General features: G+C 34.5%; 9 protein-coding genes, 1 long non-coding RNA gene and 2 pseudogenes across 17 annotated transcripts; 3 read left to right on the top strand and 9 right to left on the bottom strand.

Annotated features, from left to right (window-relative positions):
• Positions 1-2: 2 nt before the first annotated feature.
• On the bottom strand, positions 3-776 carry LOC131181613 (pantoate--beta-alanine ligase-like; the record flags this gene model as incomplete). The annotated part of the gene is made up of 1 exon (XM_058150466.1): positions 3-776. A coding segment is annotated over exon 1 (579 nt), but the record flags the coding sequence as incomplete, so codon positions are not given.
• Positions 777-1,910: 1,134 nt separating this feature from the next.
• LOC110633363 (protein SULFUR DEFICIENCY-INDUCED 1) lies at positions 1,911-4,632 on the bottom strand. Its single transcript, XM_021781935.2, has 4 exons — positions 4,331-4,632; positions 2,866-3,078; positions 2,617-2,772; positions 1,911-2,532 (listed from the first exon to the last, which is right to left on the bottom strand). The coding sequence occupies exons 1-4, from the start codon at positions 4,454-4,456 to the stop codon at positions 2,122-2,124; spliced, it is 906 nt and encodes a 301-aa protein (XP_021637627.2). The 5' UTR covers positions 4,457-4,632; the 3' UTR covers positions 1,911-2,121.
• A 6,290-nt stretch (positions 4,633-10,922) lies between these two features.
• LOC131181442 (uncharacterized) lies at positions 10,923-18,193 on the bottom strand. Its single transcript, XM_058149514.1, has 8 exons — positions 17,885-18,193; positions 12,773-12,853; positions 12,606-12,694; positions 12,419-12,493; positions 12,007-12,116; positions 11,830-11,925; positions 11,666-11,728; positions 10,923-11,311 (listed from the first exon to the last, which is right to left on the bottom strand). The coding sequence occupies exons 1-8, from the start codon at positions 18,005-18,007 to the stop codon at positions 11,208-11,210; spliced, it is 741 nt and encodes a 246-aa protein (XP_058005497.1). The 5' UTR covers positions 18,008-18,193; the 3' UTR covers positions 10,923-11,207.
• Positions 18,194-47,216: 29,023 nt separating this feature from the next.
• Positions 47,217-49,053, bottom strand: LOC131181441 (F-box/kelch-repeat protein At3g24760-like; annotated as a pseudogene).
• Positions 49,054-62,418: 13,365 nt separating this feature from the next.
• On the bottom strand, positions 62,419-64,503 carry LOC110639380 (uncharacterized). The gene is made up of 5 exons (XM_021790295.2): positions 64,218-64,503; positions 64,050-64,131; positions 63,426-63,934; positions 62,844-63,084; positions 62,419-62,755 (listed from the first exon to the last, which is right to left on the bottom strand). Exons 1-5 carry the CDS (start codon positions 64,221-64,223, stop codon positions 62,736-62,738), a joined length of 858 nt encoding a protein of 285 aa, XP_021645987.2. The 5' UTR covers positions 64,224-64,503; the 3' UTR covers positions 62,419-62,735.
• Positions 64,504-66,312: 1,809 nt separating this feature from the next.
• LOC110639379 (uncharacterized) lies at positions 66,313-71,830 on the bottom strand. Of its 6 annotated transcripts, none has more exons than XM_058149511.1 (3): positions 71,678-71,830; positions 70,512-70,705; positions 66,313-68,121 (listed from the first exon to the last, which is right to left on the bottom strand). In XM_058149511.1, the coding sequence occupies exon 3, from the start codon at positions 68,109-68,111 to the stop codon at positions 66,990-66,992; it is 1,122 nt and encodes a 373-aa protein (XP_058005494.1). In that variant the 5' UTR covers positions 68,112-68,121; positions 70,512-70,705; positions 71,678-71,830; the 3' UTR covers positions 66,313-66,989. The 6 variants fall into 6 exon arrangements, with proteins under 6 accessions (XP_058005494.1, XP_058005496.1, XP_058005493.1 ...); XM_058149513.1 differs by having other exon boundaries at positions 66,313-66,714; positions 66,971-68,121; positions 70,512-71,822; XM_058149510.1 differs by having other exon boundaries at positions 71,245-71,821.
• A 5,386-nt stretch (positions 71,831-77,216) lies between these two features.
• Positions 77,217-81,121, top strand: LOC131181440 (sm-like protein LSM5). Its single transcript, XM_058149507.1, has 4 exons — positions 77,217-77,366; positions 77,466-77,589; positions 80,509-80,581; positions 80,922-81,121. Exons 1-4 carry the CDS (start codon positions 77,261-77,263, stop codon positions 80,952-80,954), a joined length of 336 nt encoding a protein of 111 aa, XP_058005490.1. The 5' UTR covers positions 77,217-77,260; the 3' UTR covers positions 80,955-81,121.
• A 21,596-nt stretch (positions 81,122-102,717) lies between these two features.
• On the top strand, positions 102,718-105,316 carry LOC131181439 (uncharacterized). The gene is made up of 2 exons (XM_058149506.1): positions 102,718-102,935; positions 105,070-105,316. The coding sequence occupies exons 1-2, from the start codon at positions 102,724-102,726 to the stop codon at positions 105,239-105,241; spliced, it is 384 nt and encodes a 127-aa protein (XP_058005489.1). The 5' UTR covers positions 102,718-102,723; the 3' UTR covers positions 105,242-105,316.
• A 1,699-nt stretch (positions 105,317-107,015) lies between these two features.
• Positions 107,016-109,547, top strand: LOC110649088 (uncharacterized). The gene is made up of 5 exons (XM_021803501.2): positions 107,016-107,246; positions 107,329-107,486; positions 107,567-107,633; positions 108,920-109,020; positions 109,140-109,547. The coding sequence occupies exons 1-4, from the start codon at positions 107,115-107,117 to the stop codon at positions 109,016-109,018; spliced, it is 456 nt and encodes a 151-aa protein (XP_021659193.2). The 5' UTR covers positions 107,016-107,114; the 3' UTR covers positions 109,019-109,020; positions 109,140-109,547.
• Positions 109,548-109,641: 94 nt separating this feature from the next.
• On the bottom strand, positions 109,642-114,447 carry LOC131181438 (3-ketoacyl CoA thiolase 1, peroxisomal-like). 3 transcript variants are annotated; one of them, XM_058149504.1, is made up of 15 exons: positions 114,299-114,447; positions 114,066-114,206; positions 113,533-113,609; positions 113,267-113,351; positions 112,996-113,122; positions 112,622-112,720; positions 112,475-112,542; positions 112,247-112,354; positions 112,076-112,153; positions 111,863-111,995; positions 111,684-111,780; positions 111,004-111,127; positions 110,803-110,911; positions 110,469-110,552; positions 109,642-110,064 (listed from the first exon to the last, which is right to left on the bottom strand). In XM_058149504.1, exons 2-15 carry the CDS (start codon positions 114,165-114,167, stop codon positions 109,955-109,957), a joined length of 1,401 nt encoding a protein of 466 aa, XP_058005487.1. In that variant the 5' UTR covers positions 114,168-114,206; positions 114,299-114,447; the 3' UTR covers positions 109,642-109,954. The 3 variants fall into 3 exon arrangements, with proteins under 3 accessions (XP_058005487.1, XP_058005488.1, XP_058005486.1); XM_058149505.1 differs by having other exon boundaries at positions 109,642-109,916; positions 109,994-110,064; positions 114,066-114,396; XM_058149503.1 differs by having other exon boundaries at positions 114,066-114,394.
• Positions 114,448-115,388: 941 nt separating this feature from the next.
• LOC131181612 (uncharacterized) lies at positions 115,389-124,185 on the bottom strand (annotated as a pseudogene).
• A 112-nt stretch (positions 124,186-124,297) lies between these two features.
• Positions 124,298-125,052, bottom strand: LOC110649086 (uncharacterized). Its single transcript, XR_002493697.2, has 2 exons — positions 124,698-125,052; positions 124,298-124,595 (listed from the first exon to the last, which is right to left on the bottom strand). It is a non-coding gene; the product is annotated as an uncharacterized LOC110649086 (long non-coding RNA).
• Between the last annotated feature and the right edge of the window lie 12,813 nt (positions 125,053-137,865).

The following is a 137,865-nucleotide window of genomic DNA, read 5'->3' as shown; positions in this document are numbered from 1 at the left end:
TAATCCTTCTTCCCAAACACAGCAAAGTCAGGCTCCACTATATTAAACAACTTGGTGACAATAGTAGCAACCCCTCTAAAGAACACCGGCCTACTCTTCCCACACAGACCCTTCTCGAGTCTCTCCACTCTCACCCATGTCTCATGTCCCGTCCCCTTCCCTTCCACACACGACACCACCCCTTCAACCTTTAAATTCTTGCAATCATCCCTACTATCAGTATAATTAACAATGTCATTCTTGTTTTTATTATCAGTTCTATAGTCATAGAGATTATGGGGATGGAAAACAACATCTACACCGCCAGGAATGGACATAAGCTTGAGGATATCACCATGGAAGTCAGATGGGTATGTGGAGAGATCCTCAGAGGGAGAGAACTGACCTGGATTCACATAGATTGACACTACTATTAAATTGGCGTGTTTGTGAGCTTCTTTGACAAGTGATATGTGACCTTGGTGGAGGTAACCCATAGTGGGTACAAGGGCTATGGTCTTGCCCTGGGATCTCACTGACCTAGACCAATTCCTCATCCGGTCTTTGTCTGTAATAATCAGCGGCTGCTTTTTTGCCTCCATTTTCAGAAACTGTGAAGATTAGCGAAGCCTAAGTGGGTATTGTTTGTGGGTGCACAGAGATGGGCACCGCAAGAACAAAGAAGGGATGAGAGCGATTAAGAGTTAGAGAAGTGAAAAAGACAAAGATTTGAGACTTCAAAGAAGTTTCGAATTTGGAATCGAAGACGGCGACAATTAGATTTTATGTGGCGGGCTGGATGTATCTTTCTGCCTCGCTCAATGGTATTACTTTAGTTTTTTTCTTTTCATGCATCTTTATTTGTCCTAAAACCATTTATAATCAAATAAAATGATCCATATAATTGAATTAAAGACTTTAAATACTTAATAAAAAGATTAAATAATATATAATTAAGTTAAAAGATAAATTTAATTTATATTTTATTTATTGAGTATTCGTAAATTAAATTTATTTATATAAATATTTAATTAAATATAAAATATATATTTTTATAATAATATTTATAAATTATTATATATTTTATTTTATATGAAATAAAATTTAAATATTTTATAAAATTATTAAATTTTTAATATATAAATTATTAATAAAAAATATTTTTATATAAATTATTATTTAAAATATACAAAATAAAATGAATTTTAATTTTTTTAAGTAATAATAATTAGGGCGATGTTAGATCATTAAAAATAAATTTTAATCGAATTTCAAATAAATTTGAATTTTAAAAATGTTAATCAAATTTAGGTTTAAATAAAATAATTTTCGTGGATACCTAACCATCGCTATCACTATCTTAATATCAAAATATTTATTTATCGAAAGTTTAATTTAGCGCATTTTAATTTTTATCTAAATTAATTTAAAATTTTTAATTAAGTTTAATTTAATTTAAAATTAAAATTTATAATTAATTTTTTTATTTATTAATTTAAATAGAAAATTAAAAAAAGTTCAATACCTTATTTTAGGGTTAAATTTTTTTATTTCTTAATTTAAAGTTCAATCTCTTTATTTTAGAGTTAAATTTTTTAATTTCTTAATTTAAGTTTAAAATTAATAAATTTAATTTCTTAATTTTCTTAATTTTTGAGATTAAATTTAAATTGAAAATTTTAAACTAATTAAAAAAAATGATTGAACTAAAATTTTAAGACTAATCTTAATTTTATATAAAAATAAATATAATAATTATTAAATTAAATATTTATATCAAAATTTATATAAAATTTTATTAAAAAAAATATATAATTAAATTTAAATATAAATATTTAATTAAATAATTATAAATAAGTTGATATAACTCTATTATGACACAAGTTCTTAAAAAAATGTCTTTTTTTTTATTATTTTCAAAAGCAATCAAATTGGGTTCTAAATTTGTTTCCTTTACCATTTGGAAACCCAAAAGCCTGTTTGATTCCTGTACACTTTTTTTTTTTCTTTTTACAAGCAGGCTACCTTATTCTTGTACGCCTAAAATTTTAATACAATGAAAAACATAAACAGCACTATCACCTTACACACCACACCTATAAATCTCACACCCCTGCAATTTCAAATTAGTAAAGAAAGAAGTTAACATGCTATCCGATCTCTAAATGAAGAGATCTGTTCAAAGATGGGTAGCCTTTTTGATCTTGATGGAGCCCATTCACTCATCATTTTTTCAAGTCCTTTTACAAAGTCATCATCATCAAGATCAAAGCCCAATATTTCTGTTAGTTCAGGTAGTGGTTGTCTTGTTTCCACTTCCATTAGCAATTCTTCAGCCCTTTTCCTGGATTTAAAATCCTCTGATCCTGGAAGTTTACCTTCCAAGACATTCTGGAGAACCAAACGAGCCTCATCATATCGGGACTGTTTGATCAGACAAAGGCCCAAGTTACAGGCCTTGTTGGCGTCAGGGTCGATCATTTGAGCTTTCTGATACACCACCTCTGCTGCCAAGAAGTTGGATTTCTGCATGTAGGCCCAGCCCAAGTTTCCCTGCAGGCTTGATCAAGCCAACTGGTATCAAGCATCAGGAGGGTTAGACGTTGAAAACGGAAGTGAGAATCCAAGTAAAGTTACCAGTAATCTGGAGGTTTCTTGCTTGACAGAAACCTGAAATTTCTTGCCATGAGAACGAGCAGTTTTTGTGGGTTTGCCATTGAAGGCTTCTCCTTGGTATATCAATCGTAACTTACGCTTTAACAAGTCTATCTGCTCCTCTACCTTGCCACATTTCTGGAGAAGGATGCAAACAGTGGGGTTATAAGAGATCAGAAGAGTTTGTTTGTGCATTGGAATGTTTACGGAGGACAGCAAGTGAAGTGATACCTTGTACAAGTCAATGAGGACGTTATCGAGAGATTCTTGAGCTTGTTTAGAGCAACGGCTTCTGAAAGACCTGATAGCTTCAATGGCTTCTTCAGCTCTGTCTACTTGTTTCATCACTACTGCCATGTCCTTTAGTGCACTATCTACTCTATCTCCTGCATTTATTGCCTTCCAAAACCATACTATTGCCGTTTCTGGATCCTTGTGAACCAGCTGATGATATAAAGTGCATAATATATATATTATTCATCATTATTGTGCATATAATGTATAAAAACACATCAACAATAGAAAACCATACCCACCCTCCCTCCCTTATTTAAGTACTGTGGGATGAAGGCTTTGAAGATAAGGTACATACTTAATGAGAGTTGAAATTCTTATATCATACTAAGAAATCACTAACATAATTCAATATCTATGAGGAATATAAACAACTAATGGTGGCAGATGTGTGAGCAGCTATCAAATCATCATTCTGTTAAACAGATAATGCACAAAGGCATAAGAAGTGTCTGAATTTGGACTAGAAAAAGGGATGATTCAATCCATCTGAACCAGCAAAACGACAAGGATATATGACATTCCACTCATATCTTTCAAATTATACAGTGAGGAAGAGGGTCCAGATCAGCAGTGTAAGTGTCCACAAACTGGCCATGAATAGCCTCAAGCATTCTCAGATTTCTTTTAAGACGTGTACATATTAAGCAAGCTTTATATTTTTCATCTTATATAATCAAGATTAGGAAACTAATAATCTCAAATAATTGATTATTAATCTAAAGTTTTTGTGTATATATATGACCTCAATAATGAAAATGATTAATAGGGTATAACGTAAATCAATATTGCATGTGGAAAGGTGGTAATAGTAAACTACAAATTGAAAGCTCCTTTAACTGGTAGAATTTATGTTATAATTTAACTACTTTAAAGAAAAAAAAATTAGGGTTTGCCTCATCACTAAAATAGGGAATTAATTTAATTGATTAATTAGGGTTTAGAAAAGCAAATTGCCTACATGTATCTCAGCTTATTCTTCCCAACAAACAAAATATGTAAGAAAATGGAAACATCTTTCACTTAATTAATTGTTTACATGAACGTTTCCTGTTCATAGTAAGGATCAGTAGGGAAAAAAAAAGGAAAGAAAATAATTATAGGGCAAATAAGATCTTATCAATTAGAGAAATGATTGTTTCGAGATTTCGATAAAGCGTTAATAAAATATTAATATATAATAATTAAATTAAAAGAAAAAGAAAGAAAGGAATATGAAAATATTAATTACAAAAGATTTTAATTTTAAATTCGATGAGAATTAATTATAAAAAATAAAAATTTAATTTTAGATTTCTAAATTTAGATGAGATAAAAATTTATACATATGCGAATAGATAATAATTTATATATATATAATAAATAAAGCTCAAACTATACTAAGAGAAATAGAAAAAATTACCTGAGCATGCTTGGCTTTAACATAAGGACCATCACCACAAGGAACCTTATGAATAACATGAAAAAGATCCTTCTCTTTCTCTGTTTTGCCATAACATGCGGTGTTCCTTTTTGAGCTTCCTTCCATACTCTCTCTCTCTCTCTCTCTCTCTCTCTCTCTCTCTTTGCAAAAGAAAAGAGTTGACACTTTGCACTCCGATAATGAAGTATAATAGAAGGAGAGAGGCTGTTAGCTACAGCCTACAGCTTAGCCAGAGGCCTTCTTCCCTCTCAGGAGGCTGAAGGAGAGAGAAGAATAGGTCCAAATATATATATATATATATATAGAAAGATCATAAATTAATACAAAATGAACTGGGACAACCAGGTTGTCTATGTTCTTGATTTTTTTTTAATTTTTTGCGTACACTTGATAGTCAATCAACCACTGTTCCACGTGTCATTTTGTGATTGCAGTTTTCGTTGCTTCAGTCTATCCGCTTGTCTGATTCCATCTTCTTTTCAAGGACTTGCATGGGACGCCAATCATTCAATCGGTCAATACACATTCTGTACACCATATTAAATCAACCTCTATTTTTCTTCTTTTATTAATTACATTTTTGCCTTTTCTATACTGAAAATTTTTGCAGAATAAAACAAATCTACAAATTGTAAAATAAAAAATCAATGAAAAATAGAAATCCCAAATTTACCAATGGGAAAATTGCAAACCAAAACCCCAATTTTATCTAAATGATTCTAATCCTTGCTCAAAATGACTATTCTTAGCAAACCCATTAATGACATTGTCCAAGAAATCGCCATTCCTCCTAGGCATTTCATCGAACAACTCAATTCCGTCTCCTCAATCTTGCTAGTTCTAACTCCTCATCCAACAAGCGGGGCCTCAAGAAATTAAATGTATAGAATTTCGCTATTCAAGCCAAAGCTTCTCAAAATTAAAACAAACAATAAAATTTCAGTTGATAGGTGCAAGAAGATAGAAAAGATAACAAGCAACAACAGATTTGGGAGTCATTATGGTTTCCTTTTAGCTTCAATGCTTCGAGTGATAAAGAGAACAGATGATGTAATAGTAGACAACGAGGTTTCTATTAAGCATTGTATTAAAGCATATCAAATCTCCATCTTCGCGAATTGGAATGTTCTGAATTTAAAAATCACAGATAAAATTTATCCGTCTTGTAGCGAAGAGGACAATCAGTAGAGCCAGACCTCATTAACAAAATCCACGTCGCCACATAACAATTAGTGAGAATTTTATGTAAGCTTTGGACAATTCATCGTACCATGAATATGAACCTGGTCTTAAATGTAATCAGGTTCAGTTGAATGTTCTAATTCACACTGTAAGCTAAATATTTAGTTGGATTTGTGTAAGCACTTTCTTGTTGCTACCAAAAAAATTTCAAAAAAAAAAAATCTAGATAATGCTTTCACTCCTCAATTTCATGAAAACAGAGTATTTATATTGAAATTATTTATATATATTAATATTTTTATAATTAAAATTTATTAAATTTAATTTTAAAATAATTTTTCAATATCTTTTAATTAATATATAAAAAAATAATTATTTTAATAATAATTTTAACAGTAATATCAATTTTAGGGGGTACAACCCAATAGTTCTGCCTTTAAGAATTAAGTTCTCTAGTTTATGTCGATCACATTTTTACAATAACAAGTTAAAAAAAAAAAATATCATGTCTATCAAATTTGATTCAGTCAAACTGATTCAATTAAAAAAATTCTGAAAATTAAGTTTATGGTGGATTTATATTATTTTTTACACGTGACAGTAATTAATAATTGACACGTAACAATTCTTCTAGATGGTTATATTTTATATTTTTTAAAGTGTTTGTGCAACCTCGATATCCATTTCTCTAAAGATAATTTTGAGAAATGATTATTAATTAAAAATTAAATAATATTATTTAAAATTTAAAAGTAAATTAGACAATTTTATCAAATATTAAAAGGAAGGTGATATGCTAAAATTCATTTACAAAATATTATATTTATTAATATAATATATCATTAGTACTCTAAATTGAGACTTATTCAAGGGGTATAATTTTTGTATCTATCACGCCCTCTATTCCTATCACTAGAAGAGTTGCTTTGTCATTTCGACATATTATTTGGACTGCTCTTCTTCTCCTCACTCTTGACTTCTTTATTCAGCTTTAACAATTTTTTTTTATCATTCAGGTATATATACTTCTGAGCACAATCCATGAATTGATAATAATTGCGAGCTAAGTTTTTTTATGAGGGAATCTATAAATTTGACGTCAATGGACCCTTTTTTAATAGCTTCATAAGCGGTTTCATGATTCAGTTGCTCAATTAGGATGGTTTCTGCGTTGAAACAATCAATGTAACTTCTTAATGACTTGCCTGAGTTCTGTTTGACCTTTTGCAAATCAGACGATAGTTTTTCGGGTGGGATATAGGTGATGAATCTTCGTTTGCAAATCAGACGATAGTCAATGCCTCCCTTTGTGGAATTTGCTTTGAAATCACCAATCTTTCTTTGCCTTTGAGTTGTTGTAGATTTTGGGGATCTGGAATGGCACTATTCTCAGGGCTTCTTGAGTTGTCCAGTTGGATATTTTGGTTTTTTATACTAGAGTTTTTTGCTTCAAAGTCTTTGATACATTGTGTCAGCTATTTAAAGGTTATAGTGAGTTGGGGTACGGTATTTTCAAGAATAATGACACTGTTGGTGGTACCATTACTAGTAGGAGGGGTTGGTGGTTCCATGGGTGACAATTTTGAGGTTGTGATGGTAACGGTGGAAAAGAAGAAATAGCAATCACATAATTTTATTTTTTATGAGAAAAGATTATCAAAGTAATCCTTTCCCACAGATGGTGCCATTGATGCCATTCTCCTCTTCTACGGATTATGAATGTTGGGTTCAAGAATAAGATCTGTAAGAGAGAAGAGCACCGGGTGGGTTAGCTGACTACCGCTCAGATGCCTAAGTCAGTGATGAGAAATGTACTATAAAATAGATAGGTAAAACTAATAAGAGTGCATACCTAAGATGGATCTTACATAAGCTTTTGATGTAGAATCTCATTGGGATTAGGAATTCTGTGATCGAGTAAAACCAGTAGTCTACTTCTGGTAGTTGAGTCCTTGTATATATGGGACTGTGATCATGGCGGATATCTCGGGAGTATCATGATTTTGGGCGAGTATCTTATTGTCCGAGTGTCAGGGTATCATGTGATTATCTTATTTGAATTGCTTATTAACCATTACTCGGTTATCTTTTACTCGTTCCTTATTATTTTAGTGGTTATAATATGAATTAATTTATAAAAGATTATATTTATTAATATAATATATCAATATTTAATAATTAAATAAGTTAATATTAAAAAGAATTTAATATATTAATACTAATGCACAAAAGATTATTAATTGTATAGTATAAATTTAATTTTTATTAAACAATATTCATTATGGAAAGTGTATTGGTTCAATTCTAACTAAATTTAATGAAAGAAAAATTCTAAATTTAGGTTGAATCTTAAATTTTATTTCTCTATTTTCATCGATTTTCAAACCAGGATAGCTAATTCTGAAAACCTTGGTTTATATTATTGTCTTTTCCAATAGTTTTACTTGGAAATATATCTGAGTTGGTTTGAATGGATATATAATATTAAACCAAATTGAGTTTCTCAATTTACAATTACTTCAAACCGAAATCAATCATTTTTACTTAAATGTTTACTATTAAATATATTTTCAGGTCAGTTTTCATGCATCAAGATTAAGTGTCCTTCCTCCTTGGGTGATCTTAAGAGTATGCTCCCCACATTGATCTCACTCATTCAAGATAATTAATTTTAAAATACTCCCCAACTAGATTAAACCTTGATTGATAAGGAAGGAGAATTCCATCCTTAGTAATCTAAATAATTTGATTTAATTTTTTTTAGGTTGCTCAAAGAAAATATATAAAAGGTGGGTAATATAATTAAGAGGAAGATCTATATCCCTTCATGTTAGATTTATCACCTAAAATTCTAGTTGATTTTGAAGACCCTTTTCTAATTTGAGTGGAATAAATATTTTTCAATATAATGGAGGAATATTTCCCGTAAAACTTCTATTTTAGTCTTATTCTTAAATTGATTGAGATTCTTAATTAGATTAGGAGTGAGAGACTAACACCATAAATAGAAGAATTGTGGAGAGATTAATTTGGCTTTGCTCATAGAGAGTGGCTTTCGCCCATTGCAGAGAGTGACCTTACCAATTGTTGAAGATTTGGCTTTACTCATTAATGAGAGGCTCCTGCCTATTGCAGTCCTATGGAGAAAAAAAAGCTTCGGCTTAAGGTGAAGAAAAGGCATACAATTCAAGAGTAAGGAATTTTTGTTCGTTGGTGAAATGACTCTTCCCTATATAGTTGAAGATATCCTTTGTAGCATAACAGTTATAGTAGTAAATACATTGAGTTATATCTATAATAGATTGAGAGAAATAAATAATGTATTTATGATGATTAATTTGTAGTGATTAATCTCTTGGGTGTAATTGCATTGATAGATAGTATAGTTTGAGCTTATAATTATTAAATATTTATTTAATTATAGTGAAAGATGACATACCCGTGAACATAATCCTATATAAAAAAAGTAAACCATATAAATATTAGTGTTTTGTGTATTTACTTTATTTCTTTGTAATTTATATATTTCTGCAGTACACAACACTTCATATCATGTCATATGCCCACAACCATTACCTATAGGTTATAACATACAAGTTGTATATGATCAGAAAGATCTACTTGAACTCTACAGATTGTGTATGATCAAAAGGATCTACCATAATTCCTAAACAGTAGCGGATCTAAATTTTTTTTTAAGGTCAATATATAAAAACTTATGCATATTAAAAACAAACTTTTAAATTAATTTTCAAGTATTAAATCTTAAACATCAAAAAAATAATAGAATGAAATTAAATCGATGTAATTTACATTTTCACTTAAAAAGAAGAGAATGAATTGTTAAATTTAAATAAATTATATAAATAAGTAATTTATTTTAATGTTTATTGAAAAGAGGTTCAATAACTAAATTATGATATATATATATATATATATATATATATATATATATATATATATATATATATATATATATATATATATAGAATGAGTGGTCCATTGACCTTTCATTTTGCATAGTGGATCTGCCACTGTTCTAGACCTACCAAACCAAACCCAAGGTGCTAACGACCTACTTGTCATGACCACAATCACTCTGATTGAACCTAATTAATATGCCTGGGTAACCTACACCTTCTTAATAAGTATCTACAGCCCTTAGAGTGAATATCTTGCATTTTAAGTCACTTCCAACCAACTAGAGGCATTAAATAACCAATTGAGCTCCTTTACTATCCTAGAGCTCTAAGACCTTTACACTCTTGTGTAACCTGACGCAGCTACTAATTATAAGAGACGTATATCCCAAGATAACCACCACTCGCAGTATAATAGTGACAACTATCTCTTAATGCTGCATCACTCCCTTAAGCTCGCTCGCTTCCATAACAATCTCTTTCAGACCAAAACCTTCCATTAGAGTCTGCATCACTTCCTTAATGCCCACTTGCTCTGACAAAATAGCATTCCTCATTTGTTGAACGACGTTATATAATCTTCATGGTTATTAGGTATAAAATATTCTGCTTCACTCGCTCCCACTTCACTTCATTACTCATTCACCCTTACTAAGTCATCGGAGTGGCAAGTAGGAAACCCCCACTTGGCCCTTTGGCTCTTTTTTTTCTTGGGAATCATCTATAGCTGATTCTTAACGACTGCTTCAATAACCAAGAATGGCTGTCCGTGCCTCCCAGTGATCGTCTAGCATAACCAACAGGTCATATTGAATATCATATAAACTTTCCTCCGTATATCGTCCAACGTTACATCCATCCAAATGGCTTCGAGCTCTCAGGAGCACCAGTGACATTTTAAAAACTTCAATCACTTCATCGATGGATAGCATTCGACCTTCATACATATAATATACATTAAAAATACAAAGTATATAAATGCATAAAATAGTATTTTCAATATTATTGATTTGAATTAGTTCAATTTAACAAAATAATAAATTCAAATCAAACATTTAATTTTATAAATCACAAAATATGATTTAATTCAGTACTGAATAATTGGGCTGAACAGTTTGTGCGGAATAATGTATGAAATTGTTAAACATTACCAACCCTGGACAACAGTTCCCTCCCAGTCAGCTCTGTCCTCCCGTTACACGGCCAGTAACCCAACTCCAACGTTTACACACGTGCAGGAACACATCAAGCGAAACCAATAATGCTAAACCCAAACTCTCATAGGAATTGTGAGGGTCGCCGAGGAATCGCATTATTTTAAAACGAATTCCACATCCTCGCCCCATAATTGTCCTATTTCAACTCCAATGCCGTAGTTTGTCAAAGGACCAGGAGGAATTTGTCAAGGGGCGTTTAGGGTTGTTCCAAATGCATATAAAAGAGTTGTTACATCAACAGAACACAGAATATTTGAAAGGAATAAAGAAATATGATAACCAAATATGAACATAGTAACTGCAACCACAAGGATAAAAATAAATTACAGAAAATCATAAGCCTCCTCTTGCCATTGGCTAAATGCAAAATTGAACAGAACAACCTTGCCCACATCCACATGATTGAGAAAATTAAACAAAAAACCAATCAATGATGATAAGCCACATCTCATGCTACTAAAATCAGTTCAGGATAAAATTTAGCTCATTGGCCAAGGCAAGCATTTAGCTAAAGCAAAAAGAGAACTCATTCCCTACTTATCCCTGGTTGCCGCCACCACCCCTTGAACGACCACCCATCCTTCCACGACCACGGCCATAGCCTCTGCCCCCTCCACCTCTGCCTCTTTCATACCCAGTCCCTACAAAAGTCATGAGCTTCGTTTAGCAAAATATCAACCCAACATTTCATATTTTCACTTGCAAGCACCCCCTCATGTCAGCACCCCAACTTAGCACAGGTGATATCGTTCCAGGGAAATGTGACTGGACCAGTAGCCTAGGAAGCATGCCCATAATTATGTACATGCAGGAACTGCATATACATTTCCATAATAATATACAAGCAGAGTCATGTCCACATTATCATTGCATAGATAAATCCAAGATATTCAACATGTTATGAAACAAACAGATTGTCAGACCCAATATGTGACTCCGATATCAAAAAATAAAAAAAAAATTGCTCATAAATGCAGTTCAAGCAGCAAACTTACCACGATAACCCCAACTTCTGCCTCGTCCACCACCACGACCCCAATTTGAATAACCACCATTATCTATCAGAAGTGTAAAATAAGAAGGGTTATACTCAAGAAAGCATATCTACAATCTGCAGCCATAAAACTATCAGGTAACTTGATACCCTTAATTTTTATACCTTGATAGTTTCCTTGATAATTTCCATAACTGTATCCACCTCCACCCCGGTTCCACCCTCTCCCCCTACCAAGACCACGGCCTCGGCCATATGAATCTTAAAATTAAAAAGCATAAATGTGTTAGGCTGAAAGCATGATTTAATCACTGAGAATAAACATCTTGTTGCACAATTTACCATCACGAGCGGCATTATATGGACCACGCAATTGTCTGGGTTGCTGTTGCTGTTGTTGCTGCTGCTGATACTGTTCCTTCAGTTGTTCCACATACTGTGGAGCTTGATACCTAGGCACACGATTTTGACCTCATAACAACTAGGAAATATCAAACAATGTGCACAATATGCATTTGTTGGTACATGCCACTGAGAGATTCAAAAATCAGGTCATGGTAATGATACCCATTATGAATCTCAGCTGACCAGCACAGTGAAAAAGACCTCTGAACGGTGACCCTAAAATAACATATTATGCAAGGATTTGGATTTTCACAAGCCAGGATAAACTCAAAGCAGCTGAACAACTTACTTCCCAAATCTGAGTTTGGCAAGCAACAATATATATTAAAAAATTAAAAGATAAACTTACCCAGGAGAATTTTTGTTTAGCTCTCTGAAGGACAAAGTGATTGTAATCATTGAGACTTGGCGAGTCTGTTCCACACTGCATCAAATGTTACTACTCAGACGTCTACAATATGATATCAAGACGTTTGTACACCTACATGCATACCAAAAAACATATGGGTATTATAAAACAAATTCTAAAAACTTACGGTAAAAGGCCCTCTTCAATAGGTTCCCAAACATCAATTATGCTTACTGAGCTAATGGCTGTATCTTGATGCAAACGGGGATTTCTTCTCTGTATTAGGATAAAAATGTACAGCATGTTCAGCATTTCCACCCCTTCTGAAAATGTCAATTTGAAGAGCACACTAACCTTTATACCCTCTGAAATGGATACTGTCTTGCTAATTGCCTGTCCCATTGCTTTCAAGACGACCTCTCTTACATGTTTCTCCTAGCACATATCAGAAAAAAAAAAAGAGTCCATAGTATCAGCATTTCCTCAAATTGGAAGACAATGCATAAAACACCACATTAGGGGTGAGCAATATTCAGTTTAGACTAAAATAACCATCCGAACCGAATCAATTTGGAAATTCAGTTCAGTTTTATCAGAAATTCTGTTCACTTCAGTTTTAATTTTTAAAAATTTTTATTTATTCGGTTCAGTTCGGTTAGGTTTTGGGGATTAAAAAAAAAATCAGAAACCAAACCGAACCAATATATTATATATTTACATGCACATGTGTCTCTACCATACTCGTGGAATAATGGTTTAAGGCTTAAGAGCCTAATCTTGCAGCCCACCAATTGTACGTTTTTCCCTCTTTTTGTTAAAGTAGTCATCCTAGCCGTTCATTCAAAATAAAATTGTAACAACCCAAAAGTTTAAAAATAATAATAATAATAATAATAATAATAAAGTAATAATAAATAAATTAATTAAAGTTAATTTAGTAAATGAGAATAAAATAATTAAATTTTCCTATACTATATTTATTTTTATCATTTCTAGAATTTTATTAAATTTTAACATAATAAAAATTATTTTGGACCTAATTGTAAACCCCTAAAAAGTTGAGGGACTAATAATGTAATTAAAAGATTAAAAAAAAAAAAACGCAGAAAAATTAAAAACGCAGCAGCTCTCTTCCCTCTCTCCCGCGTCACCCTCCCCCTCACCTTCTCCCTCTCGTCTTCTAGGCAACCGGCCAGCCAACACAAGCGCCAGTGGCTCTCCCCCACCTCAGGACAGCGCCAGGCGGTGGTAGCCACAGTAGCAAGCGGCAAGGAGGAAGAGAAAGAGAGAGAATAAAGGAAAGGAAAAAGAGAAGAGAGAGAGAGAGAGAGAGAGAGAGAGAGAGAGAAGTCAGGCCGATTCCGGCCACCAATGCCGGCGATCCAAGGTGCCACTAACTTCCCACGAACCCAGCTCCATTTTTCGACCAGCCATGTCCGAAATAGTGGAGTTTCCAGCGAGTTTTGACGAGAGAGAAAGAGGAGAGAGAAAGAGGAGAGAGAAAGTGACGACAGTGGCTTTCTGGCCACTTTTCCAGGGATCCGACCGTCGGATCGGAAATCCGAGACCACCAATGGACTTAGGACGACGAGATCTTCAAGATAGTACTGGTCCCGCTCCAATCGAACACCGTTTGAAAAAGGCGATAATCAGACGGTCCAGATAGCTTGATGAGATTTTTGAACTTTTTCGATTCCCAAAATTTTGTTAATAATTTTAGGATAATTATTAACAAAATTTAGACTTTATTTAGGTGCGATCGGATCGAGGATGGCTCACCGGCGCCGGGACCGCATTTTCAGCCTGATCCGACTACCCAACAGCCCATCTCAAAACGTGATCGATATTACAGTCAATCCTAGCATTTTCAGACGTTCTGAACGCGTTCCAAGTGTCAGAATTGACATAGGTAAACCCGAACTCCAAGTTGCTCATTTTCGGCTAATACCGATTTAGAATAAAATTCATAAAACAATTGTGGATTATCAGAAAATTATGATTCTTTTTGCATTAGCCTAGTAATATTGCTAAGGACCGCGGGACAAAATTTTAGAATTTTTAGAGTTTATTTGGATAGTTTTTGCAAAAAGGGTCAATTATAAGGACTAAACTGTAATTTTACATATTGTGATTGATGACTATTTGGATGGGCCCAAGAGGGGCTGTATGATGTGATTGAGATGTGGATGTATGGTTGATGGATATAGAAGTGTGTTTTAAACACATTTGCAGGTTGGGTAGGTCCTAGGTATAAAGGAGACTCTGCTGGATTTTCGGCACGACTTAAAACGTCTTTGGTCTTTTTCTTAGTTTGTATTGAGTCAAATTTATTAAATGATTGTAATAAAATTGTCAGGTGAGCCGGGATAGCCTTCTTCCTCCGCCCGGCCGCCACAATGACTGTTGTCAAGTTTGTGAGTAAAATATTAATTTTAATTATAATTTCAATATTATTATATGTTCAAGCATGTCCATGCATCACTTATATACATATATCTATATAGTTAAACTCTAAGCGCGTTTTATGTTGCATTCACAATTGATAAAGTGCCATGGATGTTGTTGTGGTAATTTGGAGCAGTGTGCATGTGTTGGCGTGCGTGTGATATGGTGTTGGCTATAGACAGGACGAGTAGACACGACTTGAGATCTTCGCTGGGACCTGGTCCTTCGGGATAGACACGACTTGAGTTCTTCGCTGGCACCCTGAATTAGTTTATTAAGTGGAAGTCCGAGCTTGAGTTCTTCGTTGGCACAGTTTGGATTAGGAGAGCTGTATAGGGGATCAGCTCCCATATATGTATAGTTTGACATTATCGGATATGTGAGTGCTCCAAATTACCTTTTTGCTATAATAATGTGAAAATATTGCTGATGTTGCATTTCACTCTAAATGGTGCATTAGTTTTAGATAGTTATAGAGATTATGGTTAAAATTGATATTTTACTCTCTAAGTAGAACGCTCACTCCTGTTCATTATTTTTCAGGCTACAGGAGGATTTTTGTTGTGGTTAACCTGTTTTTTTCCTTCGCAGGTTGTTTATTAATGTTTGTGTAATTTTATTAACTCCTAGAATTTCCGCATGTGTTAGAAGTATTTATTTGATTTGGATCTGTAATATAATTATCATGTTGGACCTGTAAACGTATTATTATATGCATGTTTGATGGACTGGATGAGGGAGTTGGGCTCCCATTTATTTTTATGACATTGAGTATGTGGAGTGTGAACTGAGCTCCCCAATTGATTATATATTGTGTTTACAGGTCGGGTGAGTCAAAAACTCCCCGTTGAAAGGTCTACTTTATGGCCGGACTATGTTCGGTTGAATTCTTGAAATTGGGCCCAATGGGCCTTAGAGTTGGGTTGAAGAATAGTTAGGCCTACTACGGGCCTCGAGGGCTTTAGACTGGGCCAGGCCCTAGCGCCGGTCTGGCCCATTGGTTGGGTCGTGACAAAAATGATCTCAACCATTAAACTCATCCTATATATATTTCTCTTCTTCTCTTTTTAACTAACCCTAGAAATGGATTTGCTACCCCTTCTCCTTTTCTCCCTCTCCATCTGCACCTCCTCCTCCTCCTCCTCCTCCTCCTCCTCCCCCTCCTCCTTCTCCTCCCCCTCCTCCTTTTCTCCATCTCCATCTACGCCTCCTGGTCTGCTCCTCTTCATCTGTGCCCTCTCGTCTGCTCATCTTAAAACAGCATCGCATTCTCTGTCTTCTTTTTTGGAGATTCAAATCTGTAAATGAAACCAATATTTGTTAATTGATTGTTTTTTTTAGCAAATTTTGATTGTTGACGTTTTTTTGTATTTGGATACTCTGGGTTTGTCGACTTGGATAATATTTTGTATTCTAGTTTTGAGATTCAAATCTTCCCATTATTTTTTGAGATTCAAATTTGAAAATGAATCCAATATTCGTTAATTTATTGTTGGTGGTTGTTTTTCGGCAAATTTTAATTGATGAATGTAATTTATTTTCTTTTGTTTTTTCGTTTGGTTTGGATTCTCTAGATTTGTTGGCTGCAGAATACTTGAGAATGAAAAACTAAGAGGTTGAAGAATTGACCGCCAAACTGAACCAAACCTATTTATTTCGGTCTGATTCAGTTTAGTTGTTTAAATAGTTCAGTTTTTACTTTCGTACAAAATTTAGTTCTCGGTTTATTTGGTTCGGTTTTGAACCGAACCAACAGAATGTTTAGCCCTACACCACATATGATGAAAAAATTTGAACCATTGTAATATTTATGATCATGCGAGATCAGATGCCAGAAACTAATAGTAGGAAATCATCCAAATCAAAAGAACATAAACCAGAAAAGGATTATGTACATAATAAATGTCTATCACAGTTACAAGTTAGAATAAGCTAAAACACAAATTGATTATCTTAAAAAGCATGCTCCACATCAGCAAGAACTCTTGACCTAAGCTTCACAGCTTTCACAATATGTCCATGCTAATTCTTTTTCATTTTCAGAATCCATTTCTTTATGATTTTATACTGGTTTTGCATAGACAAGGTCATCTAATATGTTCACCATATGAAACTGCACAATATCTCTCATCCCAGTATTAGCACTTATTTCCAGATACTTCTCATGGTTTTTTTCTTTTTTTTTTTTTTATTTGAGGACGTGTGTGTGTGTGGGTGGTGGAGGTGGTGCAGGATTGATCAATGACTGTGCTAAACATATCACCAGTGTAATAAGCCATTACACTTGTCCAATGCAAATTTCAAGCCACCCACAAAAGAGAAGTTACTATTCACCCACAGTAGCCTCCAATATGTGGAGTTGCGACTTGCAAAGAGGTGCAATACATCCTATTTGAGAATATTGAAGAACAAACAAAAACAAAACTTCCTGCAAACTAAGTTTACATTTTCCCAAGATTTCTTCTGTATACAAGTAAGAAAAACTAATCCTCACCCAATAAATATGGCTTGCTAATAATGCCAAATAAATACTACCTAAGGATAAAGCAGAAAGCCATAACAGAATGAAATGGGAAACAAACTAAACAAAGATTCAGCCATTGTAGAGAAATCCAATCCTCAAGCAAAAAACCATTGAAGATAAATCCTAACAATTCCTGAATTCGTACTAAAAGTACCCACCAAATCCCCAAGAATCAGATAGTGTACTATGAGAATCTGTGAAAAAACACGCCAATAATAGAACTCACAACTACCTAATCATTACCAAACCTAAAGATAATATGAAACATAACCAAAAACCCAAAATACTCAAAGACCATCAAGTGAAGCATATGCACAAACCCTAGAAATCAAACAAGGCACAATCTGGAAGGAAGCAACAAAACAATTATTCCAATGAATCACAACCCATTAAAAAAGGCAAACCAATATTACATTAAAAAGGAAATGAAAACCCAAAATAGCAAAAGCCACTCATTTAGTGCAAACTTAAAAATAGAGAGAAAGAGAAATGAGTACCTGAAGAAGGGAAGTAGCATAGCTTATATAGTTTCTGACAGGACCACCGGAGGTGATACGGATCTCGTTTTCGTTTATCGGCGACTCAGGCTTTGGTTTTTCGACCCTGGTATATCTATCCATGGCTTTTCTTCTTCTCTTCCAGGAATTGGGATTCTTACACTTTAGAGAGGGAAAATGGAAGTGGTAGGGAGAGAGAAACCCTTCTTTAAAACCCTAAGAGCACGGAGCCACAAAGCGGGGATGCTTAAGGGAGTTAAAAAGGGACAACAAAGAAGGGCTAAATGGCCTAAAACCAAAGCTGGCCCTTTAATTTAAATCAGCCTTGTGGGTCACTTCACTCGGTCCTAATTGGGTGAGCGGCCTTTTATTATTGACTCCAATATTTTGGCATTCACACTTCCATATTGCCCGTGAACCTCACGGAAAGTTGGGATTCGTTGTCCAGAGTAGAAATTTCCATTTTCAGGCTTTTCTTGGGCCCAAAGGAACGAAGGTCAGTTGGCCTTGACCAAGACTCGACTTAGAATAGAAGGCTAAAAGAGTATGGTAAATAATAAGGATGTGCAATTCGTCATATCGATTCTAATAATCGAAAAAGAGGTGGGGCTTTGGCTTCGTCTAGCTCAGAGGGCGAGGGCAATAGAGCAATGCCGTTTTGGAACTTTGTCACTTTCACAGAGGGAAGCTAGGGAAGGACATGCAGGGGAAGAACGCTGGGCTTGGGCTTAGTTAATGGAGGAGTAAAAATAAAAAGAAGCATAAAAGCTGGGCCTAGGCTTAGTTGATGGACTTCGGGTGTAATGGTTGAATAGAGCTGGGCTAAAGAGAAGTTTGCCCTCTTATGAAGGACGAGGAGGAGGAGGAGGGGAAGGCTTAATGCCAAAGTAATCTGCAGATGATCGATTTCGAGTCCGATTCATATCATGACAGGCGATCAACAAAGCATTAATGAGGGATTTGACAACGATTGTACCGGTTTAACGGAAAATTAGAGCTTGATTTGGTTCAGGTCACTTACAAACTCTGATTTGCATAAACTTGCTTGGAATCAGATAATTAGCGGAACAGTAAACCCGTTCAGGTTTAAATTGATTGATCAGCCACTAATCAAACCAATTGATTTGATTTCTCAATAAAAAAACATGAACAAGGTATACGTAAGGATGGCAACGAGTAAGATACTCGTGAAAATTACCCTATCCGAATTTAATTAATATTATTAAAATCCGAACTCATCCCAAACCTGATTAAAATTTATTCTCAACAATTCGAATTTATGCAAAATCTGATTATTATTATTATAAAAAAAAAAATCGAATCTGTTTAATTTTATATATTTTAATTAATATTTTTGTATAAAAAATTATTTAATTAATAATTTATATTTTAAAATTTTAATAATTTCATAAAATATTTAAATTTCATTTTATATAAAATAAAATATATAAAAATTTATAAATATTATTGTAAAAAATATATATTTTATATTTAATTAAATATTTATATAAACAGATTTTAGTAACGGATATCTAACGTGTAAAATTTGAATTCAAACTCGTTTCAAATCCGATTATACAATGCTCAAATTCATTCTATTATTTTTCAATCAGATCAAATACCTGTAAAAACCTCGCCAACTACCATCCACAGGGGAACAGGACGTTATCCTTGAATGCAAGCTTGATATTTGAAAGCCTTTTCCAATTCAGCTACACCCACTCCATCATTTTACTTCCCCTAAATTATATATATTTAGATAAAGATTATTGTATTAAATATTAATAGGAAATAATTAACGATTATTAACTTAATACAATTCCAAAATATAAAGGATTTTTTGCTAACTTCCTTTTTCAATAAGTAATGGTATTATTAATAAATTATATTATGAGTAACATGAATTATTTTTTTATTTTAATTTGTCTTTTTTATTGTTCCATAAATTCTTAACATATAAATATTAATTGTTATTGATACACATAAATTTATTATTATATAAATTTTATTCTAAATATTTTATTGTAAAGTATCATCATTTAATATTTTTATTAAAAATTTGATATTATTTTTAAATAATTAATTACACATTAAAATGTAAGTAAATTTACTTTAATTATTATTTATAAAACATTTCAAACAATTAATTATAGTTACATTATTTTTTTATTTTTATCAAAATTATTAATTTTAAAATATATTTAATATTATATAAGTCAAATCTTGATTCAATCTCAATTCAACATAAAATTTTCAACCTTTTTCTTCACTATTTCACTATCAGGTCGAATTTAAAAACCTTGATTAACCATATAAAACTTGATTAATCATATAAAATTTGATTAATTATATAAAATATATATTGTTGGCCAATATCATCTCATCTTGCCATGCAAAACATATATAAATAGAAGAAACCAAAACTCAAGTAACTAGGGATGACAGCTAAATAAATATTTTCGAATATTCAATCCTATTAAATAATATAGAGACGGGTTTAGAAATATATAATTAAATTTAAGATTAAATCGAGTTTGAAAAATAATATTTTTTAAATTTTATATGTTGGGTTCTTATTACTCATATTTATAATTAATTATTTATAATATTTAAATATTATACTTTAAATATATAGAATTTAAATATTTTGTAAAATTATTAAATTTTAAAATATAAATTATTAATAAAAAAATATATTTTATGTAAATTATTAATTAAAATATATAAAATTAAATGAATTTAGATAATATTTAAATAGTAATTAAATTTAAAATAAATCAAATAATTTATGATAAATTATAATCGAAGCCGGATATAGGTATGGTGATTTTTCATGGATATCATATCATTGCTATCTCTAGAGTAAAGATATGAATAGTAGTGGAGCCAAAAATTTTATTTATGAGACTCATTTTAAATAATTATATAAAAATAAATACATAAATTTTCTTGTAAAAATAAAAATAATAAAGAATTTATTAACAATCATTTCAAAGAATGATAAAAATGCATATATTTCCTCTTACGAAGATTAAAATTACAATATTTCTAAAAAAATTAATAAAAACTTTTATTTCTTATGTTGATAAATTTGTTATCAGCTAAAAATTTTTTTGTATTAAACATTTTTTTCAATTACTTCAACTTTGATATTAGAAAAAAAAATAAATTAAGAAATTGTAAAAAATTTTGCATAAAACTAAATATTCATATCTCTAAATTTTTTACTAAGTCGTTAAATTTTATTATTAAAGAAAATTCACCAAACTCAATATAATGTTATAATGATTAAATAAAAGAAAAAGAAAATATACACTAAAATTGATATTTCATTATTAATTTACTAAGAAATGTAAGCATTAAATTGAAATTTATAACTTTGTTATTCTATAACATATTTGATAGAATAACATCTTTAAAAATCTACGACGTTAGAAATTCTCATTGATTTTTAGTGTAGATTAAAAAAAAAAAGCTAAAATTCTAAACTCATCGTTTATCTAAAGAGAAATGTGTTAGATTTTATTCTATTGGAGTAATTATTAAACTTATTAATAATTAGTGAAATTTACACTTACATACTCAGTTTTTTAAAATTAAAATAAATTGTTCTTATTATTAAAAAAAATTAAATTAAATTTTTTTTATTATATTTTAATCTCCCACTTATGTTAAATAACCTTTATTGTATATTTTTTTAGATAAAATAATATTTGAGTCTCTTATTCTTGATTTTCTTATAATTTAAAAATAAATTTTACAAGAAAATTCAATGACTAAAATGTTATTTAAAGCAAAATCATAAAAATTAATTATATAATATTTTAATTATATAAGTAGATTGTTATAAAATTAAAAATTGAGTACTACATTTCTTAAAAAAAGATATAAATGTTAATTTTATTAAAAGTAAGGAAGCTTAAGGTAATTTAACTTTTATTTTTATTTAAAAGACTATTATACCCTTAATTTTTTTCAAAATCTCAGGGGTTCAATGTCCCCCTTGGCCCCTTAGTGGCTCCGTCTCTAGATATGGAATTCTACTCTCTACATTTCTTGCATCTTTAATTATTTTAGTCACTAATTGAGTTAATCATTGTAACCATCTTTTATTGTCGTATAAGTAAGTCTTTTAAATTTTAAAAATAGATTAAATGAGCTCTTAAAACAATTCAACTTTTAAAAATAGATAAAAAAAGTATGAACTATAATTTTCTTTTAATTCAAATATAGCCGAAGCCGTACATAAAATTTTTTTGGTACACGAGTCCTCATCAATTATTTTGTGTACTTAATTTATAACATCCCGTAGATATCAATTTTTGAATCATTTAATAAAAATTACTTAACAATGTACTTGAACTATTAGATAAAAATAATTTAATAATATATTTTAAAATACAGTCAAAACAGATTTTATGCATCGAAATATCTTAGTCTTAGCTGAATTTTTATTGAAATAAATTATAATATACTCTTTTTTAATCTAATTTTCAAAATTAAATAGTTTATTTAATTTATTTTTAATATTTGAAAATTTTATCTATTCATTAAGAACTTATTTAATTTATTTATAAATGTGAAGGAATTATTTATTTATTTATTTTTTAATTTGAAGGCTTAGTCAGAGTAAAAATATTCATGGCTGTTGTGCTAAAATAGACCTTTTCCAAATCAATGTAAATACAATAAGCCACGTATTGCCTGGGTGATAATAAATGCTGCAAGCAAGCAAGCCCATAAATTAAATTGCACGCTTCTACTTGTTTATTCCTTAGCATTCTGACGTCAGTACCCCAATAATTAATGAAGCAGTTAATATATGGGTATCTTGTCATTGTCAAATGAGGCCAGGGATTATTGGTTACATATTAATGTTTAAATTAAGGGAGTTTTTATTTTAATCTTTTTATTTTTTTAAAATAAAATTTATTTTATTAATAATTATCCTTGCATGAATTAATAAAGTCTAATATAATCGTAGTTAGAAGTGGATTGAAACTAAATTTATATATATATATATATATATATATATATATATATATATATATATTTAAAGCATATTATATATTTTTTTAATATATATATATATGAATTAAATATAATTTAATATTATATTATATATTTTTATATTTTTTTTAATAATTTTAATTATAAACACATTATATTACTTTATAATTTTTAATTATAAATATATTATCATACTACATATATTAATTCATAATTATATCTCTATTTTATAATTAAATATTATATAATTAATAAATAGTTAAAATATATATTATATAATATACTTAATTCTAAATTATATATACACTTTATAGTAAGAATTATATAATTTAAAAATAAATAAAAAAAATATTATATGATATATTATGTATTAATAATTTAATTTAAAACTTAAACGCTAATTCAAATATATTTTTTTTAAGAAAATAATTATATAAAATTATTTTAAGAATCAATAACTGAATCGGAATCATACCAAACTGAACTGAAATTGAAGAATCGAGAATTGTACTGAACTAGAATTGAAACAACGAATAATTGAACTGAAACTATACTAAAATTTCAATTCAATTATGTCCTAAACAGATCTCAAACTAAACTAGAATAACACACCCTAATTAAAAGAAAGTATTTATAGAAAAAACTTTAAATTACTATAAAAAAATATTATTTTAAATATATTAATGAAAAAATAATTTTAAATTAAATTAAATTTATTTTAATCACAAAAATTTGAAAATATTTATGCAGTTTTTTAAAATTAGTTTTTCAAATATCTAAATAATACCTAAAAGAAAACATATTGAACCATAATACCTAACAAAAACTAAACTCTACAAGCGCTTTTATGAGATAAATCAAAATCCTCCAAAGAAGAAAGGCAGATTTTGATAAAAACTTAATGTAAAATAGATTTTTCATGCGTTAACATGGTCTATCATGAATTTAAAACATAAAATATATAGTAGACTTATTAAATATATAAATCTCAGATATTTGTGACTTGATCTACAGTAGAACGGTAAAGACAAGAAGTTCCCTGTGCAAAACTTAGTTACATAGCACCATATTATCAAGCTATCAAAAGATGGAACAATTTTCGGAAATAATATAGAGACGGGTTTAGAAATATATAATTAAATTTAAAATTAAATCAAATTTGAGAAATAATATTTTTTAAATTTTATATGTTGGGCTCTTATTACTCACATTTATAATTAGTTATTTATAATATTAAAATATTATACTTTAAATATTTTGTAAAAATATTAATTTTTTAAAATATAAATTATTAATAAAAAAAATATATTTTATATAAATTATTAATTAAAATATATAAAATTAAATAAATTTATATAATATTTAAATAGTAATTAAATTTAAAATAAATCAAATAATTTATGATAAATTATAATCGAAGTCGGATATAGATATGGTGATTTTTCATGGATATCATATCATTGCCATCTCTAAAGTAAAGATATGAATAGTGGTAGAGCCAGAAATTTTATTTATAAGACTCATTTTAAATAATTATATGAAAATAAATATATAAATTTTCTTGTAAAAGTAAAAATAATAAAGAATTGATTAACAATCTTTTCAAAGAACAATAGAAATGCATATATTGAAGATTAAAATTATAATCTTTTCAAAAAAATTGATAAAAATTTTTATTTTTTATGTTGATAAATTTGTTATCAGCTCAAAATTTTTTAGCATTAAACATTTTTTTCAATTATTTCAACTTTGATATTAGGAAAAAAAATAAATTAAGAAATTGTAAAGAATTTTGCATAAAACTAAATATTTATATCTCTAAATTTTTTACTAACTCGTTAAATTTTATTATTAAAAAAAATTCATCAAACTCAATAGAATGTTACAATGATTAAATAAGAGAAAGAGAAAATGTCACGACCTAACCTATGGGCTGGACCGGCACTAGGACCTAGGCCGACATAAAACCCCCGAAGTATGTAGTAAGCCTTACTGTTCTCAAATCTATCCACAATTTAGGCCCAATATGCATATAAAATAATTTAAGTTAAACTGTTATAATTTTATTTCGGGCCAACTTAGCCTAGTAATTATCAGAAACTAAAATTATGGGAGCCCAGCTCAACCTTGTTACATCATTTACAAACTATTTAAAACTCATAAAAATTTTTCATTTGTTAATACAAAACTTAAATTCATGCAGTCCCTGACAGGATTAATGCTACTACTAGTACATGCGGAGTTCTAAATTATAAATTTATATAATAATAATACAGTTAAGTAATTTTTATTTTCATAACCTGCGAGGAAAAGAACATGTTATTCTAAAAAATGTCTTTTCCTGTAGCCTGGAAAAATATGGTGAACAGGAGTGAGCATTCGACTCAGAGAGTAAAATATCAATTTTAACCATAATCTCTATAGCTATCTAAAGCTAATGCACCCTGTGAAGTGAAATGCAACATCATTATAAATTTCATACAAATCACATCAAAAAGGCAATTTGAAGCACTCACACACCCGAGAGTGTCAAACAATACATATATGGGAGCTGATCACCTATATTACCCTCTTAATCCAACCTCTACCAGCAAATATCTCAAGCCGGACTTTTGCTTAATAAACCAAATACGGGTTCCCAGCGAAGAACTCAAACCGTTTCTACCCCGAAGGACCGGGTCCCAGCGAAGATCTCAAGCTGTGTCTACCTGTCCTGTCCATATCCAACACCATACCACACGCACACCAACGCACGCACACTACTCCAAATTACCACAAACAATATTCATGGCACTTTAACAGTTGTGAATGCAACATAAAACATGCTTAGAGTTTAACTACATAGATATATACATATAAGTGATGCATGGGCATGCTTGAACATATAATAATATCGAAATTACAATTAAAATTAATATTTTACTCACAGTACACCGATAACTATTGTGGCTGCTGGATGCAGGAAAATAGCTGATCTCGATCACCTATGTAACACCCCAAAATTTTAAATTTTATTATTTTATGAGTATTTTTGGTATTTTAATTTTATTTAAATTTTAAGAAATTATTTGAGATTTTTCGGATTTTAAAAATCGGGTTCGATTTTCTGAAAATATAAACTTTGATGATTTTTAAAAATTAATTTAAAGACCACGTGGCAAAACTAAAAATATATTTGGAGTCTACAAATTTTTCTGAGTTTTCTGAAATTTTTTTGGAATTTTTGGACCTCGTTTTCGATCTCGAGGCAGAGTAAAAATTCAAAATTTTGTATTTCGAATCGAACCGGCCGAATCGAACCGGACCGGATCGGAACGGTCGAATCGGACCGGCTCCATCCCCTTTTTCTTCCTCCCGCACGCATCTCCTCCTCCTTCTCTCTTTCTCCCGTTTTCTCTCTCCGCTCACCGTCGGCCACCGCCACCCACTCACCACGTGGCTGCCCCACCTCCTTCCCCCGGCCGGCCGCCGCCCCAAACGGCCGGAAAACAAGCGCGAACTCTCCTCCCTCGCGAGCGCGACGTTTTGACTTCCCGGCCAAAATCTGGCTAATCCGGCCACCAATCGGACTGGGTCTTGTATCTAAAATCATCTACTCGTCGCGAGCTTTCCATAGACACCAAGAACGCCGAAATCCATCCAGCGGTTTGTCCAATTTTTGTCTGGGAAATTTTAGCCCATTTTTACTTTCGGACTAGATTTCTTGCAAACCGTGAATCCCACGAGAAAACCAAGAGTACCAGAGCGCTCCACGAGTCGAGAGCTTCGCGGCGACATAAATTTCGAATTTTTCCGACACCGTTTTTCGGTGGGTCCTACGGAACTTCGCAGTGTTTTTCCGAGCATTAAATGAGCTTAGAAAATTCTGAAAAATTTATGTACTAACCCCCGTGTTGTGGGATTCGTGTAGGTATCCTCAATTCGCGGAAATTCGGCTTGACCTGGACTGAATTTTCGCCGCATGCACTACATCGGAAAAGTCTCCGAATTGGACCGAGGTTTTGGTTACCCCCCATTGTCAGACGTCCCAAGCGCGTTCCCGAAGTCGGAATCGGCAAAGGTAAACCCAAACCTTGCTTTTTCGTAATTTTCTAATGCTTAAATAGGATTAAAAATCCATAAAATATTCGTGGTAGCTCAGAAAATTATAATTCTTTTTGCAATAGCCTAGTAATATTGCTAAGGACCGCGGGGCAAAGTTTTAGAATTTTTAGAGCTTGTTTGGGCAATTTTTGCAAAAATGATCAATTATAAGGACTAAATTGAAATTTTACATATTGTGATGAATGATTGATTTGATGGGCCCAGGAGGGGGTGTGTAATGTGATTGAGTTGTGGATATATGGATTGTGAATATAGAAGTGTGTTTTGAGCCCTTTTGCAGGTTGGGTAGGTCCTAGGTTGTCACACCTTACCCCTCTGTAAGGCATAACATGATCCCATAGAATACCTAATGAATTACCGAACTTCACCTACTGATAACTCATTAAGTACTCTACAAAGGATTTTAAATCAATTTTCTTACTTTTGTTAAGTGGTGAGCATTTTCTAATAGGCATTTAAAACATTTAGTTAAAATTAAAGCTAGTTAATATTTTTGGTCCATTTTAGTTTTTCGCAAATTTTATAAAAATTTTGACAGATTTTCCTCTGTATTTTGAGAAAATCGTTCTTCAAATACCTGAAAAAAGCACTTCTAAAAGTTTTTCTCAACCACTACTTCGGTTTCACAATCAAACTCAATCAATTTCACAATCATTTCAATAAATTTCTCAAGTTCAAAATTCAATAGTCCTCAATGTATAGTCAATCAATTTCATACATTCATATTTTTTTTTAAAGATAAACAATTTATGTATTCATCATACAAAAACTTACATTAAGAAAATCCAAACTAAAGTTTATTACAAATTTTATACAGATTTTGTACAAGCTGCTCAAAACCCATCTTCACATGTCCATACATTTCTGTGCATTACATACATCAAAATAATATTTACGATCAGGGTATAAATTATAACCGATAGCTTCAAAGCAGAACGATCCTCAATCCTCAGCAGCTCAGTCTGCTGCTCCTCCAGTCTCTGTATCTGCGACAGTAATAGAAGCTATCGCTGAGTACTAGGACTCAGTGGTGCACAACATACTAAAATAATCTTTATGCAAAACTTCAATCACATTTATTCAAAATTTTGGCTAAACATGCGCATTAAACACAAAACATAAATCATGAGATTTTAATACGAACCAAGTTCATTTCAAAGTATCAAACACATTTCATAAAACCCACAGTTAGATCATGCCATTCGAAACAAATAGAATCTCAATAGCCAGAGGCTAAAGAGAAATCACATGAATCTCAATAGCCAGAGGCTAAAGAGAAATCACATCACAAGGCTAGCTAGCTCAAATATATGGATATCCATTCACATCCTCTTCTACTGGCACACCTCAACACTTCTCCAGAGAAGGAATCAAAATTCGAAACTAATTACCCCCACTAGTCGTGCTAGTGAGGTGTTCAAATATATGGTCATGACACTGCGGTTTCAAAACTTATCTTAACAATTTGCTAAACATTGTCATTTCAATATACACAATAACTTTCACAATTTAAGTCAAAACATCATCACTAATGTCACAAATAAATTTTCAATAATTCAAAGCAGATGTAAAATACATAATTCATTCACTTTATCAATACATTTTAAAACATAGTGATGTTGTGCACAAACCTCAAACGAGTCGCCTGTTGGCCTTGACTCGACTCCTCGGGTTCTGTCCCGGTATTCTTTTCCACTGAAACACGCAAATTTACAATGTTTCAATACTAGAACTTAAAATAAATCCAAAATAAACTTAGCTTCACATTTACCTAGCTCTAACGTGTTAAATTCGACGTTTTCGAAATTTTGTGTTTCGGGTTACTATTCACTACACTATTCAAGTCAAATTATTGACTTTCTAAGGCTTAATAGGTATGGGAACTCCAACTTCACCCACATACCACATTTTGGTCATTAAACTTGTTGGTTTTGGTTATTTTCTCAAAACTTAGGTCATTTTGGCAAAATTGCCAATTTTCGGTTTTGGTGCTCCGAAGTTGCACTGTTCCATTGGTCGATCTACTATTGGAATTTGACAAAGCTTCCTTCATAGAAAATGTTCCTTATTGTCTTAAGTATATTCTCATTTTTGGATCACCTCAATCGGAGTTTTGTAGCTCAAGTTATGGCCAAAATACTATTACTGTTCACGTGCACTGTTCATGTTGAGATTTTGGGTTATGGCAGATTTTGATCCAACTTTGTTCAGTAATTTGGTCAAGTTAAGTTCATAATTTAGCTTAACTTTCTTCACATGAAATGTTCTACTATGTCTTAGGTTTCCATCGGTTCAAGAATCGCCTAAATCGGAGTTTTCTAGAAAGAGTTATAACCCTTCAAACATTACTGCTCAATGGAAATTCTGCAGAGTTGCAGGTTTGGTAACTTAACTTTGCTCAATAATTTGAATGGGTTAATGGCATAATTTGGGGTGGTGTTCTTCATGAAAGTTTTAGATCTATGTCTTATCTAATTTCTGGTAAAATTTCAGGTCAATTTGACCTTCCTAGCTCGAGTTATGACCAAATGAACAGTTACTGTTCATTTGGTCAATTTGGTGCAGGGGCAGCCTGCTCTCATTTCACTTTGGTCAATTGTTTCACTAAGTTTTGGTCAGTTTTTGGCCATGGTTCCTTAATGAAAATTGTGCTATTTTATGTCTATTTTCATCCCCAATTGGTGGCATATCAATTGGACTTGTAAAATTTGAGTTTTGGTCCTTCAAAGTGGGTTTGGTCATGCTGCCAGCAGCATGACCATTGGACCTACGAATTTGATTCTCATTCCAACAATTCTCACACATTTCTTTTGGTCATTATTGACCATTTTTCATCTCACAATAGACCAAGGTCATCATTTATGCATTTCTCCAAAATTTGGTTCACAAACCCTAGCATACAAAACCCTAATCTCACTTAATTGTTACAATTACTTACATTTATGCCTTTTCATCTTACTACCATACTCATGCAAGTTTATTAATACCTTTAATTCATTTAAAATACATCCACACTCATACATCCATGGCTGGCTGAAAATTCCCTCTCTTCCTAATCATGCAATATTTTTCAACTTCTTCATATAATCTCATTCATTTCTACCCTAAATCCATCATATAAACTAAAAAGAAAAGTTGGATTAGTTTACCTTAAGTGAGCAGAATTTGTCTATCTAATTCTTCAATTTTCCTCTACTTTTCTTCTTTCTTTTGTGATCAAACTTCTTCTCAAGTAACTAAATCAGGTTCTAATAAGTCAAGTTGGGGTCAAAATAGGCTTAAATGGTTGAAAGAAAGCTTGGATTCAAGCTTCTCTAGTGTAACAATGGTGGTTTATGGGAGAGGGAAGAGAGAGTCACGTTTTTCTTTTTGAAGAAGATGATTTTAATTTTTTTTTCTTTTGTTTTCTTTTATTTATTTTGCTATGGAAGACCATAAAAAAAAAATGTAATTTAATAAATATTTAATTAATTCTTTTATGACATCATCTTTGACTTTTCTAACTTCTTTCTTTTCTTTTTCCTTTTTTTTATTTATTTTTTTCTATTAGTTCTTTAATTTAATTCTCGATTCCGAAATTTTCTTTTCTCCGATTTTATTGGACAGTTAGGTCAGGAGTCAGCTCTCGGGGTCAATTGACCAAATTGCCCCTCGCCGGTTCATCCCGGTTTGCAAATAATCCAATATTTCTTCCGGCTCCCTGACCTAATTATTTGACTGGTTTAACAGTTCTTTTTCGTGATTTTCTCTTTTCCACTGTGTTTATAAGGGTCCTAAGGACCGCAGCGTCACTTTTTACGGTTTGAAATTTGAGTTTAAAACGACTTCGCAGTCGTTCCCGTGGAGGTCACTCATCGCTGTGACTCTCGGCTCGTTTAACCTCTTATGTTCTGTTTTTCTTATTTATAGTTAACAAATTAAACAGTACTAATTATTTGTGTTTATGGCTTCTCAAGTTGTCTTAAGTGTGGCTCTAATCTCCTTAATTTTTCGGACCGACAGGTCCATCAAAACGATGAAATCTACTGTGCTATGCAAACGGGGTGTTACAATTCTCTCCTTAAATAAATTTCATCTCAAATTTTACAGTATCAATCTCTGAGCACTGTGTGCCTTTGTCTCCTCATGTCCTCTTCTCGTTCCCAAGTAGCCTCCTGGCCCGAATGATGGTTCCACAACACTTTTACCAACGGTATCTGTTTGTTCCGTAGCTGTTTCACCTCATAAGCCAGAATTTGTATGGGCTCTTCTTTATATGTGAGGTCTGGATTCACTTCAATTTCCTCCACTGGTAGTACATGAGATGGGTCTGATCGATACCTCCTCAACATAGACACATGAAAGACATTATATATCTTTTCCAACTCTGGAGGTAGTGCCAAACGATATGCCAAAGGACCCACTCTTTCCAATACCTCATATGGCCCGATGAAGTGAGGACTCAGTTTCCCCTTTCTGCCAAATCTCATAATTCTTTTCCAAGGAGAAACCTTGAGGAAAACTTTCTCACCCACTGCATACTGAATATCCCTTCTTTTCAAATCAATATAGGACTTCTGATGGTCTGATGCAGCTTTAAGTCGATCTCTGATCATCCTAATCTTCTCCTCAGTTTGCTGAACAATTTCGGGTCCAATCATTTTTCTTTCACCCATGTCATCCCAACACAACGGGGTTCTACATTTCCTGCCATACAAAGCTTCATATGGAGGCATCCCAATGCTTGATTGGTAGCTGTTGTTGTAAGCAAACTCAATCAAAGGCAAGTGTGTATCCCAACCACCCTCAAACTCAATCACACAAGCCCGTAGCATGTCCTCCAAGATCTGAATTACCCTCTCAGACTGGCCATCTGTTTATAGGTGGAACGCAGTACTGAAGTTCAATCTAGTTCCTAGGGCTCTCTGAAGACTACCCCAGAATCTAGAAGTGAACCTAGGATCTCTGTCTGATACAATGGATACTGGCACTCCATGAAGTCTCACAATCTCATCAATGTACAACCTGGCCAATCTTTCCAAACTATAATCCATCCGAACTGGCAGAAAATGAGCAGACTTAGTCAGTCTGTCAATAATGACCCAAACTGCATCATGACTCTTCTGTGTCCTCGGAAGTCCCATCACAAAATCCATCGTTATTCTCTCCCATTTTCACTGCATCGTGGTAGTGGATGTAACAACTCAGCGGGTACTTGATGCTCGGCCTTCACTTGCTGACAAGTTAGGCATTTAGATACAAACTCTGCCACATCCCTTTTCATACCCATCCACCAGTAATGTTCCTTGAGCCCTCTATACATTTTTGTGCCACCAGGGTGCATGGCAAAAGGAGACTCATGTGCTTCTTTCAAAATGATCTTCCTCAATTCAACATCATTAGGAACACATATTCTGCCCTGGTGTAGCAGTAAACCATCATCTCTGATTGAGAATTCTGGTTTCTTGCCCTGTCGGACTTCTTCCATCAGCTTCTGATATTTCTGATCATTCTGAGCCATTACGACCGATCAATCAACACTGGCTGTACATGCCATGCAACTACTGTCTGCCTCTCATCATTAATCTCTAAGCTGGCATGTAATGATCTCAACTCATGTACCAAAGACAAAGGAGTAACTCGTAGACTTGCCATAGTCTTGCGACTTAAGGCGTCAGCCACAACATTAGCTTTCCCTGGCTGATAGTCTATCAGATAGTCATAGTCTTTTATCAACTCTAACCATCTCCTCTGTCTCAAATTCAACTCCTTCTGAGTGCCCAAATACTTCAAACTCTTATGATCTATGTAAATGTAACACTTTTCCCCATACAAATAGTGTCTCCAGATCTTAAGAGCAAACACAATATCTGCAAGCTCCAAATCATGTGTTGGATAGTTCCTCTCATGCGGTTTCAGCTGGCGTGATGCATAGGCAATGACATTTCGATCTTGCATCAATACACAGCCTAACCCATTGTGAGAAGCATCACTATATACTGTGTATTCTTTACCCGGAGTAGGTAAAGTCAGGACTGGAGCTTCAGTCAAACATCTCTTTAATTCGTCAAAACTCTGTTGGCATTTATCCGTCCACTGAAATTTTACATCTTTTCTAAGCAGCTTGGTCAATGGAGATGCCAACATGGAGAATCTCTTCACAAATCTACGGTAGTATCGGCTAAACCTAAAATGCGAATCTCTGTGACATTTCTGGGTGGCCTCCAATTAAGGACAGCTTCAATCTTACTTGGATCTACCTTGATACCCTCTTCTGATACTACATGCCCCAAGAAAGATATCTCCTTCAGCCAAAATTCACACTTCGACAATTTGGCATATAGCTGTTTTTCCCTCAAAGTTTGCAGTACAATCCGCAGATGTCTATCATGCTCTTCTGCATTCCTCGAATAGACCGATATATCATCAATGAATACCACAACAAACTGGTCAAGGTATGGTCTGAAGATAGCGTTCATCAGATCCATAAAAGCAGCCGGAGCATTAGTTAACCCGAATGGCATGACTAGGAATTCATAATGGCCATAGCGGTTCTCAAGGCAATTTTAGGAATACCGCTCTTGTACTTTCGGTGATAATAACTCGATCTCAGTCAATTTTGAGAACATACCGCACCTCAACCGATCAAACAAGTCATCAATACGGGTAATGGATATCTGTCTTTATTGTCACCTTATTCAGCTGCCGATAATCAATGCATAACCGAGAGTGCCATCCTTCTTCTTTACAAACAACACCGCACTCCCAAGGTGACACACTAGGCGGATAAAGCCCTTGTCAAGCAACTCTTGCAATTGTACTTTCAACTCTTTTAATTCTGCAGTGCCATTCTCAGATGGCGTTATAGAGATTGGGTCCACACTGCATAACATCAATCTCAAACTGCACCTCTCTTTCTGGAGGAAATCCTGGCAATTCATCAGGAAATACATCCGAAAAATCACATACAGTAGGGATGTCCCTTAGTGCTGGACTCTCCACTTAGGTGTCTATCACATGTGCCAAGTATGCTTCACACCCCTTTTTGATCATTCTTCTGGCTAGTGCAGCCGAAATGATGTTTGATGGCAGTAAATGCCTCTCCCCGTGTATTATCACATCACCGTACAAAGAGAGACCAAAAGTGACTGTCTTCAGTCTACAGTCAATCATGGCGTGATGCCTGGCTAACCAATCCATGCCTAAGATAATATCATACTCTCTGAAGGGCATTTCAATCAAGTCTGACAGGAAAACATGTCCTTGGATCACCAAAGGACAGTCTCTATAGATTCTGTTGACCCGGACCTCTTGTCCTAACGGACTAGTTACTAGCACTTCAAAACCCATTTGCACACATGGAACAGCAAGTGAACTGACTATGCTAGCACTAACATATGAATGAGTTGAACCTGGATCAAACAATACAAATACTTTTTTATCAGAGATAGAGAATGTACCAGCTACCACATCAGAAGTCTCAGCCTCTTCTCGCTGTCTCATTGTGTAGATTCTAGTTGAAGCACTTCCTTGTCCCGATCGACCAATCGTGCCTTGATCGCGTAAGCGGCTCTACCTCTACCTCTTCCTCTTCCAACTGACTGTGAACCTCTGAGAGCAGGACTCTGAATAGATCCCTTGGCAGTAGTAGGAGCTGGACTATATCTCGGAGCACTAGTACAGTCTTTAGCTATATAGCCCTTGCCTCCGCAGTTAAAGCAGGCTCCAGTGGCCCAATAGCACTCCCCTCCATGAATCTTGCCATAAGTCTCACAGGGGCGGACCTGTAAACTTAATATTCTATGCATGTTTGATGGATTGGATGAGGGAGCTGAGCTCCCATTTATTTTTATGCTGATGAGTATGTGGAGGGTGAGATGAGCTCCCCAATTGATGATATATTTTGTTTACAGGTCGGGTGAGCCAAAAACTCCCCGTTGAAAGGTCCACTTTATGGCCGGACTCCGTCCTGTTGATTTCTTGATATTGGGCCCAAATGGGCCTTAGAGTTGGATTAATGAATAGTTAGGCTTACTACGGGCCTCGGGGGCTTTAGGCTGGCCCAGGTCCTAGTGCCGGTCCGGCCCATAGGTTGGGTCGTGACAAATGTGGTATCAGAGCTTAGGCTCCAGATTCTTAGGGAATGCTTGTCTAAAATGTTGGAAAGAGTCTAATAGGAGTCACATGCGGAAAATAGGGTCCACATTCGTCTTGCATTGTCATCTTTGCTTCTAGTTTCTGCTTCATATATTGTGTGTAAATATGAGTCTATAGAGCTGTGTAATGAGTAATTTTGAATTTTGTGGGCTAATGCTGCTGAATTTCAGGAAAATGCGTAGAAGCAGGAGAGCTGCCACTGCACCAGAACCAGATGTGCCTGACGAGGTGTCAGCACAGGATGAGGTGCCTGCCCCGAGGAGGCGGGGTAGGAGGCCTAGAGCTGCTCAAGTAAGAGCACCGCCAGTTCAGGATCAGTCTTTCATGGCACAGGGTCCCATGGACCCCATGGCAGCTACTCTAGCTGGGTTGCAGAGGACCATCGATATGATGGCGCAGTATATGGTCCACCCTCCACAGCAGCAGCAGTCCACCGCACCAAGAGGAGAACCTTACAAACAGATCATAAATTTCAAGAAATTGGTGCCTGGTACTTATGATGTGTCAGACGATGCATATCGGTTTTTGGATTCCTGCAGACAGGCAGGAACAGAATTGCAGTTGACTGATAGAAGACTAATAGAGTGTATACAGCATGTCATGGGGCCTATGCCTAGACAATGGATGAATGACTACATGTTACCTCGGATGGAGGGTTTGTCGTGGACTCAATTTGTGGAACTATTCATCAATTGGTTTGTGCCAGAAAGCTTCAGAGATCAGAAACAGTGGGCCTTTGAGGCCTTAAGACAGAATGGCAGGTCTGTAGATGAATATGCTACAGAATTTCTGGAATTGAGCAGATATGCCCCTACAGCAGTAGCTACAGAAACTATGAAGGTGAAGAGGTTCCTAAAGGGGCTTGACAGGAGGTATGCAAACCTGGCCATGATGTCTGATCAGTTGTTTGATGTGGTAGTTGATCGAGCCAGACAGATAGAGATTAGCTATGCTGCGGATGACAGCGGAAGAGCAAAGAAAAACAGAGCAGAGGGTTCTTTAGGTGCTCCCCATATGGGTGCTCCAGATAGTGGTGGCCAGAGTAATTTCAGAGGAAGAAGTAGGAACAAAAAGAGTGGTTTTAGACACAAATCCTGAGGGTTCAGACCACGGTACGGATCCAAAGATGGTCACGATTCGGTATATAGCAGCCTGGTGCAGTTCAGATCCTCCTTGGCACCTTGTGCACAGTGTGGAAGAGGACATTCAGGACCTTGTTTGATGGGTTCAGGAGTATGCTTGTGTGTGGCCAACCAGGTCACTTTGCTAGGAATGCCGTGTTGATGAGCCACAGATGGGGTCACAGGGTTCACTTGCAAATGTACTTAGCCAGTTGTATCCGAGTGCTTCCAGCATGGCAGGCAGTCAGTTTAGTGGCCAACAGGGCCGAGGACAAGGGGGACGTGGATTTGGAGGCGGTCGGAGGTAGAAGTCGATCGTGGTTACGCCACTCGGTAGGGGTCAGGCTCGGGTTTTCACCCTGACCCACCAGGATGCTCAAGCTTCAAATGCAGTTGTGGCAGGTATTCTCCTGGTCTGTTCCTATGAGGCTCTTGTTTTGATAGATCCGGGTGCTACGCACTCATTTGTCTCCCCTGTGTTTGCCATGAGGTTGGGTAGAAATCCTACCACTTTAGAATGCCCCTTGTCGGTAGCTACCCCACTTAGTGACAACATAGATGTAGATATGGTTTTTCCGGGTAGCCCAGTAGTGGTGGATGGAAAGATCCTCCCAGCAGACTTGGTTCCTCTACCAGTGATTGATTTTGATGTAATTTTGGGAATGGACTGGTTGGCAACTCATTATGCCACCTTAGACTGCAGGAACAAAAAGGTGTATTTCCACATACCCGGTGTGGAAGAGTTTAGCTTTGATGGTGACAGGAGCGTGGCTCCATATAACTTGGTGTCAGCAATTAGTGCTAGAAAAATGTTGAGGCGTGGATGCCAAGGGTATTTGGCATTGGTGAGATATACATCTATAGAAGGTGTCAACATGGAAAATGTTCCTGTTGTTAGAGAATTCATGGATGTCTTCCCTAAAGAGCTTCCAGGGTTGCCACCAGAAAGGGGAATAGAGTTCTGCATTGATGTTGTTCTGTGTACAAACCCCATAACAATGCCACCTTACAGGATGGCCCCAGCAGAATTGAAAGAGTTAAAGGAGCAACTACAGGAGCTGTTGGACAAAGGTTTCATACGTCCGAGCACTTCACCCTGGGGTGCTCCTGTTCTATTTGTGAGAAAGAAGGATGGGTCATTGAGGTTGTGCATTGACTATGACAAGTGAACAAGGTGATTGTGAAGAACAAGTATCCACTTCCTCGGATCAACGACCGCTTGATCACTCAAGGGGCTAGATTCTTTTCCAAGATAGACTGCGATCAGCTACCATCGATTGAGAATCGGAATGAGGACGTGTCCAAAACGGCATTCAGGACAAGATATGGTCATTATGAGTTCTTGGTGATGTCTTTTGGACTCACTAATGCACCAGCAGCCTTCATGGACTTGATGAACCGGGTGTTCAAGCCATTTTTAGACTGTTTTGTCATCGTATTCATAGATGACATTTTGGTATACTCTCGGACCGAGGAAGAACACGTGTGGCACTTGAGAATGGTGTTGCAGACTTTGAGGGAGCACCAGCTATATGCCAAATTTTTGAAATGTGAATTTTGGCTAGAAAGCATCTCATTCTTGGGACACGTGGTTTCTAATGACGGCATTCAAGTGGATCCCAAGAAAATTGAAGCTGTAACTGATTGGCTTGGGCCTACAATAGTCACTGAGGTGCGAAGTTTTCTGGGTTTAGCTGGCTACTATAGGCGTTTTGTGCAAGATTTTTCCAGGATAGCGGCTCCCCTAACTAAGTTAACTCGGAAGAATGTTCCATTCATTTGGACAGATGACTGTGAGAAGAGCTTCCAGAAGCTTAAGGAGTGTCTAACCACCGCCCCTGTGTTGACACTACCTATGAGTGGTGAAGGATACACCGTGTACTGTGACGCCTCCAGAGTTGGCCTAGGGTGTGTTTTGATGCAGAATGGAAAAGTAGTAGCTTATGCTTCAAGACAGCTGAAGAGGCATGAGCAGAACTACCCCACCCATGATCTGGAAATGGCGGCTGTAATCTTTACACTAAAAATCTGGAGACACTACCTGTATGGTGAAGTGTGCGAGATATACACCGACCATAAGAGTTTGAAGTACATCTTCCAACAGAGGGACTTAAACTTGAGACAGAGGAGATGGATGGAGCTTCTGAAAGACTATGATTGCACCATCCAGTACCACCCTGGGAAAGCCAATGTAGTAGCAGATGCTTTGAGCGTAAAAATCTTACAGCGCTTGGCGCACATTTCAGCAGAGAAGAGACCATTGATTCAGGAAATACATGAGTTGATGGATTAAGGTTTAATCCTAGATCTTTCAGATGAGGGGGTATTGTTGGCTCATTTTTCAGTGAGGCCAGACTTGCGGGACAGAGTTAGAGTTTCCCAGCACAGAGACCAACAACTGATGAGAATCATAGAAAGAGTACAGCAAGGTGAAGGTGGTGAGTTTGGATTTGCCAATGATGGCGCTCTAGTGCAAGGTTCTAGGATATGTGTGCCCGATATGGACAACCTCAGGAATGAAAACATGCGAGAGGCACACTATACACTGTACAATGTCCATCCAGGTTCCACCAAAATGTACCATGATGTGAAAGATAGCTACTGGTGGAATGGCATGAAGAGAGACATAGCAGACTTTGTGTCCAAGTGCTTGACTTGTCAGAAGGTGAAGTTTGAACACCAGAGACCATCAGGGAAGCTGCAAGAGCTCCCTATCCCAGAATGGAAGTGGGAAATGATCACTATGGATTTTGTGACTGGGTTGCCTCGTACCACACGAGGATATGATTCGATATGGGTAATTGTAGACCGCCTAACCAAATCAGCTCACTTCTTGCCTGTGAAGACTACATATTCTGTGGTACAATATGGCCGACTCTACATTCGAGAAATAGTCAGATTACATGGAGTTTCGGCTTCCATAATATCTGACAGAGGGCCCCAGTTCACTTCGCGGTTTTGGAGAAAGTTGTAGGAGGCACTTGGCACACAGTTGAATTTCAGTACGGCTTTTCACCCTCGCATGCACGGGACAAATTGAAGGACAATCCAAACACTGGAAGACATGCTTCGCATGAGTGTTTTGGATTTTGAAGGTCAATGGGATGATCAGCTAGCTTTAGTGGAGTTTGCCTACAACAACAGTTACCATTCCAGCATAGGGATGGCACCCTATGAGGCACTATATGGAAGAAAGTGTAGGTCTCCTCTGTGTTGGACGGAAATGGGAGAAGCGAAGGTGCATGATGTAGACCTAGTACAGTACACTTCAGAGGTAGTTCCTTTAATCAGGGAACGATTGAAAACAGCTTTTAGTAGGCAGAGGAGTTATGCAGACCCCAGACGGAGGGATGTGGAGTTTGCAGTAGGCGACTATGTATTCCTGAAGGTTTCTCCAATGAAGGGAGTCATGAGATTTGGAAAGAAGGGCAAGTTGGCGCCTCGGTATATCGAACCTTTTGAGGTTACGGATAGAGTTGGAGCAGTTGCCTACCGGTTGGAGCTACCACCCAACCTTTCTCACATTCATCCCGTGTTTCACATCTCCATGCTCAGGAAATACATTCTCGATCCTTCTCATGTACTACAGCCGAATGTAATAGAACTAAAGGAGAACTTGACATTTGAGGAGCAACCTATAGCCATAGTGGACTACCAAGTGAGACAGCTAAGATCAAAACAGATCCCTATGGTTAAGGTTTTGTGGAGGAGCCAGTCAGTGGAAGAGTGCACTGGAGTCGAACGGACATGCGTAGCAAGTACCCTTATCTGTTCAATGTATAATCATGTGCTTTATTCTGCCTTGTGTAAAAAATTCGAGGACGAATTTTCTGTAAGGGGGGAAGAATGTAACACCCCAAAATTTTAAATTTTATTATTTTATGAGTATTTTTGGTATTTTAATTTTATTTAAATTTTAAGAAATTATTTGAGATTTTTCGAATTTTAAAAATCGGGTTCGATTTTCCAAAATATAAACTTTGATGATTTTTAAAAATTAATTTAAAGACCACGTGGTAAAACTAAAAATATATTTGGAGTCTACGAATTTTTCTGAGTTTTCTGAAATTTTTTCGAAATTTTTGGACCTCGTTTTCGGTCTCGAGGCAGAGTAAAAATTTAAAATTTTGTATTTCGAATTGAACCGGCCGAATCGAACCAGACCGGATCGGACCGGTCGAATCGGACCTGCTCCCTCCCCTTTTTCTTCCTCCCGCGCACGTCTCCTCCTCCTTCTCTCTTTCTCCCGTTTTCTCTCTCCTGCCTTGCCCGGTAGCCCACCTCCCAGCCACCCTCACCACGGCGCCCCACCTCCTTCCCCCCGCCGGCCGCCGCCCCAAACGGCCGGAAAACGCGCGCAAACTCCCCTCCCTCGCGAGCGCGACGTTTCAACTTCCCGGCCAAAATTTGGCTGATCCGGCCACCAATCGGACCAGGTCTTGTATCTAAAATCATCTACTCGTCGAGAGCTTTCCATAGACACCAAGAACGCCGAAATCCATTGAGCGGTTTGTCCAATTTTTGCCCGGGAAGTTTTAGCCCATTTTGACTTTCGGGCTAGATTTCTCGCAAACCGTGAATCCCATGAGAAAACCGAGAGTACGAGAGCACTCCACTCATCGAGAGCTTCGCGGCGACATAAATTTCGAATTTTTCCGACACCGTTTTTCGATGGGTCCCACGAAACTTCGCAGTGTTTTTCCGAGCATTAAATGAGCTTAGAAAATTCTAAAAAATTTATGTACTAACCCCCGTGTTGTGGGCTTCGTGTAGGTATCCTCAATTCGCGGAAATTCGGCGCTGACCGGTGCGTGAATTTCCGGCGCATGCACTGCACGGAAAAGTCTTCGAATTGGACCGAGGTTTTGGTTACCCCCCATTGTCAGACGTCCCGAGCGCGTTCCCGAAGTCAGAATCGGCAAAGGTAAACCCGAACCTTGCTTTTTCGTAATTTTCTAATGCTTAAATAGGATTAAAAATTCATAAAATATTCGTGGTAACTCAGAAAATTATAATTCTTTTTGCAATAGCCTAGTAATATTGCTAAGGACCGCGGGGCAAAGTTTTAGAATTTTTAGAGCTTGTTTGAGCAATTTTTGCAAAAATGATCAATTATAAGGACTAAATTGAAATTTTACATATTGTGATGAATGATTGATTTGATGGGCCCAGGAGGGGGTGTGTGATGTGATTGAGTTGTGGATATATGGCTTGTGAATATAGAAGTGTGTTTTGAGCCCTTTTGCATGTTGGGTAGGTCCTAGGTATAGGGGAGACTGCCGGATTTTCGGCACGACTTAGGACGTATTTGGTCTTTTCTTGATTGTATTGAGTCATTTATATTAAAAATTGGAATGTAATTGTCAGGTGAGCCGGGACAGCCTTCTTCCTCCGCCCAGCCGCCACAGTGACCGTTGTCAAGTCTGTGAGTAAAATATTAATTTTAATTGTAATTTCACTATTATTATATGTTCAACCATGCCCATGCATCACTTATATGCATATATCTATGTAGATAAACTTTAGGCACGATTTATGTTGCATTCATAACTATGAAAGTGCCATGTATGTTGCTGTGGTAATTTGGAGCAGTGTGCGTGCGTTGGCGTGCGTGTGATGTGGTGTGGACTATGGATAGGACGGGTAGACACGGCTTGAGATCTTCGCTGGGACTCGGTCCTTCGGGGTAGACACGGCTTGAGTTCTTCGCTGGGACCTCGATTTGGTTTATTAAGCGAAAGTCCGGCTTGAGTTCTTGGCACCAGTTGGATTTAAGAGAGTCAGATAGGGGATCACCCCATATATTATGATTGATACTACTGGGTGTGTGAGTGCCCCAAATTACCTTTTTGATGTTATGATGTGAAAATGTTGTTGATGTTGCATTTCACTCTACAGTGTGCATTAGTTTTAGATAGTTATAAAGATTATGGTTAAAATTGATATTTTACTCTCTGAGTCGAACGCTCACTCCTGTTCAATATTTTTTCAGGCCACAGGAGGATATTTTTGAGATTAACCTGCTTTCTTCCTCGCAGGTCGATTATTAACGTTTGTATAAACTTGTTAAAACTTAGAATTTTCGTATGTGTTAGAAATGTTTATTTGATATGGTTCTGTAAACTAAATTATTATTTTGGACCTGTAAATTTAATATTCTATACATGTTTGATGGATTGGATGAGGGAGCTGAGCTCCCATTTATTTTTACGCTGATGAGTATGTGGAGGGTGAGCTGAGCTCCCCAATTGATGATATATTTTGTTTATAGGTCGGGTGAGCCAAAACTCCCCGTTGAAAGGTCCACTTTATGGCCGGACTCCGTCCGGTTGATTTCTTGATATTGGGCCCAAATGGGCCTTAGAGTTGGATTAATGAATAGTTAGGCTTACTACGGGCCTCGGGGGCTTTAGGCTAGCCCAGGTCCTAGTGCCGGTCCGGCCCATAGGTTGGGTCCTGACAACCTAATAATTATATTATAAATTTATTAGTACTAAGTCAACATAAAACTCTAAAGAGACAACAGACAACCTAATTTATGCCGAAAATCCGGCAGAGTTTCCTCTATACCTAGGACTTACCCAACCTACAAAGGCTTCAAAATACATTTCTATATCCACCAATCACACAATCATAACTCAATCACGTCACAAGGCCTCTCCTGGGCCCATCCAACAATCAACAATCACAATATGAAAAATTACAGTTCAGTCTTTATAATTAACCCCTTTTGCAAAAACTACTCATGTGAGCTCTAAAAATTCTAAAACTATGCCCCGCGGTACTTAGCAATATTAATAAACTAATGCAAAAGGAATTATAATTATCTGATCATACATAAATATTTTATGAATTTTATTCTTAATCGGTATTAGCTGGAAATGAGAAACTTGGAGTGCGAGTTTACCTATGTCAATTATGACACCTGAAACGCGTCCAGAACGTCTGAAAATACTAGGATTGACTATAATATCGATCACGTTCTGAGACAGGCTGCCGGGCAGCCGGATCTGGCTGAAAATGCTGTCCCGGTGCCGGTGAGCCATCCTCGATCAAATTGCACCTAAATAAAGTCCAAATTTTATTAATAATTATTATAAAATTATTTTTCAATTTTAGAAATAAAAAAAAGTTCAAAAATCTCACCAAACGATCCGGATCGTCTGATTATCGCCTCTTTCAAACGGTGTCCAATCAGAGCGGGACCAGTACTATCTCGAAGATCTCGTCGTCCTGAGTCCATCGGTGGCCTCTGATTTCTGATCCGAAGGTCGGATCGCCGGAAAAGTGGCCGAAAATCCACTGTCGTCACTTTCTCTCTCTTCAAGACTCGCCTGAAACCTCAACGGAATGGAGCACTGCCAGTCGGGATGGGAAGCCCGTGGTCCCAAGAGTCGAGCGCCACCCTCCACTGGCGAGAACGCCACCAGGAACCGCCAGAATGACGCTTGGAAGGACGCGGTTGCCGCGCTTATTGGGGCCTCCTCTCGTTGCCGTTTGCTGTCCAGGGGCTCGCCAGTGTCACTGGGGACCACTAGGAGCTTGCCGGACCTCTACCAATCGTCGCCCGCCACTGGGTCGGCTGGAGACACAGTAAACGAAGAGGGAGAGGGAGAGAGACGGGAGGAAGAGAGAGAAACAGGAGGAAGGGGTTGTGCTGAGTTTAAATTTTTTTTTTTTTTTTACTTCTAATTACACTATTAGTCCCTTGACTTTTTAGGGGTTTATAATTAGGTCCAAAATTATTTTATTATGTTAAAGTTTAATAAAATTCTAGAAATGATAAAAATAAATATAGTCTATAAAAATTTAATTATTTTATTCTCATTTACTAAATTAACTTTAATTAATTTAATTATTATTACTTTATTTATTATTATTATAACTTCCTTTATTTTTAAAATCAGTTCAAATAAATCCTATGATATTAATAACATAATATTTTCTTTTTATTTTATTTATAATTTAAAAATTTTTGGGTTGTTACATAAAATATACACTAAAATTGATCTTTCATTATTAATTTACTAAGAAATATAAGCATTAGATTGAAATTTATAACTTTTTTATTCTATAATATATTTGGTAGAATAACATCTTTAAAAATCTACGACATTAGAAATCCTCATTGATTTTTAGTGTATATTAAAAAAAAAAACTAAAACTCTAAACTCATCGTTTATCTAAAGAGAAATATGTTAGATTTTCTTCTATTGGAGAAATTATTAAACTTATTAATAATTAGTAAAATTTACAGTTACATACTCTGTTTTTAAAAATTGAAATAAATTGTTCTTACTCTTTAAAAAAAGAAAATTTAATTTTTTTTATTATATTTTAATCCCTCTAAATAACTTTTATTGTATATTTTTTAGATAAAATAACATTTTAGTCTCTTATCCTTGATTTTCTTATAGTTTAAAAATAAAATTTACATGAAAATTCAATGACTAAAATGTTATTTAAAGCAAAATCTTAAAAATTAATTATATAATATTTTAATTGTATAAGTAGATTGTTATAAAATTAAAAATTGAGTACTACATTGTAGATTGTTATAAAATTAAAAATTGAGTACTACATTTCTTAAAAAAAAGATATAAATGTTAATTTTATTAAAAGTAAGGATGCTTAAAGTAATTTAACTTTTATTTTTATTTAAAAAACTATTATACCTTTAATTTTTTTCAAAATCTCAGAGGTCCAATGTTCCCCTTGGCCTCTTAGTGGCTCTGTCCCTTGGATATGGAATTCTACTCTCTACATTTCTTGCATCTTTAATTATTTTAGTCACTAATTGAGTTAATCATTGTAGCCATCTTTTATTGTCGTATAAATAAGTCTTTTAAATTTTAAAAATAAATTAAACGAGCTCTTAAAATTATTCAACTTTTAAAAACAGATAAAAAAAGTATAAACTATAATTTCCTTCTAATTCAAATATAGCAAAAGCCGTACATAAAAATTTTTTGGTACACGAGTCCTCATTAATTATTTTGTGTACTTAATTTATAACATCCCGTAGATATCAATTATATTTTAAAATAAATTGATAAGTCGTTATTTATTGAATTATTCAAAAAACTTCTATAGCAAAATTATAACGAAAATGATGAACCCGTAAAGAAGATTTTTGAATCATTTAATGAAAAATAACTTAACAATATACTTGAACTATTAGATAAAGAATAACTTAATAATATACTTTAAGATGTAATAAATACTTATCGAAATATTATAAATCAAAATAGATTATATGCATCGAAAGATCTTAGTCTTAGTTGAATTTTTATTGAAATAAATTATAATATATATTTTTTTAATTTATTATTAAAAATTAAATAGTTTATTTAATTTATTTTTAGTATTTGAAAATTTTATCTATTCATTAAGGATTCATTTAATTTATTTATAAATGTGAAGGAATTATTATTTTTTTTTTTTTAATTTGAAGGCTTAGTCAGACTAAAAAAATTCATGGCTGTTGTGGTAAAATAGACCTTTTCCTAATCAATATAAATACAATAAGCCACGTATTGGCTAGGTGATAATAAATGCTGCAAGCAAGCCCATAAATTAAATTGCACGCTTCTACTTGTTTATTCCTTAGCATTCTGACGTCAGTGCCCCAATAATTAATGAAGCAGTTAATATATGGGTATCTTGTCATTGTCAAATGAGGCCAGGGATTATTGGTTACATATTAATGGTTAAATTAAGGGAGTTTTTATTTTAATATTTTTATTTTTTAAAATAAAATTTATTTTATTAATAATTATCCTTACGTGAATTAATAAAGTCTAATATAATAGTAGTTAAAAGTGGATTGAAACTAAATATATATATATATATATATGAACTAAATATAATTTAATATTATATTTTATTTTTTTTATATTTTTTTAATAATTTTAATTATAAACACATTAAATTACTTTATAATTTTTAATTATAAATATATTATCATACTACATATATTAATTCATAATTATATCTCTATTTTATAATTAAATATTATATAATTAATAAATAGTTAAAATATATATTATATAATATACTTAATTCTAAATTATATATACACTTTATAGTAAGAATTATATAATTTAAAAATAACTAAAAGATGTATTATATGATATATTATGTATTAATAATTTAATTTAAAACTTAAATGATTCAAATATATTTTTTTAAGAAAAAAAATTATATAAAATTATTTTAATAATCAAGAACTGAATCGGAATCATATCAAACTAAACTGAAATTGAAGAATCGAGAATTGTACTGAATTAGAATTGAAACAACGAATAATTAAACTGAAACTATACTAAAATTTCAATTCAATTCTGTCTTAAACAGATCTCAAACCAAACTAGAATAACACACCCTAATTAAAAGCAAAAAGAAAGTATTTATAGAAAACACTTTAAATTACTATTAAAAAATATTATTTTAAATATATTAATGAAAAAATAATTTTAAATTAAATTAAATTTATTTTAATCACAAAATTTTGAAAATATTTAAGCAGTTTTTTCAAATTAGTTTTTCAAATATCTAAATAATACCTAAAAGAAAACATATTGAACCATAATACCTAACAAAAACTAAAGTCTACAAGCGCTTTTATGAGATAAATCAAAATCCTCCAAAGAAGAAAGGCAGATTTTGATAAAAACTTTATGTAAAATAGATTTTTCATGCGAGTCGGTCTTTCATGAATTTAAAATATAAAATATATAGTAGACTTATTAAGTCCCGTATGCTTGTGACTTGATCTACAGAGAACGGTAAAGACAAGAAGTTCCCTGTGCAAAACTTAGTTACATAGCACCATTTTTTCAAGCTATCAAAAGATGGAACAATTTTCGGAAATGCTTCAGCAGGCAGCAGGCCAACAGACTATTAAACCCGTGGAATTGATAAACAAAACCAAGAAAGCTGTATGATACAACAAATTAAAATCAAAACCAAAGATTAATAGTTTGCATTAACTAGGATCGTCAGCAGTCAAGTCTTTCCACCAAAAACTAATGGAAAAGAAGGAAGCTACTGCAAAATCCAGTCTAAGAAAGCATTTTCCTGCAAATAATTTGTAACCCAACCCTGCATATCTCCAAAAGAAAAACTTCTGACTTTAGTTAATTCACTATATTTCAATATTCCTGTATTGATATTCCATAAATGACATAACAGATGAAGCTAAATTCATCCTTGATCAAGATGCATCAAGAACATGGTTTAACATGTACCTAAGCAGATTGTGTGTGCATTCTTAGAAAGGGTACATGTACCTAAGCAGATTGTGTGTGCATTCTTAGAAAGGGTACCTCTAAATCAGATTTAATTGCCACAAGCCATTCAATAGAAGTAGTAATTCAAGGATTATAACAATACAGTTTGCCTAAAACAGTAAAGGGTAGCAATAAAGGACATACTAGATGGACTAACACAATGAAATAAGCATAAGAAAATATAGGTTTACCAAGTAGACAAGCTGGTCAGTCAGACATAGGCTCCACCAGTCCAATTTCTTCCCCTTCACCCAGGAAAATATTATGTGGTAAAACTGTGGAACAAAAGCTGATAACCTTGTGAAACTTATTAACAGGTGATGGCAATTGGGGCACTCTCCTCCAGCTACACTTGCCAGACTCGTTAATGATCTCACAAATGCAAGCAGGGTACTTCTTGTGATACTCTTCATTGAATACATAAATAAGACTCCCAATCCCAACACATTTTAAGCTGGCAAACTTATCATCCTCCTCGCTATCAACCAGCCCATAAAGCAAATCCTGAGGCATAATAGCAATTTCACTGAACTCCATGCTTTTCTCATCAATCCTCCACAAATTGAAAGATGGCCCTCGTGGTCCATTACACATACCAGCCAAAACAAGCATTTCTTGACATGCAATCAGGAATGCAAAAAGCACACCAGGTGGCCTCAATGTCTGTACTTGGCTCCAAACATGCTTATCCAAATCGAAAAAAGAAACAAAGAAAGTGTATATACCAAACACAAATAATCTACCTTTGAACAGGGCAGAGGATAAAGTCTGAGATGAATTACCGGATCGAAAATCAGCCGGTAAAGTCGGACAGAGATCCCAAGAATCGGAAGAAGGGTTATAAATTTCAACAGCCAATCTGTCCTCGATATCAACCAAATTACCAATGAATCGAACACCGCCAACAACTATAAAATGAGGCTTGGATATGTGAGATTGAGAAGTATTATGGTCAAAGAAAACGCCAACAAGTGGGTTGATCCTGGAAAAGCGAAGGGGAGAGGTGGATTTCCAGCGGGGTTTGAGGACAGGGGAAAAGGAGAAAGAAGGAGCGGTGGAAAGAGGAACCCATTGGAGCCAATGAAGTCATGGGAAGGGAAAGGAAAAGAAGGGATACGAAACCAGGAGTTGGAGGAGGGGTCGAAGGCGAAGGACTGGTTGTTCTTGGAGGAGGTGTTGTGGAGGCCATGGAGGAAAAACCAAGGAAGTTTGTGGTGAGGAAGGGAAGGGAAAGAAGGGCTGGAGATGAGGGAATGCCAGCGCTTGCATACGACGGAGGCACGAAGGAGGGAGGGGATAGGGAGGTGGGAGAGGATTAGTTCTGTGAGGTCGGAGCTTAAGGAAGTGAAGGGTTCCGACATTGTGCGGACTAGAAGCTACCCAGAAGCAGAAAGCGAAAGAGAAAGAGACAAAGGAGGAGGAGGAGGAGAAGATAAAAGGTAGTTGGAGGGGTAGTTGGGAACGTGACTGGAGAAGCGTGACCATTGAAGAAGAATGAACCAGCAGAAACCACGGATGAATTTGTAATAATGGAATTTATTATATTTTAATTTTTTTTTTTTCATTTTCAAGCAATAAAGTCATGATATTCTGTGTTAATTTTACGTAAGAAAATTCAAATTTTCCTTTTATTTTTTTCTTATATCCAATTAAACTCATTTTTAAAATTTTATTTCAATTAATCAAATCAAATAATCTAATTTTATTTAAAAAATAATAAATTGTCTAATTAAGTTTTATACTTTATAATAATAATTAATAATATTTTAATAAAAATATATTAATATTTTATAATTAAAATTATCATTTTAATTATAACTTAAAAAGATTATAAATACTAATTAGAATTTGATACAATGGTAAGACATACTGCGTTTTTAAATAGAGGTCTCAATTTCATTAAAAGTGGTAGTCGAATTCTAAAAATAATTAATTTTTTATAGATAATAAAATGAATATAAAAAAATACCCTAATGTACTAATAATATAATAATTTAATTTAATTAATTTTTTTCTTATTAATTCTCATATTTGAAAAGGTAAAAGTGAAAAAAATTTATTTCCTTTAACTTAAAAAATAATTAATTTTTTAAAAAATACAAATCAGACTAAATATTATATAATTGTGTGAGAACTCAATTAATTTTTTTTATATAATTTATTTCAATGTAAGTTTTATGATACAAATTATAAAATTATTGGTATAAATAATTACTTGTTTCATATTATATATCTCAATTTTAATTGGCAAGAAAACATGGGATGCCTTTATGATATAAAATTTGTCACAAATAATTAATATTTCACATTACAATAATTAATTTTAATTAGCAAGGAAATATAATAAAATACAAAATATAATATTTTCGTTCCACATAAAGAGTAAAAATTATAAGTTTGATATAGATAAATTATTATTTCATACTCCAATAAAGGTACCATAGAGAACTTGAAAATATTTAAATAAAAATAAAATTAAAAATTTTATTTATTATTTATTATTCTAAAGATTGTTAAAAATCATTAAATAAAAAATTATTAATTATTTTGGTTGAAATGATATTTTATTAAAATTAAAAATTTATTATACTATTAATACTAATATAATTTATCTAAATATAAGCCATAAATACACAATATCAAAAATTTACCTTAAAAAATTAGGAATTTAATATTGTATGATAAGATTTAAAATATTAAAATGATAGACACATGAACTTTACATTTTATTTAACAAAATATAATTTTTACATAAAAAATAAATACGAAAAATATTTAAATACTAAAAATTTTAATATTTATTTACAATTTTATGTATTGCAGTGAAAATAACATCAAATTAAATAATTTAATATAATATACTTATATTTTGTAACACCCCAAAATTTTAAACTTTATTATTTTATGAGTATTATTGATATTTTAATTTTATTAAATTTTAAGAAATTATTTGAGATTTTTCGGATTTTAAAAATCGGGTTCGATTTTCCAAAAATATAAACTTTGATGATTTTTAAAAATTTATTTAAAGACTACGTAGCAAAACTAAAAGCATATTCGGAGTCTACGAATTTTTCTGAGTTTTCTGAAAATTTTTCGGCATTTTTGGACCTCGTTTTCGGTCCCGAGGCAGAGTAAAAATTCAAAATTTTGTATTCTGAATCGAACCGGCCGAATCGAACCGGACCGGTCGAATCGGACCAGCCTTCTTCTTCCTCTTCTTCCTCTCCCGCGCGCGTTTCTCCTCCTCCCCTTCTCTCCCCTCCCTCCTCCCCTTGCTGCGCCGCCGCCTCCCCTGCCACCCCACTTCGTCGGCGCGCCGCCTCAGCCCTCCCCCACGGCCGGCCGCCGCCTGGAACGCCGGAAAACGGCTCCAGAAGCGACGCGCAGCGCGCGCGCGACCTTTCGTCTTCCCGGCCAAAATCTGGCCGATCCGGCCACCAATCAGACCGGGTCTTATGTCTAAACTCATCTACTCGTCGAGAGCTTTCCATAGACACCAAGAACACCGAAATCCATCTAGCGGTTTGTCCAATTTTTGCCCGGGAAGTTTTAGCCCATTTTGACTTTTGGGCTAGATTTCTCGCAAACCGTGAACCCCACGAAAAAACCGAGAGTACTAGAGCGCTCCACTCGTCAAGAGTTTCGCGGCGATATAAATTTTGAATTTTTCCGACACCGTTTTTCGGTGGGTCCCATGGAACTTCGCAGTGTTTTTCCGAGCATTAAATGAGCTTAGAAAATTCTGTAAAATTTATGTACTAATCCCCGTGTTGTGGGCTTCGTGTAGGTATCCTCAATTCGCGGAAATTCGATTGTCAGTGCGTGAATTTACGCCGGACAAACCAGCTTAGGAAAAGTCTCCAAACTGGATTGAGGTTTTGGCTACCTCACCATTGTTAGATGTCCCGAGCGCGTTCCCGAAGTCGGAATCGGCAAAGGTAAACCCGAACCTTGCTTTTTCGTAATTTTCTAGTGCTTAAATAGGATTAAAAATCCATAAAATATTCGTGGTAGCTTAGAAAATTACGATTCTTTTTGCAATAGCTTAGTAATATTGCTAAGGACCGCGGGGCAAAGTTTTATAATTTTTAGAGTTTGTTTGGGCAGTTTTTGCAAAAATGATCAATTATAAGAACTAAATTGCAATTTTACGTATTGTGATGGATGACTGATTTGATGGGCCCAGGAGGGGCTGTGTGATATGATTGAACTGTGGATATATGGATTGTGAATATAGAAGTGTGTTTTGAGCCATTTTGCAGGTTGGGTAGGTCCTAGGTATAGGGGAGACTACTTAGGATTTTCAGACGACTTAGGACGTATTTGGTCTTTTCTTGAATTGTATTGAGTCATTTGTATTAAATATTGTAATGTAATTGTCAGGTGAGCCGAGACAGCCTTCTTCCTCCGCCCAGCCACCACAGTGACCGTTGTCAAGTCTGTGAGTAAAATATTAATTTTAATTGTAATTTCACTATTATTATATGTTCAAGCATGCCCATGCATCACTTATATGCATATATATATGTAGATAAACTTTAGGCACAATTTATGTTGCATTCATAATTGTGAAAGTGCCATGGATGTTGTTGTGGTAATTTGGAGCAGTATGCGTGCGTTGGCGTGCGTGTGATGTGGTGTGGACTATGGATAGGACGGGGTAGTCACGGCTTGAGTAATTCGCTGGGACCCGATCCTTCGAGGGGTAGTCACGGCTTGAGTAATTCGCTGGGACCCTCGATTTGATTATTAAGTGGAAGTCCAAGCTTGAGTAATTCATTGGCACCAGGTTGGATTGAAGAGAGTCAGATAGGGATCGGCTCCCATATGTTATGATTGATACTACAGGTGTGTGAGTGCTCCAAATTACCTTTTGATGTTATGATGTGAAAATGTTGTTGATGTTGCATTTCACTCTGTGGTGCATTAGTTTTAGATAGTTATAGGGATTATGGTTAAAATTGATATTTTACTCTCCGAGTCGAACGCTTACTCCTGCTCAAAAATTTTACAGCCAGGAGGATATTTTTGAGGTTAACTCGCTTTCTCCCTCGCAGTCAATAATTACCGCTTGTATAAACTTGTTAAATCTTAGAATTCGCATGTGTTAGAAATGTTTATTTGATTTGGGTTTGTAAACTAAATTATTATTTTGGGACTCAGAACTTAATATGCTATGCATGTTTGATGGATTGGATGAGGAGCCGAGCTCCCATTTATTTTTATGTTGATGAGTATGTGGAGGGTGAGCCGAGCTCCCAAATGACTATATATTGTGTTTACAGTGGGTGAGTCAAAAACTCCGTTGGAAAGTCCATTTTATGTACGGACTCTGTCCGTTTGTTTTCTTGAAATTGGGCCCAAATGGGCCTTAGAATTGGGTAAATGAACAGTTAGGCTTACTACGGGCCTCGGGGGCTTTAGGATGGCCCAGGTCCTAGTGCCGGTCCGGCCCATAGGTTGGGTCGTGACAGATGTGGTATCAGAGCTTAGGCTCCAGATTCATAGGAAAAAATTGTCTAAGTGTTGGGAAGAGTCTACTAGGAGTCACATGCGGAAAAATAGGGTCCACATTCGTCTTGCATTGTCGTCTTTGCTTCTAGTTTCTGCTTCATATATTGTGTATAAATATGAGTCTATAGAGCTATGTAATGTGCAGTTTTAAATTTTGTGGGCTAATGCTGCTGAATTTCAGGAAAATGCGTAGAAGGTGAGAGCCGCCACTACACTGTAACAGATGTGCACGACAGGTGTCGGACAGGATGAGGCGGCTGCCCCAAGGAGGCGGGGTAGGAGCCCTAGAGCTGCTCAAGTAGAAGAGCAGTTGCCAACAGTTCAGGATCAATCTTTCATGGCACAGGGTCCCATGGACCCCATGGCAGCTACTCTAGCTGGGTTGCAGAGAACCATCGATATGATGGCGCAGTATATGGTCCACCCTCCACAGCAGCAGCAGTCCACCGCACCAAGAGGGGAACCTTACAAACAGATCATAAATTTCAAGAAGTTGGTGCCTGGTACTTATGATGTGTCAGATGATGCATATCGGTTTTTGGATTCCTGGCCGACAGCAGAATGAGAGTTGCTGATTGGTGATAGAAGACTTGTAGAGTGTATGCAGCATGTCATGGGGCCTATGCCTAGACAGTGGATGAATGACTACATATTACCTCGGATAGAGGGTTTGTCGTGGACTCAGTTTGTGGAACTGTTCATCAATCGGTTTGTGCCAGAAAGTTTCAGGGATCAAAAGCAGTGGGCCTTTGAGGCCTTAAGACAGAATGGCAGGTCTGTAGATGAATATGCTACAGAATTTCTTGAGTTGAGCAGGTATGCCCCTACAGCAGTTGCTACAGAAACTATGAAGGTGAAGAGGTTCCTAAAGGGGCTGGACAGGAGGTATGCAAACCTGGCCATGATGTCGGATCAGTCGTTTGATGTGGTAGTTGATCGAGCCAGACAGATAGAGATTAGCTATGCTGCGGATGACAGCGGAAGAGCAAAGAAAAACAGAGCAGAGGGTTTTTCAGGTGTTCCCCATATGGGTGCTCCAGATAGTGGTGGCCAGAGTAATTTCAGAGAAAGAAGTAGGAACAAGAAGAGTGGTTTTAGACACAAATCCCGAGGGTTCGCACCGTGATACGTATCCAAAGAAGGGTCACGATCAGTACAGCAGCCTGGTGCAGTTCAGATCCTCCTTAGCACCTTGTGCACAGTGTGGAAGAGGACATTCAGGACCTTGTATGATGGGTTCAGGAGTATGCTTCAGGTGTGGCCAATTAGGTCACTTTGCTAGGGAATGCCCCGTGTTCAGTGAGCCACAGATGGGGTCACAGGGTTCTATTGCAAATGTTCCTCGACAATTGTATCCGGGTGCTTCCAACATGGCAGGCAGTCAGTTCAGTGGCTAACAAGGTCGAGGACAAGGGGGACGTGGATTTGGAGGCAGATCAGGAGGTAGAAGTCGATGTCGAGTGGTTACGCCACTCGAGTAGGGGTCAAGCTCGGGTTTTCACCCTAACCCACCAGGATGCTCAAGCTTTAAATGCAGTTGTGGTAGGTATTCTTCTGGTATGTTCCTATGAGGCTCGTGTTTTGATAGATCCGGGTGCTACACACTCATTTGTCTCTGCTGTGTTTTCCATGAGGTTGGGTAGAAACCCTACAACTTTAGAATGCCCTTTGTCGGTAGCTACCCCACTTAGTGACAACATAGATGTAGATATGGTTTTTCCGGGTAGCTCAGTAGTAGTGGATGGAAAGATCCTCCCAGCAGACTTGGTTCCTCTACCAGTGATGCATTTCGATGTAATCTTGGGGATGGATTGGTTGGCAACTCATTATGTCACTTTAGACTGCAGGAACAAAAAGGTGTATTTCCACATACCTGGTGTGGAAGAGTTTAGCTTTGATGGTGACAGGAGCGTAGCTCCATATAACTTGGTGTCAGCAATTAGTGCTAGAAAAATGTTGAGGCATGGATGCCAAGGGTATTTGGCATTGGTGAGAGATACATCTGTAGAAGGTGTCAACATGGAAAATGTTCCTGTTGTCAGAGAATTCATGGATGTCTTCCCTGAAGAGCTTCCAGGGTTGCCACCAGAAAGGGGAATAGAGTTCTGCATTGATATTGTTCCGGGTATAAGCCCCATTTCAATGCTGCCTTACAGGATGGCGCCAGCAGAATTGAAGGAGCTAAAGGAGCAACTACAGGAGCTTTTGGACAAGGGTTTTATACGTCCGAGCACTTCACCCTGGGGTGCTCCTATTCTATTTGTGAGAAAGAAGGATGGGTCATTGAGGTTGTGTATTGACTATAGACAGCTGAACAAGGTGACTGTGAAGAACAAGTATCCACTTCCTCGGATCGACGATTTGTTTGATTAGCTCCAAGGGGCTAGATTCTTTTCCAAGATAGACCTGCGATCAGGCTACCATCAGTTGAGAATCAGGAATGGTGACGTGTCCAAAACGGCATTCAGGACAAGATATGATCATTATGAGTTCTTGGTGATGTCTTTTGGACTCACTAATACACCAGTAGCCTTCATGGACTTGATGAATAGGGTGTTCAAACCGTTTTTGGACCGTTTTGTCATCGTATTCATAGATGACATTTTGGTATACTCTCGGACCGAGGAGGAACACGTGTGGCACTTGAGGATGGTGTTACAGACTTTGAGGGAGTACCAGCTGTATGCCAAATTTTCAAAATGTGAATTTTGGCTAGAAAGCATCTCATTCTTGGGACACGTGGTTTCTAGTGACGGCATTCAAGTGGATCCCAAGAAAATTGAAGCTGTAACTGATTAGCTTAGGCCTACAACAGTCACTGAGGTGTGAAGTTTTCTGGGTCTAGCTGGCTACTATAGGCGTTTTGTGCAAGATTTCTTCAGGATAGCGGCTCCCCTAACTAAGTTAACTTGGAAGAATGTTCCATTCATTTGGACAGATGATTGTGAGAGGAGTTTCCAGAAGCTTAAGGAGTGTCTAACCACCGCCCCTGTGTTGACACTACCTATAAGTGGTGAAGGATACACCGTGTACTGTGACGCCTCCAGAGTTGGCCTAAGGTGTGTTTTGATGCAAAATGGGAAAGTAGTGGCTTATGCTTCAAGACAGCTGAAGAGGCATGAGCAGAACTACCCCACCCATGATTTGGAAATCGCGGCTGTAGTCTTTGCACTAAAAATCTGGAGACACTACCTATATGGTGAAGTGTGCGAGATATACACCGACCACAAGAGTTTGAAGTACATCTTCCAACAGAGGGATTTAAACTTGAGACAGAGAGATGGATGGAGCTTCTGAAAGATTATGATTGCACTATCCAGTACCACCCTGGGAAGGCCAATGTAGTAGCAGATGCTTTGAGCGTAAAAATCTTACAGCGCTTTGGTGCACATTTCAGTAGAGAAGAGACCATTGATTCAGGAGGTACATGAGTTGATGGATCAAGGTTTAATCCTAGATCTTTCAGATGAGGGGGTATTGTTGGCTCACTTTTCAGTGAGGCCAGACTTGAGGGACAGAGTTAGAGTTTCCCAGCACAGAGACCAACAACTGATGAAGATCATAGAAAGAGTACAGCAAGGTGAAGGTGGTGAGTTTGAATTTGCCAATGATGGTGCCCTAGTACAAGGTTCTAGGATATGTGTGCCCGATGTAGACAACCTCAGGAATGAAATCATGCGAGGCACACTACACATCGCATGATGTCCACCTGTGTTCCACCAAGATGTACCATGATGTGAAGGATAGCTATTGGTGGAATGGCATGAAGAGAGACATAGCAGACTTTGTGTCCAAGTGCTTGACTTGTCAGAAGGTGAAGTTTGAACACCAGAGACCGTCGTGAAGGCTGCAAGAGCTCCCTATCCCAGAATGGAAGTGGGAAATGATCACTATGGATTTTGTGACTGGGTTGCCTCGTACCACGCGAGGATATGATTCGATATGGGTAATTGTAGACCGCTTGACCAAATCAGCTCACTTCTTACCTGTAAAGACTACATATTCTATGGCACAGTACGCCCGACTCTACATTCGAGAAATAGTCAGATTGCATGGAATTCCGGCTTCCATAATATCTGATAGAGGGCCCCAGTTCACTTCTCGATTTTGGAGAAAGTTGCAGGAGGCACTTGGCACACAGTTGAACTTTAGTACTGCTTTCCACCCTCGCATGCAGATGATGCAAAGGACAATCCAAATACTGGAAGACATGCTTCGCATGAGTGTTTTGGATTTTGGAGGTCAATGGGATGATCAGCTAGCTTTGGCGGAGTTTGCCTACAACAATAGTTACCATTCTAGCATAGGAGTAGCACCCTATGGGGCACTATATGGAAGAAAGTGTAGGTCCCCTCTGTGTTGGACGGAAATGGGAGAGGCAAAGGTGCATGATGTAGACCTAGTGCAGTACACTTCAGAGATAGTTCCCTTAAATAGGGAACGATTGAAAACAGCTTTCAGTAGGCAGAAGAGTTATGCAGACCCTAGACGGAGGGATGTGGAGTTTGCAGTAGGCGACTATGTATTCCTGAAGGTTTCTCCGATGAAGGGAGTGATGAGATTTGGAAAGAAGGGCAAGTTGGCACCTCGGTATGTTGGACCTTTTGAGGTTACTGATAGAGTTGGAGCAGTTGCCTACCGGTTGGAGCTACCACCCAACCTTTCTTATGTTCATCCAGTGTTTCACATCTCCATGCTCAGAAAATAAATTCCAGATCCTTCCCATGTACTGCAGCCGGATGTAATAGAGCTAAAAGAGAACTTGACTTTTGAGGAGCAACCTGTAGCCATAGTGGACTACCAAGTGAGACAAATAAGATCAAAACAGATCCCTATGGTTAAGGTTTTGTGGAGGAGTCAGTCAGTGAAAGAGTGCACCTGGGAGTCAGAACGGGACATGCGTAGCGAGTACCCTTATCTGTTCAATGTGTAATCTTGTACTTTATTCTACCTTGTGTAAAATTCGAGGACGAATTTTCTGTAAGGGGGGAAGAATGTAACACCCCAAAATTTTAAACTTTATTATTTTATGAGTATTATTGATATTTTAATTTTATTAAATTTTAAGAAATTATTTGAGATTTTTTGGATTTTAAAAATCGGGTTCGATTTTTCAAAAATATAAACTTTGATGATTTTTAAAAATTTATTTAAAGACCACGTGGCAAAACTAAAAGCATATTCGGAATCTACGAATTTTTCTGAGTTTTCTGAAATTTTTTCGACATTTTTGGACCTTGTTTTCGGTTCCGAGGCAGAGTAAAAATTCAAAATTTTGTATTCTGAATCGAACCGGCCGAATCGAACCGGACCGGATCGGACCGGCCTTCTTCTTCCTTTTCTTCCTCTCCCGCGCGCGTTTCTCCTCCTCCCCTTCTCTCCCCTCCCACCTCCCCTTGCTGCGCCGCCGCCTCCCCAGCCACCCCACATCCTCGGCCGCCTCACCCTCCCCACGGCCGCCACACTGAACGCCGAAACGGCTCGAAGCGGCCAGTGCGCGACCTTTCGTCTTCCAGGCCAAAATCCGGCCGATCCGGCCACCAATCGGACCGCGTCTTATGTCTAAACTCATCTACTCGTCGAGAGCTTTCCATAGACACCAAGAACACCGAAATCCATCTAGCGGTTTGTCCAATTTTTGCCCGGGAAATTTTAGCCCATTTTGACTTTTGGGCTAGATTTCTCGCAAACCGTGAACCCCACGAAAAAATCGAGAGTACTAGAGTGCTCCACTCGTCGAGAGCTTCGCGGCGATATAAATTTTGAATTTTTCCGACACCGTTTTTCGGTGGGTCCCATGGAACTTCGCAGTGTTTTTCCGAGCATTAAATGAGCTTAGAAAATTCTGTAAAATTTATATACTAACCCCCGTGTTGTGGGCTTCGTGTAGGTATCCTCAATTCGCGGAAATTCGACAGTTGTCCGGGTTTGTGAATTTCTGGCCAGACAAACCCGCTACCGGAAAAGTCTCCGAACTGGATTGAGGTTTTGGCTACCTCACCATTGTCAGACGTCCCGAGCGCGTTCCCGAAGTCGGAATCGGCAAAGGTAAACCCGAACCTTACTTTTTCGTAATTTTCTAGTGCTTAAATAGAATTAAAAATCCATAAAATATTCGTGGTAGCTTAGAAAATTACGATTCTTTTTGCAATAGCTTAGTAATATTGCTAAGGACCGCGGGGCAAAGTTTTATAATTTTTAGAGCTTGTTTGGGCAGTTTTTGCAAAAATGATCAATTATAAGGACTAAATTGCAATTTTACGTATTGTGATGGATGACTGATTTGATGGGCCCAGGAGGGGCTGTGTGATATGATTGAACTGTGGATATATGGATTGTGAATATAGAAGTGTGTTTTGAGCCATTTTGCAGGTTGGGTAGGTCCTAGGTATAGGGGAGACTCTGCCGGATTTTCGGCACGACTTAGGACGTATTTGGTCTTTTCTTGAATTGTATTGAGTCATTTGTATTAAATATTATAATGTAATTTTCAGGTAAGCCGAGACAACCTTCTTCCTCCGCCCAGCCGCCACAGTGACCGTTGTCAAGTCTGTGAGTAAAATATTAATTTTAATTGTAATTTCACTATTATTATATGTTCAAGCATGCCCATGCATCACTTATATGCATATATCTATGTAGATAAACTTTAGGCACGATTTATGTTGCATTCATAATTGTGAAAGTGCCATGGATGTTGTTGTGGTAATTTGGAGCAGTGTGCATGCGTTGGCGTGCGTGTGATGTGGTGTGGACTATGGATAGGACGGGGTAGTCACGGCTTGAGTAATTCGCTGGGACCCTATCCTTCGAGGGGTAGTCACGGCTTGAGTAATTCGCTGGGACCCTCGATTTGGTTATTAAGTGGAAGTCCGAGCTTGAGTAATTCGGCACCAAAGTTAGATTTAAGAGAGTGTATAGGATCACCCATATGTTATGATTGATACTACAGGGTGTGTGAGTGCTCCAAATTACCTTTTTGATGTTATGATGTGAAAATGTTGTTGATGTTGCATTTCACTCTACAGGGTGCATTAGTTTTAGATAGTTATAGGGATTATGGTTAAAATTGATATTTTACTCTCTGAGTCGAACGCTTACTCTGTTCAAAAATTTTCTGAGCCACAGGAGGATATTTTTGAGGTTAACTCGCTTTCTCCTCGCAGGTCAATAATTACTGTTTGTATAAACTTGTTAAATCTTAGAATTTCCGCATGTGTTAGAAATGTTTATTTGATTTGGATCTGTAAACTAAATTATTATTTTGGGACCTGTAAACTTAATATGCTATGCATGTTTGATGGATTGGATGAGGGAGCTGAGCTCCCATGTATTTTTATGTTGATGAGTCTGTGGAGGGTGAGCCGAGCTCCCAAATGACTATATATTGTGTTTACAGTCGGGTGAGTCAAAAACTCCCGTTGGAAAGTCCATTTTATGGCCGGACTACTCGCTTGTTTTCTTGAAATTGGGCCCAAATGGGCCTTAGAATTGGGTAAATGAGCAGTTAGGCTTACTACGCCTCGGGGCTTTAGTGGCCTGTGTCCTAGTCTTAGTCGCCCATAGGTTGGGTCGTGACATGTTTAATTACGAGGCTCAATTTTATCAATTAATTTTTAGGTTATTTTTTAAAATTATTAAATTATTTTTTTGTAAATTAAAATTTTAATTAGAGATAATTCTAATATTATTGAATTAAAATGTTTTTATGTAATTAAAAAAAAAATAAAAAATTTATAATATATTTTTGTTTTCATAAATGCTTTGTAGATGGCTTCTAGTTTTAGCAATTAGAGAGCAAAATGATGTTTTCTATTTTGAATCTATTGTCCAAAACCCTAAATTGCATTAAGTCAAATGTTTGACATAGACGAATTTGGTACTAATTAATTATAGATGCATTTATGAATGATTATAAATTACATTATTATTATTCTTGAAGTTTGATAAACTTGAAAATTAATTCTTATCATTTGGAAAATGTAATTTTTTTATTTAATTTAATACTTTTTAAGTTCGATAAAGACATATATATATTTTTTAAATTACTCCCTTTGTTCATTTTTGTCTATTATTTTTTTAGAATTTTTTTGTTAAAAATTATCTGTCATTTTAAAAAGATTAATAGTATTAATTAATTTTTATTTTAAATTTTATGCTTATTTTTACAAAATAAAATAATTATTTCTACAATTTCTTAAAATTTATCTATTATTTCTCTCTTAATTAGAAGCTATAGTAGCTAATTTAATCAAATTAAGAGATATTTTATTATAATTTAGATAATATAATTACGGGATTAGGGAGTATAAGCTATTTTCTCTTTTGAAATGATAATATATTTATTAATTTATTAATATATTATTATTTAATACATAATGAAAAATTAAAATTCATTAATTTTAAAAATAATTTAGTAAAATAAGTTATTTAATTTTTAATAGAATAATATTAATAGAGAGTATATTAAAAAATAAATAAAATTTATTACTTTAAATATATTAATTATGTTCTATTAAATTATATAAAAAAATAAATTTATCTTTATGAGATGAAGGAAATAATATACATTATAATATTTATTTATTTATTTATATATTCAATGAAAATGATTCAAACATTTTCCTAGCATTGGGACAAGGAGGCATTCAAGCAAAACCATGTTTTAGGTCCAATTGGCAATTGCCCAATGTGGACAATAGCTTGGGCTAAATTTCCATTATGGGTCACAAGTCTTGTTTTAGTTTTTCCACTCTGTACTTTGGAAGCCAATTCTTTAGTCATATGCATGCCAAGCCAATTCAAGCTAAACTTGAATTCTGTAAGAACAATTTTCATTTTATTTGATTAATAATATTTAAAAATAGTGTTTCCTCTGGCAAACTGTTTTGTGGGTGTCATAGGTGGGAAGAAATCATTTAGCAAACTGTTTTGTGGCTTCCTCAGTGAGGCCTATTTCGGCCACTAAAGAATGTGTCACGTCTTGCAGATTGAGGCAACTTTCTTAGGATAACAATGACCCATCAGAAATCTAAGCTAGACAGCTGAAAATTGAACTTATGTGGGAATAAGGGTTCCCTTGTGTGTATTGGCAAATCATGGATCCCTCCCACCATGGAGACTTCCAAAGGATGATAAAATTTGATCCTCTCTATCTCTATTCCATAGTAAAATGAAAAAAAAAAAAATGTGAGTCTCATATATTTTATATGTATATTTCATTATACATGTTGTATTTTAAATTTATAATGGATAGTAAAAATTTTCTATTAATCAATGGTTAGTATTATTTTGTTTTATGATTTTTGTTGTTTACTTATAGATTAGATAATCATATATATATGAGAACCAATGATGGAAGGAAATCATATGTTAGGTCACTCTTTCTCTAATTATGATCTTAATGACCCTTACATGGCATTGGCTGGCTAGACTTGAACATTCTTATATCCATACAAAAAAAAATGTTGGTCAGGTTACTATGCAGGTAGGCCATCTTCATTAATCTGCTTACATTTTCAGATCCTTACAGCTGATGTTACAATTAAATCATCTAATTAATTATCTCAAAAATTAACCCCCACAAGAAAAAGAGATCCTAGCACATGAAACATTTCTTCAAGCATTCACTTGATTCAGCCATGGAGAATCATTACAGGCTTCTGATTCTCTTCACAGCTCTAGCACCACAACTGCACATCAAAATACCATTAAAATTTTTTAGTTATGTTAGAGAGAGGGAGATGGGAGAAATAGGCTGCTGGGTGGTATATATCTTACATTCAGAATCTGTAGTGATCCAATTTCCTTTCCTATCATGGAGAGGAGTGGAATTGAGAGAAAGCATGTTCAGGGTCAGATCAGTCTTGGAAGAAGAAGCCATTGAAATGGCTGAATATGCAGAGGAAGTGGTGGAGCAGCTTTCAACATCCCATCTGAAACTGATCTTGGGTGATTCATTGCTCATTTGATCATCATCTGGCACTGCTTTAAGTGTTGCTCTATTTCTAAAGTGCAGAACCTGAAACATGCATTTTCAATATGTGCTTCTTTAAGTTACACCTCTACATAAGGCCAATTCAAGAATCTCCAAACAAGTGTCAAAAGACTATTGATTTGACCATTACATAGTTCTGTTTAGATTGTAAAGTAGAAAATTTTTAGATACAGACCAAAGGAGAGCAGATAGAAACTTGATTGGACAAAAAAATTTCGAACATTACTTATGACTCAAGACATTCTCCACCCAAATAGCCTAAGAAAGAAAATATCCAAACATAAATGGAGAAGACTAATGGCCCAAAATATATGCTGCCTCAGATTTTTCCTAGTAATAATCAGTGTTGATAGAAAATTTATTACCTTTCTTCCTATGAAGTTTCCTTTCTTGTCAGATTTTGCAGCAGCAGCCCATCTCAATAGCTCCTTCATTCTAGACATGGCTCTGGTTTTATCCCTTTTAAGGGTATTTTTCTTATCCAGTGAGCCACATTGGCCAACATTTGAGCTAGTTGATGGGGAAGATAATGTTGTTGTATCAGTTATGGGTAGAACTTTGTTGCCTGCATGAGTAGCTGAATCCAGCTTATCACTCATGCCTTGTCCTTTAGCAATAATGTCTTCTTTCTTCATCTTCATAGAGTACATCCAATTCTGCTGCTGCTGCTGCTGCTGCTGCTTCCTCCTATTGAAGCTATTAAGTCTTTTCAGAGTAAGTGAGCTATAGAAACAAGCAGTTGCAACATCTTTTCTGCATAAAATTGGAAATGGTCTAAATCCCCTCAAACAAAAGTTATTTTCTTTGCCTCTTCCTGATCTTCGATGACTTCCACGATGCCTAAGAATTATATCTATTCCTTCAGTTTCTTGATCTGAATTTTCACAAACATATGGAAACGAAAAGAATGTGTTAGCGAGTAAGTAACCTTTCCATCGAATATCTGTTTCCTAATGCATACATATGATCAAGAAATAAATTCATCTTACCATTAGTATTGTACTTGGCAGAAGTGGTAGAAGTATTCTCCCTTGCTTGTTCCTGCGGTACCTTAAGGAGCCAGTGAAGAATCTGCTATAATGGATGGGGAGGGGACGTAAGCTGTAATATGAAGACTACACATTTTGTTATATAATTTTTGAATATACAAAGCTCACCTGCATGTTGTGCTTTGATATTTTGAGACCCTTTAGTTATATATAGAAGTGTGTTTGCCTGTAGGAATGTGTGTAAGAAGGTAAGAGAGGGGGTGAACTGACCTTCTTGGTCAAATGGACAGCAGAGAGTGATCTATCCGTGCTGTCTGTATGCTAAAGATTCCTGTCTACACAATGTGGTTTTTAGGAAGAAGAAGACAAAGAAAATTGGTAGTGAATCTACTGAAGATGGGGAGACAACTAGGCAGTGAGTGGAGGAGAGGTTGGCTTGTGATTCTATGGAACATGGGATTTATAATATAAGATGATCATGTAGTTGGTGTTAAAGAATAGACTCTGTTTTAATTAAGAGCCAGAATGTGGTGGCATTTTCTTTGCCATACGCTTGTCTCTCTCCCAATTGACCCATCTAGGTGGGCCCTATGTTGGATATAGTATAATAGAGTTAATGGTCTTAGAATTTACTGCTAGTCTAGAGCAGGTACTTGTGTAGTGAATCCATAAGACTGTTTATGAAAAGAAGCTAATGCTGCCTTATTGGCAAACAAAACAACATCGTCCTTGAAAGATAGAGTGGGAATCATTCTGTTGAGCAATTCATTGTAATTTGGTTTTGTGATTCAAATCTCAACTAATAAGATTTAGTTTTATTAAACACACAACACATATCAATTATCATTAATTGTCAGCTATCAACGAACAGGGTTTACTAAATTGTATTATTATTGAATTTAGTTGTTAAAAAATTTAAACTTTATTTTCTTCTTTAAGTTTTTCATTAATTTGAAGGATTTGCTTCTTAGAAACTGAATTTTACTCTTTGAGAAAAACACTACAATGAGGGAAAAAGAAGTGCATTACACAATCTAATTGCTGTCAATGAGTTTCATCAGTCATTGGTCAATTATTCCAAAATAATCATTATAGAAATTATTAATATCTTTGGTTCTAAAACTTTGACTAAACTCACATTTCTTTGATGTTTGCAAATTTAAGTATCCATTCCCTTCATCTCATTGCTTCTCTTTACACAAGAAATACCACTTGCTGGGTGAGATCAAGATGCTCAAAAAATTATACACAATCATGCATGTTTTTATTTAAGGAGGCTTAGAGGTCATGTGGAAAGCCTAACCAACATGTGACAATCTATTGAGCCAGCTAGTCCTAGGCCAACTCCATTCTGATGGGGTTCAAAGCCATTTCTTGTTATCTCTCCACATGTGAGGAAGGAGATATTTTAGGAAACTGAATGGTTGCATTAGTTGCAGTGGGCATAAGCCAGTGATTCTCCACTGGGGCCTCACATGGAGCTCAAAGAGTGTCATTGTTTTTGGATTAGATTTCACATTCTTAATTCTTATGGTGTGCAGAGGTGAACATGTCAGCTTTCTTGGATTTTAGCCACTTCTCTTGCCTTCCCTTTGTTTGATGTCAACGTGGCCTCATCCTACAGGACTAATATGTGTCGAGGAGCAGGGGAATAAATCAAGAATGTTCTCCAGACTTCCAATTTTTATCACTCATAGCTTAAGGTTCTAGTGGTGGGATTGCAATCCACGTTCTACATTTGTGTGTCGAGGCACAAATGTATAAACTCGTCCTGCCTCCCTTGTCTGAGGCCCTCATTTCCAACCAAGGCCCAAATGGACCGAGTACTCGGCTTCCCAAAATCCTTGTTAATTGTCTAGTGGAATGACCTCCAGTCATCAACCAAAGCCAATCAAATACTTTCAACTTTTAAACTTTCATTAACTAATTTAAAATATTTAATTAACAAAATCATTATTTTATTATTAAAAATCAAATCCAGTAACATATAATCAACTTTGATAACTTGGTATAATAACTGAAGACATATTACTCAACTATAGAACCAGACTACACTGCCCACTTCCCAATCCCCTAATAAAAAAAATACCTTCTAAAATGAGTTCGCAATCTAACAAAACTTACAACCCCACCCACAAACAGTGGTCATGTTAGTAGCAAACCAGGGCCCTAGTCAAAGCCTGAAGAAGAGGACTAGTCGACAGACATCATACATCTTCCTCGTAATTCTAGCGGCAACGGGTTTGAAAGTATGAAACGATAGTTGTCCACTAAAAAGAACACATCACTAAAATGAACAAACATTACAACCTACTCAGCAGATATCACAAACGAACGATGCTCACAATTCCATGCTCTTACAGGTTTGGCACGATCGAGAATCCAAAGCCTAAGCTGTACAAATTTGAACATCATCCCATTACAAAGCAAGAACAATACAACAATTCCCCATCAGTTTAGATTTGCTACAATTGTGGAAAAAATCCGCCACTGACGAAACACAGAGAACAGGTGGGGAACCATCAACCACACCCAATACACAAATCAAGATCCAATAGAAATTGAGAGGAATCAAATCTAATTCCAACAGACAAATGTTCCCACTTCCCAGCACTAAAGAGAACAGTTTAGGAATGATCTCACTTTTCTTGTAACTTTCTCTTCCCTGTAAACAAACCAACAAAGTTGAAACAGAATCCAATGCAAATTTATAATCGTTGAACAAATCTACAAATCTTTCATTGCTTAGCCATCATCCCAGGCAGGGGTTTCTGACAATTCAGATTTTAACCACAACAATTCTGCTGGCAGTTTCTGCACATTACTGGAACATTAATAATAAAGATACCGAATGGGTCAGCAGATGGCTATCTGTAATACAATTCCAATAGAAAATTCGAGTCAAGAAACCAGAGATTTACCAGTAATCGCCATTACTTTTCATGACTGATCATCAGATCTTGACCGAGTCAAACGCCGGCGTCTTCTTGGGATTGGAGAAGCATCTTCACCAGCATCGCTCAATACATGCATATCATCATCATCCTGTAGACCCAATAGATTCTCACCCCACAGGAATCGATGCTCAGGTAATGCTCCAGATGCTCGGCGGTGCCTTGTCCAAGCTCTTGGCCGAGCCCTTGGTTCACCTACACCATCGATAGAGCCAATCATCTGATACAAGAAGAAAGTAGTCCACCATGGGGCATTGACTTCACCTGTCCCACCTTCCCTTTCAACTGAAAACCTATCACCATTCTCGATTACATAGTCCCCAACTACAACAGCGCCTGGCATGGCTGAACGAATGGCACTGACAATGTCACCATATTCCCTCTGCCGCTCAAGGCATCTCCAAGCTCGTTCTCTGGATGAATCAACATCAGAGGGTCGAGTTGTAGGGTGAATCCTCCTAGCATGTCTACGCAATTCTTGGTAGTTTCCAACAAATGAGCATGATTCTCTAGAGCAACTCCGCTTCTTCAAGTTTAGATATTTTCTTGCCTCATCTACAACTTCCCACCCTAGTACAGCACCACGGCATAAAGGACATTTCAAGTTCTCCATATCAGCCTCTTCAAGTTCAATCCTATCACGAAATGACTCAGAATCACCAGCTTCCAAAATGCCTTCTTGTGTTTCTAACTGTCTATTAGAGTTTGGGATACTATTTTCTAGAAGCCCTTCAGGAATTCCAACAGAGTTTACATCATTGCTTTCATTCAGATTCTGATTTTCATTAGCATCAAGTACATGTGTTCTCAAAGGCAAGCTTCTTTCAGAAGTATTACCGGAATTGAATGAGTGGATAGGCAAAAAACTGGATAAGGTTGTATTGCACCTAGGTTTGTTCCTTAACTTTTTAAAGCGGTCCAGGCAATTCGAATGCCTATAACTTGTATCACAAATGTAAGATCTGCAGCCCTTGTCATACGAGCTGCACAGGAGGAGAACAGCATTATGTGGATGGTCCATGCAAATTGGACATGAGACCTCATCTAATTCTTTGTGAAGGGCACGGGTATCTGAATCAGTATAAAGTCTTCGTTTCACAACAGCCATCTTGAAATCACTGTAATAAGTTACTCAACATGGGAACTTGTTAGAAAACTAGTACTATGGAACATGGTTAATAGAAGAACAGCATTACTGCTGTCAGTAATATTCAGTGTTAATCAATGCAACAATAACTGAACATTTGTGACGGTGAGAGTCAGCACTCTGAGCACAGTAATTAAAGGGAGTATCACACAAGTCTTGATGAGTTCAAAACATATTCGGCAACAGTATGCATTCATAAGGTTCAAGAGAAAAATCAATAAAGCACCATTGCTAGATCAAAATCATCCAAAATACTGAAGATTTCTACCATCAGGTATTGAGGAAACCAAGGAGTGACACATGTCAATAGACAATTAGACATCATAACTATAACATCCTAATTCAATGGTTCAAAGGCTAACCAGCACAACATGATCATATCAATACCTTAAACTTCGAGATGAGTCCTTCCCACCACATTTAAAGCACATTTTGGCAATCCACTAAAGAAAATAAAAAACGTCTAAAATTCACTGTTCTTTGGTAGAAACCCAGCATTACACTGTCAGTGATAAAAACAACAAATCAGAAGAAGATAATATTCAACATGATGATTTCCAATGGAAGACACAGCTTATTCTCACCATATTAACCAAACTTCTATTTGACCTTCAGTTCCTTTGTGCTACCATATAAGCACCAGTACATTCACAATTCCTAATTGCACAGCAGGAAAATCTCCAGTATCTCATATCTTACCTTGCTAATATCCAGTTTCTGACTTCACAGAAATGTTAGAAACACACATATTTCTTAGGCTATCCTATTATGCCCATCCATCTCTTCCAACCTCTTCAGTTCACCTATAAATCTTCATGGCTACCCAAAACATTCAAACACAAATAAATAAACAAATAAATGAAACTCAGTAAAATTCAGGAATCATGTTTTGAAATGTGGCACTGATTATAGAAATTCAAAACTGATTTTCATTCAAAACGAAATTATTCCTTAATTTTTCAACACAGTATTACTAAAAGTGGGCACTTAAAATTTCTAATGATTTAATAACTTTATGGAAACTAACTTAATTCCACAGCAAACAATTAATAAAACATATACTTCATAAAAAAATAAATTGTTGAGAAGAATTAATTATAAGGAGAAAATGAATAATTAAGGGAGAACATGAGTAAACGAAGAAATTTGTAAACTAATTTGCTATTCAGGAGCCCGGAGCTTCTCTCTCCTCCATATTTATATGCAAGTGAGAGGGAATCTTTGATACAAACTCTAACTTCTTATTTGCAAAAATTTCCTAGTAAGAGAAGGCAGAGAGGAAAAAAATACTACAGAAGTAGTTTTACTCTTAGAACTTAAATCCTTATGTTACACTCACCATTTTTAAATATCAAAGGTAATTAAAATCAAATCTAGCACTCTTCTTTTGTTTTCCTTTTTTTTTTTTTTTTGGTATATTGAAAATAGCCTCTGCAAAAAAAGTCTATTTGCTGATTAAAACCAGAAGGAATTTTTACATTAAATGATTATTCACATCCCCTTGAAAGATTATAAACAGCATAAGAAAGAACGGAATTAACAAATGAAATTGGTGTCGTTTCAAAAGATATAATCAAAACCACCAGTAAGTTTTAGCCTCTTAAAAGCGCTACTTGAAGTTTTGTAAATGAGAATATACATGGTCTTGATAGAAGTGGAACCAATAAAAAAAATAAAAAAATAAAAAAAAAAAAATATATACTCACTCTAAAAAGCTTGGAATCCAAATCTTGCTCCCCAAGCAAGTAACCAAATCATATCATATCTCAAGAGATGTAGATTGCCCATAAAAATGTAGCATCTATTTTGTTCATTGCAATAGCTATGTGCTAGCTGCTGCATGTAACAACAAGAGTTCAACAATTCCTTCCTGAGGAACATATATTTCTAGAATAACAATCAAATGGAAATATTAGATGACGCAATCTGCTCAAGCATTCCCAGAATATATTCCTGTTGACCTTGTCCCCTCTTTAAGTGGGAAGACAAAATGAGACTCTGTCCCAATACTGATTAGGTTTACTGATTTATTCTGTTTACAAAACCTAAGTAAGGCTATGGCACAAAGACACTGTTCTACAAACTGACGACGTGATCTTCTCTTGCTCCTATCTTTTCATATTCTCAACTCACCCTTCATGTTGTAAATTCCTACTGCTTATGAAAATTTCGAATAACTAGTAAACAAGGCATCTTAAAAAACTTCTTAGACATAGAACTATGTAAGAAAAAAGAAATCCATTGAATAACTAACATCATAGAAAATGTAACAAACAACTAAACATAATGAGCAACAGAACAAGGGCAAGACTCAAACTTCCAAAATTTATCTTTCCAACACTTAAGTGCATATATACTTACAGCTGGAAGCAAAACTACATAAATTCCCCACTGGAAGCTTCTGAAGCTCTACTTGTATAAGCAATTGAAAACTACAGAATCTTTTAATTGACTTTATAAAGAAAATCACTAAGCACTCTTATAATGCTCCAGAGAATTTGATAATTCGAGCAGTAATGAATAGTCCTACCAACTGCCAGTTCCAGGAATTGAACCTTCAATAAATAATTAATAAGTACTCCTTGACCCCGCAAACAAAAGTAAGAAATAGAATGCAGGGAATAAAAATTATAACAAAAAAAAATGCAAATTAGCAACTCAAAATTAAACTTAAATAGAACTTATAAAATTAAGAAATCATTAATCATTGCTAGGAGAAAACACGCTTCTGGCATTGCATTAATACACAAATATCAAAATAGTTTTTCATAAACCATGAAAACCCCCCTAAAACAACTAAAACTTTACAAGCTGGCAAAGAGACGTTGAAAAAAATTAACAGTAAATGTGTCAACAGTGATGGATGGCCAATTGGCCATTACTGAAAGAGTACAAATACGTTTTAATTTTACCCAACATATATTCATCAATACACAAGGTCCAAAATCGTATATTAGCAAGCATGGAACAGCAGTTGACACCATCATCAAGCATCAGGCTTATTATTGTTTTCGTAATTTACAAATATCCATCCTCATCCATTATCACATACAAAAATGAAACATAAATCAACACAAATAACTGCATAAACTACTTGCCCAACTACGCCAGACTCCAAGCTTGGGATTGAATGAACAGAAAGCCCTACTAATTGCCAATATAATCCACTGGATTTAGCATATTAACGGACAAAATGAAGAAAGACATACGAATGGAATCCCATAAACGCTTGTCCAATTGTGGGAATTTTCAAGCAAGATTGTTAAGTTATCACAATCAAAACCACATAAACCCCATATCGAAACCGATCATTCCTTTTCCCAAATCCAAGTACCTAAACCGACCAAAACCATGCTCCAAACACCCGAATATTGTTAATTTGTTTGAGAGAGGGAAATTAAAATCAAAATCAAAAGTACCAAATTCAACACATATCAATCCGAATCAGAAAGAAGCCATCGATAACAAAATTAGAGGTAAGAAAATGAGATCGATTAAATTATGAAAAAACAGAGGAGAGAAATTACAAAGCAAAAGGAGTTGAATTCCTGGGGATGTGGTCTCTAGAGAGGTTGCGTAAAAGATCGCTGACAAAGAGAAAGGCAGGGCGTGTAATCGAAATGAGAGAGAGAGAGAGCGTATAAAATGGAGCTTTCGTAATCACATTGATGGTGGAAAATACGGAAAATGCACTCAAGTTGGAGAGGTGCAGTGGGGCCAGTGGAGGAGAAGAGAAATTCTAATGTAGAATGACTATCTAATTAAAAATAGACAAGTGGAAAATATTATTTAATAAATTTAATTAAATATTTATATTAAAATATATATAAATATAAAATTTAATTTAATAATTAATAAATTCATCTTTATATAAATCTGAACTCTGTATTATCGCACTGTCTTATTTTACCCATTGTCAAGTAGGTTTTTTTTTAATTACATTATAAGTTCGTATTATTTTATAAATTATTATTTTATTAATAATTATTAGATATGATGGCTACAAATACTTTAAGATAATGACATTGTTGGAAATATGAATTGAATTACTAACTGGATCGATTCAAATTTATTAGATTTAAAAATAATATTAAGTATAATCGTATAAAAACTTATATATATTATCAAAATATGTAATTATATAAAGAGATATAACTTTTCTTAATAGTTATATATATGAAGGGAAGTAACTGTTAGTTAAAAAATGTTATAACTTTATAAATAATTAAGCTTTTGTATTTATTAAAAATGGAATATATGAAAAAAAAAAAGAAAATTATATACAAAAGTGTGAAGTGTATGTACTAAATAGTAGTGTATTGATTTTTTCTTAGCCTCCTTAAAAAACTTTCATTTGATTCATTTGTGAATCGTTTATTAAATAAAGTACACATTTAGATTATAAACTAATTTATATAGTTCATGTTATTTACGTGATTATACGATAAACTAGTAATACAAATAAGGTGAAAATCTTAGAGTTATATGAACATAGTTAAGATCCGTGTATTTTGAATCCATGTGTGGGTCTTCTTTACAATTTTCTTCGAACATAAATTAATTTTATTATAGAACTATGATTTTATGTAAAATTTTTCATATAATATACGTATATTATTAGAAGTGGGTCAACTCGAATTCATGATTTTTTATTTTGTGAAATATAAATATTTATTAAAAAAAAAGTAATGAACCTGTATATCTATACAAAGAGCTATATCTATATAAAGAGTAGTTTTTATACAAAAAATTGTATTCATATATAGAGATATATCAATAAAAAGAGTTGCATCTATTAGCTAAAAGATTGACATATTAAATATATAAATTAACAATCTTCTCAAGAAAATAGTGGTTAATTAGAACAATAATAAAAGTTTTACTATTTGATATTAATTCGTGAGCTTCTTTTATAGGAGTAATAATATACTATCACCGTGATTTCATATAGGATAGCTTACATAGAATGATAAATCAATATTACAACTACAAATTAGTAGTAGCGGGTCCCATAAAATAAAAATTTTATTATTTTAAATTAAAATTATTTTTTTATTTAATTATCATATTATGATTAATTTTTCATTTCATGTATTAATCTTACATGAAGTAGCATATTATAATATAATTTCTCCTTTTAAAGACTTTCCCAATTTCAGCATTTAGATTGTTTTATCTTTTTATAATAATAATGAACGCACTTAAATTGTGAATAATTATTTTAATTCATGTCAATAATATATGATTAATTTAAAAATTAATAAAATAAATATAATAGAGATATTGAGATTATATTTAGAATCCATGTATTTAAATACATGGATTTTATAATTTTTTCACATGTAAATTCAGTTTTCTTATGAAATGACAGACATAGGATATAATTATTTCTGATGGGATACGTGGCTGAATGTGTATGATTAAAATATAATTAGAAAGAAAATTTTAGAATTGTTATATTATTATTATTATTATAATAAAATGGGGATGGATAATTATCTCACGTCTCTAGTTGAAGCCAATGTGATATTGTTACAATGTTTGAGACGAAAAAAGAAAAGTTTTTTTTTATTTCTTTAACTAAAAATTTAATTATTTTTTTAAATTAAAGATAAATGAGTCCTATACATTATAAAAAAGATAATATATATTCTATAAATATCTAAAAATTTCTCATATATATTATTGTTATTATAATGGAATTTTTTTAAATATTTTATTGTTTTAAAATTTTATAATTTTAACACTAGTAAATAACTTTTAAAATTATTTGTAATTATATTTAAAATATTTTTTTTTAAAAAAAATTAAATAACAATATCTATCAAATTCTTATTCTATGTTGAGCTTGATTCGGAGTTAATCTATTCTAGGAAATTATGCTTATTTTTTTAGAGTAATTTTTATATTTCATCTTTGAATATTATCTTATGTTTTACTTATATTTCTTAATTTCAATTTATTACTAAAAATTTTTAAATTTTAATTTTATTTTATAAAAAATTTAACTTATAATAATAAATTTTCAAATTAAAAAATTCATCTAAATTATAGTGTGACATTTATAAATGTAATTTCAGTATTTTTGATAAATAATAAATTTTTATTTTTTTAAAAAATAAATATTTATATTATGATTGAAATGGTCAGTATCTTTAGCGTGATAAAAAATGATATAAAAATATAAATTTATTATTTTTTAAGTGAAAATCAATTATAATAAGTTAGGGAAATTTTTATAAAATAAAATTAAAATTTAAAATTTTTTTAATAATAAATTAAAATTAATAAATAAAAATAAAACACATTGCAAAATTCAATAACGAAGCATAAAAATTACCCAATTTTTCAAACAATTTCTATGGTGATATATATATCACATTACCAACAAGTTGCCTCGTCAGGCGTTACATCAGACGTAAGTTATCACTAATAGGACGTAACTGTGAAAATTTATTATTTGAAGTATAATTGTAAAAAATTGCAAATTTTAAACATTTTTAATCATTTTCAAAGTTAAATTATAAATGATTTATTACAATTATAATATTATTATTATTATTATTATTATTATTATTATTATTAAACTAAAAGTTGTTTAGAGTAGGGGTGAGCATTCTTCAAGGCAAACCAATGAAATTAAATTATAAAAATTAAATTTTAAATTTTAGAAATCGAATCGAATCTAAATGGGTGAAAAATCAAATTGAACCGAAACGCTCTATTTTGATTCGATTTAAATCGATCGGTTTTTATTTTTGACTATTTTTTAATTTAGACTTAATTTTTAAGTTATTTGGTATAATTTTGACTTTGATTTGAATATAATAACCATTAATCAATGAAATTAAATAATTAATATATATAAAATTAAATATAATTCATAAATTTTTCATAAAAATAAATCAATTCAAAAATCGATTCTGTTTGATTTAGTTCGATTTGACTATATAAATTATTATTCGGTTCGATTCGATTTAATCGAATTTTTTCTCTTTAAAATTAAACCGAACAGAAATAATAAAAATTTTTATAATATAAAATCAAACTGAACTAATTAAATTTTAAAATTAAATCAATTAAACTGAATTAATTCGATTCAATTTAATTTTTCAATTTGAACCTAATTATCCCCGGCCATAGTTTAGATATATAAAATTGTGGCTATTCGGACATACTGCAAAGTCAAACTTCACTTTTTAAATAACATTTAAGATAATGCTTAAAAGAAAAAACGTTTCGTTAAATTCCTCAATTATTACTTCTTATATAATAAATAAATAAAAATTAAAATCATAATTTTTTAAAAATATATAAAAATAAGATTGAATTATTTATACACATTTAAAGGCCACAAAATATATAGACTTAATCTAATATATATAAATATTTACACACACCAAAGGTAAACACTAAAAAATGGTCAGTAAAATATTGATATTTATATTCATGATTAATTGATACATGATATTTTAAATAATTAAAAGTAAAAATTTTATTTAAAAATGTAAAATATTTATAAATTTTAAAATTTAAAGGCCACAAAATATATAGACTTAATCTAATATATATAAATATTTACACACACCAAAGGTAAACACTAAAAAATGGTTAGTAAAATATTGATATTTATATTCATGATTAATTGATACATGATATTTTAAATAATTAAAAGTAAAAATTTTATTTAAAAATGTAAAATATTTATAAATTTTAAAATATTTAAAATTTTATTTTAATTTATTTTATAAAATTTTATTTATTGATATTAGAAAATGCTGAACTTACAAATTTTTTTCTAAAAAATATAATATATTTAAATATATATATATAATAATTTATTTTATAAATAGTAATATAAGATATAACTAATATGAATAAAAATTATATTTATTACATGTTTTCAATTTTTTACTTTTTAAATATATATAAATATGTATAAAATATATTTTTTTAAAAACATGTATAAAATATGTTAATATAATATCAAATAAATATTATGTATATAAATATATATAAAAGTTAATTACTCAAAAAATATTAATCAATGTTTGCTACGTGTACCTACAATTATTTGATATATGATAGAGTTAAAAAATAATATATTTTTTTAAATTTCTTTTTAATTTATCTTTTTATAATCATGAATTTAATTTTTGACATTATATAATATTTAACTTAATAATTTTATTTTAAAATATATAATTATTTAAATTTTAAGTATAATATGAAATAAAAGAAAATATATATATATATATATATATATAAAACATTTGTTAATATAATATCAAATAAATATTATGTAAAAAAAATGTCTAACACAAATATTTCAACAAAAATAAAATATAAGTACTTCATAATTTTTAACACTTCAATATATGCATATCAGATGTGGATTAATTTTTTTTTTTATAAAAAGAAAATATGTGTTTTTAATTGACATTAATGTCAATTATATATATATATATATATATATATATATATATATATATAAATCAAAATTTGGCATTTATATCTATCATTAATTTACATTTGACATAACTAAAAAATAATAATTTTATTTTAAAATTTATTTTTTTAATTATAAAATTTAATTATTGGCATTAGATAATACTTAATTTAATAAATTTATTTTAACTAAGTTTAAAATTTAATTTTCAATTTTTTTAATTATAAACTTATTTATTAGCATTATATAAAGCTTATCTGAATAATTTTATATTAATTGAGTTTGAAATTTTATTTTAAAATATTTTTTAATTATAAATTTAACTTTTATAAAGCCTATGAAAATTTGATATATTAATAGTCCATTTTAAATACTAATTAATATTGCATCTTTAACTTTATTTCCTTATTATTATTAAAAAAATATTATCGAGTACAGTAAATTATATTTATTATTTTAAAAAATTGAAAATTTTTTTTATTAATTATATTTTGGGCAAAGAATTGCACTTAAAATTTTTTATATTTTTACTTTAATTTTATCGATTATTTCGTTTTAAATAAGATATTACTAAATTAATATATATTATGTGTAAATATAAATAAATTAATATAATAGCTATTTTTTTATTATTATATAATGGCTGAGGCGCCTTGAGGAAATGAATGTGGCGGCCAAAACAGCCCCTATAATTGCGCTCAGTTCACTGCCGAAGCTTGGTTCTTTGAATCGCATGGCCAATAATCCTTCCCAGCTCCTTCCATCAGGTCCATTACTATTTTTTTTTTTCTCGAGAAAATCAACCTGGAAAACGTAACTAGCTAGTTCTCGTTTTTTTTTTTTGGAATTTTTTTTTTGTCTTGCAGAGCTAATAGACAGGTGCATAGGGTCGAAAATCTGGGTGATAATGAAAGGAGACAAGGAGCTTGTTGGTACTCTCAGAGGCTTCGATGTCTATGTCAACATGGTCCTCGAAGACGTCACTGAATAGTATGTTATTCTTCTTCGTCTGGGGTTTTTCTCTTTCAATTAGGGTTTAAGTAAATTTATTAGCTATCGAGAATTTAATTTTTGGTGTTTTATTTTTAAATGTATTTTTAGATATGCTATATTTTTCTTTGAATTGAAGCAAATATCTTCTTGTAAATTTGCTATTGGAGTTGCTTACGGGGCTCAACTCTGGCATGAAGGAGCTGATGCTTGCTTTACTTAGCGAACTGTTTGTTCTTCAGGTTATGGCGCTAGTACTAGAATGCTTGTGGTTAGAGCAGTTGTTGGAATGGAAATTTTAGCTCAAAACTTTCACAAAATAGAAGCAAAACATGCTGTTTTGTTTTCTTGTTATACTTTTTTATAAAGATTAAAATGAGTATCAGTCTGAATTACATTCTTGATTTCTTTATTTATGATACTGATTAGGTTCTGTAATGAGTTTTATGATTATGTTACTTTTAGCTGGTTACTGATTAGGTGCATCTCTCCCTTTTAAAGAGAAAAGCTTCAAATTCAACCTAAAAGTGTGTAGATTATGGCATCTAAGGGCTGATACTGATACCTAGCTTGTTATGGCCATCAATAAACAATGAATTAATTTGGACATGTTTGTTAACTGGGGTTTTAAGGCCCACTAAGCTTAGCTATGGAGCTCATACCAAAAGATTGACTGTATCAATTTATTTAATTCTTTTCGGTTTACACTACACTCTTCTCTTGTCTGCATATGCGTTGAGGAATGTTTGGGGAGATGGCTAGATGGAAGAAGAGATTCATACTTCTCTAAGATTTTGAAGTTTTTAGATTTATGTCCCGCTATACAGTCTGGAAAATGCGGGACTGAAACTCAAATATTTAAATACAATGTAACTGCCAAATAAAGCATTGATTGGCAATGAGATGAGACTGAATAGTTTGAGCGCATTAGGAATGCAGTGTGTAAGACTCATATATAGCTCTTTTGTCATTCTTTGAAGGATTTTGATCTTGTATAGATAGTGAGGGTGTTATGGTTAGGAAGGCTGAAAGTTGGGGAAAAGAGGTTGGGTTTGGAATGGGGATTGATTTTATTTAATCAAGCCATAGTTGTCAAATCAAGAATCAAAATCTTCATTTTGTGAATTGAGAATTGAATCGAATCGTAAGATTCGATACAAATTCCCAAAATTAATTAAAAATGATATATATAAGTAAAAAAAATTTCATAATGACTTATTTTGATAAATATAGAATCATCATTTTGCTAATGAGAAGAATGCTTTATACTAGAACAATATATTCTTATTATGTTATATGGTTTTATGTTATAAATTATGAACTATTGAATTATAGACCATAATTATCATTTTGCACGTGGCCATATGCTGAAACTCCCATTTAAAATTGAACAAATAATTGAATAATAAAAAAGGATAGCGGGTTAAATTAAAAGTTCTGAATATACAGTGTTGTCAAGAGGCACCCAGGCGAGGCAAAATCCAGGCACCTTGCTTCGAAAGCCTCCAGGCGAGGTGCCTTCAACTATGCGCTGCCGAGGTGCCTTCAACTAGGCGCTGCCTAGGTGCCCGGGCGAGACGTTACCAGGCGCCCCTAGGTGAGAAAAAAGTGAGAAAATAAAAAAAAAAGTTGAAAAAGAGAAAATCTGACTTGATTTGTTTTTATCCTTTTGGCATCCACATGATAACTAGAGAATTAAGATTTTGAGTTTGCATGACATAATGAATGAAGTTGAACAATTCATCTAGAATTTTAAATTATATTATGTGCTTTATGGTTTTTTGCTTTAACATTTTGTATTATTAAAGGAATGCTTTTAATCTTAAAACTTAAAACATATAATATATTGTGAAATATGAATATGAAATTTGGCAATTTATTGATTGTGTAATATATTAGACTTTTTTACATTGTATATTTAGTTATTTACTATTTTACAATAAATTAGCACCTCATTTCGCTTGGATGAGCTCCTAGCGCCTCGGATGATGGAGGGCCTTCTCGCCTTAAGTGCACCTAGCTTTTGACAACATTTATGTTAATATAAAATGTCATAATGTGATAACCATAATTATAGAAGTACATTAAAGGAAAAAAAATGAAAGAAGAGGGAGACGGAAAGGGAAAAGATGGCTAGTGGAAGGAAAACAACTAATTAAAGGTTTTATGTGCACTTTTCATAGTGAAAAATGAAGTGAAATATTAAATTTTGAAGTTATAGGGTCTAACAACTCTTTAGAAAAAGAATCGACCGAATCAGTAGATTCGTATTGATTTACCATCGAATTGTAAAATTCAGTCAAGATTCAGGTACATTTGAGATTCACCTCATAGATTTGGATCACTATAATGCAAAATCGAATTGAATCGGATCAAGCCTATTGTTTTGTTTTTGCGCTATATCTTTACCCTAGGATGATAGTTCAAAGCTGCATTTCTGATTCTGTAATGATCGATCTAGAGGAATGTGACCTGATTGCAGTCAAGTGTTATTGGCAAAAACAAGTGTTTGGAAGAGTTGTTGAAATGATGATGGTATTTTTTTTTTACCACTTTTATACAAGACAATGTTACAAGGGAAATAAAGGAAACATAATATGATAAGCTATTCGCTTGTTAATGCAATCAAATTCCAAGAGATCCAAGAGAATTTTGAAAAATAAATAAATAATTTGTCATCCAAATTTGGTAACATTCAACTAGAGGAGTGAGTTTGTGTTCTTTATATGTACTATAGCACAATGATGCTTCTGATATCATTTGATGATGAAATAAAAGAGCTAGCATTTATTTTAGCATCATTTGGTATCTTCTTTGTTGTTCTGTATGTCCCTCTTTGTGCTCACACACATTTTCTTGATCAGTGTCAAAAGGTTTTGATGAAATTCCTTGGAACCTGTTTGTTTATTGATATTTCAGTGAAGTCACAGCTGAAGGGCGGCGGATTACCAAGCTTGATCAGATATTACTAAATGGAAATAACATTGCCATTGTAAGTAAACCATATTATTATAAGTATACTTAAGTACTCTGTGGTTTTGCACCTTTAGCACTTAGGGCCTGTGGTTTTTTTGTTGCAATTCACTGCTTTTCAAGATATTTTTATTATTTACAAGTTTGTCCATGATACGAAATTGTTTTGTATCATTCCTGTGCCTACTAAAGCCAATGAAGATACCATCATACCAAATATCTATCAAAATTCATAAGCATGTTTGTGTTTGTGCACGACTAGTCATGATCATATCGGTAAACATTGTGAAGTTTAATTACTCACACACACACGCTTGATGCCCCTAACCATCACAATGAGAATTTATTTTGCATTGCAGTTGGTTCCTGGTGGTTCTCCTGATCCAGAATGAAGGTGTAGTGGACCTCTGCTGATTCTAGTTTTTCCTATTTTCATATAATTGATGATGGATTACATTCTCATTATTAAGAAATTATTCTGTCACCGTGAGTATGGATGTAGTTCCTAGGAGGAGATGATGATGTTTGTTTTAATGATAATATTACATTGTAGCTCAAAGTATATATATATATATATATATATATATTGGTTAATTTCCTCCTCTAGACACATGGGAGATAGGGATGGTGAAATGAAGAAGTTTTTGGCTAAGTTAAATAGATTTCAAAACCCTTTTTTTTTGTTATTATAGTCTAATTTTGGTTTAGAATCTTTTTTTTTTTTTTAAATTGTGAAAATTTTTAATTAAATTATATTAATTAATTTTAATTTAATTTAAATATAATTTTTTTAAGGAAAATATAATTTTGATTAGTTTGATTTGGAACCGTTGCATTGTTTGTTACACGGAAAAATGGCACTGGCAAGAAGAGTTAAAAGCTCAACATAAATAAAATGAAATTTGGTCTCCATTTAAATGGGATTTTGTATTTTTATTTTTTTCCCCTTTTTTACTTCGATTATCTTGTTAGCCATTGGTGACATTGAGATTTTGGATAAGCTTTTCTTTACTTACATAAAAATAAAAGATTTATTCAATTATAATAATTTTTAAGAAAGAATTAAATACGATGGAAATATAATTGAATATCAATACGTTGTGATAAATTGCTTACTTGCAAAATGATAACTTAGAAATAGATGAAAAAAAAAAAAAACAATTAGGAAAAAAGTAATGTCAAAAAATTTATAATTTTTAATATTAATATAGAATTGATGTTGAACATAAACAAATGGTAAAAAAAATAAATGGTCAATTTTAATTAGTTTGAGAGATTAAATTATAATTATTATATATATTCTAATTAATTATATATAATTTTTATAGTAAATATTTAAAAAAAATTTATTTTTTATCTTTAAATTACGCTAGGGATAGCAACACATCTATCACTTGTGAAAATTATACTATCTGAATTTAATTAGTATTTTAAATATTCAGACTTGTCACCAACTTAATTATATTACCTAAATAATACTTAAACTCATATAAATTTATATATTTTATTTAATAATCTACATAACATATATTTATAATTTAATCATTTATATTTCAAAATTTAGTAATTTTGGGAGAAATTATAAAAAAATCATGTACTTTTAATTTTTTCTCAATTATATTCTATATTAATTAAATTAATAATTAAACTCTATATTTTCAACTTTTCCTAATTATACCATACTATTAAAGTTACGTAGCGAATCCATTAGTGAATTAACTATTTAATCGACGGTGTGGGAAAATTGATAAGAATTAAAATATACAAGATTCAATTTGTAATTTTTTAATACGGATATGACCGTAAAAGTTCTAAAAGTATGAGATTTTTTTGACAATTTCTCCTTAAAATATTTAGATCTTTAAGTTTATACCCAAAAATAAAGTTGGCTCAAAGAAAAAAAAAATCATAACCCATCAAACCATTCAACTTCAAATTTTAATTAACCATCCATTTAAAATTTGAGATTAAATTAATAAAAAACTCACGTGCCTGGCACATGAGTAGACAGGCATTAATCATTTGTTTGCGAGTTTAATTTCTCTCATCTCATTGTTTTTTTTTTTTTAAATTTTTGTTATTTTGGACCTGCATATTCTACTTTTATGTCTTTTTTATCTACCGGGAGAGTTGGTTCTTTAATCTTTGGTGGCTTTTGTTGAGATTTTTGTACGCAAACTTTGATGCCACTTGTTGGGTTCACCCGATGAAAATTGGAGGATGAGAAGGATGGACTTAAATAAAACTTTTATTATGGAGGACTAAACTAAAATTTTACAATCCACTCATACACAAAATTCTCATGCACTTGCACTCCTAATTAACTCACGTGCACACTCGCTTATACACAGGACACACTCTCACGCACTCGCACTAGAGTATCTCTCACAAACTCAATTGCACTTGCACAAACTCTCACTCATGTGCACAACACTCTCACCACGTTAATAAGCACTCAGCACACACGCACTAGTATACACATGCACACACATGTATTTCTCTCATCTCTCTCTTACACACTCGCACTTTCTTAATTGTTGGTACCAATTAACACTAACGAAAAACACTTCTATTTATATTAGTTTATAGGTGGTGGACGGAAATTCCGGATGATTCTCAAATGCCGGTGATGAAGAGTTCTCAAAGCTTCCTTAGAGTCGGTTGTGAAATACTTCTCCAAGTTGGTGATGAAGCTTCAATGAAGCTTCATGAATGGTGGTGGGAAGCTTCTCCAAACTACTGAATTTTTATGCACTTTGATTGAATCTTCTAGAAATGGTGAGGCGGTGTTGATATCTTCAATAGTCCCCCTTAACATCTACTTCCTGATAACTTCACGTTCTTTCTCGTGCTTTGGAACTCCACATTCGTCTTGATCATAATAGTTTTCAATATTGATGTAATTGTTTTTCGCCCTTATATATTGTGATACTTCTTTTTGTTCTTTTTGTCGGCCAGTATTGTGAAATATCTTCTCATTGCTTTCATGTCTCATATGGTTACTTGACTCCTCAAGAATGCCCCTTGATATTAATTTGTCTTCCCAACTTGGAATTTCTTTTTCTTCTTGTACCATTATTACTTCTTTCACTTCAGCTTGCCCTTGCTCCACAACTTCGTCTCTAATTTCTTTTTTATTTGTAGTCCATGAAAGCTCCTCCAATAATTTTGGACTTTGCTGCACTTTTTGCATTTTCTCCTTAAATATTTCTTTCAGTGCTCGGTCCTGTTCTGCACGATCAAATTCCTCAATTGATGTCAATGCAGAAGCGAATTCCTTGTCTTCTTCCATAAATAGGCTTAGAGCTGCCTCATCAATCCTTGTACTTGAATTTGACTCATGAATTCTTGCTTCGTCAAAGTCAAATTCTTCTTCCAAAGGAACTTTTTCAAAGAAGTTTGCTGCTGTCAAGTCCCATTCTTCTTCACTTTCAACTAACTTTGTTGTAGTGAAGGATGCTTTCATATCTTATTCTTCCTCGCTATCATATTGCACTTCATAACTTTCTGAAGTAGCCATATTTCTTTGTATTGACTTCTTATTGAACCAACCTTCTCCCAAGGTAGTGAGTGCGATCTCTCCTTGCAATTCCACATGACTGAATTCTGTAGACTCTTCTAACTGAATGGACTTGTTAATATCATCTGCCTCTGCAATGGCATAAGTAGCTTGAAAATCCCATTCTTCTTCAACTTCAACTTTAGGTTATGTGGACATCGCAATGTTCCCTTCTGCTCTTCTATATTAGCAATCTCGAACATAGCGACCTCTTTTGCCACACACATGACACTGACTATTGTTATAGCAATTTGGTCCATCTTCTGATTGATTGTGGTTGTGTTGGTGGTGAGTCCCCCTTTTTGCCAACTCCTTCTTGGTTGACATCTCGGTTGTCCTTCTTGGTTTGGTCTTCCCCTGGTTCTTGATCTTGCAACTTTTGAATCCTTCTCCTTACTCTTCCTTTTACTGAATAGAGCTTTCTCATTTCTTTGACTGAGACTTTAGACATTTGATTGTTTAAAGGCTACTGATTAGCTAAAATATTTTCTAACTCATTCAAATTTGGCTCTTTAGCCCATCCACGGATTGCTGCGACAAGAGCATTGAACTTGGGGCGCTATCTATGGATTATGATTCTCCTCATTCTGGTCTCATTAGTTTGATTTTGAGGATCCAATTTTGAAATTTCTTGACACAAAGATTTAACTTTGGTGAAATATTCACCCACCTTCATGTCTTGTTGCGAGATTGACAATAGCTCATTCTCGAGTTGTTATAACTTTGCGTCATTCGTCTGAGCGAATAACTCAGCAAGAGTGTCCCACGCCTCTTTAGGGGTCTTTGCATCCTTGATGCGTTGCAACAGTTCATCCTCTACCGCAATTGACAAAGCACACATAGCTTTACCGGCCCTGACCTTCCATTTCTTAAGGTCTTTAAAATTTGTTAGGGGTAACATTTCAGCTTCTCTAACAATCTCCTATAAATCTTGACCAAGCAGATAGAACTGCATATGAGTACTCCAACTGCTATAATTATAATTATTGAGTTTTCCGAGAGTGCAGATGAGTCTTTGACTACCTACTCTATTATGAGCAGAACTTTGAGCAGCACCTCGAACAAAATCACTATAAACTATCCCAAACCATCAGGCTCTGATACCACTTATTGGGATTTTTATACTCAGACTCTGACACCACTTGTTGGGTATCTTTATGCTCTAATACTACTTATTGGGTATCTTTATCTCTGATACCAATTCCTAGGTATCTTTATGCTCTAATATCACTCATTGGAAATTGGAGGATGAGAAGGATGGACTTAAATGAAAGTTTTATTATGGAGGACTAAACTGAAATTCTACAATCCATTCAAACACAAAATACTCGTGCACTTGCACTTCTAATTAACTCACGTGCACACTCACTTATACAGGACACTCTCACGCAGTCACAATTGAGTATTTCTCACAAGCTTAATTGCATTTAGACATATTCTCACTCACGTGCACAACACTCTCACCACATTAATAAGGACTCAACACACATGCATTAGTATACACATGCACACACAAGTATTTCCCTCATCTCTCTCTTACACACCTTTTTTTTTTTCAAAAGCTAATTGTATTAAGCCTCACTTAGGCAGAAAGGAGGAAATAAAGAGCACTTGCTCCATAAAATTATAGCTGAAAGAAGAGCTCCTGAGAGAGCTAGAAGCTAAACTATGAGCAATTACATTCCCTTGCCTCTTAATAAAAGAAAAAGAACAACGAGAGAAATTGACAATTCAAAAAAGGATATCTTTCAGAATGCCTTTGATATGGATAGACATATCTAGGGGTGGCTACGGTTTTGGAACCGTCGGTTATGGTTCCTGAACCGCCGGTTCAAGTTCAATAAAATCATGAACCTGAACCAAACGGTCATGGGATGGTTTGGAAGACGGTTCCTGAACCGCCGGTTCCGGTTCGAGCCCCGGTTTAAAACGGTTTAAGAGACAGTTCAAAAAATGACAGTTCAAAACGTTTTGAATGACGGTTTGGAAGCGATTTTGGAGCGGTTTAAGAGCGATTTAAAGGAAAAAATTAGAGGAAAATTTTATTGATTTATAATTTAAGTTATATTTATAAAAATATTTTAATTTTTCTTAGAAATCTTTTAATCAAAATAAAATAAGAATAAAAAGAATAAAATTAACTTATTTTTAAGAAAAATTTAATAAGCAAAGACTTGAACTTATTAAAAACTAGAAATGAAATTAATTTAAAAAAAATTAGAAAAAGGTGCATGAACTTAATTTTGCCTATGTATCCCTTTAGGATTTAGATGAATCAAAATTTTCAGTTATAGGTTGAGAGAATGGAGATTGAGATGGTTTGGTAATGTGAAGCATAGACATAGGAAAATTCTAGTTAGACATGTAGAGCACATTGAGTTAGAGAATAGAAAGAAAAGAATAGGTAGACCTAAACTAATTTAAAGGAGAATAGTACAACATGACCTAAAAGTATTACACATTTCCGATAATTTAACCCAAAATTGTTTAAAGTGGAGAAAGAGAATCCATATAGCCGACCCAATAAATTTTTGGGATAAAAGCTTAGTTGAATTGAGTTGAGTTGAGTATTACTTGCCCTTTTTTAAAAAATTATATGATAATTGATAATTAAAAAAATATAAAAGAAAAAAAAATCAAAATAGAGGGTATTGAAAATTTTATTGAATATATAAAATAATAACAGAGTAATTGATATAGCATATAAAATAATAAAGTAGGAGAATTATGAAAGTATTGAGAATTAAAAGGAGTGTAGAAAATAATTATTTAGAAAATTTGAGAGAAATTAAAAGAGTATTGAGAATTAAAGAGAGTGTAGAAAATAATTGTGTAGAGAATTAATGATATATATATATATATATATATATATATATATATATATATATATATATATATATATAAATGAATTAGGAGTGGAGTGAGGTATTTATTGAATTCTTTTGTATTTAAATCACCAGTTTGATCCGGTTTGAAACTATCGGTTCAATCCGATTCCGAATCGCCGGTTCACGGTTTCTAAAAAATATAAACCTGAACCAAACCGTAGAAGGGCGGTTTCGGTCCGGTTCGAAACCGGTTCCAACAGGTTTCGATCCGATTTTGACCGAACCGGTTCCGGTTCGATTCCGATTCGAAACCGAATCGTGGCCACCCCTAAACATAACTACTCTCGTCAAGCTTTAGATAACTAGTGAAGAATCACCTTCCACAATGATATGATTAAACCCCTTGCTCATAGCATAAAGAATAGCTTCCTTGCAAGCTAAAGCCTCCAACACAAGTGGATCAAAATTTTGATTATGGACACGACAGGACCAGCCAAGAAGAAACCCTACTGAATCTCGTGCCACTATTGCCATTATGCCCCTGTTATCTCTCTGTGATGTGGACGCATCAAAATTTATCTTAATAGTCCCAGATGTGGGATGGGACCATATAGTCTCAAAAGACACTTTTAAAGAAGATGAGAAGGGATTTTGATTAGCTTCCAAGTTATCACGACCCAACCTATGGGCCGGACTGGCACTAGGACCTGGGCCAGCTTAAAGCCCCCGAGGCCCGTAGTAAGCATAACTATTCCTCAAATCCATAATCAGGCCCACAATTTAGACCCAATATGCATATAAGATAATTTAAATTAAACTGTTATAATTTCATTGCGGGCACCCAGAAATTTTCAGAAAACTAAAACCAGGGGAGCCCAGCTCAACCCTGTTACCTCATTTACAAACTGTTTAAATACCATACAAATCTTCATTTATAAATCTCAAAAATTTAATTTAACACAATTTCTAACAAGATCCACACTATTACTAACACATGCGGAGTTCTAGATTTTAAATTTAAAAAAGATAGTAAAACAATTAAATAATCGACGTTAAACCTGCGGAAAGAAAACATATTGCTCTGTAAAATAACTCCTCCTGTGGCCTGGAAAAAATATTGAACAGGAGTGAGCGTTCGACTCAGAGAGTAAAATATCAATTTTAACCATAATCTCTATAACTATCTAAAGCAAATGCACCCTGTAAAGTGAAATGCAACATCAACAACAATTGCACATCATAACATCAAAAAGGTAATTTGGAGTACTCACATACCCAGTAATATCAATCATAATATATGGGAGCTGATCTCCTATACAGCTTTCTTAAATCCAACCTGGTGCTAGCGAAGAACTCAAGCCGGACTTTCGCTTAATAAACCAAATCGGGGTCCCAGCGAAGAACTCAAGCCGTGACTACCCTCGAAGGATCGGGTCCCAGCGAAGATCTCAAGCCGTGTCTACCCATCCTATCCATAGTCCACACCACATCACACGCACGCTAACGCACACACACTGCTCCAAATTACTACAACAACATCCATGGCACTTTAATAGTTGTGAATACAACATAAAACGTGCCTAGAGTTTAACTACATAGATACATACATATAAGTGATGCATGGGCATGCTTAAACATATAATAATATCGAAATTACAATTAAAATTAATATTTTACTCACAGTACACCGATGACTATTATGGCTGCTAGATGCAGAAAAATAGCTGACCTCGATCACTTAATAATTAAATTATAAATTTATTAGTACTAAATCAAAATAAAACTCTAAAGAGGCAATAGACAGCCTAATTTATGCCGGAAATCCGGCAGAATTTCCCCTATACCTAGGACCTACCCAACCTGCAAAAAGGCTCAAATAACACTTCTAAATTCAACTCATATCTCATCATCATTATATGGCCCCTCCTGGGCCCTCCAAACCAAGCAATACTCAAAACCTTAAAAATTACGTTTTAGTCCCTATAATTGACATTTTATAAAAATCCACTCAAACATGCTCTAAAAATTCTAAAATTTTATCCCGCGATCCTTAATGATATTATAAGGCTATTGCAAAATGAATTGTAATTTTCTAATCACGCATGAATATTTTATTCAAGAATTTTACTCGATTCCATAAGTTTTCAACATCTAACATATTCTTAATTCAACCCAATTCAATATTCACATATTTAAATCTCCATCCTTAAGCTTCAACCAATTATATAAAATTTAATTATCTTAATTTCAAATAATCTTATATGCCCATATGCTAAAAATCTAACTAAATTCTATCTATATTTTTCAAAAATATTCTACAATCACTCAAAAATTCAACAAACACCATAGAATATCTCCAAATAATTTTACTTTCATCATATATTTTTCTTAGAATTTTTTTTCAATTTTTCCTGTTTAAAAAAACACTGTATTTATGCTCCACAGACAGATAAATAATAAAAATTGTCTTACCCGAAGTTTATCTGTGTCTCAAAAATTCCAAAAATTTATGAAGAAGCCTCTGGAAGTTGAATCAGCTCCATAGCCTATCGGAGCCACTGCCAGAACCACCGCGCACGGTGGCCGGCCGCCGGTCACTGGCGACATTTGCCGGATCTGATCATACCACCATGTTCCTCTCCTCTTCCTCAGTCCATAGGTGGTCTCGGATCGTCGATCCAACGGTCGGATCGTCCTAGATCTGACGAAAAAGCTTGAAAAACCCGAAACTTCTCTCCTCCATATCTCACTCATTCGACCTCCATTTGCTGCAAAATTGGTATCAAAAGAAAGCTCTCGGAACAAGCTTTCCAACGCTACCTGAATCACCTTGATCGGACGTCGGATGAAGCCGGAATCACGCCGGGAAGCCGCTGCCCACTGTGCGCGTGTTTTCTCTCTCTCCTCCCTCTCTTGCCGTCGTTTCTGGTGGCTCTTGCCGTCGCCGGACGGTCGCCGGCAGGGTGGGGAGTCGCTTGGGAGGTCGCCGGCCGGTCACCGAAAAAAGAAAGAAGAAGAAGAAGAGAGGGAAGGAGAGGAGAGAAAAGAGAATGGGGGAGGGGGTTTTCCTCCTCCTGATTTTCAACTTTTTTTTTTTTTTCTCTGGTTGTTACACAAGTAGTCAGAGTAATGATTATAAGCCATCCGGACGATATTTTGACAAGAAAGATTGTTGTTGCAGAAATATACATTATTACGATTCTTTCAAAGATGCCAGAGGATAAAAGATACCAAGAGAACTTATTCCTTGCCATGTGTATGAAGGTGTAAAAAATCCGTAATTCCCCAACACTCTGTGAAATCTCGTACCCTAAGCAAAGAAGACTGAAGATTAAGGCTGGAGTGAAACCAAACTTCTCTAACGATCGGTCACTCAAAAAAGATGTGCCTTAGCGACTCTGGGACATCACAAATGACGCAGTTTGGATCAATACTCTAGATCCGCTTGTGGAGCTACATCCTTGTTAGAAGTCTGTTAATATAATAAGAACATAGAAAGTGTAACACTCCAAAATTTCAAATTTTATTATTTTATGATCATTATTGGTATTTTAATTTTATTAAAATTTTAGGAATTTTTTTGAGATTATTCGGATTTTAAAAATCGGGTTCGATTTTTCAAAAATATAAACTTTAATGATTTTTAAAAATTAATTTAAAGACCACGTGGCAAAACTAAAAATATATTTGGAGTTTACGTATTTTTCTGAGTTTTTTGAAATTTTTTCGAAATTTTTGGACCTCGTTTTCGTTCCCGAGGCAGAGTAAAAAAATTCAAAATTTTGTATCCTGAATCGGACCGGCCGAATCGAACCGGACCGGATTGGACCGGTCGAATCGGACCGGCCTTTTTCTTTTTCTTCCTTCTTCCTCCCGCGCGCGTCTGACCCATCTCCCTTCTCTCTCTCTTTTCTCTCTCCTCCCTCCTCCACTTGCCGCGCCGCCGCCTCCCCTGCCTTCCCACCTCGCCGGCGCCCCACCTCGATCCTCCCCCACGGTCGGCCAAAATTCGGCCGATCCGGCCACCAATTGGACCGGGTCTTGTGTCTAAAATCATCTACTCGGCGAGAGCTTTCCATAGACACCAAGAACGCCGAAATCCATCGAGCGGTTTGTCCAATTTTTGTCCGGGAAGTTTTAGCCCATTTGACTTTCGGGCTGAATTTCTATAAACCGTGAATCCACGAAAACCGAGAGTACCAGAGCGCTCCACTCGTCGAGAGCTTCGCGGAGACATAAATTTTAAATTTTTCCGACACCGTTTTTCAGTGGGTCCCACGGAACTTCGCAGTGTTTTTCCGAGTATTAAATGAGCTTAGAAAATTCTGAAAAATTTATGTACTAACCCCCGTGTTGTGGGCTTCATGTAGGTATCCTCAATTCGATGAAATTCGACGATTGGCCAAGATGCATGAATTTTCGGCGAACCAGACTATTCTGGAAAAGTCTCGAATTGGACCAAAGTTTTGGCTACGCCCCATTGTCGGATGTCGGCGTTCGAAGTCCGAATCGGTAAAGGTAAACCCGAACCTTGCTTTTTCGTAATTTTCTAGTGCTTAAATAGGATTAAAAATCCATAAAATATTCGTGGTAACTCAGAAAATTTTGATTCTTTTTGCAATAGCCTAGTAATATTGCTAAGGACCACGAGGCAAAGTTTTAGAATTTTTAGAGCTTGTTTGGGTAATTTTTGCAAAAATGATCAATTATGAGGACTAAATTGAAATTTTTCATATTGTGATGGATGACTGATTTGATGGGCCCAGGAGGGGCTGTGTGATGTGATTGAGTTGAGGATATATGGATTGTGAATATAGAAATGCGTTTTGAGCCCTTTTGCAGGTTGGGTAGGTTCTAGGTATAGGGGAGACTCTGTCGGATTTTCAGCACGACTTAGGACGTATTTGGTCTTTTCTTGATTTGTATTGAGTCATTCGTATTAAATAAATGTAATGTAATTGTCAGGTGAGCCGATGACCTTCTTCCTCCGCCACCGCCACGGTGGCCGTTGTCAAGTGCATGAGTAAAATATTAATTTTAATTGTAATTTCACTATTATTATATGTTCAAGCATGCCCATGCATCACTTATATGCATATATTTATGTAGTTAAACTCTAGGCACGATTTATGTTGCATTGATAACTGTTAAAGTGCCATGGGTGTTGTTGTGGTAATTTGGAGGCGGTGTCGTGCGTTGGCGTGCGTGTGATGTGGTGTGGACTATGGATAGGGCGGGTAGTCACGGCTTGAGTTCTTCATTTGGGACTCGATCCTTGGGGTAGTCACGGCTTGAGTTCTTCGGGACCCCGATTTGGTTTATTAAGCGAAAGTCCGCTTGAGTTCTTCGGCACGAGTTGGATTTAAGAGAGTCGATAGGGATCGGCTCCCATATATTATGATTGATACTACAGGGTGTGTGAGTGCTTCAAATTACCTTTTTGATGTTATGATGTGAAAATGTTGTTGATGTTGCATTTCACTCTACAGGGTGCATTAGTTTTAGATAGTTATAGAGATTATGGTTAAAATTGATATTTTACTCTGAGTCGAACGCTCACTCTGTTCAATATTTTTAGTTCTGAGGAGGATTTTATTGTGGTTAACTGCTTTTCTTCTTCGCAGTTGTTATTCAATATTTGTGTAATTTTAATTACTCCTAGATTTTCCGCATGTGTTAGAAATATTTAAATGATTCGGGTCTGTAATATAATTATTATGTGGACCTGTAAAATTATTATATGCATGTTTGATGGACTGGATGAGGGAGCTGAGCTCCCATTTATCTTTATGTTGATTTGAGTATGTGGAGGGTGAGCTGAGCTCCCCAAGTGATGATATATTTTGTTTACAGGTCGGGTGAGTCAAAAACTCCCCGTTGAAAGGTCCACTTTATGGCAAGACTCCGTCCGGTTGACTTCTTGAAATTGGGCCCAAATGGGCCTTAGAGTTGGGTTAAGTGAATAGTTAGGCTTACTACGGGCTTCGGGGGCTTTAGGCTGGCCTAGGTCCTAGTGCCGGTCCGGCCCATAGGTTGGGTCGTGACAAATGTGGTATCAGAGCTTAGGCTCTAGATTCTTAGGGAATGTTCATCTAAAGTGTTGGGAACAGTCTACTAGGTGTCACATGCGAAAAAATAGGGTCCACATTCGTCTTGCATTGTCATCTTTGCTTCTAGTTTCTGCTTCATATAATTATGTATAAATATGAGTCTATAGAGCTGTGTAACATGCTGTTTTGAATTTTGTGGGCTAATGCTGCTGAATTTCAGGAAAATGCGTAGAAGCAGGAGGCGCCACTTGCACGAGAACGGATGTGCCTGACGAGGTGTCAGCACAAGATGAGGCGCCTGCCCCGAGGAGGCGGGGTAGGAGGCCTAGAGCTGCTCAAGTAGAAGAGCAGCTGCCACCAGTTCAGGATCAGTCGTTTATGGCACAAGGTCCCATGGACCCCATGGCAACTACTCTAGCTGGTTTGCAGAGGACCATCGATATGATGGCGCAGTATATGGTCTACCCTCCACAGAAGCAGCAGTCCACCGCACCAAGACGGGAACCTTACAAACAAAGAATAAATTTTAAGAAGTTGGTGCTTGGTACTTATGATGTGTCAGACGATGCATATTGGTTTTTGGATTCCTGCAGACAGGCAGGAACAGAATTGCGGTTGACTGATAAAAGACTTATAGAGTGTATGCAGCATGTCATGGGGCCTATGCCTAGACAATGGATGAATGACTATATATTACCTCGGATGGAGGGTTTTTCGTGGACTCAGTTTATGGAACTGTTCATCAATCGGTTTGTGCCAGAAAGCTTCAGAGATCAAAAGCAGTGGGCCTTTGAGGCCTTAAGACAGAATGGTAGGTCTGTAGATGAATATGCTCTGCACTTCGAATTGAGCAGATATGCCCTACAGCAGAGCTACGAAACTATGAAGGTGAAAAGATTCCTAAAGGGGCTTGACAGAGGTATGCGAACACGCCATGATGTCCGATCAGTCTTTGATGTGGTGGTTGATCGAGCGCATGATTGAGATTAGCTATCCGTGGATGACAAATGAAGAGCAAAGAAAACAGAGCAGAGGTTTTACTTGTTCCCAAATGGGTACTCAGCATGTGGTGGCAAGAGTAATTACAGATGAAAAAGTAGGATCAAGAAGAGTGTTTTTAGACACAAACCTCGAGGTTGGACACTGATACGGATCGGCGGTGGTCACGATTCAGTACAACGATTACGGATGCAGTTCAGATCTTCCTTAGCACCTTGTGCACAGTGTGGAAGATGACATTTAGGACCTTGTTTGATGGGTTCGAGTATGCTTGGTGTGGCCAACAGTCACTTTGCTGAGAATGCCCGTGTTGATGAGCCACGAGATGGGGTCACAAGGTTACATTGCAAATGTTCCTCGTCGGATGTATCCGGTGCTTCGGCATGGCAGTGATCGGTTAGTAGCCAGGCGAGGACAAGGGGCGTGGATTTGGAGGCGGTCGGGAGGTAGAAGTCAATATCGAGTTACGCCACTCGGGGTAGGGTCAAGCTGGGTTTTCACCTGACCGCTAGGATGCTCAAGCTTCAAATGCAGTTGTGGCAGGTATTCTTCTGGTCTGTTCCTATGAGGCTCGTGTTTTGATAGATCTGGGTGCTACGCACTCATTTGTCTCCCCTGTGTTTGCCATGAGATTGGGTAGAAACCTATAACTTTAGAATGCCCTTTGTCAGTAGCTACCACACTTAGTGACAACATAGATGTAGATATGGTTTTTCCGGGTAGCCCAGTGGTAGTGGATGGAAAGATTCTCCTAGCAGACTTGGTTCCTCTACCAGTAGTGGATTTTGATGTAATTTTGGGGATGGATTGGTTGGCAACTCATTATGCCACCTTAGACTGCAGGAACAAAAAGGTGTATTTCCACATACTAGGTGTGGAAGAGTTTAGCTTTGATGGTGACAGGAGCGTGGCTCCATATAACTTGGTGTCAGCAATTAGTGCTAGAAAAATGTTGAGGCGTGGATGCCAAGGGTGTTTAGCATTGGTGAGAGATACATTTGTAGAAGGTGTCAACATGGAAAATGTTCCTGTTGTCAGAGAATTCATGGATGTCTTCCCTGAAGAGCTTCCAGGGTTGCCACCAGAAAGGGGAATAGAGTTCTGCATTGATGTTGTTCCGGTACAAATCCATATCCATGCCACCTTACAGGATGGCACCAGTGAGAATTGAAAGAGTGAAGGAGCAACTACAGGAGCTTTTGGACAAGGGTTTCATACGTCAGAGCACTTCACCCCAGGCGCTCTGTGCTATTTGTAAGAAAGAAAGATGGGTCATTGAGGTTGTGTATTGACTACGACGGTGAACAAGGTGATGAAGAACAAGTATCCACTTCCTCGGATCGATAATCTGGTTGATCAGCTCCAAGGAGCTAGATTCTTTTCCAAGATAGACCTGCGATCAGGTTACCATCAGTTGAGAATCAGGAATGAAGGCGTGTCCAAAACGGCATTCAGGACAAGGTATGGTCATTATGAGTTCTTGGTGATGTCTTTTGGACTCACTAATGCACCAGCAGCCTTCATGGACTTGATGAACAGGGTGTTCAAGCCATTTTGGACCGTTTGTCATCGTATTCATAGATGACATTTTGGTATACTCTCTCGAGGAAGAACACGTGTGGCACTTGTGGATGGTGTTGCAGACTTTGAGGGAGCACCAGCTATATGCCAAATTTTCGAAATGTGAATTTTGGCTAGAAAGCATCTCATTCTTGGGACACGTGGTTTCAAGAGAAGGTATTCAAGTGGATCCTAAGAAAATTGAAGCTGTAACTGATTGGCTTAGGCCTGTGATCAACGAGGTGCGAAGTTTTACAGGTTTAATCGCTACTATAGGCGTTTTGTGCAAGATTTTTCCAGGATAATGGCTCCCCTAACTAAGTTAACTCGGAAGAATGTTCTATTCATTTGGATAGATGATTGTGAGAAGAGCTTCCAGAAACTTAAGGAGTGTCTAACCACCGCCCCTGTGTTGACACTACTTATGAGTGGTTAAGGATACACCGTGTCTTTGTAGCGCCTCGAGTTGGCCTAGGGTGTGTTTTGATGCGAGAATGGAAAAGTAGTAGCTTATGCTTCAAGGCAGTGAAGAGGCATGAGCGAACTACCCCACCCATGATTTGGAAATGGCGGTGTAATCTTTGCACTAAAAATGGAGACACTACTTGTATGGTGAAGTGTAGATATACACGACCATAAGAGTTTGAAGTACATCTTCCAACAGAGGACTTAAACTTGAGACAGAGGAGATGGATGGAGCTTACGAAGACTATGATTGCACCATCCGGTACCACCACAGGAAAGCCAATGTAATGCAGATGCTTTGAGCGAGAAAATCTTACAGCGATTTGGCGCACATTTCGGCATAGAAGAGACCATTGATTGAAATACATGAGTTGATGGATCAAGGTTTAATCCTAGATCTTTCGGATGAGGGGTATTGTTGGCTCATTTTTGGTGAGGCGGACTTGCGGGATGAGTTAGAGTTTCCCGGCCACGAGACCAACAATTGATGAAGATCATAGAAAGAGTACAGCAAGGGGAAGGTGGTGAGTTCGGGTTTGCCAATGATGGCGCCCTTATGCAAGGTTCAAGGATATGTGTGCCCGATGTGGACAATCTCAAAAATGAAATCATGCAAGAGGCACACTATACACTGTACAGTGTCCACCCAGGTTCCACCAAGATGTACCATGATGTAAAAGATAGTTATTGGTGGAATGGCATAAAAAGAGACATAGCAGACTTTGTGTCCAAGTGCTTGACTTGTCAAAAGGTGAAGTTTGAACACCAAAGACCGTCAGGGAAGCTGCAAGAGCTCCCTATCCCAGAATGGAAGTGGGAGATGATCACTATGGATTTTGTGACTGGGTTGCCTCGTACCACGCGAGGATATGATTCGATATGGGTAATTGTGGACCGTCTAACCAAATCAGCTCACTTTTTGCCTGTGAAGACTACATATTTTGTGGCACAGTACGCCCGACTCTACATTCGAGAAATAGTCAGATTGCATAGAGTTTCGGCTTCCATAATATCTGACAGAGGGCCCCAGTTCACTTCTCGGTTTTGGAGAAAGTTGCAGGAGGCACTTGGCACACAGTTGAACTTTAGTATGACTTTCCACCCTCAGACAGACGGACAGTCCAAAAGGACAATCCAAACACTGGAAGACATGCTTCGCATGAGTGTTTTGGATTTTGGAGGTCAATGGGATGATCAGCTAGCTTTGGTGGAGTTTGCCTACAACAATAGTTACCATTCCAGCATAGGGATGGCACCCTATGAGGCACTATATGGAAGAAAGTGCAGGTCTCCTCTGTGTTGGACGGAAATGGGAGAAGCGAAGGTGCATGATGTAGACCTAGTGCAGTACACATCAGAGATGGTTCCCTTAATCAGGGAACGATTGAAAATAGCTTCGATGGCGGAAGAGTTATGCAGACCCAGACGGAGGGATGTGGAGTTTGCGATGAAGCGACTATGTATTTTGAAGGTTTCTCCAATAAAGGAGTCATGAGATTTGGAAAGAAGGGCAGGTTGGCACCTCGGTATATTGGACCTTTTGAAGTTACGGATAGAGTTGGAGCGATTGCCTCAGGTTGGAGCTACCATCCAACCTTTCTCACGTTCATCCGTATTTCACATCTCCATGCTCGGAAATACATTTGAGATCCTTCTCATGTACTACATTGGATGTAATAGAGCTAAAGAGAACTTGAGCGTTTGAGGAGCAACCTTTGTAGCCATAGTGGACTACCAAGTGAGGCAGTGAGATCAAAGCAGATCCCTATGGTTAAGGTTTTGTGGAGAGTCGATCGGTGGAAGAGTGCACTGGAGTCGAGAATGGGACATGCGTAGCAAGTACCATATACATTCAATGTGTAATCATGTGCTTTATTTTGCCTTGTGTAAAATTCGAGGACGAATTTTCTGTAAGGGGGGAAGAATGTAACACCCCAAAATTTCAAATTTTATTATTTTATGATCATTATTGGTATTTTAATTTTATTAAAATTTTAGGAATTTTTTTGAGATTATTCGGATTTTAAAAATCGGGTTCGATTTTTCGAAAATATAAACTTTAATGATTTTTAAAAATTAATTTAAAAACCACGTGACAAAACTAAAAATATATTTAGAGTCTACGTATTTTTCTGAGTTTTCTGGAATTTTTTCAGAATTTTTTGACCTCGTTTTCAGTCCAGAGGCAGAGTAAAAAAATTCAAAATTTTGTATCCTGAATCGGACAGGCCGAATCGAACCAGACCGGATCGGACCGGTCGAATCGGATCGGCCTTTTCTTTTTCTTCCTTCTTCCTCCCGCGCGCGTCTGACCCCTCTCCCTTCTCTCTCTCTTTTCTCTCTCCTCCCTCCTCCCCTTGCCGCACCGCCGCCTCCCCTGCCTTCCCACCTCGTCGGCGCCCCACCTCGGTCCTCCCCACGGCTGGCCGCCGCCTGGAACGCCGGAAAACGGCCTCAGAAAGGACGCGCAGCTAGCGCGCGACTCGTGGACTTCCCGACCAAAATTCGGCCGATCCGGCCACCAATTGGACCGGGTCTTGTGTCTAAAATCATCTACTCGGCGAGAGCTTTCCATAGACACCAAGAACGCCGAAATCCATCAAGCGGTTTGTCCAATTTTTGCCCGGGAAGTTTTAGCCCATTTTGACTTTCGGGCTAGATTTCTAGTAAACCGTGAATCCCACGAGAAAACCGAGAGTACCAGAGCGCTCCACTCGTCGAGAGCTTCGCGGCGACATAAATTTTGAATTTTTCCGACACCGTTTTTCGGTGGGTCCCACGGAACTTCGCAGTGTTTTTCCGAGCATTAAATGAGCTTAGAAAATTCTGAAAAATTTATGTACTAACCCCCGTGTTGTGGGCTTCGTGTAGGTATCCTCAATTCGCGGAAATTCGGCTGATTGGAGTCTGTGAATTTCCGGCGAACTGCATTCTGGAAAAGTCTCCGAATTGGACCGAAGTTTTGGCTACTGCCCTATTGTCAGACATCCCGAGCGCGTTCCCGAAGTTGGAATCGGCAAAGGTCAACCCGAACCTTGCTTTTTCGTAATTTTCTAGTGCTTAAATAGGATTAAAAATTCATAAAATATTCGTGGTAGCTCAGAAAATTATGATTCTTTTTGCAATAGCCTAGTAATGTTGCTAAGGACCGCGGGGCAAAGTTTTAGAATTTTTAGAGCTTATGCAGGCGGTTTTGCAAAAATAATCAATTATGAGGACTAAATTGAAATTTTACATATTATGATGGATGATTGATTTGATGGGCCCAGGAGGGGCTGTGTGATGTGATTGAGTTGTGGATATATGGATTGTGAATATAGAATTGTGTTTTGAGCCCTTTTGCAGGTTGGGTAGGTCCTAGGTATAGGGGAGATTCTGCCGGATTTTCAGCACGACTTAGGACGTAATTGATCTTTTCTTGATTTGTATTGAGTCATTTGTATTAAATAATTGTAATGTAATTGTCAGATGTAAGGATAGCCTTCTTCCTCCGCCCAGCCACAAAGATGACCGTTGTCAAGTCTGTGAGTAAAATATTAATTTTAATTGTAATTTCACTATTATTATATGTTCAAGCATGCCCATGCATCACTTATATGCATATATTTATGTAGTTAAACTCTAGGCACGATTTATGTTGCATTGATAACTGTTAAAGTGCCATGGGTGTTGTTGTGGTAATTTGGAGGCGGTGTGCGTGCGTTGGCGTGCGTGTGATGTGGTGTGGACTATGGATAGGGCGGGTAGTCACGGCTTGAGTTCTTCATTGGGACCCGATCCTTGAGGATAGTCACGGCTTGAGTTCTTGGCTGGGACCCCGATTTGGTTTATTAGCGAAGTCCCAGAGTTCTTCAGCACGGGTTGGATTTAAGAGAGCTGTATAGGGGATCAGCTCCCTTATATTATGATTGATACTACAGGGTGTGTGAGTGCTTCAAATTACCTTTTTGATGTTATGATGTGAAAATGTTGTTGATGTTGCATTTCACTCTACAGGGTGCATTAGTTTTAGATAGTTATAGAGATTATGGTTAAAATTGATATTTTACTCTGAGTCGACGCTCACTCTGTTCAATATTTTTCAAAGCTCTGAGGAGGATTTTATTGTGGTTAACCTGCTTTTCTTCTTCGCAGGTTGTTATTCAATATTTGTGTAATTTTAATTACTCCTAGATTTTCCGCATGTGTTAGAAATATTTAAATGATTCGGGTCTGTAATATAATTATTATGTGGACCTGTAAAATTATTATATGCATGTTTGATGGATTGGATGAGGGAGCTGAGCTCCCATTTATCTTTATGTTGATTTGAGTATGTGGAGGGTGGTGAGCTCCCAAGTGATGATATATTTTGTTTACAGGTCAGGTGAGTCAAAAACTCCCCGTTGAAAGGTCCACTTTATGGCCGGACTCCGTCCGGTTGACTTCTTGAAATTGGGCCCAAATGGGCCTTAGAGTTGGGTTAAGTGAATAGTTAGGCTTACTACGGGCCTCGGGGGCTTTAGGCTGGCCTAGGTCCTAGTGCCGGTCCGGCCCATAGGTTGGGTCGTGACAGAAAGATAGAGATTTTCTTTGAAAGACTGAGAGACCATAATAATTTCCAAAAGTTCTCATTGTGGGCCTAGGGTAATGAATGTGGACTAGCAAATGACAAAAAACTATGTGAATTAAAATAAGAAAAGGCAATCTGGTAACCTAACTTCACCATATAAGAGCCATGGGTGGAGTAATGTTAAACAAGTTGATCTTCCCCTTGAAAGTGTTTTACCGAGATGGCTAAAATAAATTTAACTTCATCATCTTCAAAGTTTCTCTTCAAGGTATGAATGTTCCAAGAAGTGCCATTTGCTCCTCTAAGTTGGGAAACCCAGTGAATCGAGGGATCATGGTTAGCTTTAACTCGCAGAAAATGAGAAAAGGCCAAAAGGATCTAATGATCATGTTTGCAAAGCACTGAAGAGCCATTATCCACTTGCCACCTTATTCCTTGTTTAAGAAATTGTCTACCCCAAATAATACTTTGCCACCCCCAAGATGGTCTAGACCCTCTTTGAGCATTCATGAAGGAAGAATAAGGGAAGTATTTTCCTTTGAGCAATCGAGATAGAAGAGTGTTGGGATTGAAGAGAATTCTCCTCCCTTGCTTGGCCAAGAGAGCCATATTAAAGCTTTCTAAGTCTCGAAAACTCAATCCTCCATTTTTCTTTGGCGCACATAACTGTTTCCAAGAGACCTAGTGTATTTTGTTCTCTCTTTATTTTTGGCCCCACTAGAAATTAGCCATAATATGATTGATCGATTAACACCACAAAGAGGGTAGCAGGAAATAAGATATGGCATAAATGGGAATTGCTATAGCAATTGCTTTAATGAGCACCTCTTTCCCCCCCTTTGAGAGCAGCTTCTCCTTCCACCCTGCTGTTTTGTTCTAGATTCTTTTCATAAACCTGAGCAAAGGCTTGAGTTTTGGATCTGGAAATTGAAGAAGGGAGGCCCAAAAATTTTTCATAACCTTTAATATTGCAAATTTGGAGCATGGAGGAAATATGCCATCTTAAATTTAATGGAGTGTTCCTATTGAAGAAAATAACGGATTTAGCACTATTAATTGACTGGCCACTAGCCGAAGCATAGAGCTATAGGATATGCTTGATTGTTGAACTTCCCTTGGTCTAGCATTAGAAAAAATAATTGAATCATCAGCAAAAAAGAGATGGGATATAGCTAGACCATGTCTCGAAATAGATACCCTAGGAAGAGCTGCAATTTGATTTTATGGGATAGACTATGGTGAAAGGGGATCTCCTTGTCTAATGCCTCTGGAGGGAATCATAAAACCATATTTATGATCATTAACTTGCATCGAATATGTAACTATGGACACATAAGCCATATTCCACCAAATTCACTGCAAACGAAAACCAAAGCTAACCATGATATGCCAAAGATAGAACCATTCTTACACACTTGTATTTTCTCAATTGCTGGTACCAATTAACACTAACACATAAAACTTTTATTTATATTAGTTTATAGGTAGTGGATGGAAATTTCAAATGATTCTTAAATGTTGGTAATGAAGAGTTCTCAAAGCTTCTCTAGAGTCAGTTGTGAATTGTTTCTCTAAGTCAGTGATGAAGCTTCATGAATGGTGGTGAGAAGCTTTTCCAAATTGTTAAATTTTTTTGCACTGATTAAATCTTCTAGAAATGGTGAGGTGGTGTTGATATCTTCAATAGCTTTGGTCTCTATACATTTGATGCCAACGGGTGCTTTAGAAGAAGGATTGACTACAAAGGTTTTAAAGGGTCAGCCATCCTTGGGGACATTATTGGTGCATTTGTTAGTGTCCAATCCCTCATTGTTTGAAGCATGCCCTATCTAATTGAGCTTCTGAGATCGTCTCCCATTTCGACTATATGGGGATGTGTTGTTGGTTTTTGTTGGTTTTGTTAAGGTCCTCTTTGACATTAGTGGGGCTTTTTTGGTTATTTTTGTCTTAGGCGACATGACTTGGGCCTTCTTTTGTGTGATACAAAAATGTCACTGGGTAGTGTTTCCCAGTGTCAAAAACATTTCCCCATTAGAAATGACATGACATGACATGGCTCAGAGACGTTTTTGGGCTATTTTAGAAAATAATAGAAATGGGAAACATGTTTCTGTGGCCAGAAATGCATTTAAAAAAAAAAAAAAGAAAATGGATAGGTTAAAATTGCAAATAGGACAAATAAATTGCAAACAAAATCATGTCACACTTCACATTCACAATCAACAGAAGATAAAGAAGAAGATAAAGAAGAAGGGGAGGAGGAAAGGATCAGACCTGCGATTAATGGCAGTAATAGCATCCAGTAATCGACAGTCAGTGCAGTTGAGGATTTGCATCTCCCTTTCTCTTCTCTGCAATCTGTATCTCCCTTTCTCTCTGCTCTGCCTATCTTTCTTCCTTTCTCGCGTCTCCCTTTCTCTGTTCTGCTCTGCCTCTCTCTTGTCTTGTTGGCTTTTCTCATTCTCCCCATCATTCTTATCGCTTCTTCGGTTCGATTGCAATCAAAATGGGTTTTATTATGTCGATTGTTTGATTAGTTTATATATTGGAATTGGTTGGAGTTTTTAATTTGATTTGGTTTGATTAGATGATTGGTTTATGAATTATATGAATAGAAATTATGAATCTGATTTGGTTTGCTTAGAATTAATAATTTTTTTCTTATCATTTAATTCATTATTTTCCTTGTTATTAAATTTTCCTTTTTTTTTTTTTAATTTCTTTCTAAAACAAATTTATCAAGATACTTCCATTAATTAATCACAATTTTATTTCATTAATTAATCACAATTTTATCACATTTAAAATCAATTTTCTCTCTAAATGTATATTCCATAATTAGATTTTTCTCAAACCAAATTTGAAGAGTTGTCATAAATATTTTTTTTTTTAAAAGGAAGGTAAAAAAAAAATCCTCTCAAATTCACTAAAGATTTCCAAGATTTGCCATATTTTTATAATCAAAGTTTTAAGGGAAATTAAGGACAAATATAAATATATTTTTAAAGTTATTTTTAAAATTATAAAATTTCAAGTTTAAATTCTAATTAATGATAAATAAAAAAAATTCCAACATTCAAAATTTGTATTTTATATTAATATATTTTATATTTTTGTAATAATTTACATATAATTTGTTTAACTCAATTTGTTTTATATATCGTCATATTATATATTAAAATTTTTCATAATAAATTTTATAGTCAATTTATTCAATTTTATTGCTTAATTCCTTAATCTTTTAATATATAATTTGTATTGTGCTTTAATTTTTAGTGTATAATTTGTTTGAATAATTTACAAATGGATTCTTCAAATTCTAATTCTACTCAAACAAATAGCACTAGTGTCACTTCTTCAAAAACTAGGGAGAAAGAATTTAACCCTTTGTGGAGATATGCGACTAAACCTGAGTAAACTGAAGAAGGTGGGGGTAATTATAAATGGATATGTAATTTTTGTAGACTAAAAAAGCAAAGGACCTATACTAGAGTGAGGGCTCATTTATTAAAAATCATTAGGAAAGGGATTGGTGTGTGTAAAAAAGTAGGGAATGATAGTATTTCTGAAATGATAAAAGAGGAAGATGAGGCAATAAACAAAATTACCAATTCACAATCTAGACGAGTTCCTTTGACTATTAGTATAACTTATGTTCATTCACTGAATATAGCTGAACTAATATTTTAACAGCTTTAAAGAAAAGAAAAGTTATTGATTCTCCTCTTGGTAGAGCTTTTGACTTGCAAACTAGGGCTCAATTAGATGTGGAGATTGCTAGAATGTTTTACATAGGGGGTCTACCTTTTAATTTTGCTAGAAACTCTTATTATGTGAGTTTCTATTCCTTTGCTGCTAATCATGCTTTGGGTGGCTATATGTTGCCTAGTTATAACAAATTGAGAACTACATTACTTCAGTAAGATAAGACAAATGTAGAGAAGTTGGTTGAACCAATTAAGTGCACTTGTTTAGAAAATGGTGATAGTATTGTTAGTGATGGATGGAGTGATCCCTAGAGGAGGCCTTTGATTGATTTTATGGTTGTTTCTGAGTCTGGCCTTATGTTCACCAAATCTATAGATTGTTCTGGTGAAGTGAAAGATAAACAATTCATTGCTAATTTGCTAAAGGAAGTAATTGATGAGGTGGCTCATCAAAAAGTGGTACAAGTCACTACTGATAATGTTTTGAATTGTAAGGGTGCTAGAGAAATCATTGAGGGAATGTTTCTACATATTTATTGGACTCCTTTTATTGTGCATACTTTTAATCTTACTTTGAAAAATATATATGTAGCAAAAAAATAGAAACTAATCAAGAAACTTATAATGTGTGTCATTGGATTACTGAAATTCATGGGGATGCTTTACAAATCAAGAATTTTATAATAAATCATTCCATGAGGCTTGCAATTTACAATCAGTTTAGCCCTTTGAAGTTGTTTTCAGTTATTGACACTTGTTTTGCTTCTATTGTTGTGATGCTTAAAAGATTTAAACTCATTACGCGTGCTTTAGAAGCAATGATTATGAGTGATCAATGGGCACAATACCAAGAAGATGACCAAGGCAAAACTAGATTTGTTTGTGAAAAAGTGGCGGATCAGCATTGGTGGGAACAGATTGATTATATTCTTGCTTTTATTGGGCCCATTATGACATGATTAGAGTTTGTGACACAGAAAAACCATGCCTTCATTTGGTTTATGAGTTGTGGGATTCTATGATTCAAAAGGTGAAGAAGGTTTTTTTTTTCATGAAGGAAAGTAAGCAGACGAGTTTTCTCTTTTATCTTATGTGGTTCATCAAATTCTTGTTGATTATTGGGCAAAGAGCAACACTCTCCTTCATTTTTTGACTCACTTATTAAATCCAAGGTAAATTTCTAAGTTAGATACTCATCTTTTTGCTATAATATTTTTCTATTACCTGAATTTATTTTCTTGTTTTTGAAGATTTTACAGTGAAAAATGGCTTCAAACAGTAAGAAGGTAGAGTGCCTCCTCATATGAATGGAGAAGTATCAACTGAAAGAATTAAGTGCTTTACGAGAATTTTTTTTTTTTCTAATGAAGATGAGCGAATTTGAGCAAATGATGAATTTGTAAATTTTTCTTTGAAAAATGGGCCTTTTGCAAATCCTGATTTTATTGTAAATACGTATGCTACAGATCCTAGGAAGTAGCAGGCATGTTTTGGTTTCAATGCACCTTTACTTCAAATGTTAGCTTTTAAAATGGTTGGACAACCTACTTTCTTCTCTTATTGTGAAAAGAATTGGAGTACTTATTCCTTCATTCATTTATGTAGAACGCATAAAGTAACTTTAAAAAGTGCAGAAAACTTGATTTTTATCTATAATAATTTTCATCTTCTGTCGAGAAAATACTCATAATATTATGATGAGAAGGCAAAATTATGGGATCTTGGTGGTGATCTATTTTGGAGTATGGAAGATGTAAGAGTTCTTGAGTTTGTCAATCTTTCATTGGATGAACGAGAATTAATCTTTTTTTTTTTTGATGAAACAGCTATAAGCATTGAGAAGGAGAAAAACAATGAAATAGAAGAAATGTTATAAATTTTATTATCTTTTTTCCTTTTAACATTTAATTATCTTATAGTTTATATTTTTTCTTATAAGTATAAAACTTAAAAATATGCTTCTTTATTTATTATTAAACATCTTTTTATATATATATATATATATATATATATATATATATATATATATATATATATATATATATATTTTCTTCATGTCTTCCTTTTCTATATTTTTTAAAATATCATTTCCCGTGTCCGTTTCCACGTGTTCGTGCTTCTATTTCCATGCTACATAAATTTCAGGGCTATAAAAGGATCCACCAAGTTCTAGGATTTTTTTTGTCCAGGCTTGCTTCTAATATAGTTCTCTATGAATGCAATCTATATCTATCTTTCGGGGGAAAAAAAAATCTTCTTCTCAAATCTCAATTCTCTATGTTCTGCAGCTTTGCGACTCTTTCTCCATATTGATTATTAATTTATATGATAAGCAAGAAGGAGAGTTGTTCTTGACATACCCTGAAATGGAAATTGTTCTTCTGGGGGTATTTTCCGATTGTTGGGAATTGAACGGAAAAAAGAAGATTGTGGGATGTTGACAACTCCAGCCATGATTTTGCCGGTGGGATCAAGAATGGAAGTAGAAGACGACCTGTTCCAGAGAAGTGAAGTGCTAAGCTATTTTAAAAAATTATAGTATACATTTTTAAATTCAAACCCTTTATTTATTTGTTGGATTTAAAAAAAAAATTAAATAATATAAATAATTAAAATTAATTAAAATAAATTAATTATAAAATAATTAAAGAATTTTTAAAAAATAAAGATTAAGAGGTATTTTTATAAAATATAGAAACCATGCAATATTTTTATTCAAAATTATCAGTGATTGTAAATATTTTTTAGGGGTCAAATAAGGGAAGAAAAGGCATAAAATAGGGGAAGCACCAAATTGGAGGGAGTCGAGAGTTAGGGACGGAGCGAGAGAAGATGAGCTACGTATTAACGACGCTGACGAAGAAGAAGGAAATAGACTCTATAATCAGAGACACCATCGACAAGGTTCTCGTCCTCCGCTTTGGCCGTGCATCCGACCCCGGCTGCCTTCACCTCGATGACCTGGTATGGTTTCTCCCTTGTTCTTTCTTTATTTTAGGTTTGGCTTTTTTTTTTTTCGTGCTGCTCAATTTGTTAAAATTTTCAGCTATCGAAATCTGCTCGAGAGGTTTCCAAATTCGCAAATATAGCTTTAGTAGATATAGACTCGGAGGATGTTCAAGTTTACATCAAATATTTCGACATTTCTTTGATTCCTTCTACCATTTTTTTCTTCAATGCTCATCATATGAAGATGGATTCCGGGTATGGTTGCTTTCTTTTCTTTTGATCAATTTCTTGGTTTTCTTTGGGGGAAAAGAGTATCAAACAGCTATTTTTTTCAGGACTGCTGATCATACTAAATGGATTGGTGCATTTCACACGAAACAAGATTTCATTGATGTAGTGGAGGTATATTCATTTCTGGATTTGCTAATTGGCCTATTTAATTCATTTCAATTTGTGTCCTTTTTATGCGCCAAATTTTAGAACAGTGGCATTTATGCACTACGATGCTAACCCATTTTTTTGGAATGCTGAAAATTATTTGTATATGTTATTGAGAAACTCTCCTCCACCATCAGAAGGGTTCTAAATTTTTTTTCAAGTTACTTAGTAGAGTGCATCTGGATGCTGATTGCATATCTGCTTAGTAAGCAATTTTCGACCAGAGTTCCTCAATGATGTCTTAGAGTCCTTAACTCATTTTCCCTGTACGAACTTAGAGGTAAGGTAGCAAGTCTGTTGCACTAGTCATCACTCTTTGGTATTGCAGCGTTCTGATGTTATATAGCATAAGTGCTTCCCTCTTGGATGTAATTCCCTAATGGAGTTGCAGTATTTTATGGTGGCAGTAGTTGGAAACTGCTGATCATGCAAATAAAATATATTGATAATTTTAATTGAGCAAGTAATTCATGTACAGCACCAAATATAAATTAGTAATCTTTAGGCACTCGTCTGTCATCAGAGTTGGCAGTTTGTACTTTCTTAAGAGCAAATGGCTAGATATTAACTTATCAATTTTGAATGCTCAAGAAAATAAATAAAAGACAGCTAAGAAGAGGAAAAAGAGTTCTTGAAGTGAGAAGTTTCTGAATAATTTGTGTTCATATAGTTGTCTCTACAAAATGTGAAGAACCTAGTGCATGGAGAGTTAAGAGAACTACTATCTATTTCTCAAAGCTTTGGTATGGAATTGTGACTTTTTTAACCATGAAAAATCGTGGAATTCTTAAACAATTTTAGGGAGATGATTAGGAAAGCTGTGAAGTTCAAACAGGTCTTGGTAGTGACCATGACAAGAGAGATAGAAGAGGGCCTTAAGGAGAGAGGGAGGGAAGAGGTGTAATGTGGTAAACATAAAGGGTAGAATTAGCATAGGCTTTCTTCTCCGCCTGTTTGTTCGGATTCATGAACAGGGATAAAAGCTTTTTGGTGGGAGAATTTGAAATACCTGAAAGGAAAGTACAATTTCACATGTACTTTTTAATGTTTGGTAGAAGATTTTCTTTTCTTTTACTGTTCCAAATTTTCATTTATTTCAACTCCATATATAAATGCAACCTATATTTTGTCTATGCCAAATTCAACTTTCATATTTTACAATGGATCATAGTTTAATTGCCTTTTTCTTGCCTCTGGTGGATTTGATTCTATAATATAAAGAACTAAAAAATTGCTTCTGATTTTTGCAGGCTATATTTAGAGGGGCAATGAAAGGCAAAATGATTGTGAATTGTCCTCTGCCCCAAGAGCGAATACCAAAATATCAGTTGTTATACAAGGATTTGTAAAGGTGGCCTCTTTAGGTCTTATGTAATTTCTAGGCTTATATTGTACTGCAATTATGATTTTCTGATGTCATTTATAAATGTATACTGATTACAAGAATAATAAAATTTTCTTTCTTTACAGCTGTAAAATGTTGCCTTCTTTTGTTTGGAGACTTCCACTCAATTCTGTGAGAGCTTACCATTGCTTGCTTGATTGATCGTTGATATGGAAGGAATTACTGTGAACCTATTGATGAATTTCAGGAATTAACAAGTGTACATTTGACGGCATTTGCATTATATTATATTTTTTTGCTGATCTTTTAAGTTAAAGCAAAATTAGGACTGGCATGTTGCGGATTTCATCTCGGTCTGCAATTTTTCAATGGAAATTAGATGAACTTTGGAGTTGAATAGAGCGCCCATGGATGAAAATATGTCATTTGCACCCTACTGTTTTTTCTGGAGCTATTTTTCTTCAAGCAAGACTTGGTCTGTCCTGTTGCAGGTTTCATTATTTTATAAAACATGCTTTATATTAGTATATTAATTGCCAAATATTATTGCATGCGGATGTTTCTTATTTGAAAAATCGGTTAATTGTGTTAGCGAACTTCATGGGATTAAAGAGATGAGGAAAGAAATAAATCAAGCTAGACCATTGCCCCTTTTATTGCCTTCCTCCCTTGTAAAAGACAGATTTTTCCATACAGTAGTAAATCAATTGAAGCAAAACATTGAAACATGCACTATAATTGCAATGGCAAACTAAATTGATATCGAGTCTTGACAAGCCCATTGCGAAATCATGAAACTGAAACACACAAGACTCAACTTTTGCACTGGAGGAAAGCTGACATCTTTATTTTCAAACTTGCAGCACCCATAAGATGTCTGTTTTATTTGATATCCTCTAGAGCTACACATGGACATAATGAATTACATGAAAACAAATGTCTAAAGAGCATCCTTTGATAAAAACTCGTTACTTCTAACCTTTCGAGCATTGCATAGCTCATCGACACAATCTCCTCGTTCAAAAACAGCAGCAGCCCCCATACCTGTGCCTGCAATTATGTCCGAAGCCTCAAATTGTTAATAGGTGTAGCCAATACACAATTCAAATGAAGATTGTGGCATAATAAATTCTAATAATTCACTTTCGCTTATCTCAGCTTTAAAATGCTTGTTCATTATAAAGAACGCTTCTGTTTAAACACTTTCATATGGATCATTTATTCCAGTTTAACATCTGGTGGTTAGAAAGCATCATTCTTCACTATGTTGGTTGCACAAAGAAATGTGCATCATTTGCAAGATTCCAGAATCCCGTTTTGGTTTCACAACTGTAATACATTGTCATGCCCTTAATAGTGTTGGTCAGTCTGTGTGGCATGCGGCATATGGATGGAGAGACAGAGAGAGAGAGAAAGAGAGAGGGGGGGAGAGAGAGAGAGAGAGAGAGAGAGACCTATGCACATTGAGATTACTCCAAAGCGGCAGTCCTTCCCACGACGCTTCATTTCATACAGAAGAGTTGCAACACAGCGGGCACCTACACAAAAAGCAAAAGATCAATTATTGCTAACTGATAACAACAAATAGTTTCAAAATCAAAGTAAAATTCTCAAGTCACTTGCTACATTGTCTAATTTATTTTAAGTGCCATTCCTAGACTGGTGATTGTTTTATAGCTGATCATGCATGATCCACGTATGTGAGTGCAAGTGTGTTTCTGATGCATTCTCGGTATATATGGTACATTAGCAACAGTCCATTTTTCAGAGAGATATCACTGTAAGTACCTGTAGCACCCAAAGGATGCCCAAGAGCAATTGCACCACCATTGACATTGACTTTTTCTGGATCAAGCTCCAGTTTCTTACAACAATAAACATACTGGGATGCAAATGCCTGAACAAAGAACAATGGTTGCTTAACTCCAAATTACTGCAGTATTACTAATAGCACCACCAAAATTATAAGCAATCTTTAATCTGCTCTACCTCATTAATTTCAAACAGGTCAATATCATCAATTTCTAGTCCAGCAGCTTTCACTGCAGCTGGAATTGCAAAAGCTGGGCCTACTCCCATAACAGCAGGATCCACACCAATAGCGGCAAAACTCCTGCCAGAAAAGCAAGTGATTGATAGATCAAGGCATGTAGGTTTGTTTCTCAATTTCAACCGTAAAATAATTCCCACCCCCCTCCTCTTCCACAAAACCCCTTTCTCAAACCCCAAATGATACATAATGCGAAGTTGACAATCATATCTCTATCCACAGAGGTCTAAATGACACTGAAGGCAAACCATTGCCTCAAGAAAAAACAGTAAAATAAAATGATAATACAGAAATTTTCTTAGAATGTTCTACATATTGTTGGTATACTGGGATCAATAAAAACAGATTGTATGATCAATCCCTTATATCTCTCTTTTTTGTTTATTGTGGCCAAAGAACACTTCAGAAATACCCACGGAGTGTGCTAATAATCATAATGTGATGAAAAGGATGTGAAACAAAATATAGTTAATAAGAAGGAAAGGTATGGTATTAACAAGTCACCCTGATTACTTAGTTCAAGGTTTAGAATCAAGTGTACTACAATTGCAAGCATCAAATGAGCCATATTTGGCATTTGCTAAGGGAAATATTCCTCTGTGAAAACAAAATTAAGCACCTGAACACCCCAAGAATTGGAAGTCCCTTCTGCACAGCCACACTTCTTTTAGTAAGAAGGACTGCACCAGCACCATCACTGACCTGGCTAGCATTACCTAAAGTTAAATTACCATCAGATGTCAGTTGCATGATCTGGGGAACCAAATATTAACTGGAAAATACGGCAATATTAAATACCAGCAGTTGTGGACCCATCCTTTTTGAACGCAGGCTTCAGCTTCGCCAGATCTGCCATGTTTGTGTTTGGTCGAATTCCATCATCCACTGAAATTGTGACAGACTTCTCTTCACCAGTTTTTGGGTCTATGATCTTTGAATAACCATCATCAAGTTAAAAACATGACAAAAAGAAGAAGGTAGAGCCTCATCAGCATTTGTTCTTTCGTTTACCTTTGTAGAAACTGGGATGATTTCATCTTTGAATTTTCCAGATAGAGTCGCTGCAGCAGCTTTCCTATGAGATTCAACCTATACAAAGATAAAGTGTAAGATAATTACAAAGATAACAAATAATGTCTCCATAAAAAGATTAAGGTAAGTTTAATGTTCTGTGGAACTTACTGCAGCCTGGTCTTGCTCTTGCCGTGTAACACCATAACGCTGTGCAACATTTTCAGAAGTGATACCCATAGGAAGAAGACAATCTCGAGCTTGTACAAAGGCATCTACCTTTTCACAGCACAAATCCAGTTCACATATACCATTCACAAATTACTCAGTCCTTCAGAAATAATAATAATAATAATAATAATAATAATAATAATAATAATAATAATAATTTGGAATTACTCTTGGGTTAACTTGGGAAACTCTGCCAATGGAATCCACCGTCATGCACTCCAACCCAGCCCCAATGCCTAGTATTGGGAAAGAAGAATAAAATTAAAGTGCAAAGAAGGTCATTAAAATATACAAATATTCCAAAATCACTCTTACCAATGTCATAAAATCCAGCTTTTATGGAAGCAGCAACATCAGCAACTGCCTGCAGGCCAGACGAGCATTGCCTGTTGACTGTTCTGATGGGCACCGTTTCTGGTTGAAACAGATAAATCATTTACAAAAGAGAAAGATAAACTAAAAAAATCTGGAGTCTTATTTGAAGAAAAACATCCAAAGTTGCATATCAGTCTATCACGCAATCCAAAATTTTGTTTATGCCTTCAAATTATATTGGTAAGATATGTATCCAAATTCTATGAAAATGAACACAGTATACTGAGTCCAATTACAAAAAAAAAAAAAAAAAAAAAAAAAAAAAAAAAAAGAAGAAAAAAGGGTTCTTGCCGAAGAGTACACAAAAGTCATACCAGGAAAACCAGCATAGAAAGCCGCCATCCTGCACTCAGTTGCCCTTTGTGAACCAGGAGGAAGAACTGTACCAACAACTATGTCCCCTACCTCACTTGGATTCACATTTGTTTTCTCTATCAGTGCCTACAATGAAGTTCTATAATTTGTCAAGGTAGGTAGATAAGTGCTGATTAATGCCTTGAATACAAAGCAGAGAAACATAAACCTAAACTAAATGTATTAAGAAACTATAAAATTCATAAACATTCAATCAAATATACATCTAACCTTCAAAACTGAGCCAAGTAGATCATCGGGATGGGTATCCTTGAAACCACCTCGCTTGGATTTGCAAATGGCAGTGCGGTAAGCACTGTTTAATTTCAAAAGTATAATAAAAAAAAGGAATCAGAAGAGGGCATAGAAATATTAAACACACACACACACACACACACACACACACACACACACACACACGCACTTACACACACACACTAGTATAACCAAATATCAAGAACTGTTTAACATCTTTCTTCACATATCAAGAAACTTACCCCACTATCACCACATCATCACCAAAAGCAGCTGTCCGGTGATATGCAGCGTTATCTCCAGCCGCACAAACTGAAGTCTAACAAATAGATAAGAAATAATCAGAGACAAATCACCGAACACAAATCAAATTCAGCCATACGTTAATATCTCAAGGAAGAAACACTGTTCTAACATCCCAAAAGCAAACTAAAACCACAATAGCAAGATCATTCACGTTAGTCTAGTAAATGAAATCGACGATCTTAGTAAACGTCACAAGCAAAAGCAAGTAAGAAGATTCTCTTTTCTTTTCTTTCTCTTCCCCCTTTCTTTTCTACAGTGATCTAATCCCCTCCCTTTGACCACAAATCACATCAGCTGACTCCATTTTGACCATAAATCATAGGCAAAAAAGCACCAAGGCAGAACAAAATTATCTCAAACATTCAACCCATTTAACACCCTTCAATTGAATCCACTTCTAATTGCAATCAACAATAATGAAACAGAACACATACACCAAACATGCAATAATGAATCAAAAGAAACTTACAGAAAAACAAGCCGACTCATGGGACTGCAAAAGAGCAGAAGAAGAAGAAGTGGGTTGCAAATGACCAAGAAGAACTTTCTGTCTGTTTACTGCTTTCTCCATTTTTCTCCCTCCCTATCTCTCTGTGAGAATGGGTACTGTCTGAAATTATTGTAGTTTTGATTTGAGATAGACAGCTATATATAAATACCAAGCTTTATTTGTACTGGAAGAATTCAGGTGTTCCCAATTACCAAATGAAGAGGAACCTCCTCCAGAACCACGAGTAGTGGAAATTTCTTGGATAAACGAAAGTGTGAGGTAGGTATCAGTATCACTCGCATTCACATTTATAAATGAAAATAAAATTTAAAGACCAAATCATTATAAACTTATTTTAAGACTAATTTGTGATTGTGAGTTTTATTAAATTTTAGAAATGTAATTATAATTTATCATTTAATAGAATAAAATAAAATGGTTAATAATAAATTGTGAAGAGTAAACAAATCAAATATGAAAGAGTTTTTTTTTTTTTTTTTGTTATTTGGGGGTGGAGAGGCGGGCGAAGTGATGGTGGTTAATGGTGGTTGGGTGAGAAAGGCTGCTTTTTTTATGGAAAAAGCAAATGTGAACAACTGTTGACAATTGTAAATGAGAAGTTAAATAAAAAACAATTAAAAAAAAAAAAAAAAGGGAATGGACGTGAAACACGTTTGAAGGTCAAGTTAAGAGAATGGCTGAGTGGAAGGGGGCTTTCTCTTTTCGGGGAAACTGATGGTCACCAAATATCTTTTACTTTATTATTTTGACCGATGGCTTTCCACCATTGCTATTATTATTTTTGTAATTTTAACATTTCATTTATTAAATAAATTTATTTACTGTAATTAATTATTAATTTATTATAAAGCATAATTTTTTATATCATTGATATAAAAATTAATAATAAATGAATATATTTTATTAAAAAAAAAGATGTGATTTATCAAATGCTAGCGATGAACTTTATCTTCCATTTTCATCAGACATATATGAGCTATAGTTTGAAGTCAAAGTCAAGACAGTAATTGCTAATGGGTGAAGAAGTAGAATTCAAAAAGTAGGGTCGGTGAGGCAGACCTGAGAAGCTGACTTTCCAATCAATAAGCAAATCCAACACTCCAAGGTAAAATTTCCAATTTAATGCATTTATAATTAAATTTATTTTAAAAAATTAAAAAAAATAAAAAATCACAACCAGCTAAAAAGCTTTCAAGTCCCCATTCAAATTCTAGTCAGATCCCATTCAGCTAAACAAAAGGAGGAAAACATAATTCTTTAAAGGGAATTGAAAGCTGAAGATGTGAAACAGATGAGCCATAAGCACATTTCGATTTATCTTTCCCCTCTTATGAGTGTATACACACATAACCCTGTGAGTTTTCTAGCCAAAAAAACATACTGGTCAGAGAATCCTAATGCTCTGTTTATCTTTTACCTTTTTTTTTTATACAAAAGAATAAACAAATGAAGATATTTCATTATCGAAGGTGAGAAAACACAATTAACAGGATAATATAAACTCCATCCATGCTCACCCTCAAAGGCCTCATCTTCTATGCCAAGGGCTCCTATACAAGATACTAGCCAATTCTGGTGCTTGAAGATAGAAACAGGTTACATATATGCTGCTGATTCATGAGAGGAATTTTGCCTTCACCTGTCTTGCCTGAATATTATTATGTCCCTTTGTCTGAAGCGCGAAAGACATAGCTCGAAGCCTATTTGTTATCTCTGTAAATGATGGTCGAGATTCAGGGTCAGGTGACCAGCACTGTTCCATCAGCGTCCTCCACTCAGGATCACAACATTCCGGAATAGGAGGCCGAAGAGTGTTTTTAACAATGCCACCTTCATTATAATTCAGCAAGCAAACAAACAAATTAAAAAGTACACACAGCCATCCATAATATCCACTTCATTCTTCCTACTTGCTAGCATGGCTTAAAAATGGAAAGAAGATCAATACAAGACAAAAAAAGAAACCAAGTCTTATTGAAGACCAGTTTATGACTGAAAATCAATCATGCTTTGATTAATCTAATCAATCGTTTGGAAGTTGGGACAAAGTAGAATGACTTAAAATGAAAATTACATTTCTCTCTTATAGCCAAGTTGGGTTGAGGTATTTGCCACAGTGCACTTAATTAGGAGGTAATTAAAAGGAGCACTCTAAATTATATAAAGTTCCATAAATAGTTGAATGCTCCTTTTTTTGTGATAGCAAATTCTTTTTGTTTTAAAATTTTTGCATAATTCACATGCTAGGTTACATTTGCTAGCATTTTCCCACCCAGTCATCCAGAATCCTTCTATACTGAAAATGGGGGGCATTTCATCGTGGTTCAGGTCTTTACTCCCAGAAAAAAGTACTATCTTCAGCACAACCACACCAATAAATTTGCCGCCTTCACCATTACCACAAAAGCCACTGTCCCCGCTCACCACATCTCCACCATTACTCAAAAGTCCCACGTATGAAAACCTACACACTTCCATTGCTTCCCATTCCAAGAGGGATTGTTTGGGGATAAAAGAGAATTTTTGACATTTCTGGCTGCTCAACACCATGTGTAATTTCAGATCAGACAACTACTTCATTGACACGTCTCAAATATAATGAAGTTTCCCCTTAAATGAATAGATTTCTCGAACTAGGGGGCCAGGGTATATGCTTTTGGAAAATAAAGCGACGTTTAGTATATTCTTAGAATTGTTGGTAGCTAATTTGCTATCAATTAATCTTTCTAGATAATTTTTATATTCTGAACATGCTTGTAAATCTCAATTAGAAAATTCTCATCCAGTGATTGAAATATGACCATAAACAGAATAAAAATTCTCATAACTATTCATTTGTTTTATATGTAAATCCCATGTATTTGCAAATGCTTAGATATCCCCATCCATATCCACAACTACTCACAGAGATGAGACAGTAAGGGAATTCCCAGGACCCAACCCCCATCTGGAACTCAGCAGCATTGAGAAAAGCGAAATGCCCAATCAAAACGCTCAAACCCCAGTAATCTGCAGCATAGTAGTGCCCTAGACCTGGACTTAAGGGAAAATTTGACATCCGTAAATTTGGAATTAAACTTAATATAGTAGAAGCCACTGCCATCTCCATCAAGTTCTAATTTGCGCCCGTTTTTTATCACATCCCAATAACTGAGTTGGCATCAATTTTATATAAAAGAAGCCAATTCCACCTCAACAGGAACTTCAAAGTGATCCAATTCCACATGATAAAACAAGGCATTCTAATAAAAAAAAATGTACGTATTTAGCCAGTAAGATATATAATTAGACATGGTGCATACATTTCCTTAAGAAATTTTCATCGTCCTTAAAATTTTCACATATGCCAAATGCCATCAAGTGAGCCCCCCAATATATTTATACTACAAATATGAATGATCCCAAATTTCATACGCTTTCAGGAAATCCAGTAGCAGTATGTTTCATGCCTTGTATTTCATTCTCTAATATTTTTTGTTTCATAAATTTTGGAGAATTGTTCTTTATAGTATTAAGTTTTGGAGCACGTTTTGTAAGTTTGAGGAAATTATCTTTTTCATAGAGCACATAATATCATTTCGTATAAATTTTTTTATGAAATTATATTTTATTTACTATGTGTTCCCTATTGATATCCTGATTTAGTAAATACAGGATTTATACACGAATAAACCCACATATACACAAAATTGCTAAATTTATTTTATATGGCCATTGTTAAATTTATTTCTTTGGCAATACAGAGACTATTATTGTTACCCGTGTACAGACTAAGAAAATGGTAATTACGAGAAAAAATCCCACTGCCTTTTTTATAATGATTCTATTTGCTAATAAAAGTAAAAGGGAAAGTTCAATGTTATTTCCACAACAGCATACGTAAATTTCCATCAAGGAATCAGTACTAGGTTCAAAACACATACTTACCGATGATAGCACCACAATGCATATCTGCATAAGGTTCCTCCCAGTCAAGATCTCCCAGAGAGAAATGCCAAATGAGAAAACATCAACCTGGCCAACCAAATACCAAATTGCTAATTGCCTTTGAAATGGATTCATTCAATTCCACATTGGCAAGACAGAGAGTGATAGGGATCAACTAACCTTCTCAGAAACCCGACTGCTGCTCCCATTCAACAATTCTGGTGCCATCCATGGAAGGGTACCTCGCACGCCACCAGATACAAGAGTATTCCGTTTGATTCTTGATAGACCAAAATCTCCAACCTGAAAACAGAAAGGGGAATTTATTGAGCATTGAATGCTTGAAATTAGAAAATCCTAATTGAAGCAACTTTGTTTAGAAACTTTCAGACATTAATGATTCTTAATTAGATAGAATATATAGTTCTCTGGCCTTTCATAAGATTTAGCATCACATGAAGTACACAAGAGAACATAATATGATGATGTCTTTCTTTAGCATAAACTGAGATGAGATGACAATAGGATTTAAAATGTTTACCTTGCAGATGGGTCTTTGTGGATCCCTTAAATTGACAAGCAAATTGTCACATTTCAGATCAAAGTGGACTATATTTTTCGAGTGCAAGTATTCCATCCCAAAAGCTGCATCCATTGCAATTATAAGTTTTTTGCGGCGATCAAGTGATCTGCATAGAAACAAGGCTCTATAAAATACATGTATAACTAGAATATGCATATATAGAGTAAACAAATGAAGATTGAATTTACCTATCCTTCTTAAGTAGGACATGCCTAAGTGATCCATTGACCATATATTCAGTCACAGTGGCTAAGGTTCCTCCAGCCCCATCTGGAACTACCCCATAAAATGCAACCACATTTGGATGATGAAGATTTGAGAGGATCTGTGCTTCTCTCCAAAAGTCTTTTGTCTGTTACAGCCAAACAAACCATCAATGTTATATAAAGGCAACTAGCATATTTAAAAAGTGAAAATCCATATAGAGGACCATACACAAAGCGAGAGTGAATTCCCCCTCCTTTCTCTTATTAGTTTCTCCTAATGAAATACCAGATATACCAAGATCAATTTACCAGACCAAGTGCATAAATAAGTAATTTCCCTTTATGTTAAACATAAACATAACATGGCTCAATTCTGTCCATGGGCTTCTTGCATCAATCAGATCTTCTCTCCTTCCTCACTCTCAACCATTATGTTTATATGCTATCTATGTTCCAGAATTTTAGCTAGCTTGTGATCCTAAAAGGCTAATGACTCAAAACTTTGGCTCAAACTCCAATTCCTTTTTTCATATCAACTATATATACCTACTGAATTGGTATCTTTTATGGCTAGCATAGGTATGCCAAAACACCTCAGGCGTTGACACAGAGAAAAGGTAGCTGCATATAACATGGAAGATTAGAAAGTGCATATTTTTCCCATTTTAAATAATTAAAAAAAAAACCATAAGTGGTAATTTAATAAATTTAATTACTATTGAACGGTATAAATATGTGGAATTTTTTTTAAATAGAGCTGAATAGCCAAAAAATAAGTTCTATATGGTCTACTCCAACTAGTATTAGATTAAGGCTTATTTGTTATTGTTGTTGTAAATGGTATAATTATAATGACTTGATTCAAAATGTCATATCAGCAAGCATTTTTCAGATTTTATGCACAAATATAATCCATGTCACTACATGAGGTTCATTTGCATACATGTCCTATAGTCTGGCCATAATTGACACCATGGCTAAAAATATGTACATAATTGATATTCAGATCAAACTTTTGGATTTGGATCGTTAGTCCTCCTAAAACCTGTTTGCAGATCTGTGTGTTCATTTGTACTCAAAATTTGTGATCAAGGGCAACTCACACCTTTATGTTTCAAATCTTTCTATAACAAACACTTACTAAACACATTACACACCAAATTTTCACAACCATACCTAAGAAATTAAAGCATATTTATAAAAGAAAACAGATTTAAAATCTTTAAAAGTAGAAAACAGGAGGCAGAACAATGGCAGAGCAAATTTGTGTCAAAGAACTGAAGAAAATGGGGCCTAAGAGGATATTAGTTCAAGGAGAATAAACAAACATTTAACAATTGTTGCCTTATCTAATGCTAATCTGAATGTTGAAGTTTAACTGGCAAGCAAAATTGGTATATGCCTTTTAATGGAGATCATACACCTGCTACAAGAATGTGGACACAAACAGCCTTTTTAAAAAATTTAGACATATGCTCAAGAAAATGTGAATCAATAACAGGTTATTCAGTGATTAGTGGTCATCCAAACAGGAAAAGATCCACCTTTCTAAAATGTATTGGAGAAACTCACCAAACGTTCTTGCTCTGATGACCTCCCCGAAAAGCAGCTCTTTTAATTCTTTTTATGGCAACATCTGTTCCACGCCATTTTCCATGGTAGACGGTGCCATATGTGCCAGATCCTAACTCTCTTAGTTCTTCAAGATCAGCATTCTTTATAATCTGTACACCAGCATTGGGTAACTTCAGTTGCAAATAGAAATTAATTATAAAGATAAAATGGAAATAAATCATAATATAAACAAAGCTTTTCATCACTTAATGTTAAATCATGAAAATGCAGCATATATAGGATTTCAGAGAAACTTCTGTTGCAAGAAGAAATTTAAATTGTTCCAAGAATAAGATGGTTTGTTCTCCAGAAATTAAATATGTCCAAGGAAGATAACTGATATAAAATATTCACAATCAGATATTTTTAAATGGTTGCACAAAACCTGCAAGCCATAGATGCTAGCTTCCATTTCAGCTATCACTGCATCCGTAATAGATTTATCCTTATCTCCACTATCATCCTTTATGTCCTATAAACAAAGCCATGATGCACATTAAACCTAGAAGTAAATTCATAAATGATAAAAACTAGAGAATACGAAAAAAAAAGTGATTTTTACCTCAAACTCAGTTTCTGGCATGATACTTTCAGATATTGTAGCAGAAGGAGATATAAAATCAGAGCTGGTTGGATCAGCAACATATGCGCGAACATGTGGGATGATACTCTCTGAATCTGTTGCTTTAGGAGGCATAAGGTCACTGCTGGTTGGATCAGTAACGGGCATAGAAAGATGTGGCATAATGCTTTCTACCCCAACTGCCGAAGAAGAACCAAAATCACTGTTGACTGAGTCAGCATCGTGTGGGACAACTGCACCAGAAGATTGAATGGTACAAGGCACATTACCAGTCAAAGATTCCACAGTAAATAATGGCTCCAGCTTATTTTGATCTTTATTTTTACTTGATGTTTTTGTTTGTGCTGACATAATATTCCCAACATTTGACTTCTCATAAGCAGATCCACCAAGAACCAACTTCTCAGCCTTCTGATCAGGGTAACTTCCATGGTCCTCGACAAGGTGAGAAACCTCTCTCTCATATGAAGCATCGTTAGTGCAATTAACTGCTGCAGCATGAATTTCATTCACATGCAAGGTTGTATTTGCACCAGAGTCATCATGAACAACAGATTGGTATGATTTTGTAGAGCTTATGAGCAAGGAATCTTTGTTATCCTTACCATTTTGACTTTCAAGGGGTTGAACTGGTGCTGATTCATGGGAAAATGAATCTTTAGATGATCCAGAGGTAAGATCAACCAAACAACTTTCACCACGAGGGTGCATCTTGGCATTTTTAAATAACTCCTCTACTTCTGGAATGCTGTTCCTTGGGATGTTGCTTCCTTGTTCACCATTCACTTTTCCATGCAAACTGCTGTTTTGGTCGCTTGCAGTCCTCTGGTCCATCAATAGGAGATCAGAAGGGGTTTGATAGTTCTGGGAGTGCTCCAAGAAGTTGTCTACAGAAGGTTTGAAATCAATGGCTGAGGATGCAGAGAGCCCATCCTCAGAGATGTTCATATTGTGTCCCAATACATCAATTTCAGATCTTGAGTTACAGTTGACATGAGGTGATTTGTTCTTGTATTTCATACCTCGACTGATAATTTCTTGTCACAAGGTCTTTCAGCTTGGTAACAAAATGGATTAATTTTTCAACTGCAGTCATCATTTCTGAATTCAATTCCACGCGACCCTTTGGAATTTGGCATTGATCATCAGCAATGGTAGTAGCTTTCTGAATGGGTTCATTCCTTCCTGCTGATTTTGAGCATGAAGAAAAATTCAGCAAATCCAACATATCCTGTGAGAAAGTAGACTCAATGTCCAGTAACTTACTTTGTAGGGAAGGATTGACAAAATTAAAATTCTTGTGCAGCTGCTCAGGCTTTTCTTGTGAAGAACTTGAGACCATTGAAGATAATTGTGTCTTGGAAAAGTTCAACGGAGATGATGGGCTCATCCCCTCTTGTGAACAGTAAGCAGACCGCATCCCATGCTCTTGTAGCTTTGAATCTGAAAAGGCATGTGGCATTCCATGATGAGAATCAATGGAGTCTACAGGCGCTGACAACAGACCCAAAGGATCATCTGGGCCCAAGAAAGGCTTCTCAGAGTGGATTGCCCTTTCCTTGTGCATAGGCCTCCCCCCAGAGAAACCATCAAAATTGACTTCACTCTGATGAAAAACTGAAGGGGTCAGATGTTCTGTGCCAAGATTATGGCTGTGGGATTGCACTCCATGTGGTTGGTCTGCCTGAAGATTATCAACATTTTTGCAATGATTCATCAAAGCTACCAGCCCTTGAGTGGGTTGTTTGCAAACAGTAGATGTGCTGCAGTTATCAGGTGGCAGCTGAGCAGTAATGAAGGAACTACAGCTCTCAACACTGGAGTTAGCACCATTAGATTTTACGTGAGAATTCCTAGAGTCTCGGTGCTGTATAGGAATTGGAGAAATAGGAGGAGACCGATAGGGAGGTTTGGTCATATAGTGGAATTCATTGGAAAATCTAGGAGGATGAAATGCATTAAAACCTGCTTTAGCCTCCAAAGGAAAAAGAGGAGATGGAGAATGTTTACGAAAGCTTGGATGGTGATCTGAAATATTTCCAGGTTGACTTGCTTCACTCGCTGAACCCTGCCCACTGGAGTTTTCCCTAGGACTAGGATCTAATACGCCATTTACAGCAAGAACATAGTGGTAGTTGGGGCTGTCCTGCTGGATGGCAGCTCCATCAAAAGAAGATGACTTTTCAGATTCACCCAGAGGAATCAAAAATATTCGAAGCCTTTGAGAACCCTCTAGCTTTTCAAGTCCATGGTATTCCTCTATCATATTTTGAAGATCTTCATCAGAAGACACAGATATAAGAGCATCAAGATCCTCACCTGGAAGCTGATACTTGATGGAGTGAGGTTGGTTGCAAATACCTTTAGTTTTCTTGACAAGTTCATACCATGTAAGATTCTTAGAAATGGAAATAATGCGGGTCTCTCCTCCCACATATCTTAGCTTTCCATCACTGGGCCTTGGCAAAATCTTACCCCCAGAACTGCAAAGGAACTTCATCTTTCCAGGTTGAGATATATCTGAAGAAGGGGATTCTAGCGCATGAAAGACTGAAGCAGATGGACCCAAACCAGCACCCCTATCACAATTCAATTTACTGAGAACCTTCCCTGATCTATTTACAGTATCGCCATCTTCCATTTTCAGTCTGTTTAACTTGTCAGCATATGCCCCACTTTCAGTTTCCATTGAAGACTCTTTTGCAGACACAAAATCAGAAATATCATCAGCAGACTCAGAATCCATTCTATTTAACCCAAGTATATGAGCAAGATCCTCATATCCCGCTGATGAATTTGATCATTAAAATGACCAAATCTGCTTTCACAATTTTGAGCTGTACTGGGCAAAGGGCAAATCCCTCTGGTGGTCACTCGATCCTGGAGAAACTCCATGGAAAATTCTTCACCTGTCTGCATGGATATATTATGTACATTTTTTCCTGACTTGGGAATAAAAGATGCCAGTTCCTGTTGTTGTTGAATCCTTCTACTGGAGGGACTAGGCGCCTCACTGGTCATTGAATCAGACAAGTTCTTGGACTTATTTAGCTGCACAATAGCATTGCATGTCTCTTTGATGCAGTATATCCTCTCCAACAAGCAAATGAATAACACAGAGATAACCAGCTCCTTATCTCCACGAAATGGACTCAAATCCAACTTTTACAGACCATTTAATAGGATCCAACTTTCACAATAACAAATATACTTTCACACAATATATGACCATTAACACTCCATGTACACAATTTATAACTTCACAATCAAACCAATGTAGATAAAATGCCCGCAACCCTCTCACTTCATTCTCAATCAAACCTAGCACATTTATACACATTAAAAAAAAGAAAAAAAATCTCTATTTTCAAAATTCACTCTACAATGGACAACCGGAACTTAAAAAACCCAAATGAAGAAATTTAGCTATATACATCCATACCCGTTCAATCACCTCTCTCCTTATTTCCACCCACGAAGGCCACATTCAGAATCGCAAATCCCACAGATCCAAAAGGCAAAATTGCTTTTACGAGAATCAATAAACACCAATCCACCCTATACCGTACGATCTCCTATTAACATTATGTACATCAAATCACGCTAAAACATCGAAATTAACAGAAAGAAATGCGCGTACATATATATACATAAAAAAGAAAAAAAAATTAAAATACCTGATTCTTAATTTCTATATCTATCGCTCTCTATGTATTAACAGTGGATGTAATGAGCCTCAGAGCTGCCATTGCTGGAACTGCATGGGAAGTAATGGATTGGCAGGATCGAAACAGAAGAAGGGAGAGGACATGGAATCCGAAATTTTGTTGAAAGGGGCAAGGGAAAGAATAGAGGAGAAGAGAAAGAGCGAGGCTTACGCCTGGAGGAGGATCAACATCTCTCGGGTATGGGGATTGAGAGGAGAGCGACATTGCCGAGAAATCAGCGGCATCGACACTAGAGAAATTAAAAATCCCTCTTTTTTTAACTGTAACCGATTAAAATTATATTATTTTTGTGAATTTCTATTGCTTGTTTATTATTCTCTCTCCTACGTGGACTCCGCTTGTTCGAAGTTTGAATTTATTACCCTCTCAAATTTGAAACTGAAAATATTAAAAAAATAACAATTAATTAAAAATAAACAATAATGCTGGAAAGTGGAAGCTTTAGAACGACCAGACATGTACGAGGTAGTTCCACATGTACATATAGCAACACGTCATCATCCACTGCCACATATTATGCTGGCTCGCCTTTTGGGCTCGCTGCTGTGAGCTATATGAGCGACACTATTTAATTAAAATAGAATAAATTAAATTAAATAATTTAAATTTTGTAATTTAATTTAATTTTTAAAATAATTTAATTATTTGATTTTAGAGATTAAAAATTTTAGTTATTTTAATTTAATTAGATTTAAAAAAATCGAATAAAATAAATTAATTTATTTTTATTAAAAATTTATAAATTTTATGTAATTTTATATATATATATATATATTATTTAATTTCATTGATTAATAGTTATTAAATTTAAATTAAGATCAAAATCATATTAAATAACTTAAAAATCAAATCTAAATTATAAAACTCATCAAAATTCAAAATCGATCAGTTTTAACCGAACCAAATCAAAATAGAAAGGTTTGGTTCAATTCAATTTTCTTTCATTTTAGTTTTATTTTGTTTATAAATATAATGATTCGGTTAATTTAATTTTAATAATTTAATTCAATTTGGTTTAATTTGAACCGAATGTTTAGCTTTAATGAGTCCAAATGCTATCAAATAAACTTGATTTAAGATATGTAAAAATTATTTTTTTAATATTTTAAATGTTATTAAAAAATTATTTAAAAAATTATTTATTATTTTAATAATTTTATGAATAAAAATTATTAAAATTAATTTTAAATTATTTATTAATACTTATTAATTAGTAATGCCAAATAAATTTTTAATAATTAAAAAAACATACATTCATTTACTATAATTAAAATAAAAAAAAATAAAAATCAATAAAAATATTAATTTAATTGACAAAACTCATTCAATACTCTTATTAAATTGAGAATTTTATATCTCATCAACTGTCCCTTTCAATAGGGATTTACAAACTCTACCATAATTATCAAAGATTTGTATGGATCGCTCACTTACGTTTTTCACACTCCACTTTGCTTCATTAATGTAATACTGCTTGCTTAGCCTACTCTCCTCCACGTATCCAATTGTCCTCATCATATCTCCCTCCAAACAAGGGAACAATTCTTCTTATTTTATGTTAAAATTTCAATTTGAGTTTTTATTTTTTCACATTAATTTTTAATGTGATCATTAATATTTTTAAATTTTTTAGTTAAATTGTTTAATTCCCATCATTTTAGTGCATTTTCCCTTTATAGTTTTTCATATTTACATGTATAAGTTATAAACATTTATAATAAAAAAAAATTAAAAATAAAATAATATTTTATTTAAAAAAAAAAAAATCTGATAATGATACATTTTCAGTCAATTTAAATTTGACCACCCTTGGTTCGGTTGCAATTTCAATTTAGACCGATCCCATTTCAATCTGATTCCAATTTTGAGTTGGACCGAAATGGGTCTAGCCAAATCGATCCAATTTTTTTATTTTTCTCTTCCCATTTTTAAACTCTTGTGAACTTAGCTTCTGAACTCTCTTTTCGACTCTTGTTTTATGAAATCAAACGTCAAAGATCAAACTCAGCTTACGTTCTTTCTCTTTCTTTCACTGTTATATTCTATCTTCTCCCATTCTCTTCTCGATCATTTTTTCCACTCCTTTTAAAGCTCTTTCTTTCTGATCAAAACCTCCTCTATCATTTTGTGTCATAGTACCAGAGCAAGATTGTTTCCTTGTTTATTCTGTTCAAGAAAGTTCTACAGTTCTCAAGCCTTAGGAGGCCACCAGAATGCTCACAAGAAGGAGACATACGCAGCAAGAAAGGCAAAAATAGCATCTGAATATGCTGCACCACCATAACTACCAATGGTTTTTGCACCAAATCATAATTCAGGCCCATTACATCCTTCAATGTACGTAACTGCCCATGCAGCCACCCTGCAGTGTTATACTAGCCACCAGTTCTTGAGAGTTTTGGATCAAGTGGTGCACCCAGGTTCGATAATGGACTGTTTTATGGTGGGAGTAGCTGTTCAGGCCATAGCAGCAGGTTTCATCAATGTGAAGAAGAAGAGCAAAGTTTCTGCATAGAAGCGAAAGATTCAATGGCTTCAATGGTTTATGTGGGCTCTGCTTATAATCCCATCATATTATATCATGAGTTCCCAAGGCCTAGCTACTCCAAATCCAAAGCCTTTGAATGCCACAATCCACATTACAGAAGCACAATGCAATTAACACGAAATTAAAGTCACATGGAGTGGGCAATGTTAGCCATTAACGATCAAACATTATCCATCAGTAATTAACAATTAAATGGCAAAATTTTGATATATATATATATATAATGATTTTGAGCCATGAGATTATAATTTTAAATTATTTTATTTTGCAAAGCTGATATAAAAATCATATTTAGTAGAACAATTAAACTATAAAAGTGTATAAATGTCCAAATTAATTTCAAATTCTTTAATTTAATTTTAGAATGAATTACTTGTTTTTAACTAATTTTAAAAAATAAATTTAATTAGGAAAATAAAAGTTGACCTGTAATTAATGATTTGGATAGAAGTTATATAAAATTAGAGAATAATAAATAAAAGTGGACCAATAATAATATAAAAATAAAAAATTGGAAGAGGTCAATCATAGACATGTAGATAGATAGATAATCCTCTAAATATGGAAAGAGGGATTGCCAGTAATGAGAGAGAGTTGCTTATCAAAATAATAATAATAATAATGAGTGAGAGTTGGCATTTGGTTTGGTGATGAGCAAAGAAAGGACATCCCACAAACATTTGCACATGAATGATAAAAATTCTTATTTACATCAGAGAGTATATACATTTAAATAATTAAAAATTAAAAAATTATATTTTATAATGGAATCAGTGTTTATTTGCTAAAGAAGAACCAAGCTTCCTCATCTTAAGCTTCAATACCATCATTCTTAAGATCAGTTTCTCAATCTGTTTGGAAGAGTATATGGGGGCTGTCAGTTCCACCAAAAATACCAAAAATTTTATGGAGAGCATGCAACAATTCTATTGCCTCGAGGGTAAATTTATTTAAAAGAATGTGTCCTTCTTCACCAACATGTTTGTTATGTAATTGTCAAGAGGAGTCTTTGGAACACATCTTATTTTTTTGTCCTCATACCAAAGCTGTCTGGTTTGGTGCTATGGGGTTCTATGCAAAAGAAGTGGGGTTTAGCTCTTTCTCGAATTGGTGTCAACGTATCCAGAATTTTTTTCATTCGACTGATAAAAGAGTGTTGAAGCTTGCCAGTTTCCTATGCTGGCAAATTTGGAAGGCACGCAATCGGGCCATCTTCAATTCAGCCCCTCCAAATCCTTTTTTGACATTCCGCAAAGCTCAGAATGGCCTTGATGAGGTAAACTCCCTTGCATTATCGCAACAGATTTCTATGCCCACCCCTTCTATGTTGCATAGTCAATGTTGGTCTCCCCCTCAATTGGGAGTTTATAAAATCAATGTAGATGGTTCTTTTGATTATAAATCTTTTGCCGCTGGAATTGGTTGCTTAGTCAGGAATTCAGAGGGTAGAATGCTGGATGGAAGTAGTGCTTCTTTCTCTAGTTTGTCCCCCTAACTGCAGAAGGGGAAGCAATCAGATATGCCATTAAAATGGCCATTAGGAGGGACTTCATCCCATGTTCAATTGAGACGGATTCAAAGCAAATGGTGCAGATTCTCAAATCTCCACGTGTATTCCCCTTGGGAAGTGCAAGCTATAGCTCAAGACATTAGAAGGCTTTTGTCTTTCCGTCCTTCTATTGAAATTGTTTGTATTCCTAGAACTGCTAACAGGTCTATTAATTGGGTTGCTAATATGGCCAGGATGAAAACTCTACCTCCTTGCTGGGTTAGTTATCCCCCAATTCAATTATCATCCCAATTAGCAGAAGATAGTTTGTATTCTTGTATTTCTTGGATGATAGTGTTTCTTATTGATAAAAAAAAACAAAAAAAAAGACGTTAATTTGGTTGATAAGTACTCTCATTAAATTGAGAGTCTTAAATATTATCAGTTGTCCCGTTCAATAGCGATATGTATACTTCACTATAATTTATGAAAGATTTTTGCCGATCGCTCACTTACGTTTTTCACACTCCACTTTTCCTCATTAATGTAATACTGCTTGCTTAGCCTGCTTTCCTCCACATATCCAATTGTCCTCATCGTATCTCCCTCTGAATAAGGGAACAATTCTTCTTATTTTTACGGTAAATTTTCAATTTAAGTTTTTTTTTCACATTAATTTTTAATATGATCATTAATATTTTTAAATTTTTTAGCTAAATTGTTTAATTCCCATCATTTTAACACATTTTCCCTTTATTTTTTTTTCATATTTACATATATAAGTTATAAACATTTATAAAAAAATACATATAAAAAAGTTTTTAAAAATAAAATAATATTTTATTTTAAAAAAATAAAACAAAATTTGATAATGATACATTTTCTGTCAATTTAAATTTGACCACCCTTGGTTCGGTTGCAATTTCAATTTAGACCGATCCCAATTCAATCTGATTCCAATTTTGAGTTGGACCGAAATGATCTAGCCGAATCGATCCAATTTTTTTTTTTTTTTCTCTTCCCATTTTTAAACTGTTGTGAACTTAGCTTCTGAAATCTCTTTTCGACTCTTGTTTTATGAAATCAAACGTCAACGATCAAACTCAGCTTATTTTCTTTCTCTTTCTTTCACTGTTATATTCTATCTTCTCCCATTCTCTTCTTGATCATTTCTTCCACTCCTTTTAAAGATCTTTCTTTCTGATCAAAACCTCCTCTTATCATTTTTGTCACAGGCAGGGAAATTGAAGAAAAGGTTCATAGAAGAGGACAGTACCAGAGCAAGATTGTTTCCTTGTTTATTCTGTTCAAGAAAGTTCTACAGTTCTCAAGCCTTAGGAGGCCACCAGAATGCTCACGAGAAGGAGAGAAACGCAGCAAGAAAGGCAAAAATAGCATCTGAATATGCTCCACCACCATAACTACCAATGGTTTTTGCACCAAATCATAATTCAGGCCTATTACATCCTTCAATGTACCTAACTGCCCATGCAGCCACCCTGCAGTGTTATACTAGCCATCAGTTCTTGATAGTTTTGGATCCAGTGGTGCACCCAGGTTCGATAATGGACTGTTTTATGGTGGGAGTAGCTGTTCAGGCCATAGCAGCAGGTTTCATCAATGTGAAGAAGAAGAGCAAAGTTTCTGCAAAGAAGCAAAAGATTCAATGGCTTCAATGGTTTATGTGGGCTCTGCTTATAATCCAATCATACTATATCATGAGTTCCCAAGGCCTAGCTTTTTCTATTTGAGGCCCATGCATAGGGTCCAACAATGCTCTATTTGCTTGATTTTCCATCAACTTCTGAAATTGAATCATTTTTATTCAAATGCTCAACAAGCAAACCTTTGTCCCTCGAGAAGGCCCATCGCTGTAGGCTCTGGGGGAGGCAGCGATTGCAGTAATTGGGCTGCTCCAAATCCAAAGCCTTTGAAAGCCACAATCCACATTACAGAAGCACAATGCAATTAGCGCAAAATTAAAGTCACATGGAGTTGGCAATATTAGCCATTCACGATCAAACATTTGATATGTAAAATTAAATTATTTTATTTTGCAAAGCTGATATAAAAATCATATTTAGTAGAAAAATTAAACTATAAAGGCTTATAATTTTCCAAATTAATTTCAAATTCTTTAATTTAATTTTAGAATGAATTACTTGTTTTTAACTAATTTTGAAAAATAAATTTAATTAGGAAAATAAAAGTTGACTTGTAATTAATGATATTGGATAGAAGTTACATAAAATTAGAGAATAATAAATAAAAGTGGACCAATAATAATATAAAAATAAAAAATTGGAAGAGGTCAATCATAGACATCCCACAAACATTTGCACAGGGATGATGAAAATTTCTTACTTGCATAAGGGTGTATAAATTATTTAATTAATTCAAAATTAAAAAATTATATTTTATAATGAGATTTATTTTATTTTATAATGAGATTCATTATATTTATAGTAAAATTTATTATTATTTTAATACTATGCCAATTATTTATTAAATGAATGTGTATACGTCCTGATGTATGCAAGAAGTTGTCTGTGTATAATTCCTTTTTATCTAACCGTGAGGGTTGAGCTGCATACTCTACAAAAATAGAAAGACAGACGTGAATTTGGAAATGGTTTTTGGTGGCAAATTTTGTTTATGATTCTTTCTAGTCTCTTTTTATTTCTTCAAGAGTTGATAGCTTAATTATGCAAGTAAGAAAGCAGAAAAAGAAATATATATATATATATATATATATATATATATATATATATATATATATATATATATATATATATATATAAGAGAAAGAATGACAAACAGAATGTGGAGAGATTGATTGCACTCTTCATGGCACTGATGTTGCTTTCTAATCTCTATCGTTAATTGGTCGTCAAAATAATGAAAAATTAACAGAAAGATTGGCGAAAAGACTTTCAGTTTGATGAAGTCAAAATAAATCATAGAATATATATGTTATTATTATTATTATTATTATTATTATTATTATTATTATTATAAATTACATTTATCTTTTAACTCATTGAATTAGGCTTAATGCTGCTCACATTGAAAAGATTTTATTATTGGGGTAAAGTGCTCATAGTAGAAATTTTTCCATTAATAAGGATTGAACACTCGATTTTACTTAAAAGATATAGAATCCTTCATTACTTACACTGATCTTATGGTACAAAATATGTGTTAATTTTAATATAATTCAGAGATAAAAATAATAATTTATCCTATTTTTTTAATAGGACAAAGTTACATCACAATTTAATTGGGTTTAACATATTTATAAATCGATGTAAGCAGATTCAATTTGACTCATTCGGATGTATTATGGAGTTGTGTTATTGGTAGGGCTAATTGTTCCACTGCCCAAAAGTCTAATTTGGTTCAAGTAATTGAATAATATATATATATATATATATATATATATCACTTCTTTTATTTTGGTGTTTTGGTTGTTGATCTTCAATTTTAAAAAATTAAATAAAGAAATTATGGATATTGTGGTCCTGAAAGCATGCCATGTGAACATAGGTCTCTCTTATGTCTTTTGATGAATGTAGTCACAAGCAAGAAACAACACATAATATTTTATATGGTTAATAAGATAAATTTATTTAAATATTTTATAAAAAAAATAGATAATATGACATATCTAAGTAATTATTTATCTAAATAATTATTTCACTCTTATTAATTAACTGTATATTTATATAAAAAAAAAGGTAAATATTATTCATACTAAATACCTTTTTCTTTTCAATCAGAATAAAATGATATTATGGCCAACTTTTTTTTATATTATATTAAATTTAATTTTTCAATCCAATTAAAAACAAAATATTCATATCAAAATTTTGTAAGAAAGAAAAACTTTTTATCATCATGTCAAAAGACTTAATTTGTTAGTAGAGGTGCAATGCTAATTTTTTATAGGAATTTAGATTAGCTAATTTATTCTTACTTAGTGCCAACATTTGAACATTTTAGAACCTATTTAGAGTCGCCCAGCATCTGCCAGGAACTTAAACCCATGACCTCAACTTGGGGTGAGCATTATTCGGTTTAAATCGAAAAATCGAACCGAACTGTCTTAATTCGGTAATTCAGTTTGATTTTTGATATAATTTTGTTCGGTTCAGTTTTGTATTTTAAAAATTTAGGTTATTTTCGTTCGGTTCGATTTTAGAGAAAATTTCGGTTTGAACCGAACCGAATCGAATAATATTTTTTATTTTTAAATTAATTTATTTTTATGGAGAATTTATGAATTATATATATATATATATATATATATTGCTTAATTTTATTGATTAATGGTTATTAGGCTCAAACTAATATTAAAATCAAATCAAATAACTTGAAAATCAAATCTAAATTAAAAAATAAGTAAAATTCTGAACTGATCAGTTTGAACCAAACCGAACCAAAATAGAGTGGTTCGGTTCGATTCGATTTTTCATTTATTTTGATTCGATTCGGTTCTAAAATATAGTAATTTGATTTTGAAAATTTAATTCGATTTGAACCGAATGCTCGCCCCTAACCTCAACTCTAATACTATTTATAACATCGAACGCTTGCTATCGTGTCAAAAGCTTAAATAATTAGTAGAGGTACAACTGCAATTCCTTATAAAATAACAACTCAAGCGCCATGAATAAAAAAATCTAAGCAGAATATTGGTTTACTAAGTTATCCCATTTGGTGCCAACACCTTTTTTTTTTTTTTTTTTTTACCAGTGGATTGACTAGCAAGGTGTTGCTTGAAACCCTAAATATTTGGATGGTTTTAATACATAAACAATCGTAAGGGATTGATTGATTTCTTTAGCTTTTGGCAATGGGAATATTTCTTTCTTCATGCATATATAAATTAATTAAAGGGGTAGAGAAGGTTTGAGAATAAGAAACTAGCTAGCTAGCTAGCTAGGTTTAGCCATCCTTAATACTCATTAATTAGATTCTTGACATATGGCTAATATGCATAATTATTTTTCAAACTCCTAATTAAACCCAGCTGGCATGTGAAAATAATTTAAGGAATTTTACATAGTAGTATTAAGCTATTAGCCACATGCCATGCCCATAAAACTATGAACTAAAAGAGCTTCCATGCATTACTTATTACCAAATTAACAAAGTTAGGAGCTTTACCCTTTATCCTATAAAAATTAGTTTATAACTATTTAAAATTTTAAGTAATTACATGTTTAATTAAAATATTTATAAGTAATTGATAAATAATAAATTTAAAAAAATTAAAAATTAACATAATAAAATTATTTTTCACAAAACAAACGAGTCTAAAAAAAAAAATAATTAGGCATGTCCACCTTGCATATGACATAAGGATTACACAACACATATTAGGAGCATGCAAGGGTTGGGTGATCCAAGCAGTTAAGTTAGGTTGGCGTTAGTAAAACACATAAGAGTCTATAAGTATAATGATATGTAACTTAAAATCTTGACTAATTTGAACCAACCTAATTAATAATTTGCCTGTGGCAGTCAATTCCAACCCAAACAATAAGATTGCATGATTGTTTGTGCATCAAAGGCAGACACATTAATTTCCCACTAAATTTTGATCTTGAATTTGACTTGATTTTGTCAAACAAAGACAGTTTATTTCAAAGTCACCATCTTCATTCCTTTCTTAAGTGGGTTTAGGGAATGGACAGAGTAGAAGCATGTGGTTGGGGCAATTGAACCAACTGTGTGACCTCCTTTTCAAAATGGTTGCAAGAAAATTCCAAGTCTCTATCCATTTTCTAACTAGCTGGCTTAGCTATAATGCTTTGTTTGGATTAAGGGAAATGAAGAGAAGAGAAAATAAAAAAAATTTGATTTCTCTCCATTCCCTTGTTTGGATATCAAGTAAAAGAGAGAAAGGAAAAGAAATAAAAAGACACGAGAAATTTGGAATTTCTCCTCTCATTTGCAATAAACACATACCATTTGTCTTTAAATTGGGGAAAAATAGAGAGAAATTTTTAGTAATATACTAAAATATCATTTTACAAAATAATAGATATAAGAAAAAAAAGGATATAATAGTTGTTTTCTCTATTTTCTTTTGAGAGAGAAATTGCATTTCTTTCTAATTTTAATAATCATAAAAGTAAATTAAATTTCTTTTCTTTTCTCTTAATTTCTCTTGTTTAATTTTTCTCTAATTCCCTTACACAATTAAAGATCCAAACATAGGGTAAGTGTTTGTTTCTTTACCGTCTCTTATCTCTCTCTATCTTACCAAACATTTCATCTGATCATTGGAGTCTATAATTTGGCCTTTTAATATGGGATCTGATTCCCCTTTATTGCAAAGACAAGCTTTATGGTAGAAAGGGAACCAGCACTTGCTATGTGATATTGTTTTTGTGTCAAGTTAATAATGCTTGCTCTTTTCATTGCAATTAGTTGAGGAATCATAGATTAACCCACTTTACTATAATTGCCACAACCCTCTCATAACAATCCACCCACATGATATGATGATCTATGTTCTTTGTCACTCCATTTGCTTTTTGTCAATAGATAGAACATACATACGGGTTAGTAATAAAAATGGATCGTTGTTAAAACTATAGCAATTTTAATAGAGTTCTTATTCCCATATAATAAAAAATATTAATTATAACTTTAAATTTTAAATAAAAAAGTTATGCATATCAAACCAAATTCTAATAATAATTTGATTATAACTCGATTATCTGTTACTCACATTTGGCTATTTGTTTTAGTGGTGGTAGCATCAGTAAACCCAACAAAGAAAGTATTATTAGAAATTCTTGCTTGGACCTGACCAATCATAAATCTAAGATACAAATATGTGAGATCCATATATTTAATTGGTGAGTTATACAATATATATTGTATTTTTTGTTTATAATAGATCGAGTTTATGCAAGAAAAATTCAAGTACTCTTGAGTTTTAAATGTAACAGATGCAATTTTTCTTATAAAGTAACCTACCTACCTACAACATAAGTTAGACAAGGGCAAGAAATTAATACAGATGTGGGATATGCTACAGAACGCATTAAACAGTGGCGTAAATTAAGCAGAAACTGAAGATGAAGAAGATCAATTATCAAATCCCTCCCTTGATTGGCGGTGACTAGCCATGTGACTTTCTTCCTCACCTAAACCCATCCTCCCCCAACCCCAAATTTAATTCAATTCCAATATTATTTATTTATAATTCAATTCAACTGTCTGATATTGAATTTGATTGAACGAAGGAAGTTGGTGGGATGCTTAAACTTCAAATTATTCAGTAATAAATTCAGGAATAGATGGTTGAACAAATACCGGAAAATATTGTCATCAGCTACTTTTGTTCATTTCTTGTTAGGCAAAGCCTCAGCCACGAAGTAATTGGTTTCTACTATCTTCCCCATTTCTCATATATCGATACAACTGAAAGGGGAGAAGCATTGACGGATGTACTTACTAAAATGAGGGTCAATTGATCTCTTTTTTTTCTATTAAAATACTTTTATATATATGTTAGATTAATCTCTGATAAATTTAATTATTGAACTTTTTTTTAATAATAAAAATATTTCTGTAAATAATAAATCAATTGACACTCTTTTTATTAAAAATGAAAAATTTTTTCTATGTTGATCCCAGATTTTTTTTTTTTTAAAGTCGCCATTGGAGAGAAGAATATGACTTTAGATATATGACAAGTGAGATATGTCCTTGTAGGGGCACAAATTTCATTTTGCAGTAGTATTTCCAGGGAGTAAATGAGAAAGAGGTTGACTAGAAATTGCGCAAATGGCCCAATAAGTGGAGCAAGCAACCAAGAGGAACACAGAAATGGAAAATATATCACAATTAATAAGAAATGACCTCTAGACAACCTCTGGTATGTTTTTTGACTTGCTCATGCAAAAGGTTAAACGAAATACAGCCACTCATCGTCATAACACTAGCCCATAAACTCCAAAGCCCACCCTTTTTCTTGATTTTTGTTTTATTTTTTTTAAAAAAATATGGACAATCTATAATGATCTCAAGAAAGAATTTTGTTTCCATATGAAGAGCCATTAATGCAAATAATGACAAAATGCATCAGGCTTGCGTTATCCTCGTCTATTTAATTATGGGGAAAGTAAATTAATCAAATAGCTTTCTAAGCATTTTCTTGAGATCAATTGTGACTTGTGAGATGAGCATACAGTCTTAGCACATGAACTCCAGAATTTGATGGCAGGGCTTATAAGGGAGTGGAATAAGCCAGCTTTTTGGTAGCAAAACCCAAACTAAAAGACAATGTTGCTTTTCCCTCACTTTAATGCATGAATAGCCAGCAAAAATAGCAGCCAGCTAGCCTTTGTGGGTCAATCCAAAATCTAGCTTGCAACCTCAAGTGATTGGTTGATGTTGTATTCTTGTGGGTTCCATCTTTAATTTTTATCCATCAAGAATAAGCTTCATAAAGGGACAGTAATAACTAGGGCAAAAGGATATAATTAGTGGGTTTCAATTTTATTTAATACAATGGTTATATATATATATATATTACAGCTTTTAGTTTTGATGGTTGGGTTGCACTTGCATAATATAATCAAATTTAACAATATGGGTCTTATTATGCCAAGGGAATCACCGCTTAATTTTGATGATTACAGCCATTATTACTGTGTTGAAAGAAATTAATTACAGCACCGTTATGGACAGAAATTCTCATGATTGTGAGCATAAGTGGTCATTGAAATTGCCTACTCGGTTCTTGCCTATTTTTTATCTTCACTAGTAAGGCAATAACCAGGCATTATAATTATGTTATGTGGAAGGAAGTCAACCTCGTCTATCAGGTTTGATAGAATTGAAAAGATACATTTAATATAATATATTAAGCCATGTTTGATACAATACAATTAAAATTATTTCGCTTAAATTATATATTTAATTATGTTATTTAATAGTATAAAATAATTAACGTAATGAAATGATAATTATGTAATGTAATTAATTATATTTAAAGTAACGTAATGATTGTTACATATAAAAATGAATGTAATCATAATTATTTATTTTAATTTTTT

The sequence above is a fragment of the Hevea brasiliensis genome, chromosome 7 (assembly GCF_030052815.1).
Source record: "Hevea brasiliensis isolate MT/VB/25A 57/8 chromosome 7, ASM3005281v1, whole genome shotgun sequence".
In the NCBI taxonomy this organism is placed as follows: Eukaryota; Viridiplantae; Streptophyta; class Magnoliopsida; order Malpighiales; family Euphorbiaceae; genus Hevea; species Hevea brasiliensis.
This window is presented reverse-complemented; position numbering and strand designations above follow the sequence as displayed.

Excerpts from the sequence above, each read along its gene's own strand:
- LOC110633363 (XM_021781935.2), bottom strand. The coding sequence starts at position 4,456 with ATGGAAGGAAGCTCAAAAAGGAACACCGCATGTTATGGCAAAACAGAG. Across the intron at positions 3,079-4,330 it reads TTAAAGCCAAGCATGCTCAG|CTGGTTCACAAGGATCCAGA; the intron begins GTAATTTTTTCT and ends TTATATCATCAG. Across the intron at positions 2,533-2,616 it reads AAGAAACCTCCAGATTACTG|GGAAACTTGGGCTGGGCCTA; the intron begins GTAACTTTACTT and ends TCAAGCCTGCAG.
- LOC131181442 (XM_058149514.1), bottom strand. The coding sequence starts at position 18,007 with ATGGATAGATATACCAGGGTCGAAAAACCAAAGCCTGAGTCGCCGATA. Across the intron at positions 12,695-12,772 it reads CCATTTCAGAGGGTATAAAG|AGAAGAAATCCCCGTTTGCA; the intron begins GTTAGTGTGCTC and ends ATCCTAATACAG. Across the intron at positions 11,729-11,829 it reads TTATCAAGGAAACTATCAAG|ATAATGGTGGTTATTCAAAT; the intron begins GTATAAAAATTA and ends CACTTCTGATAG.
- LOC110639380 (XM_021790295.2), bottom strand. Across the intron at positions 63,085-63,425 it reads GAAACTTCATAGGAAGAAAG|GTTCTGCACTTTAGAAATAG; the intron begins GTAATAAATTTT and ends TGCATGTTTCAG. Across the intron at positions 62,756-62,843 it reads GATCACTACAGATTCTGAAT|TTGTGGTGCTAGAGCTGTGA; the intron begins GTAAGATATATA and ends TTTGATGTGCAG.
- LOC110639379 (XM_058149511.1), bottom strand. The coding sequence starts at position 68,111 with ATGGCTGTTGTGAAACGAAGACTTTATACTGATTCAGATACCCGTGCC.
- LOC131181440 (XM_058149507.1), top strand. The coding sequence starts at position 77,261 with ATGAATGTGGCGGCCAAAACAGCCCCTATAATTGCGCTCAGTTCACTG. Across the intron at positions 77,367-77,465 it reads TTCCCAGCTCCTTCCATCAG|AGCTAATAGACAGGTGCATA; the intron begins GTCCATTACTAT and ends TTTGTCTTGCAG. Across the intron at positions 77,590-80,508 it reads CTCGAAGACGTCACTGAATA|TGAAGTCACAGCTGAAGGGC; the intron begins GTATGTTATTCT and ends TTGATATTTCAG.
- LOC131181439 (XM_058149506.1), top strand. The coding sequence starts at position 102,724 with ATGGATAGGTTAAAATTGCAAATAGGACAAATAAATTGCAAACAAAAT. Across the intron at positions 102,936-105,069 it reads CTTTCTCTTCTCTGCAATCT|ATTTAAACTCATTACGCGTG; the intron begins GTATCTCCCTTT and ends GATGCTTAAAAG.
- LOC110649088 (XM_021803501.2), top strand. The coding sequence starts at position 107,115 with ATGAGCTACGTATTAACGACGCTGACGAAGAAGAAGGAAATAGACTCT. Across the intron at positions 107,487-107,566 it reads CATATGAAGATGGATTCCGG|GACTGCTGATCATACTAAAT; the intron begins GTATGGTTGCTT and ends TATTTTTTTCAG. Across the intron at positions 107,634-108,919 it reads ATTTCATTGATGTAGTGGAG|GCTATATTTAGAGGGGCAAT; the intron begins GTATATTCATTT and ends TGATTTTTGCAG.
- LOC131181438 (XM_058149504.1), bottom strand. The coding sequence starts at position 114,167 with ATGGAGAAAGCAGTAAACAGACAGAAAGTTCTTCTTGGTCATTTGCAA. Across the intron at positions 112,543-112,621 it reads AGCTGGATTTTATGACATTG|GCATTGGGGCTGGGTTGGAG; the intron begins GTAAGAGTGATT and ends TCCCAATACTAG. Across the intron at positions 111,781-111,862 it reads GGATGGGTCCACAACTGCTG|GTAATGCTAGCCAGGTCAGT; the intron begins GTATTTAATATT and ends ATTTAACTTTAG.